Source organism: Harpia harpyja, chromosome Z (assembly GCF_026419915.1).
Source record: "Harpia harpyja isolate bHarHar1 chromosome Z, bHarHar1 primary haplotype, whole genome shotgun sequence".
Lineage (NCBI taxonomy): Eukaryota > Metazoa > Chordata > Aves > Accipitriformes > Accipitridae > Harpia > Harpia harpyja.
This window is the reverse complement of record NC_068969.1, coordinates 57,432,368-57,570,116: the sequence shown is the minus strand read 5'-3', so window position 1 is coordinate 57,570,116 and position 137,749 is coordinate 57,432,368.

Here is a 137,749-nt window from a genome sequence, read left to right as displayed (position 1 = left end):
TTTCAGAAAGAGGTTCTGACGAGAACGAGAGCGGTGAGACCTTACGTCTCTGGGAAAGCAGGTATGCCCAGTACTGTTGTTCCTGTGCATAGGCTGCCGACGGAAGGTGAAGAGCAGCAACAGCTTTCAGGGCTTGCACCTTCGTTCTGGGAGAAACAGCCCGACGTTTGCTATTTCAGAAAGAGGCTCTTCCGAGAACGAGATCGATGAGAAGTTACGTCTCTGGGAAAGCAGGTATCCCCAGTGCTGTTGTTCCTGTGCATAGGCTGCCGAGGGAAGGTGAAGAGCAGCAACAGCTTTTCGGGCTGGCACCTTCGTCCTGATCTAAACAGCCCGACGTTTTTAATTTCAGAAAGAGGTTCTGACGAGAACGAGAGCGGTGAGACCTTACGTCTCTGGGAAAGCAGGTATGCCCAGTACTGTTGTTCCTGTGCATAGGCTGCCGAGGGAAGGTGAAGAGCAGCAACAGCTTTCAGGGCTTGCACCTTCGTTCTGGGAGAAACTGCCCGACGTTTGCTATTTCAGAAAGAGGCTCAGCCGAGAACGAGAGCGATGAGAAGTTACCTCTCTGGGAAAGCAGGTATCCCCAGTGCTGTTGTTCCTGTGCATAGGCTGCCGAGGGAAGGTGAAGAGCAGCAACAGCTTTCAGGGCTGGCACCTTCGTCCTGGGAGAAACAGCCCGACGTTTTCTATTTCACAAACAGGCTCTGCCGAGAGCAAGAGCGATGAGAAGTTACGTCTCTGGGAAAGCAGGTATCCCAGGTGCTGTTTTTCCTGTGCATAGGCTGCCGAGGGAAGGTGAAGATCAGCAACAGCTTTCAGGGCTGGCACCTTCATCCTGGGAGAAACAGCCCGACGTTTGCTATTTCAGAAACAGGCTCTGCCAAGAACAAGAGCCATGAGAACTTACGTCTCTCGGAAAGCAGGTATCCCCAGAGCTGCTGTTCCTGTGCATAGGCTACCGAAGGAAGGTGAAGAGCAGCAGCTTTCAGGGCTGGCACCTTCGTCCTGGGAGAAACAGCCCGACGTTTGCTATTTCAGAAACAGGCTCTGCCAAGAACAAGAGCCATGAGAAGTTACATCTCTCGGAAAGCAGGTATCCCCAGAGCTGCTGTTCCTGGGCATAGGCTACCGAAGGAAGGTGAAGAGCAGCAGCTTTCAGGGCTGGCACCTTTGTTCTGGGAGAAACAGCCCGACGTTTGCTATTTGAGAAAGAGGCTCTGCCGAGAACGAGAGCGATGAGAATTTACGGCTCTGGGAAAGCAGGTATCCGCAGTGCTGTTGTTCCTATGCATAGGCTGTGGAGGGAAGGTGAAGAGCAGCAACGGCTTTCAGGGCTGGCACCTTCGTTCTGGGAGAAACAGCCCGACGTTTGCTATTTCAGAAAGAGGCTCTGCCGAGAACGAGAGCGATGAGAAGTTACGTCTCTGGGAAAGCAGGTATCCCCAGTGCTGTTGTTCCTATGCATAGGCTGTGGAGGGAAGGTGAAGATCAGCAACAGCTTTCAGGGCTGGCACCTTCGTCCTGGGAGAAACAGCCCGACGTTTGCTATTTCAGAAACAGGCTCTGCCGAGAACGAGAGCGATGAGAAGTTACGTCTCCAGGAAAGCAGGCATCCGCAGTGCTGTTGTTCCTATGCATAGGCTGCCGAGGGAAGTTGAAGATCAGCAACAGCTTTCAGGGCTGGCACCTTCGTCCTGGGAGAAACAGCCCGACGTTTGCTATTTCAGAAAGAGGCTCTGCCGAGAACGAGAGCGATGAGAATTTACGGCGCTGGGAAAGCAGGTATCCGCAGTGCTGTTGTTCCTATGCATAGGCTGTGGAGGGAAGGTGAAGAGCAGCAACGGCTTTCAGGGCTGGCACCTTCGTTCTGGGAGAAACAGCCCGACGTTTGCTATTTCAGAAAGAGGCTCTGCCGAGAACGAGAGGGATGAGAATTTACGTCTCTGGGAAAGCAGGTATCCGCAGTGCTGTTATTCCTGTGCATAGGCTGCCGAGGGAAGGTGAAGAGAAGCAACAGCTTTCAGGGCTGGCACCTTCGTCCTGGGAGAAACAGCCCGACGTTTGCTATTTCAGAAAGAGGCTCTGCCGAGAACGAGAGCGATGAGAATTTACGGCTCTGGGAAAGCAGGCATCCGCAGTGCTGTTGTTCCTATGCATAGGCTGTGGAGGGAAGGTGAAGACCAGCAACAGCTTTCAGGGCTGGCACCTTTATTCGGGGAGAAACAGCCTGACGTTTGCTATTTCAGAAACAGGCTCTGCTGAGAACGAGAGCGATGAGAAGTTACGTCTCTGGGAAAGCAGGTATCCCCAGTGCTGTTGTTCCTGTGCATAGGCTGCCGAGGGAAGGTGAAGAGCAGCAACAGCTTTCAGGGCTGGCACCTTCGTCCTGGGAGAAAATGCCCGACGTTTGTAATTTCAGAAAGAGGCTCTTCCAAGAACGAGACAGGTGAGACCTTACGTCTCTGGGAAAGCAGGTATCCCCAGTGTTGTTGTTTCGTTGCATAGGCTGCCGAGGGAAGGTGAAGAGCAGCAACAGCTTTCAGGGCTGGCACCTTTGTCCTGGGAGAAACAGCCCGACGTTTGCTGTTTCAGAAAGAGGCTCTGCCGTGAACGAGAGCGATGAGAAGTTACGTCTCTGGGAAAGCAGGTATCCCAGGTGCTGTTGTTCCTGTGCATAGGCTGCCGAGGGAAGGTGAAGAGCAGCAACAGCTTTCAGGGCTGGCACCTTCGTTCTGGGAGAAACAGCCCGACGTTTGCTATTTCAGAAAGAGGCTCTGCCGAGAACGAGAGCGATGAGAAGTTACGTCTCTGGGAAAGCAGGTATCCCCAGTGCTGTTGTTCCTGTGCATAGGCTGCCGAGGGAAGGTGAAGACCAGCAACAGCTTTCAGGGCTGGCACCTTTATTCGGGGCGAAACAGCCTGACGTTTGCTATTTCAGAAACAGGCTCTGCTGAGAACGAGAGCGATGAGAAGTTACGTCTCTGGGAAAGCAGGTATCCCCAGTGCTGTTGTTCCTGTGCATAGGCTGCCGAGGGAAGGTGAAGAGCAGCAACAGCTTTCAGGGCTGGCATCTTCATCCTGGGAGAAACAGCCCGACGTTTGCTGTTTCAGAAACAGGCTCTGCCGAGAATGAGAGCGATGAGAAGTTACGTCTCTGGGAAAGCAGGTATCCCCAGTGCTGTTGTTCCTGTGCATAGGCTGCCGAGGGAAGGTGAAGAGCAGCAACAGCTTTCAGGGCTTGAACCTTCGTTCTGGGAGAAACAGCCCGACGTTTGTAATTTCAGAAAGAGGCTCTTCCGAGAACGAGAGCGATGAGAAGTTACGTCTCTGGGAAAGCAGGTATCCCCAGTGCTGTTGTTCCTGTGCATAGGCTGCCGAGGGAAGGTGAAGAGCAGCAACAACAGCTCTCAGGGCTTGCACCTTCTTTCTGGGAGAAACAGCCCGACGTTTGTAATTTCAGAAAGAGGCTCTTCCAATAACGAGAGCGGTGAGACCTTACGTCTCTGGGAAAGCAGGTATCCCCAGTGTTGTTGTTTCGTTGCATAGGCTGCCGAGAGAAGGTGAAGAGCAGCAACAGCTTTCAGGGCTTGAACCTTCGTCCTGGGAGAAACAGCCTGACGTTTGCTGTTTCAGAAACAGGCTCAGCCGTGAACGAGAGCAATGAGAAGTTACGTCTCTGGGAAAGCAGGTATCCCCAGTGCTGTTGTTCCTGTGCATAGGCTGCCGAGGGAAGGTGAAGATCAGCAACAGCTTTCAGGGCTGGCACCTTCGTCCTGGGAGAAACAGCCCGACGTTTGCTATTCCAGAAAGAGGCTCTGCCAAGAGTGAGAGCGGTGAGACCTTACGTCTCTGGGAAAGCAGGTATCCCCAGTGCTGTTGTTCCTGTGCATAGGCTGCCGAGGGAAGGTGAAGAGCAGCAACAGCTTTCAGGGCTGGCATCTTCATCCTGGGCGAAACAGCCCGACGTTTGCTGTTTCAGAAACAGGCTCTGCCGAGAATGAGAGCGATGAGAAGTTACGTCTCTGGGAAAGCAGGTATCCCCAGTGCTGTTGTTCCTGTGCATAGGCTGCCGAGGGAAGGTGAAGAGCAGCAACAGCTTTCAGGGCTTGAACCTTCGTTCTGGGAGAAACAGCCCGAAGTTTGCTATTTCAGAAAGAGGGTCTTCCAATAACGAGAGCGGTGAGACCTTACGTCTCTGGGAAAGCAGGTATCCCCAGTGTTGTTGTTTCGTTGCATAGGCTGCCGAGGGAAGGTGAAGAGCAGCAACAGCTTTCAGGGCTTGAACCTTCGTCCTGGGAGAAACAGCCTGACGTTTGCTGTTTCAGAAACAGGCTCAGCCGTGAACGAGAGCAATGAGAAGTTACGTCTCTGGGAAAGCAGGTATCCCCAGTGCTGTTGTTCCTGTGCATAGGCTGCCGAGGGAAGGTGAAGAGCAGCAACAGCTTTCAGGGCTGGCACCTTCGTCCTGGGAGAAACAGCCCGACGTTTGCTATTCCAGAAAGAGGCTCTGCCAAGAGCGAGAGCGGTGAGACCTTACGTCTCTGGGAAAGCAGGTATCCCCAGTGCTGTTGTTCCTGTGCATAGGCTGCCGAGGGAAGGTGAAGAGCAGCAACAGCTTTCAGGGCTGGCATCTTCGTCCTGGGAGAATCAGCCTGACGTTTTTAATTTCAGAAACTGGTTCTGCCGAGAATGAGAGTGATGAGAAGTTACGTCTCTGGGAAAGCAGGTATCCCCAGTGCTGTTGTTTCGTTGCATAGGCTGCCGATGGAAGGTGAAGAGCAGCAACAGCTTTCAGGGCTGGCACCTTCGTCCTGGGAGAAACAGCCCGACGTTTGCTATTTCAGAAAGAGGCTCTGCCGAGAACGAGAGCGCTGAGAATTTACGTTTCTGAAAAAGCAGGTATCCCCAGTGTTGTTGTTTCGTTGCATAGGCTGCCGAGGGAAGGTGAAGAGCAGCAACAGCTTTCAGGGCTGGCACCTTTGTTCTGGGAGAAATAGCCCAACGTTTTCTATTTCAGAAAGAGGCTCTGCCAAGAACGAGAGCGGTGAGACCTTACGTCTCAGGGAAAGCAGATATCCCCTGAGTTGTTGTTTCATTGCATAGGCTGCCGAGGGAAGGTGAAGAGCAGCAACAGCTTTCAGGGCTGGCACCATTTTATGGGTGAATCAGCCCGACATTTTTAATTTCAGAAAGAGGCTCTGCCGCGAACGAGAGCAATGAGAAGTTACGTCTCTGGAAAGCAGGTATCCCCAGTGTTGTTGTTCCTGTGCATATGCTGCCGAGGGAAGGTGAAGAGCAGCAACAGGTTTCAGGGCTGGCATCTTCATCCTGGGAGAAACAGCCCGACGTTTGCTGTTTCAGAAACAGGCTCTGCCGAGAACGAGAGCTATGAGAATTTACGTCTCTGGGAAAGCAGGTATCCCCAGTGCTGTTGTTCCTGTGCATAGGCTGCCGAGGGAAGGTGAAGAGCAGCAACAGCTTTCAGGGCTGGCACCTTCGTTCTGGGAGAAACAGCCCGACGTTTGCTATTTCAGAAAGAGGCTCTTCCGAGAACGAGAGCTTTGAGAAGTTACGTCTCTGGGAAAGCAGGTATCCCCAGTGCTGTTGTTCCTGTGCATAGGCTGCCGAGGGAAGGTGAAGAGCAGCAACAGCTTTCAGGGCTGGCACCTTCATCCTGGGAGAAACAGCCCGACGTTTGCTATTTCAGAAAGAGGCTCTGCCGAGAACGAGAGCGCTGAGAATTTACGTCTCTGGGAAAGCAGGTATCCCCAGTGTTGTTGTTTCGTTGCATAGGCTGCCGAGGGTAGGTGAAGAGCAGCAACAGCTTTCAGGGCTGGCACCTTTGTTCTGGGAGAAATAGCCCAACGTTTTCTATTTCAGAAAGAGGCTCTGCCAAGAACGAGAGCGGTGAGACCTTACGTCTCTGGGAAAGCAGATATCCCCATAGTTGTTGTTTCATTGCATAGGCTGCCGAGGGAAGGTGAAGAGCAGCAACAGCTTTCAGGGCTGGCACCTTTTTTATGGGAGAATCAGCCCGACGTTTTTAATTTCAGAAAGAGGCTCTGCCGAGAACGAGAGCAATGAGAAGTTACGTCTCTGGGAAAGCCGGTATCCCAGGTGCTGTTTTTCCTGTGCATAGGCTGCCGAGGGAAGGTGAAGAGCAGCAACAGATTTCAGGGCTTGCAACTTCGTTATGGGAGAAACAGCCCAACGTTTGCTATTTCAGAAAGAGGCTCTTCCGAGAACGAGAGCTTTGAGAAGTTACGTCTCTGGGAAAGCAGGTATCCCCAGTGCTGTTGTTCCTGTGCATAGGCTGCCGAGGGAAGGTGAAGAGCAGCAACAGTTTTCAGGCTTGGCAACTGCTTTCTGGGAGAAACTGCCCGATGTTTGTAATTTCAGAAAGAGGCTCTTCCAAGAACGAGACAGGTGAGACCTTACGTCTCTGAAAAAGCAGGTATCCCCAGTGTTGTTGTTTCGTTGCATAGGCTGCCGAGGGAAGGTGAAGAGCAGCAACAGCTTTCAGGGCTGGCACCTTTGTTCTGGGAGAAATAGCCCAACGTTTTCTATTTCAGAAAGAGGCTCTTCCAAGAACGAGAGCGGTGAGACCTTACGTCTCTGGGAAAGCAGATATCCCCATAGTTGTTGTTTCATTGCATAGGCTGCCGAGGGAAGGTGAAGAGCAGCAACAGCTTTCAGGGCTGGCACCTTCGTCCTGGGAGAAACAGCCTGACGTTTGCTGTTTCAGAAACAGGCTCTGCCGAGAACGAGAGCGATGAGAAGTTACGTCTCTGGGAAAGCAGGTATCCCAGGTGCTGTTTTTCCTGTGCATAGGCTGCCGAGGGAAGGTGAAGAGCAGCAACAGCTTTCAGGGCTGGCACCTTCGTCCTGGGAGAAACAGCCCGACGTTTGCTATTTCAGAAACAGGCTCTGCCGAGAACGAGAGCGCTGAGAATATACGTCTCTGGGAAAGCAGGTATCCCCAGTGTTGTTGTTTCTGTGCATATGCTGCCGAGGGAAGGTGAAGAGCAGCAACAGCTTTCAGGGCTGGCATCTTCATCCTGGGAGAAACAGCCCGACGTTTGCTGTTTCAGAAACAGGCTCTGCCGAGAACGAGAGCGATGAGAAGTTACGTCTCTGGGAAAGCAGGTATCCCCAGTGCTGTTGTTCCTGTGCATAGGCTGCCGACGGAAGGTGAAGAGCAGCAACAGCTTTCAGGGCTTGCACCTTCGTTCTGGGAGAAACAGCCCGACGTTTGCTATTTCAGAAAGAGGCTCTTCCGAGAACGAGATCGATGAGAAGTTACGTCTCTGGGAAAGCAGGTATCCCCAGTGCTGTTGTTCCTGTGCATAGGCTGCCGAGGGAAGGTGAAGAGCAGCAACAGCTTTTCGGGCTGGCACCTTCGTCCTGATCTAAACAGCCCGACGTTTTTAATTTCAGAAAGAGGTTCTGACGAGAACGAGAGCGGTGAGACCTTACGTCTCTGGGAAAGCAGGTATGCCCAGTGCTGTTGTTCCTGTGCATAGGCTGCCGAGGGAAGGTGAAGAGCAGCAACAGCTTTCAGGGCTTGCACCTTCGTTCTGGGAGAAACTGCCCGACGTTTGCTATTTCAGAAAGAGGCTCAGCCGAGAACGAGAGCGATGAGAAGTTACCTCTCTGGGAAAGCAGGTATCCCCAGTGCTGTTGTTCCTGTGCATAGGCTGCCGAGGGAAGGTGAAGAGCAGCAACAGCTTTCAGGGCTGGCACCTTCGTCCTGGGAGAAACAGCCCGACGTTTTCTATTTCACAAACAGGCTCTGCCGAGAGCAAGAGCGATGAGAAGTTACGTCTCTGGGAAAGCAGGTATCCCAGGTGCTGTTTTTCCTGTGCATAGGCTGCCGAGGGAAGGTGAAGATCAGCAACAGCTTTCAGGGCTGGCACCTTCATCCTGGGAGAAACAGCCCGACGTTTGCTATTTCAGAAACAGGCTCTCCCGAGAGCGAGAGTGATGAGAAGTTACGTCTCTGCGAAATCAGGTATCCCCAGAGCTGTTGTTCCTGTGCATAGGCTGCCGAGGGAAGGTGAAGAGCAGCAACAGCTTTCAGGGCTGGCACCTTCGTTCTGGGAGAAACTGCCCGACGTTTGCTATTTCAGAAAGAGGCTCTGCCGAGAACGAGAGCGATGAGAAGTTACGTCTCTGGGAAAGCAGGTATCCCCAGTGCTGTTGTTCCTGTGCATACGCTGCCGAGGGAAGGTGAAGATCAGCAACAGCTTTCAGGGCTTGCACCTTCGTTCTGGGAGAAACAGCCCGACGTTTTCTATTTCAGAAAGAGGCTCTGCCAAGAGCGAGAGCGGTGAGACCTTACGTCTCTGGGAAAGCAGGTATCCCCAGTGCTGTTGTTCCTGTGCATAGGCTGCCGAGGGAAGGTGAAGAGCAGCAACAGCTTTCAGGGCTGGCATCTTCATCCTGGGAGAAACAGCCCGACGTTTGCTATTTCAGAAACAGGCTCTTCCGAGAGCGAGAGCGATGAGAAGTTACGTCTCTGGGAAAGCAGGTATCCCCAGTGCTGTTGTTCCTGTGCATAGGCTGCCGAGGGAAGGTGAAGAGCAGCAACAGCTTTCAGGGCTGGCACCTTCGTTCTGGGAGAAACTGCCCGACGTTTGCTATTTCAGAAAGAGGCTCTGCCGAGAACGAGAGCGATGAGAAGTTACGTCTCTGGGAAAGCAGGTATCCCCAGTGCTGTTGTTCCTGTGCATAGGCTGCCGAGGGAAGGTGAAGACCAGCAACAGCTTTCAGGGCTGGCACCTTCGTCCTGGGAGAAACAGCCTGACGTTTGCTGTTTCAGAAACAGGATCTGCCGTGAACGAGAGCGATGAGAAGTTACGTCTCTGGGAAAGCCGGTATCCAAGGTGCTGTTGTTCCTGTGCATAGGCTGCCGAGGGAAGGTGAAGATCAGCAACAGCTTTCAGGGCTGGCACCTTCATCCTGGGAGAAACAGCCCGACGTTTGCTATTTCAGAAACAGGCTCTGCCGAGAACGAGAGCGATGAGAAGTTACGTCTCTGGGAAAGCAGGTATCCCCAGTGCTGTTGTTCCTGTGCATAGGCTGCCGAGGGAAGGTGAAGAGCAGCAACAGCTTTCAGGGCTGGCACCTTCGTCCTGGGAGAAACTGCCCGACGTTTGCTGTTTCAGAAACAGGCTCTTCCAAGAACGAGACAGGTGAGACCTTACGTCTCTGGGAAAGCAGGTATCCCCAGTGTTGTTGTTTCATTACATAGGCTGCCGAGGGAAGGTGAAGAGCAGCAACAGCTTTCAGGGCTGGCACCTTCGTCCTGGGAGAAACAGCCTGACGTTTGCTGTTTCAGAAACAGGCTCTGCCGTGAACGAGAGCGATGAGAAGTTACGTCTCCGGGAAAGCAGGTATCCCAGGTGCTGTTGTTCCTGTGCATAGGCTGCCGAGGGAAGGTGAAGAGCAGCAACAGCTTTCAGGGCTTGCACCTTCGTTCTGGGAGAAACAGCCTGACGTTTGCTATTTCAGAAAGAGGCTCTTCCGAGAACGAGAGCGATGAGAAGTTACGTCTCTGGGAAAGCAGGTATCCCCAGTGTTGTTGTTCCTGTGCATAGGCTGCCGAGGGAAGGTGAAGATCAGCAACAGCTTTCAGAGTTGGCATCTTCATCCTGGGAGAAACAGGCCAACGTTTGCTATTTCAGAAACAGGCTCTTCCGAGAGCGAGAGCGATGAGAAGTTACGTCTCTGGGAAAGCAGGTATCCCCAGTGCTGTTGTTCCTGTGCATAGGCTGCCGAGGGAAGTTGAAGAGCAGCAACAGCTTTCAGGGCTGGCACCTTCGTTCTGGGAGAAACTGCCCGACGTTTGCTATTTCAGAAAGAGGCTCTGCCGAGAACGAGAGCGATGAGAAGTTACGTCTCTGGGAAAGCAGGTATCCCCAGTGCTGTTGTTCCTGTGCATAGGCTGCCGAGGGAAGGTGAAGACCAGCAACAGCTTTCAGGGCTGGCACCTTCGTCCTGGGAGAAACAGCCTGACGTTTGCTGTTTCAGAAACAGGCTCTGCCGTGAACGAGAGCGATGAGAAGTTACGTCTCTGGGAAAGCCGGTATCCCAGGTGCTGTTGTTCCTGTGCATAGGCTGCCGAGGGAAGGTGAAGATCAGCAACAGCTTTCAGGGCTGGCACCTTCATCCTGGGAGAAACAGCCCGACGTTTGCTATTTCAGAAACAGGCTCTTCCGAGAGCGAGAGCGATGAGAAGTTACGTCTCTGGGAAAGCAGGTATGCCCAGTGCTGTTGTTCCTGTGCATAGGCTGCCGAGGGAAGGTGAAGAGCAGGAACAGCTTTCAGGGCTGGCACCTTCGTCCTGGGAGAAACTGCCCGACGTTTGCTGTTTCAGAAACAGGCTCTTCCAAGAACGAGACAGGTGAGACCTTACGTCTCTGGGAAAGCAGGTATCCCCAGTGTTGTTGTTTCGTTGCATAGGCTGCCGAGGGAAGGTGAAGAGCAGCAACAGCTTTCAGGGCTGGCACCTTCGTCCTGGGAGAAACAGCCTGACGTTTGCTGTTTCAGAAACAGGCTCTGCCGTGAACGAGAGCGATGAGAAGTTACGTCTCTGGGAAAGCAGGTATCCCAGGTGCTGTTTTTCCTGTGCATAGGCTGCCGAGGGAAGGTGAAGAGCAGCAACAGCTTTCAGGGCTGGCACCTTCGTCCTGGGAGAAATAGCCCGACGTTTGCTATTTCAGAAAGAGGCTCTGCCGAGAACGAGAGCGCTGAGAATTTACGTCTCTGAAAAAGCAGGTATCCCCAGTGTTGTTGTTTCGTTGCATAGGCTGCCGAGGGAAGGTGAAGATCAGCAACAGCTTTCAGGGCTGGCACCTTTGTTCTGGGAGAAATAGCCCAACGTTTTCTATTTCAGAAAGAGGCTCTGCCAAGAACGAGAGCGGTGAGACCTTACGTCTCTGGGAAAGCAGATATCCCCAGAGTTGTTGTTTCATTGCATAGGCTGCCGAGGGAAGGTGAAGAGCAGCAACAGCTTTCAGGGCTGGCATCTTCATCCTGGGAGAAACAGCCCGACGTTTGCTGTTTCAGAAACAGGCTCTGCCGAGAACGAGAGCGATGAGAAGTTACGTCTCTGGGAAAGCAGGTATCCCCAGTGCTGTTGTTCCTGTGCATAGGCTGCCGACGGAAGGTGAAGAGCAGCAACAGCTTTCAGGGCTTGCACCTTCGTTCTGGGAGAAACAGCCCGACGTTTGCTATTTCAGAAAGAGGCTCTTCCGAGAACGAGATCGATGAGAAGTTACGTCTCTGGGAAAGCAGGTATCCCCAGTGCTGTTGTTCCTGTGCATAGGCTGCCGAGGGAAGGTGAAGAGCAGCAACAGCTTTCAGGGCTGGCACCTTCGTCCTGGGAGAAACAGCCTGACGTTTGTAATTTCAGAAAGAGGCTCTTCCGAGAGCGAGAGCGATGAGAAGTTACGTCTCTGGGAAAGCAGGTATCCCCAGTGCTGTTGTTCCTGTGCATAGGCTGCCGAGGGAAGGTGAAGAGCAGCAACAGCTTTCAGGGCTGGCACCTTCGTTCTGGGAGAAACTGCCCGACATTTGCTATTTCAGAAAGAGGCTATGCCGACAGCGAGAGCGATGAGAAGTTACGTCTCTGGGAAAGCAGGTATCCCCAGTGCTGTTGTTCCTGTGCATAGGCTGCCGAGGGAAGGTGAAGAGCAGCAACAGCTTTCAGGGCTGGCACCTTCGTTCTGGGAGAAACTGCCCGACATTTGCTATTTCAGAAAGAGGCTATGCCGACAGCGAGAGCGATGAGAAGTTACGTCTCTGGGAAAGCAGGTATTCCAGGTGCTGTTGTTCCTGTGCATAGGCTGCCGAGGGAAGGTGAAGAGCAGCAACAGCTTTCAGGGCTGGTACCTTCGTCCTGAGAGAATCAGCCCGACGTTTGCTGTTTCAGAAACAGGCTCTTCCGAGAGCGAGAGCGATGAGAAGTTACGTCTCTGGGAAAGCAGGTATCCCCAGTGCTGTTGTTCCTGTGCATAGGCTGCCGAGGGAAGGTGAAGAGCAGCAACAGCTTTCAGGGCTGGCACCTTCATCCTGGGAGAAACAGCCCGACGTTTGCTATTTCAGAAAGAGGCTCTTCCGAGAGCGAGAGCGATGAGAAGTTACGTCTCTGGGAAAGCAGGTATCCCCAGTGTTGTTGTTTCATTGCATAGGCTGCCGAGGGAAGGTGAAGAGCAGCAACAGCTTTCAGGGCTGGCACCTTCGTCCTGGGAGAAACAGCCTGACGTTTTCTGTTTCAGAAACAGGCTCTGCCGTGAACGAGAGCGATGAGAAGTTACGTCTCTGGGAAAGCAGGTATCCCAGGTGCTGTTTTTCCTGTGCATAGGCTGCCGAGGGAAGGTGAAGAGCAGCAACAGCTTTCAGGGCTGGCACCTTCGTCCTGGGAGAAACAGCCCGACGTTTGCTATTTCAGAAAGAGGCTCTGCCGAGAACGAGAGCGCTGAGAATTTACGTCTCTGAAAAAGCAGGTATCCCCAGTGTTGTTGTTTCGTTGCATAGGCTGCCGAGGGAACGTGAAGATCAGCAACAGCTTTCAGGTCTGGCACCTTTGTTCTGGGAGAAATAGCCCAACGTTTTCTATTTCAGAAAGAGGCTCTGCCAAGAACGAGAGCGGTGAGACCTTACGTCTCTGGGAAAGCAGATATCCCCAGAGTTGTTGTTTCATTGCATAGGCTGCCGAGGGAAGGTGAAGAGCAGCAACAGCTTTCAGGGCTTGCACCTTCGTTCTGGGAGAAAGAGCCCGACGTTTGCTATTTCAGAAAGAGGCTCTTCCGAGAGCGAGAGCGATGAGAAGTTACATCTCTGGGAAAGCAGGTATCCGCAGTGCTGTTGTTCCTGTGCATAGGCTGCTGAGGGAAGGTGAAGACCAGCAACAGCTTTCAGGGCTGGCACCTTCGTCCTGGGAGAAACAGCCTGACGTTTGCTGTTTCAGAAACAGGCTCTGCCGTGAACGAGAGCGATGAGAAGTTACGTCTCTGGGAAAGCCGGTATCCCAGGTGCTGATTTTCCTGTGCATAGGCTGCCGAGGGAAGGTGAAGAGCAGCAACACTTTTCAGGGCTGGCACCTTCATCCTGGGAGAAACAGCCCGACGTTTGCTATTTCAGAAACAGGCTCTTCCGAGAGCGAGAGCGATGAGAAGTTACGTCTCTGGGAAAGCAGGTATGCCCAGTGCTGTTGTTCCTGTGCATAGGCTGCCGAGGGAAGGTGAAGAGCAGGAACAGCTTTCAGGGCTGGCACCTTCGTCCTGGGAGAAACTGCCCGACGTTTGCTGTTTCAGAAACAGGCTCTTCCAAGAACGAGACAGGTGAGACCTTACGTCTCTGGGAAAGCAGGTATCCCCAGTGTTGTTGTTTCGTTGCATAGGCTGCCGAGGGAAGGTGAAGAGCAGCAACAGCTTTCAGGGCTGGCACCTTCGTCCTGGGAGAAACAGCCTGACGTTTGCTGTTTCAGAAACAGGCTCTGCCGTGAACGAGAGCGATGAGAAGTTACGTCTCTGGGAAAGCAGGTATCCCAGGTGCTGTTTTTCCTGTGCATAGGCTGCCGAGGGAAGGTGAAGAGCAGCAACAGCTTTCAGGGCTGGCACCTTCGTCCTGGGAGAAATAGCCCGACGTTTGCTATTTCAGAAAGAGGCTCTGCCGAGAACGAGAGCGCTGAGAATTTACGTCTCTGAAAAAGCAGGTATCCCCAGTGTTGTTGTTTCGTTGCATAGGCTGCCGAGGGAAGGTGAAGATCAGCAACAGCTTTCAGGGCTGGCACCTTTGTTCTGGGAGAAATAGCCCAACGTTTTCTATTTCAGAAAGAGGCTCTGCCAAGAACGAGAGCGGTGAGACCTTACGTCTCTGGGAAAGCAGATATCCCCAGAGTTGTTGTTTCATTGCATAGGCTGCCGAGGGAAGGTGAAGAGCAGCAACAGCTTTCAGGGCTGGCATCTTCATCCTGGGAGAAACAGCCCGACGTTTGCTGTTTCAGAAACAGGCTCTGCCGAGAACGAGAGCGATGAGAAGTTACGTCTCTGGGAAAGCAGGTATCCCCAGTGCTGTTGTTCCTGTGCATAGGCTGCCGACGGAAGGTGAAGAGCAGCAACAGCTTTCAGGGCTTGCACCTTCGTTCTGGGAGAAACAGCCCGACGTTTGCTATTTCAGAAAGAGGCTCTTCCGAGAACGAGATCGATGAGAAGTTACGTCTCTGGGAAAGCAGGTATCCCCAGTGCTGTTGTTCCTGTGCATAGGCTGCCGAGGGAAGGTGAAGAGCAGCAACAGCTTTCAGGGCTGGCACCTTCGTCCTGGGAGAAACAGCCTGACGTTTGTAATTTCAGAAAGAGGCTCTTCCGAGAGCGAGAGCGATGAGAAGTTACGTCTCTGGGAAAGCAGGTATCCCCAGTGCTGTTGTTCCTGTGCATAGGCTGCCGAGGGAAGGTGAAGAGCAGCAACAGCTTTCAGGGCTGGCACCTTCGTTCTGGGAGAAACTGCCCGACATTTGCTATTTCAGAAAGAGGCTATGCCGACAGCGAGAGCGATGAGAAGTTACGTCTCTGGGAAAGCAGGTATCCCCAGTGCTGTTGTTCCTGTGCATAGGCTGCCGAGGGAAGGTGAAGAGCAGCAACAGCTTTCAGGGCTGGCACCTTCGTTCTGGGAGAAACTGCCCGACATTTGCTATTTCAGAAAGAGGCTATGCCGACAGCGAGAGCGATGAGAAGTTACGTCTCTGGGAAAGCAGGTATTCCAGGTGCTGTTGTTCCTGTGCATAGGCTGCCGAGGGAAGGTGAAGAGCAGCAACAGCTTTCAGGGCTGGTACCTTCGTCCTGAGAGAATCAGCCCGACGTTTGCTGTTTCAGAAACAGGCTCTTCCGAGAGCGAGAGCGATGAGAAGTTACGTCTCTGGGAAAGCAGGTATCCCCAGTGCTGTTGTTCCTGTGCATAGGCTGCCGAGGGAAGGTGAAGAGCAGCAACAGCTTTCAGGGCTGGCACCTTCATCCTGGGAGAAACAGCCCGACGTTTGCTATTTCAGAAAGAGGCTCTTCCGAGAGCGAGAGCGATGAGAAGTTACGTCTCTGGGAAAGCAGGTATCCCCAGTGTTGTTGTTTCATTGCATAGGCTGCCGAGGGAAGGTGAAGAGCAGCAACAGCTTTCAGGGCTGGCACCTTCGTCCTGGGAGAAACAGCCTGACGTTTTCTGTTTCAGAAACAGGCTCTGCCGTGAACGAGAGCGATGAGAAGTTACGTCTCTGGGAAAGCAGGTATCCCAGGTGCTGTTTTTCCTGTGCATAGGCTGCCGAGGGAAGGTGAAGAGCAGCAACAGCTTTCAGGGCTGGCACCTTCGTCCTGGGAGAAACAGCCCGACGTTTGCTATTTCAGAAAGAGGCTCTGCCGAGAACGAGAGCGCTGAGAATTTACGTCTCTGAAAAAGCAGGTATCCCCAGTGTTGTTGTTTCGTTGCATAGGCTGCCGAGGGAACGTGAAGATCAGCAACAGCTTTCAGGTCTGGCACCTTTGTTCTGGGAGAAATAGCCCAACGTTTTCTATTTCAGAAAGAGGCTCTGCCAAGAACGAGAGCGGTGAGACCTTACGTCTCTGGGAAAGCAGATATCCCCAGAGTTGTTGTTTCATTGCATAGGCTGCCGAGGGAAGGTGAAGAGCAGCAACAGCTTTCAGGGCTTGCACCTTCGTTCTGGGAGAAAGAGCCCGACGTTTGCTATTTCAGAAAGAGGCTCTTCCGAGAGCGAGAGCGATGAGAAGTTACATCTCTGGGAAAGCAGGTATCCGCAGTGCTGTTGTTCCTGTGCATAGGCTGCTGAGGGAAGGTGAAGACCAGCAACAGCTTTCAGGGCTGGCACCTTCGTCCTGGGAGAAACAGCCTGACGTTTGCTGTTTCAGAAACAGGCTCTGCCGTGAACGAGAGCGATGAGAAGTTACGTCTCTGGGAAAGCCGGTATCCCAGGTGCTGATTTTCCTGTGCATAGGCTGCCGAGGGAAGGTGAAGAGCAGCAACACTTTTCAGGGCTGGCACCTTCGTTCTGGGAGAAACAGCCCGACGTTTGCTATTTCAGAAAGAGGCTCTGCCGAGAGCGCTGAGAATTTACGTCTCTGAAAAAGCAGGTATCCCCAGTGCTGTTGTTCCTTTGCATAGGCTGCCGAGGGAAGGTGAAGAGCAGCAACAGCTTTCAGGGCTGGCACCTTTGTTCTGGGAGAAACAGCCCGACGTTTGCTGTTTCAGAAACAGGCTCTGCCGAGAACGAGAGCTATGAGAAGTTACGTCTCTGGGAAAGCAGGTATCCCCAGTGCTGTTGTTCTTGTGCATAGGCTGCCGAGGGAAGGTGAAGAGCAGCAACAGCTTTCAGGGCTTGCACCTTCGTTCTGGGAGAAACAGCCTGACGTTTGCTATTTCAGAAAGAGGCTCTTCCGAGAACGAGAGCTTTGAGAAGTTACGTCTCTGGGAAAGCAGGTATCCCCAGTGCTGTTGTTCCTGTGCATAGGCTGCCGAGGGAAGGTGAAGACCAGCAACAGCTTTCAGGGCTGGCACCTTCGTCCTGGGAGAAACAGCCCGACGTTTGCTATTTCAGAAACAGGCTCTTCCGAGAGCGAGAGCGATGAGAAGTTACGTCTCTGGGAAAGCAGGTATCCCCAGTGCTGTTGTTCCTGTGCATAGGCTGCCGAGGGAAGGTGAAGAGCAGCAACAGCTTTCAGGGCTGGCACCTTCGTCCTGGGAGAAACTGCCCGACGTTTGTAATTTCAGAAAGAGGCTCTTCCAAGAACGAGACAGGTGAGACCTTACGTCTCTGGGAAAGCAGGTATCCCCAGTGTTGTTGTTTCGTTGCATAGGCTGCCGAGGGAAGGTGAAGAGCAGCAACAGCTTTCAGGGCTGGCACCTTCGTCCTGGGAGAAACAGCCTGACGTTTGCTGTTTCAGAAAGAGGCTCTGCCGAGAACGAGAGCGATGAGAAGTTACGTCTCCGGGAAAGCAGGTATCCCAGGTGCTGTTTTTCCTGTGCATAGGCTGCCGAGGGAAGGTGAAGAGCAGCAACAGTTTTCAGGGCTGGCACCTTCGTCCTGGGAGAAACAGCCCGACGTTTGCTATTTCAGAAAGAGGCTCTGCCGAGAACGAGAGCGCTGAGAATTTACGTCTCTGAAAAAGCAGGTATCCCCAGTGTTGTTGTTCCTGTGCATAGGCTGACGAGGGAAGGTGAAGAGCAGCAACAGCTTTCAGGGCTGGCACCTTTGTTCTGGGAGAAATAGCCCAACGTTTTCTATTTCAGAAAGAAGCTCTGCCAAGAACGAGAGCGGTGAGACCTTACGCCTCTGGGAAAGCAGGTATCCCCAGTGTTGTTGTTCCTGTGCATATGCTGCCGAGGGAAGGTGAAGAGCAGCAACAGCTTTCAGGGCTTGCACCTTCGTTCTGGGAGAAACAGCCCGACGTTTGCTATTTCAGAAAGAGGCTCTTCCGAGAACGAGAGCTTTGAGAAGTTACGTCTCTGGGAAAGCACGTATCCCCAGTGCTGTTGTTCCTGTGCATAGGCTGCCGAGGGAAGGTGAAGAGCAGCAACAGCTTTCAGGGCTGGCACCTTCGTTCTGGGAGAAACTGCCCGACGTTTGCTATTTCAGAAAGAGGCTCTGCCGAGAACGAGAGCGATGAGAAGTTACCTCTCTGGGAAAGCAGGTATCCCCAGTGCTGTTGTTCCTGTGCATAGGCTGCCGAGGGAAGGTGAAGAGCAGCAACAGCTTTCAGGGCTGGCACCTTCGTCCTGGGAGAAACAGCCCGACGTTTGCTGTTTCAGAAACAGGCTCTGCCGAGAGCAAGAGCGATGAGAATTTACGTCTCTGCGAAAGCAGGTATCCCTAGTGCTGTTGTTCCTGTGCATAGGCTGCCGAGGGAAGGTGAAGATCAGCAACAGCTTTCAGGGCTGGCACCTTCGTTCTGGGAGAAACTGCCCGACGTTTGCTATTTCAGAAAGAGGCTCTGCCGAGAACGAGAGCGATGAGAAGTTACGTCTCTGGGAAAGCAGGTATCCCCAGTGCTGTTGTTCCTGTGCATACGCTGCCGAGGGAAGGTGAAGAGCAGCAACAGCTTTCAGGGCTGGCACCTTCGTTCTGGGAGAAACAGCCCGACGTTTGTATTTTCAGAAACAGACTCTGCCGAGAACGAGAGCGATGAGAAGTTACGTCTCTGGGAAAGCAGGTATGCCCAGTGCTGTTGTTCCTGTGCATAGGCTGCCGAGGGAAGGTGAAGAGCAGCAACAGCTTTCAGGGCTTGCACCTGCTTTCTGGGAGAAACAGCCCGACGTTTTCTATTTCAGAAAGAGGCTCTGCCAAGAACGAGAGCGGTGAGACCTTACTTCTCCAGGAAAGCAGGTATCCCCAGTGTTGTTTTTTCATTGCATAGGCTGCCGAGGGAAGGTGAAGAGCAGCAATAGCTTTCAGGGCTGGCACCTTCGTCCTGGGAGAAACAGACCGACGTTTGCTATTTCAGAAAGAGGCCTTGCCAAGAACGAGAGCGGTGAGACCTTACGTCTCTGGGAAAGCATGTATCCCCAGTGCTGTTGTTCCTGTGCATAGGCTGCCGAGGGAAGGTGAAGAGCAGCAACAGCTTTCAGGGCTGGCATCTTCATCCTGGGAGAAACAGCGCGACGTTTGCTGTTTCAGAAACAGGCTCTGCCGAGAATGAGAGCAATGAGAAGTTACGTCTCTGGGAAAGCAGGTATCCCCAGTGTTGTTGTTTCGTTGCATAGGCTGCCGAGGGAAGGTGAAGAGCAGCAACAGCTTTCAGGGCTGGCATCTTCATCCTGGGAGAAACAGCCCGACGTTTGCTGTTTCAGAAACAGGCTCTGCCGAGAATGAGAGCGATGAGAAGTTACGTCTCTGGGAAAGCAGGTATCCCCAGTGCTGTTGTTCCTGTGCATAGGCTGCCGAGGGAAGGTGAAGACCAGCAACAGCTTTCAGGGCTTGCACCTTCTTTCTGGGAGAAACAGCCTGACGTTTTTAATTTCAGAAAGAGGCTCTTCCGAGAGCGAGAGCGAGAGCGATGAGAAGTTACGTCTCTGGGAAAGGAGGTATTCCAGGTGCTGTTGTTCCTGTGCATAGGCTGCCGAGGGAAGGTGAAGAGCAGCAACAGCTTTCAGGGCTGGCACCTTCGTCCTGGGAGAAACAGCCCGACGTTTGCTATTTCAGAAAGAGGCTCTTCCGAGAGCGAGAGCGATGAGAAGTTACGTCTCTGGGAAAGCAGGTATCCCCAGTGCTGTTGTTCCTGTGCATAGGCTGCCGAGGGAAGGTGAAGAGCAGCAACAGCTTTCAGGGCTGGCACCTTCGTTCTGGGAGAAACAGCCCGACGTTTGCTATTTCAGAAAGAGGCTCTGCCGAGAACGAGAGCGATGAGAAGTTACCTCTCTGGGAAAGCAGGTATCCCCAGTGCTGTTGTTCCTTTGCATAGGCTGCCGAGGGAAGGTGAAGAGCAGCAACAGCTTTCAAGGCTGGCACCTTCGTCCTGGGAGAAACAGCCCGACGTTTGCTGTTTCAGAAACAGGCTCTGCCGAGAGCAAGAGCGATGAGAATTTACGTCTCTGCGAAAGCAGGTATCCCCAGTGCTGTTGTTCCTGTGCATAGGCTGCCGAGGGAAGGTGAAGATCAGCAACAGCTTTCAGGGCTGGCACCTTCGTTCTGGGAGAAACTGCCCGACGTTTGCTATTTCAGAAAGAGGCTCTGCCGAGAACGAGAGCGATGAGAAGTTACGTCTCTGGGAAAGCAGGTATCCCCAGTGCTGTTGTTCCTGTGCATACGCTGCCGAGGGAAGGTGAAGAGCAGCAACAGCTTTCAGGGCTGGCACCTTCGTCCTGGGAGAAACAGCCCGACGTTTGTATTTTCAGAAACAGACTCTGCCGAGAACGAGAGCGATGAGAAGTTACGTCTCTGGGAAAGCAGGTATGCCCAGTGCTGTTGTTCCTGTGCATAGGCTGCCGAGGGAAGGTGAAGAGCAGCAACAGCTTTCAGGGCTTGCACCTGCTTTCTGGGAGAAACTGCCCGACGTTTTCTATTTCAGAAAGAGGCTCTGCCAAGAACGAGAGCGGTGAGACCTTACTTCTCCAGGAAAGCAGGTATCCCCAGTGTTGTTTTTTCATTGCATAGGCTGCCGAGGGAAGGTGAAGAGCAGCAATAGCTTTCAGGGCTGGCACCTTCGTCCTGGGAGAAACAGCCCGACGTTTGCTATTTCAGAAAGAGGCCTTGCCAAGAACGAGAGCGGTGAGACCTTACGTCTCTGGGAAAGCAGGTATCCCCAGTGTTGTTGTTTCATTGCATAGGCTGCCGAGGGAAGGTGAAGAGCAGCAACAGCTTTCAGGGCTGGCACCTTCGTTCTGGGAGAAACTGCCCGACGTTTGCTATTTCAGAAAGAGGCTCTGCCGAGAACGAGAGCGATGAGAAGTTACCTCTCTGGGAAAACAGGTATCCCCAGTGCTGTTGTTCCTGTGCATAGGCTGCCGAGGGAAGGTGAAGAGCAGCAACAGCTTTCAGGGCTGGCACCTTCGTCCTGGGAGAAACAGACCGACGTTTGCTGTTTCAGAAACAGGCTCTGCCGAGAGCAAGAGCGATGAGAATTTACGTCTCTGCGAAAGCAGGTATCCCCAGTGCTGTTGTTCCTGTGCATAGGCTGCCGAGGGAAGGTGAAGATCAGCAACAGCTTTCAGGGCTGGCACCTTCGTTCTGGGAGAAACTGCCCGACGTTTGCTATTTCAGAAAGAGGCTCTGCCGAGAACGAGAGCGATGAGAAGTTACGTCTCTGGGAAAGCAGGTATCCCCAGTGCTGTTGTTCCTGTGCATACGCTGCCGAGGGAAGGTGAAGAGCAGCAACAGCTTTCAGGGCTGGCACCTTCGTTCTGGGAGAAACAGCCCGACGTTTGTATTTTCAGAAACAGACTCTGCCGAGAACGAGAGCGATGAGAAGTTACGTCTCTGGGAAAGCAGGTATGCCCAGTGCTGTTGTTCCTGTGCATAGGCTGCCGAGGGAAGGTGAAGAGCAGCAACAGCTTTCAGGGCTTGCACCTGCTTTCTGGGAGAAACAGCCCGACGTTTTCTATTTCAGAAAGAGGCTCTGCCAAGAACGAGAGCGGTGAGACCTTACTTCTCCAGGAAAGCAGGTATCCCCAGTGTTGTTTTTTCATTGCATAGGCTGCCGAGGGAAGGTGAAGAGCAGCAATAGCTTTCAGGGCTGGCACCTTCGTCCTGGGAGAAACAGACCGACGTTTGCTATTTCAGAAAGAGGCCTTGCCAAGAACGAGAGCGGTGAGACCTTACGTCTCTGGGAAAGCATGTATCCCCAGTGCTGTTGTTCCTGTGCATAGGCTGCCGAGGGAAGGTGAAGAGCAGCAACAGCTTTCAGGGCTGGCATCTTCATCCTGGGAGAAACAGCGCGACGTTTGCTGTTTCAGAAACAGGCTCTGCCGAGAGCAAGAGCGATGAGAATTTACGTCTCTGCGAAAGCAGGTATCCCCAGTGCTGTTGTTCCTGTGCATAGGCTGCCGAGGGAAGGTGAAGAGCAGCAACAGCTTTCAGGGCTTGCACCTTCGTTCTGGGAGAAACAGCCTGACGTTTGCTATTTCAGAAAGAGGCTCTTCCGAGAACGAGAGCTTTGAGAAGTTACGTCTCTGGGAAAGCAGGTATCCCCAGTGCTGTTGTTCCTGTGCATAGGCTGCCGAGGGAAGGTGAAGACCAGCAACAGCTTTCAGGGCTGGCACCTTTGTTCTGGGAGAAACAGCCCGACGTTTGCTGTTTCAGAAACAGGCTCTGCCGAGAACGAGAGCTATGAGAAGTTACGTCTCTGGGAAAGCAGGTATCCCCAGTGCTGTTGTTCCTGTGCATAGGCTGCCGAGGGAAGGTGAAGAGCAGCAACAGCTTTCAGGGCTTGCACCTTCGTTCTGGGAGAAACAGCCTGACGTTTGCTATTTCAGAAAGAGGCTCTTCCGAGAACGAGAGCTTTGAGAAGTTACGTCTCTGGGAAAGCAGGTATCCCCAGTGCTGTTGTTCCTGTGCATAGGCTGCCGAGGGAAGGTGAAGACCAGCAACAGGTTTCAGGGCTGGCACCTTCGTCCTGGGAGAAACAGCCCGACGTTTGCTATTTCAGAAACAGGCTCTTCCGAGAGCGAGAGCGATGAGAAGTTACGTCTCTGGGAAAGCAGGTATCCCCAGTGCTGTTGTTCCTGTGCATAGGCTGCCGAGGGAAGGTGAAGAGCAGCAACAGCTTTCAGGGCTGGCACCTTCGTCCTGGGAGAAACTGCCCGACGTTTGTAATTTCAGAAAGAGGCTCTTCCAAGAACGAGACAGGTGAGACCTTACGTCTCTGGGAAAGCAGGTATCCCCAGTGTTGTTGTTTCGTTGCATAGGCTGCCGAGGGAAGGTGAAGAGCAGCAACAGCTTTCAGGGCTGGCACCTTCGTCCTGGGAGAAACAGCCTGACGTTTGCTGTTTCAGAAAGAGGCTCTGCCGAGAACGAGAGCGATGAGAAGTTACGTCTCCGGGAAAGCAGGTATCCCAGGTGCTGTTTTTCCTGTGCATAGGCTGCCGAGGGAAGGTGAAGAGCAGCAACAGTTTTCAGGGCTGGCACCTTCGTCCTGGGAGAAACAGCCCGACGTTTGCTATTTCAGAAAGAGGCTCTGCCGAGAACGAGAGCGCTGAGAATTTACGTCTCTGAAAAAGCAGGTATCCCCAGTGTTGTTGTTCCTGTGCATAGGCTGACGAGGGAAGGTGAAGAGCAGCAACAGCTTTCAGGGCTGGCACCTTTGTTCTGGGAGAAATAGCCCAACGTTTTCTATTTCAGAAAGAGGCTCTGCCAAGAACGAGAGCGGTGAGACCTTACGCCTCTGGGAAAGCAGGTATCCCCAGTGTTGTTGTTCCTGTGCATATGCTGCCGAGGGAAGGTGAAGAGCAGCAACAGCTTTCAGGGCTTGCACCTTCGTTCTGGGAGAAACAGCCCGACGTTTGCTATTTCAGAAAGAGGCTCTTCCGAGAACGAGAGCTTTGAGAAGTTACGTCTCTGGGAAAGCACGTATCCCCAGTGCTGTTGTTCCTGTGCATAGGCTGCCGAGGGAAGGTGAAGAGCAGCAACAGCTTTCAGGGCTGGCACCTTCGTTCTGGGAGAAACTGCCCGACGTTTGCTATTTCAGAAAGAGGCTCTGCCGAGAACGAGAGCGATGAGAAGTTACCTCTCTGGGAAAGCAGGTATCCCCAGTGCTGTTGTTCCTGTGCATAGGCTGCCGAGGGAAGGTGAAGAGCAGCAACAGCTTTCAGGGCTGGCACCTTCGTCCTGGGAGAAACAGCCCGACGTTTGCTGTTTCAGAAACAGGCTCTGCCGAGAGCAAGAGCGATGAGAATTTACGTCTCTGCGAAAGCAGGTATCCCTAGTGCTGTTGTTCCTGTGCATAGGCTGCCGAGGGAAGGTGAAGATCAGCAACAGCTTTCAGGGCTGGCACCTTCGTTCTGGGAGAAACTGCCCGACGTTTGCTATTTCAGAAAGAGGCTCTGCCGAGAACGAGAGCGATGAGAAGTTACGTCTCTGGGAAAGCAGGTATCCCCAGTGCTGTTGTTCCTGTGCATACGCTGCCGAGGGAAGGTGAAGAGCAGCAACAGCTTTCAGGGCTGGCACCTTCGTTCTGGGAGAAACAGCCCGACGTTTGTATTTTCAGAAACAGACTCTGCCGAGAACGAGAGCGATGAGAAGTTACGTCTCTGGGAAAGCAGGTATGCCCAGTGCTGTTGTTCCTGTGCATAGGCTGCCGAGGGAAGGTGAAGAGCAGCAACAGCTTTCAGGGCTTGCACCTGCTTTCTGGGAGAAACAGCCCGACGTTTTCTATTTCAGAAAGAGGCTCTGCCAAGAACGAGAGCGGTGAGACCTTACTTCTCCAGGAAAGCAGGTATCCCCAGTGTTGTTTTTTCATTGCATAGGCTGCCGAGGGAAGGTGAAGAGCAGCAATAGCTTTCAGGGCTGGCACCTTCGTCCTGGGAGAAACAGACCGACGTTTGCTATTTCAGAAAGAGGCCTTGCCAAGAACGAGAGCGGTGAGACCTTACGTCTCTGGGAAAGCATGTATCCCCAGTGCTGTTGTTCCTGTGCATAGGCTGCCGAGGGAAGGTGAAGAGCAGCAACAGCTTTCAGGGCTGGCATCTTCATCCTGGGAGAAACAGCGCGACGTTTGCTGTTTCAGAAACAGGCTCTGCCGAGAATGAGAGCAATGAGAAGTTACGTCTCTGGGAAAGCAGGTATCCCCAGTGTTGTTGTTTCGTTGCATAGGCTGCCGAGGGAAGGTGAAGAGCAGCAACAGCTTTCAGGGCTGGCATCTTCATCCTGGGAGAAACAGCCCGACGTTTGCTGTTTCAGAAACAGGCTCTGCCGAGAATGAGAGCGATGAGAAGTTACGTCTCTGGGAAAGCAGGTATCCCCAGTGCTGTTGTTCCTGTGCATAGGCTGCCGAGGGAAGGTGAAGACCAGCAACAGCTTTCAGGGCTTGCACCTTCTTTCTGGGAGAAACAGCCTGACGTTTTTAATTTCAGAAAGAGGCTCTTCCGAGAGCGAGAGCGAGAGCGATGAGAAGTTACGTCTCTGGGAAAGGAGGTATTCCAGGTGCTGTTGTTCCTGTGCATAGGCTGCCGAGGGAAGGTGAAGAGCAGCAACAGCTTTCAGGGCTGGCACCTTCGTCCTGGGAGAAACAGCCCGACGTTTGCTATTTCAGAAAGAGGCTCTTCCGAGAGCGAGAGCGATGAGAAGTTACGTCTCTGGGAAAGCAGGTATCCCCAGTGCTGTTGTTCCTGTGCATAGGCTGCCGAGGGAAGGTGAAGAGCAGCAACAGCTTTCAGGGCTGGCACCTTCGTTCTGGGAGAAACAGCCCGACGTTTGCTATTTCAGAAAGAGGCTCTGCCGAGAACGAGAGCGATGAGAAGTTACCTCTCTGGGAAAGCAGGTATCCCCAGTGCTGTTGTTCCTTTGCATAGGCTGCCGAGGGAAGGTGAAGAGCAGCAACAGCTTTCAAGGCTGGCACCTTCGTCCTGGGAGAAACAGCCCGACGTTTGCTGTTTCAGAAACAGGCTCTGCCGAGAGCAAGAGCGATGAGAATTTACGTCTCTGCGAAAGCAGGTATCCCCAGTGCTGTTGTTCCTGTGCATAGGCTGCCGAGGGAAGGTGAAGATCAGCAACAGCTTTCAGGGCTGGCACCTTCGTTCTGGGAGAAACTGCCCGACGTTTGCTATTTCAGAAAGAGGCTCTGCCGAGAACGAGAGCGATGAGAAGTTACGTCTCTGGGAAAGCAGGTATGCCCAGTGCTGTTGTTCCTGTGCATAGGCTGCCGAGGGAAGGTGAAGAGCAGCAACAGCTTTCAGGGCTTGCACCTGCTTTCTGGGAGAAATTGCCCGACGTTTTCTATTTCAGAAAGAGGCTCTGCCAAGAACGAGAGCGGTGAGACCTTACTTCTCCAGGAAAGCAGGTATCCCCAGTGTTGTTTTTTCATTGCATAGGCTGCCGAGGGAAGGTGAAGAGCAGCAATAGCTTTCAGGGCTGGCACCTTCGTCCTGGGAGAAACAGCCCGACGTTTGCTATTTCAGAAAGAGGCCTTGCCAAGAACGAGAGCGGTGAGACCTTACGTCTCTGGGAAAGCAGGTATCCCCAGTGTTGTTGTTTCATTGCATAGGCTGCCGAGGGAAGGTGAAGAGCAGCAACAGCTTTCAGGGCTGGCACCTTCGTTCTGGGAGAAACTGCCCGACGTTTGCTATTTCAGAAAGAGGCTCTGCCGAGAACGAGAGCGATGAGAAGTTACCTCTCTGGGAAAGCAGGTATCCCCAGTGCTGTTGTTCCTGTGCATAGGCTGCCGAGGGAAGGTGAAGAGCAGCAACAGCTTTCAGGGCTGGCACCTTCGTCCTGGGAGAAACAGACCGACGTTTGCTGTTTCAGAAACAGGCTCTGCCGAGAGCAAGAGCGATGAGAATTTACGTCTCTGCGAAAGCAGGTATCCCCAGTGCTGTTGTTCCTGTGCATAGGCTGCCGAGGGAAGGTGAAGATCAGCAACAGCTTTCAGGGCTGGCACCTTCGTTCTGGGAGAAACTGCCCGACGTTTGCTATTTCAGAAAGAGGCTCTGCCGAGAACGAGAGCGATGAGAAGTTACGTCTCTGGGAAAGCAGGTATCCCCAGTGCTGTTGTTCCTGTGCATACGCTGCCGAGGGAAGGTGAAGAGCAGCAACAGCTTTCAGGGCTGGCACCTTCGTTCTGGGAGAAACAGCCCGACGTTTGTATTTTCAGAAACAGACTCTGCCGAGAACGAGAGCGATGAGAAGTTACGTCTCTGGGAAAGCAGGTATGCCCAGTGCTGTTGTTCCTGTGCATAGGCTGCCGAGGGAAGGTGAAGAGCAGCAACAGCTTTCAGGGCTTGCACCTGCTTTCTGGGAGAAACAGCCCGACGTTTTCTATTTCAGAAAGAGGCTCTGCCAAGAACGAGAGCGGTGAGACCTTACTTCTCCAGGAAAGCAGGTATCCCCAGTGTTGTTTTTTCATTGCATAGGCTGCCGAGGGAAGGTGAAGAGCAGCAATAGCTTTCAGGGCTGGCACCTTCGTCCTGGGAGAAACAGACCGACGTTTGCTATTTCAGAAAGAGGCCTTGCCAAGAACGAGAGCGGTGAGACCTTACGTCTCTGGGAAAGCATGTATCCCCAGTGCTGTTGTTCCTGTGCATAGGCTGCCGAGGGAAGGTGAAGAGCAGCAACAGCTTTCAGGGCTGGCATCTTCATCCTGGGAGAAACAGCGCGACGTTTGCTGTTTCAGAAACAGGCTCTGCCGAGAGCAAGAGCGATGAGAATTTACGTCTCTGCGAAAGCAGGTATCCCCAGTGCTGTTGTTCCTGTGCATAGGCTGCCGAGGGAAGGTGAAGATCAGCAACAGCTTTCAGGGCTGGCACCTTCGTTCTGGGAGAAACTGCCCGACGTTTGCTATTTCAGAAAGAGGCTCTGCCGAGAACGAGAGCGATGAGAAGTTACGTCTCTGGGAAAGCAGGTATCCCCAGTGCTGTTGTTCCTGTGCATACGCTGCCGAGGGAAGGTGAAGAGCAGCAACAGCTTTCAGGGCTGGCACCTTCGTCCTGGGAGAAACAGCCCGACGTTTGTATTTTCAGAAACAGACTCTGCCGAGAACGAGAGCGATGAGAAGTTACGTCTCTGGGAAAGCAGGTATGCCCAGTGCTGTTGTTCCTGTGCATAGGCTGCCGAGGGAAGGTGAAGAGCAGCAACAGCTTTCAGGGCTTGCACCTGCTTTCTGGGAGAAACTGCCCGACGTTTTCTATTTCAGAAAGAGGCTCTGCCAAGAACGAGAGCGGTGAGACCTTACTTCTCCAGGAAAGCAGGTATCCCCAGTGTTGTTTTTTCATTGCATAGGCTGCCGAGGGAAGGTGAAGAGCAGCAATAGCTTTCAGGGCTGGCACCTTCGTCCTGGGAGAAACAGACCGACGTTTGCTATTTCAGAAAGAGGCCTTGCCGAGAACGAGAGCGATGAGAAGTTACGTCTCTGGGAAAGCAGGTATGCCCAGTGCTGTTGTTCCTGTGCATAGGCTGCCGAGGGAAGGTGAAGAGCAGCAACAGCTTTCAGGGCTTGCACCTGCTTTCTGGGAGAAACTGCCCGACGTTTTCTATTTCAGAAAGAGGCTCTGCCAAGAACGAGAGCGGTGAGACCTTACTTCTCCAGGAAAGCAGGTATCCCCAGTGTTGTTTTTTCATTGCATAGGCTGCCGAGGGAAGGTGAAGAGCAGCAATAGCTTTCAGGGCTGGCACCTTCGTCCTGGGAGAAACAGCCCGACGTTTGCTATTTCAGAAAGAGGCCTTGCCAAGAACGAGAGCGGTGAGACCTTACGTCTCTGGGAAAGCAGGTATCCCCAGTGTTGTTCTTTCATTGCATAGGCTGCCGAGGGAAGGTGAAGAGCAGCAACAGCTTTCAGGGCTGGCACCTTCGTTCTGGGAGAAACTGCCCGACGTTTGCTATTTCAGAAAGAGGCTCTGCCGAGAACGAGAGCGATGAGAAGTTACCTCTCTGGGAAAGCAGGTATCCCCAGTGCTGTTGTTCCTGTGCATAGGCTGCCGAGGGAAGGTGAAGAGCAGCAACAGCTTTCAGGGCTGGCACCTTCGTCCTGGGAGAAACAGACCGACGTTTGCTGTTTCAGAAACAGGCTCTGCCGAGAGCAAGAGCGATGAGAATTTACGTCTCTGCGAAAGCAGGTATCCCCAGTGCTGTTGTTCCTGTGCATAGGCTGCCGAGGGAAGGTGAAGATCAGCAACAGCTTTCAGGGCTGGCACCTTCGTTCTGGGAGAAACTGCCCGACGTTTGCTATTTCAGAAAGAGGCTCTGCCGAGAACGAGAGCGATGAGAAGTTACGTCTCTGGGAAAGCAGGTATCCCCAGTGCTGTTGTTCCTGTGCATACGCTGCCGAGGGAAGGTGAAGAGCAGCAACAGCTTTCAGGGCTGGCACCTTCGTTCTGGGAGAAACAGCCCGACGTTTGTATTTTCAGAAACAGACTCTGCCGAGAACGAGAGCGATGAGAAGTTACGTCTCTGGGAAAGCAGGTATGCCCAGTGCTGTTGTTCCTGTGCATAGGCTGCCGAGGGAAGGTGAAGAGCAGCAACAGCTTTCAGGGCTTGCACCTGCTTTCTGGGAGAAACAGCCCGACGTTTTCTATTTCAGAAAGAGGCTCTGCCAAGAACGAGAGCGGTGAGACCTTACTTCTCCAGGAAAGCAGGTATCCCCAGTGTTGTTTTTTCATTGCATAGGCTGCCGAGGGAAGGTGAAGAGCAGCAATAGCTTTCAGGGCTGGCACCTTCGTCCTGGGAGAAACAGACCGACGTTTGCTATTTCAGAAAGAGGCCTTGCCAAGAACGAGAGCGGTGAGACCTTACGTCTCTGGGAAAGCATGTATCCCCAGTGCTGTTGTTCCTGTGCATAGGCTGCCGAGGGAAGGTGAAGAGCAGCAACAGCTTTCAGGGCTGGCATCTTCATCCTGGGAGAAACAGCGCGACGTTTGCTGTTTCAGAAACAGGCTCTGCCGAGAATGAGAGCAATGAGAAGTTACGTCTCTGGGAAAGCAGGTATCCCCAGTGCTGTTGTTTCGTTGCATAGGCTGCCGAGGGAAGGTGAAGAGCAGCAACAGCTTTCAGGGCTGGCATCTTCATCCTGGGAGAAACAGCCCGACGTTTGCTGTTTCAGAAACAGGCTCTGCCGAGAATGAGAGCGATGAGAAGTTACGTCTCTGGGAAAGCAGGTATCCCCAGTGCTGTTGTTCCTGTGCATAGGCTGCCGAGGGAAGGTGAAGAGCAGCAACAGCTTTCAGGGCTTGCACCTTCTTTCTGGGAGAAACAGCCTGACGTTTTTAATTTCAGAAAGAGGCTCTTCCGAGAGCGAGAGCGAGAGCGATGAGAAGTTACGTCTCTGGGAAAGGAGGTATTCCAGGTGCTGTTGTTCCTGTGCATAGGCTGCCGAGGGAAGGTGAAGAGCAGCAACAGCTTTCAGGGCTGGCACCTTCGTCCTGGGAGAAACAGCCCGACGTTTGCTATTTCAGAAAGAGGCTCTTCCGAGAGCGAGAGCGATGAGAAGTTACGTCTCTGGGAAAGCAGGTATCCCCAGTGCTGTTGTTCCTGTGCATAGGCTGCCGAGGGAAGGTGAAGAGCAGCAACAGCTTTCAGGGCTGGCACCTTCGTTCTGGGAGAAACAGCCCGACGTTTGCTATTTCAGAAAGAGGCTCTGCCGAGAACGAGAGCGATGAGAAGTTACCTCTCTGGGAAAGCAGGTATTCCAGGTGCTGTTGTTCCTTTGCATAGGCTGCCGAGGGAAGGTGAAGAGCAGCAACAGCTTTCAGGGCTGGCACCTTCGTCCTGGGAGAAACAGCCCGACGTTTGCTGTTTCAGAAACAGGCTCTGCCGAGAGCAAGAGCGATGAGAATTTACGTCTCTGGGAAAGCAGGTATCCCCAGTGCTGTTGTTCCTGTGCATACGCTGCCGAGGGAAGGTGAAGAGCAGCAACAGCTTTCAGGGCTGGCACCTTCGTCCTGGGAGAAACAGCCCGACGTTTGTATTTTCAGAAACAGACTCTGCCGAGAACGAGAGCGATGAGAAGTTACGTCTCTGGGAAAGCAGGTATGCCCAGTGCTGTTGTTCCTGTGCATAGGCTGCCGAGGGAAGGTGAAGAGCAGCAACAGCTTTCAGGGCTTGCACCTGCTTTCTGGGAGAAACTGCCCGACGTTTTCTATTTCAGAAAGAGGCTCTGCCAAGAACGAGAGCGGTGAGACCTTACTTCTCCAGGAAAGCAGGTATCCCCAGTGTTGTTTTTTCATTGCATAGGCTGCCGAGGGAAGGTGAAGAGCAGCAATAGCTTTCAGGGCTGGCACCTTCGTCCTGGGAGAAACAGACCGACGTTTGCTATTTCAGAAAGAGGCCTTGCCAAGAACGAGAGCGGTGAGACCTTACGTCTCTGGGAAAGCAGGTATCCCCAGTGTTGTTGTTTCATTGCATAGGCTGCCGAGGGAAGGTGAAGAGCAGCAACAGCTTTCAGGGCTGGCATCTTCATCCTGGGAGAAACAGCGCGACGTTTGCTGTTTCAGAAACAGGCTCTGCCGAGAATGAGAGCAATGAGAAGTTACGTCTCTGGGAAAGCAGGTTTCCCCAGTGTTGTTGTTTCGTTGCATAGGCTGCCGAGGAAGGTGAAGAGCAGCAACAGCTTTCAGGGCTGGCATCTTCATCCTGGGAGAAACAGCCCGACGTTTGCTATTTCAGAAAGAGGCTCTTCCGAGAGCGAGAGCGATGAGAAGTTACGTCTCTGGGAAAGCAGGTATCCCCAGTGCTGTTGTTCCTGTGCATAGGCTGCCGAGGGAAGGTGAAGAGCAGCAACAGCTTTCAGGCCTGGCACCTTCGTTCTGGGAGAAACAGCCCGACGTTTGCTATTTCAGAAAGAGGCTCTGCCGAGAACGAGAGCGATGAGAAGTTACGTCTCTGGGAAAGCAGGTATCCCCAGTGCTGTTGTTCCTGTGAATACGCTGCCGAGGGAAGGTGAAGAGCAGCAACAACAGCTTTCAGGGCTTGCACCTTCTTTCTGGGAGAAACAGCCTGACGTTTGTAATTTCAGAAAGAGGCTCTTCCAATAACGAGAGCGGTGAGACCTTACGTCTCTGGGAAAGCAGATATCCCCAGTGTTGTTGTTTCGTTGCATAGGCTGCCGAGGGAAGGTGAAGAGCAGCAACAGCTTTCAGGGCTGGCACCTTTGTCCTGGGAGAAACAGCCTGACGTTTGCTGTTTCAGAAACAGGCTCTGCCGAGAACGAGAGCGATGAGAAGTTACCTCTCTGGGAAAGCAGGTATCCCCAGTGCTGTTGTTCCTGTGCATAGGCTGCCGAGGGAAGGTGAAGAGCAACAACAGCTTTCAGGGTTTGCACCTTCGTTCTGGGAGAAACAGCCCAACGTTTGCTATTTCAGAAAGAGGCTCTGCCGAGAACGAGAGCGCTGAGAATTTACGTCTCTGAAAAAGCAGGTATCCCCAGTGTTGTTGTTCCTGTGCATAGGCTGACGAGGGAAGCTGAAGAGCAGCAACAGCTTTCAGGGCTGGCACCTTTGTTCTGGGAGAAATAGCCCAACGTTTTCTATTTCAGAAAGAGGCTCTGCCAAGAACGAGAGCGGTGAGACCTTACGCCTCTGGGAAAGCAGGTATCCCCAGTGTTGTTGTTCCTGTGCATATGCTGCCGAGGGAAGGTGAAGAGCAGCAACAGCTTTCAGGGCTGGCATCTTCATCCTGGGAGAAACAGCCCGACGTTTGCTGTTTCAGAAACAGGCTCTGCCGAGAACGAGAGCGATGAGAAGTTACGTCTCTGGGAAAGCACGTATCCCCAGTGCTGTTGTTCCTGTGCATAGGCTGCCGACGGAAGGTGAAGAGCAGCAACAGCTTTCAGGGCTTGCACCTTCGTTCTGGGAGAAACAGCCCGACGTTTGCTATTTCAGAAAGAGGCTCTTCCGAGAACGAGAGCTTTGAGAAGTTACGTCTCTGGGAAAGCAGGTATCCCCAGTGCTGTTGTTCCTGTGCATAGGCTGCCGAGGGAAGGTGAAGAGCAGCAACAGCTTTCAGGGCTGGTACCTTCGTCCTGAGAGAATCAGCCCGACGTTTTCTATTTCAGAAAGAGGCTCTGCCAAGAACGAGAGCGATGAGAAGTTACGTCTCTGGGAAAGCAGGTATCCCCAGTGTTGTTGTTTTGTTGCATAGGCTGCCGAGGGAAGGTGAAGAGCAGCAACAGCTTTCAGGGCTTGCACCTTCGTTCTGGGAGAAACTGCCCGACGTTTGCTATTTCAGAAAGAGGCTCTTCCGAGAACAAGAGCTTTGAGAAATTACGTCTCTGGGAAAGCACGTATCCCCAGTGTTGTTTTTTCTGTGCATAGACTGCCGAGGGAAGGTGAAGATCAGCAACAGCTTTCAGAGTTGGCATCTTCATCCTGGGAGAAACAGCCCGACGTTTGCTGTTTCAGAAACAGGCTCTTCCGAGAGCGATAGCGATGAGAAGTTACGTCTCTGGGAAAGCAGGTATTCCCAGTGCTGTTTTTCCTGTGCATAGGCTGCCGAGGGAAGGTGAAGAGCAGCAACAGCTTTCAGGGCTGGCACCTTCGTCCTGGGAGAAACAGCCTGACGTTTTTAATTTCAGAAAGAGGTTCTGCCGAGAAGGAGAGCGGTGAGACCTTACGTCTCTGGGAAAGCAGGTATCCCCAGTGCTGTTGTTCCTGTGCATAGGCTGCCGAGGGAAGGTGAAGAGCAGCAACAGCTTTCAGGGCTTGCACCTTCGTTCTGGGAGAAACTGCCCGACGTTTGCTGTTTCAGAAAAAGGCTCTGCCGAGAACGAGAGCGATGAGAAGTTACGTCTCTGGGAAAGCAGGTATCCCCAGTGCTGTTGTTCCTGTGAATAGGCTGCCGAGGGAAGGTGAAGATCAGCAACAGCTTTCAGGGCTGGCACCTTCGTTCTGGGAGAAACAGCCCGACGTTTGCTATTTCAGAAAGAGGCTCTTCCGAGAACAAGAGCTTTGAGAAGTTACGTCTCTGGGAAAGCACGTATCCCCAGTGTTGTTGTTTCTGTGCATAGACTGCCGAGGGAAGGTGAAGAGCAGCAACAGCTTTCAGGACTGGCACCTTCATCCTGAGAGAATCAGCGCGACGTTTTCTATTTCAGAAAGAGGCTCTGCTGAGAACGAGAGCGATGAGAAGTTACGTCTCTGGGAAGCACGTATCCCCAGTGTTGTTGTTCCTGTGCATAGGCTGCCGAGGGAAGGTGAAGAGCAACAACAGCTTTCAGGGCTTGCACCTTCGTTCTGGGAGAAACAGCCCAACGTTTGCTATTTCAGAAAGAGGCTCTTCCGAGAACGAGAGCGATGAGAAGTTACGTCTCTGGGAAAGCAGGTATCCCCAGTGCTGTTGTTGCTGTGCATAGGCTGCCGAGGGAAGGTGAAGAGCAGCAACAGCTTTCAGGGCTTGCACCTTCTTTCTGGGAGAAACAGCCTGACGTTTGCTGTTTCAGAAACAGGCTCAGCCGTGAACAAGAGCGATTGGAAGTTACGTCTCTGGGAAAGCAGGTATCCCCAGCGCTGTTGTTCCTGTGCATAGGCTGCCGAGGGAAGGTGAAGAGCAGCAACAGCTTTCAGGGCTGGCACCTTCATCCTGGGAGAAACAGCCCGACGTTTGCTATTCCAGAAAGAGGCTCTGCCAAGAGCGAGAGCGGTGAGACCTTACGTCTCTGGGAAAGCAGGTATCCCCAGTGCTGTTGTTCCTGTGCATAGGCTGCCGAGGGAAGGTGAAGAGCAGCAACAGCTTTCAGGGCTGGCATCTTCATCCTGGGAGAAACAGCCCGACGTTTGCTGTTTCAGAAACAGGCTCTGGCGAGAATGAGAGCGATGAGAAGTTACGTCTCTGGGAAAGCAGGTATCCCCAGTGCTGTTGTTCCTGTGCATAGGCTGCCGAGGGAAGGTGAAGAGCAGCAACAGCTTTCAGGGCTGGCACCTTCGTCCTGGGAGAAACAGCCCGACGTTTGCTATTTCAGAAAGAGGCTCTGCCGAGAACGAGAGGGATGAGAAGTTACGTCTCTGGGAAAGCAGGTATCCCCGGTGCTGTTGTTCCTGTGCATAGGCTGCCGAGGGAAGGTGAAGACCAGCAACAGCTTTCAGGGCTGGCACCTTTATTCGGGGAGAAACAGCCTGACGTTTTTAATTTCAGAAAGAGGCTCTGCTGAGAACGAGAGCGATGAGAAGTTACGTCTCTGGGAAAGCAGGTATCCCCAGTGCTGTTGTTCCTGTGCATAGGCTGCCGAGGGAAGGTGAAGAGCAGCAACAGCTTTCAGGGCTGGCATCTTCATCCTGGGAGAAACAGCCCGACGTTTGCTGTTTCAGAAACAGGCTCTGCCGAGAATGAGAGCAATGAGAAGTTACGTCTCTGGGAAAGCAGGTATCCCCAGTGCTGTTGTTCCTGTGCATAGGCTGCCGAGGGAAGGTGAAGAGCAGCAACAGCTTTCAGGGCTTGAACCTTCCATCTGGGAGAAACTGCCCGATGTTTTTAATTTCAGAAAGGGGCTCTTCCGAGAGCGAGAGCGAGAGCGATGAGAAGTTACGTCTCTGGGAAAGGAGGTATTCCAGGTGCTGTTGTTCCTGTGCATAGGCTGCCGAGGGAAGGTGAAGAGCAGCAACAGCTTTCAGGGCTTGAACCTTCGTCCTGGGAGAAACAGCCCGACGTTTGCTATTTCAGAAAGAGGCTCTTCCGAGAGCGAGAGCGATGAGAAGTTACGTCTCTGGGAAAGCAGGTATCCCCAGTGCTGTTGTTCCTGTGCATAGGCTGCCGAGGGAAGGTGAAGAGCAGCAACAGCTTTCAGGGCTGGCACCTTCGTCCTGGGAGAAACAGCCCGACGTTTGCTATTTCAGAAAGAGGCTCTTCCGAGAACGAGAGCGATGAGAAGTTACGTCTCTGGGAAAGCAGGTATCCCCAGTGCTGTTGTTCCTGTGCATAGGCTGCCGAGGGAAGGTGAAGATCAGCAACAACAGCTCTCAGGGCTTGCACCTTCTTTCTGGGAGAAACAGCCTGATGTTTGTAATTTCAGAAAGAGGCTCTTCCAATAACGAGAGCGATGAGAAGTTACGTCTCTGGGAAAGCAGGTATCCCCAGTGCTGTTGTTCCTGTGCATAGGCTGCCGAGGGAAGGTGAAGAGCAGCAACAGCTTTCAGGGCTGGCACCTTCATCCTGGGAGAAACAACCCGACGTTTGCTATTTCAGAAAGAGGCTCTTCCGAGAGCGAGAGCGATGAGAAGTTACGTCTCTGGGAAAGCAGGTATCCCTAGTGCTGTTGTTCCTTTGCATAGGCTGCCGAGGGAAGGTGAAGAGCAGCAACAGCTTTCAGGGCTGGCACCTTCATCCTGGGAGAAACAGCCCGACGTTTGCTATTTCAGAAAGAGGCTCTTCCGAGAGCGAGAGCGATGAGAAGTTATGTCTCTGGGAAAACAGGTATCCCCAGTGCTGTTGCTCCTGTGCATAGGCTGCCGAGGGAAGGTGAAGAGCAGCAACAGCTTTCAGGGCTGGCACCTTCGTTCTGGGAGAAACAGACCGACGTTTGCTGTTTCAGAAAGAGGCTCTGCCGAGAATGAGAGCAATGAGAAGTTACGTCTCTGGGAAAGCAGGTATCCCCAGTGCTGTTGTTCCTGTGCATAGGCTGCCGAGGGAAGGTGAAGAGCAGCAACAGCTTTCAGGGCTTACACCTTCTTTCTGGGAGAAACAGCCTGACGTTTGTAATTTCAGAAAGAGGCTCTTCCAATAACGAGAGCGGTGTGACCTTACGTCTCTGGGAAAGCAGGTATCCCCAGTGTTGTTGTTTCGTTGCATAGGCTGCCGAGGGAAGGTGAAGAGCAGCAACAGCTTTCAGGCCTGGCACCTTTGTCCTGGGAGAAACAGCCTGACGTTTGCTGTTTCAGAAACAGGCTCTTCCGAGAGCGAGAGCGATGAGAAGTTACGTCTCTGGGAAAGCAGGTATCCCCAGTGATTTGCTCCTGTGCATAGGCTGCCGAGGGAAGATGAAGAGCAGCAACAGCTTTCAGGGCTGGCACCTTCGTTCTGGGAGAAACAGCCCGAAGTTTGCTGTTTCAGAAACAGGCTCTGCCGAGAGCAAGAGCGATGAGAAGTTACGTCTCTGGGAAAGCAGGCATCCGCAGTGCTGTTGTTCCTGTGCATAGGCTGCCGAGGGAAGGTGAAGAGCAGCAACAGCTTTCAGGGCTGGCACCTTCGTTCTGGGAGAAACAGCCCGACGTTTTCTATTTCAGAAAGAAGCTCTTCCGAGAACGAGAGCGATGAGAATTTACGTCTCTGGGAAAGCAGGTATCCCCAGTGCTGTTGTTCCTGTGCATAGGCTGCCGAGGGAAGGTGAAGATCAGCAACAACAGCTTTCAGGGCTTGCACCTTCTTTCTGGGAGAAACAGCCTGACGTTTGTAATTTCAGAAAGAGGCACTTCCAATAACGAGAGCGGTGAGACCTTACGTCTCTGGGAAAGCAGGTATCCCCAGTGGTGTTGTTTCGTTGCATAGGCTGCCGAGGGAAGGTGAAGAGCAGCAACAGCTTTCAGGGCTTGAACCTTCGTCCTGGGAGAAACAGCCTGACGTTTGCTGTTTCAGAAAGAGGCTCTGCCGAGAACGAGAGCGATGAGAAGTTACGTCTCTGGGAAAGCAGGTATCCCTAGTGCTGTTGTTCCTTTGCATAGGCTGCCGAGGGAAGGTGAAGATCAGCAACAGCTTTCAGGGCTGGCACCTTCATCCTGGGAGAAACAGCCCGACGTTTGCTATTTCAGAAAGAGGCTCTTCCGAGAGCGAGAGCGATGAGAAGTTACGTCTCTGGGAAAACAGGTATCCCCAGTGCTGTTGCTCCTGTGCATAGGCTGCCGAGGGAAGGTGAAGAGCAGCAACAGCTTTCAGGGCTGGCACCTTTGTCCTGGGAGAAACAGACCGACGTTTGCTGTTTCAGAAAGAGGCTCTGCCGAGAATGAGAGCAATGAGAAGTTACGGCTCTGGGAAAGCAGGTATCCCCAGTGCTGTTGTTCCTGTGCATAGGCTGCTGAGGGAAGGTGAAGAGCAGCAACAGCTTTCAGGGCTTACACCTTCTTTCTGGGAGAAACAGCCTGACGTTTGTAATTTCAGAAAGAGGCTCTTCCAATAACGAGAGCGGTGTGACCTTACGTCTCTGGGAAAGCAGGTATCCCCAGTGTTGTTGTTTCGTTGCATAGGCTGCCGAGGGAAGGTGAAGAGCAGCAACAGCTTTCAGGCCTGGCACCTTTGTCCTGGGAGAAACAGCCTGACGTTTGCTGTTTCAGAAACAGGCTCTGCCGTGAACGAGAGCGATGAGAAGTTACGTCTCTGGGAAAGCAGGTATCCCCAGTGCTGTTGTTCCTGTACATAGGCTGCCGAGGGAAGGTGAAGAGCAGCAACAGCTTTCAGGGCTGGCATCTTCATCCTGGGAGAAACAGCCCGACGTTTGCTGTTTCAGAAACAGGCTCTGCCGAGAACGAGAGCGATGAGAAGTTACGTCTCTGGGAAAGCAGGTATCCCCAGTGCTGTTGTTCCTGTGCATAGGCTGCCGAAGGAAGGTGAAGAGCAGCAACAGTTTTCAGAGTTGGCATCTTCATCCTGGGAGAAACAGCCCGAAGTTTGCTGTTTCAGAAGCAGGCTCTGCCGAGAGCAAGAGCGATGAGAAGTTACGTCTCTGGGAAAGCAGGCATCCGCAGTGCTGTTGTTCCTGTGCATAGGCTGCCGAGGGAAGGTGAAGAGCAGCAACAGCTTTCAGGGCTTGAACCTTCGTTCTGGGAGAAATTGCCCGACGTTTTCTATTTCAGAAAGAGGCTCTGCCAAGAACAAGAGCGGTGAGACCTTAAGTCTCTGGGAAAGCAGGTATCCCCAGTGCTGTTGTTCCTGTGCATAGGCTGCCGAGGGAAGGTGAAGAGCAGCAACAGCTTTCAGGGCTTGAACCTTCGTCCTGGGAGAAACAGCCTGACGTTTGCTGTTTCAGAAACAGGCTCAGCCGTGAACGAGAGCGATGAGAAGTTACGTCTCTGGGAAAGCAGGTATCCCTAGTGCTGTTGTTCCTTTGCATAGGCTGCCGAGGGAAGGTGAAGATCAGCAACAGCTTTCAGGGCTGGCACCTTCATCCTGGGAGAAACAGCCCGACGTTTGCTATTTCAGAAAGAGGCTCTTCCGAGAGCGAGAGCGATGAGAAGTTACGTCTCTGGGAAAACAGGTATCCCCAGTGCTGTTGCTCCTGTGCATAGGCTGCCGAGGGAAGGTGAAGAGCAGCAACAGCTTTCAGGGCTGGCACCTTCGTTCTGGGAGAAACAGACCGACGTTTGCTGTTTCAGAAAGAGGCTCTGCCGAGAATGAGAGCAATGAGAAGTTACCTCTCTGGGAAAGCAGGTATCCCCAGTGCTGTTGTTCCTGTGCATAGGCTGCCGAGGGAAGGTGAAGAGCAGCAACAGCTTTCAGGGCTTACACCTTCTTTCTGGGAGAAACAGCCTGACGTTTGTAATTTCAGAAAGAGGCTCTTCCAATAACGAGAGCGGTGTGACCTTACGTCTCTGGGAAAGCAGGTATCCCCAGTGTTGTTGTTTCGTTGCATAGGCTGCCGAGGGAAGGTGAAGAGCAGCAACAGCTTTCAGGCCTGGCACCTTTGTCCTGGGAGAAACAGCCTGACGTTTGCTGTTTCAGAAACAGGCTCTGCCGTGAACGAGAGCGATGAGAAGTTACGTTTCTGGGAAAGCAGGTATCCCCAGTGCTGTTGTTCCTGTACATAGGCTGCCGAGGGAAGGTGAAGAGCAGCAACAGCTTTCAGGGCTGGCATCTTCATCCTGGGAGAAACAGCCCGACTTTTGCTATTTCAGAAAGAGGCTCTGCCGAGAACGAGAGCGATGAGAAGTTACGTCTCTGGGAAAGCAGGTATCCCCAGTGCTGTTGTTCCTGTGCATAGGCTGCCGAAGGAAGGTGAAGAGCAGCAACAGCTTTCAGAGTTGGCATCTTCATCCTGGGAGAAACAGCCCGAAGTTTGCTGTTTCAGAAACAGGCTCTGCCGAGAGCAAGAGCGATGAGAAGTTACGTCTCTGGGAAAGCAGGCATCCGCAGTGCTGTTGTTCCTGTGCATAGGCTGCCGAGGGAAGGTGAAGAGCAGCAACAGCTTTCAGGGCTTGAACCTTCGTTCTGGGAGAAATTGCCCGACGTTTTCTATTTCAGAAAGAGGCTCTGCCAAGAACAAGAGCGGTGAGACCTTAAGTCTCTGGGAAAGCAGGTATCCCCAGTGCTGTTGTTCCTGTGCATAGGCTGCCGAGGGAAGGTGAAGAGCAGCAACAGCTTTCAGGGCTTGAACCTTCGTCCTGGGAGAAACAGCCTGACGTTTGCTGTTTCAGAAACAGGCTCAGCCGTGAACGAGAGCGATGAGAAGTTACGTCTCTGGGAAAGCAGGTATCCCCAGTGCTGTTGTTCCTTTGCATAGGCTGCCGAGGGAAGGTGAAGATCAGCAACAGCTTTCAGGGCTGGCACCTTCGTCCTGGAAGAAACAGCCCGACGTTTGCTATTTCAGAAAGAGGCTCTTCCGAGAGCGAGATCGATGAGAAGTTACGTCTCTGGGAAAGCAGGTATCCCCAGTGCTGTTGCTCCTGTGCATAGGCTGCCGAGGGAAGGTGAAGAGCAGCAACAGCTTTCAGGGCTGGCACCTTCGTTCTGGGAGAAACAGACCGACGTTTTCTATTTCAGAAAGAGGCTCTGCCAAGAACAAGAGCGGTGAGACCTTAAGTCTCTGGGAAAGCAGGTATCCCCAGTGCTGTTGTTCCTGTGCATAGGCTGCCGAGGGAAGGTGAAGAGCAGCAACAGCTTTCAGGGCTTGAACCTTCGTCCTGGGAGAAACACCCTGACGTTTGCTGTTTCAGAAACAGGCTCAGCCGTGAACGAGAGCGATGAGAAGTTACGTCTCTGGGAAAGCAGGTATCCCCAGTGCTGTTGTTCCTTTGCATAGGCTGCCGAGGGAAGGTGAAGATCAGCAACAGCTTTCAGGGCTGGCACCTTCGTCCTGGGAGAAACAGCCCGACGTTTGCTATTTCAGAAAGAGGCTCTTCCGAGAGCGAGATCGATGAGAAGTTACGTCTCTGGGAAAGCAGGTATCCCCAGTGCTGTTGCTCCTGTGCATAGGCTGCCGAGGGAAGGTGAAGAGCAGCAACAGCTTTCAGGGCTGGCACCTTCGTTCTGGGAGAAACAGACCGACGTTTGCTGTTTCAGAAAGAGGCTCTGCCGAGAACGAGAGCAATGAGAAGTTACGTCTCTGGGAAAGCAGGTATCCCCAGTGCTGTTGTTCCTGTGCATAGGCTGCCGAGGGAAGGTGAAGAGCAGCAACAGCTTTCAGGGCTTGCACCTTCGTTCTGGGAGAAACAGCCTGACGTTTGTAATTTCAGAAAGAGGCTCTTCCAATAACGAGAGCGGTGAGACCTTACGTCTCTGGGAAAGCAGATATCCCCAGTGTTGTTGTTTCGTTGCATAGGCTGCCGAGGGAAGGTGAAGAGCAGCAACAGCTTTCAGGGCTGGCACCTTTGTCCTGGGAGAAACAGCCTGACGTTTGCTGTTTCAGAAACAGGCTCTGCCGTGAACGAGAGCGATGAGAAGTTACGTCTCTGGGAAAGCAGTTATCCCCAGTGCTGTTGTTCCTGTACATAGGCTGCCGAGGGAAGGTGAAGAGCAGCAGCAGCTTTCAGGGCTGGCATCTTCATCCTGGGAGAAACAGCCCGACGTTTGCTGTTTCAGAAACAGGCTCTGCCGAGAACGAGAGCGATGAGAAGTTACGTCTCTGGGAAAGCAGGTATCCCCAGTGCTGTTGTTCCTGTGCATAGGCTGCCGAAGGAAGGTGAAGAGCAGCAACAGTTTTCAGAGTTGGCATCTTCATCCTGGGAGAAACAGCACGAAGTTTGCTGTTTCAGAAGCAGGCTCTGCCGAGAGCAAGAGCGATGAGAAGTTACGTCTCTGGGAAAGCAGGCATCCGCAGTGCTGTTGTTCCTGTGCATAGGCTGCCGAGGGAAGGTGAAGAGCAGCAACAGCTTTCAGGGCTTGAACCTTCGTTCTGGGAGAAATTGCCCGACGTTTTCTATTTCAGAAAGAGGCTCTGCCAAGAACAAGAGCGGTGAGACCTTAAGTCTCTGGGAAAGCAGGTATCCCCAGTGCTGTTGTTCCTGTGCATAGGCTGCCGAGGGAAGGTGAAGAGCAGCAACAGCTTTCAGGGCTTGAACCTTCGTCCTGGGAGAAACAGCCTGACGTTTGCTGTTTCAGAAACAGGCTCAGCCGTGAACGAGAGCGATGAGAAGTTACGTCTCTGGGAAAGCAGGTATCCCTAGTGCTGTTGTTCCTTTGCATAGGCTGCCGAGGGAAGGTGAAGATCAGCAACAGCTTTCAGGGCTGGCACCTTCATCCTGGGAGAAACAGCCCGACGTTTGCTATTTCAGAAAGAGGCTCTTCCGAGAGCGAGAGCGATGAGAAGTTACGTCTCTGGGAAAACAGGTATCCCCAGTGCTGTTGCTCCTGTGCATAGGCTGCCGAGGGAAGGTGAAGAGCAGCAACAGCTTTCAGGGCTGGCACCTTCGTTCTGGGAGAAACAGACCGACGTTTGCTGTTTCAGAAAGAGGCTCTGCCGAGAATGAGAGCAATGAGAAGTTACCTCTCTGGGAAAGCAGGTATCCCCAGTGCTGTTGTTCCTGTGCATAGGCTGCCGAGGGAAGGTGAAGAGCAGCAACAGCTTTCAGGGCTTACACCTTCTTTCTGGGAGAAACAGCCTGACGTTTGTAATTTCAGAAAGAGGCTCTTCCAATAACGAGAGCGGTGTGACCTTACGTCTCTGGGAAAGCAGGTATCCCCAGTGTTGTTGTTTCGTTGCATAGGCTGCCGAGGGAAGGTGAAGAGCAGCAACAGCTTTCAGAGTTGGCATCTTCATCCTGGGAGAAACAGCCCGAAGTTTGCTGTTTCAGAAACAGGCTCTGCCGAGAGCAAGAGCGATGAGAAGTTACGTCTCTGGGAAAGCAGGCATCCGCAGTGCTGTTGTTCCTGTGCATAGGCTGCCGAGGGAAGGTGAAGAGCAGCAACAGCTTTCAGGGCTTGAACCTTCGTTCTGGGAGAAATTGCCCGACGTTTTCTATTTCAGAAAGAGGCTCTGCCAAGAACAAGAGCGGTGAGACCTTAAGTCTCTGGGAAAGCAGGTATCCCCAGTGCTGTTGTTCCTGTGCATAGGCTGCCGAGGGAAGGTGAAGAGCAGCAACAGCTTTCAGGGCTTGAACCTTCGTCCTGGGAGAAACAGCCTGACGTTTGCTGTTTCAGAAACAGGCTCAGCCGTGAACGAGAGCGATGAGAAGTTACGTCTCTGGGAAAGCAGGTATCCCCAGTGCTGTTGTTCCTTTGCATAGGCTGCCGAGGGAAGGTGAAGATCAGCAACAGCTTTCAGGGCTGGCACCTTCGTCCTGGAAGAAACAGCCCGACGTTTGCTATTTCAGAAAGAGGCTCTTCCGAGAGCGAGATCGATGAGAAGTTACGTCTCTGGGAAAGCAGGTATCCCCAGTGCTGTTTCTCCTGTGCATAGGCTGCCGAGGGAAGGTGAAGAGCAGCAACAGCTTTCAGGGCTGGCACCTTAGTTCTGGGAGAAACAGACCGACGTTTTCTATTTCAGAAAGAGGCTCTGCCATGAACAAGAGCGGTGAGACCTTAAGTCTCTGGGAAAGCAGGTATCCCCAGTGCTGTTGTTCCTGTGCATAGGCTGCCGAGGGAAGGTGAAGAGCAGCAACAGCTTTCAGGGCTTGAACCTTCGTCCTGGGAGAAACACCCTGACGTTTGCTGTTTCAGAAACAGGCTCAGCCGTGAACGAGAGCGATGAGAAGTTACGTCTCTGGGAAAGCAGGTATCCCCAGTGCTGTTGTTCCTTTGCATAGGCTGCCGAGGGAAGGTGAAGATCAGCAACAGCTTTCAGGGCTGGCACCTTCGTCCTGGGAGAAACAGCCCGACGTTTGCTATTTCAGAAAGAGGCTCTTCCGAGAGCGAGATCGATGAGAAGTTACGTCTCTGGGAAAGCAGGTATCCCCAGTGCTGTTGCTCCTGTGCATAGGCTGCCGAGGGAAGGTGAAGAGCAGCAACAGCTTTCAGGGCTGGCACCTTCGTTCTGGGAGAAACAGACCGACGTTTGCTGTTTCAGAAAGAGGCTCTGCCGAGAACTAGAGCGATGAGAAGTTACGTCTCTGGGAAAGCAGGTATCCCCAGTGCTGTTGTTCCTGTGCATAGGCTGCCGAGGGAAGGTGAAGAGCAGCAACAGCTTTCAGGGCTTGCACCTTCGTTCTGGGAGAAACAGCCTGACGTTTGTAATTTCAGAAAGAGGCTCTTCCAATAACGAGAGCGGTGAGACCTTACGTCTCTGGGAAAGCAGATATCCCCAGTGTTGTTGTTTCGTTGCATAGGCTGCCGAGGGAAGGTGAAGAGCAGCAACAGCTTTCAGGGCTGGCACCTTTGTCCTGGGAGAAACAGCCTGACGTTTGCTGTTTCAGAAACAGGCTCTGCCGAGAACGAGAGCGATGAGAAGTTACGTCTCTGGGAAAGCAGTTATCCCCAGTGCTGTTGTTCCTGTACATAGGCTGCCGAGGGAAGGTGAAGAGCAGCAGCAGCTTTCAGGGCTGGCATCTTCATCCTGGGAGAAACAGCCCGACGTTTGCTGTTTCAGAAACAGGCTCTGCCGAGAACGAGAGCGATGAGAAGTTACGTCTCTGGGAAAGCAGGTATCCCCAGTGCTGTTGTTCCTGTGCATAGGCTGCCGAGGGAAGGTGAAGAGCAGCAACAGCTTTCAGAGTTGGCATCTTCATCCTGGGAGAAACAGCCCGAAGTTTGCTGTTTCAGAAACAGGCTCTGCCGAGAGCAAGAGCGATGAGAAGTTACGTCTCTGGGAAAGCAGGCATCCGCAGTGCTGTTGTTCCTTTGCATAGGCTGCCGAGGGAAGGTGAAGAGCAGCAACAGCTTTCAGGGCTTGAACCTTCGTTCTGGGAGAAATTGCCCGACGTTTTCTATTTCAGAAAGAGGCTCTGCCAAGAACAACAGCGGTGAGACCTTAAGTCTCTGGGAAAGCAGGTATCCCCAGTGCTGTTGTTCCTGTGCATAGGCTGCCGAGGGAAGGTGAAGAGCAGCAACAGCTTTCAGGGCTGGCATCTTCATCCTGGGAGAAACAGCCCGACATTTGCTGTTTCAGAAAGAGGCTCTGCCGAGAACGAGAGCGATGAGAAGTTACGTCTCTGGGAAAGCAGGTATCCCCAGTGCAGTTGTTCCTGTGCATAGGCTGCTGAGGGAAGTTGAAGATCAGCAACAGCTTTCAGGGCTGGCACCTTCGTCCTGGGAGAATCAGCCCGACGTTTTTAATTTCAGAAAGAGGCTCTGCCGAGAACGAGAGCGATGAGAAGTTACGTCTCTGGGAAAGCAGGTATCCCCAGTGCTGTTGTTCCTGTGCATAGGCTGCCGAGGGAAGGTGAAGAGCAGCAACAGCTTTCAGAGTTAGCATCTTCGTCCTGGGAGAAACAGCCCGATGTTTCCTATTTCAGAAACAGGCTCTGCCGAGAACGAGAGCGATGAGAAGTTACGTCTCTGGGAAAGCAGGTATCCCCAGTGCTGTTTTTCCTGTGCATAGGCTGCCGAGGGAAGGTGAAGAGCAGCAACAGCTTTCAGGGCTTGCACCTTCTTTCTGGGAGAAACAGCCTGACGTTTCTAATTTCAGAAAGAGTCTCTTCCAATAACGAGAGCGGTGAGACCTTACGTCTCTGGGAAAGCAGGTATCCCCAGTGTTGTTGTTTCGTTGCATAGGCTGCCGAGGGAAGGTGAAGAGCAGCAACAGCTTTCAGGGCTGGCACCTTCGTCCTGGGAGAAACAGCCCGACGTTTGCTATTCCAGAAAGAGGCTCTGCCAAGAGCGAGAGCGATGAGAAGTTACGTCTCTGGGAAAGCAGGTATCCCCAGTGCTGTTGTTCCTGTGCATAGGCTGCCGAGGGAAGGTGAAGATCAGCAACAGCTTTCAGGGCTGGCACCTTCGTCCTGGGAGAATCAGCCCGACGTTTTGAATTTCAGAAAGAGGCTCTGCCGAGAACAAGAGCGATGAGAAGTTACGTCTCTGGGAAAGCAGGTATCCCCAGTGCTGTTGTTCCTGTGCATAGGCTGCCGAGGGAAGATGAAGAGCAGCAACAGCTTTCAGGGCTGGCATCTTCATCCTGGGAGAAACAGCCCGACGTTTGCTGTTTCAGAAACAGGCTCTGCCGAGAATGAGAGCGATGAGAAGTTACGTCTCTGGGAAAGCAGGTATTCCAGGTGCTGTTGTTCCTGTGCATAGGCGGCCGAGGGAAGGTGAAGAGCAGCAACAGCTTTCAGGGCTTGAACCTTCGTCCTGGGAGAAACACCCTGACGTTTGCTGTTTCAGAAACAGGCTCAGCCGTGAACGAGAGCGATGAGAAGTTACGTCTCTGGGAAAGCAGGTATCCCCAGTGCTGTTGTTCCTTTGCATAGGCTGCCGAGGGAAGGTGAAGATCAGCAACAGCTTTCAGGGCTGGCACCTTCGTCCTGGGAGAAACAGCCCGACGTTTGCTATTTCAGAAAGAGGCTCTTCCGAGAGCGAGATCGATGAGAAGTTACGTCTCTGGGAAAGCAGGTATCCCCAGTGCTGTTGCTCCTGTGCATAGGCTGCCGAGGGAAGGTGAAGAGCAGCAACAGCTTTCAGGGCTGGCACCTTCGTTCTGGGAGAAACAGACCGACGTTTGCTGTTTCAGAAAGAGGCTCTGCCGAGAACTAGAGCGATGAGAAGTTACGTCTCTGGGAAAGCAGGTATCCCCAGTGCTGTTGTTCCTGTGCATAGGCTGCCGAGGGAAGGTGAAGAGCAGCAACAGCTTTCAGGGCTTGCACCTTCGTTCTGGGAGAAACAGCCTGACGTTTGTAATTTCAGAAAGAGGCTCTTCCAATAACGAGAGCGGTGAGACCTTACGTCTCTGGGAAAGCAGATATCCCCAGTGTTGTTGTTTCGTTGCATAGGCTGCCGAGGGAAGGTGAAGAGCAGCAACAGCTTTCAGGGCTGGCACCTTTGTCCTGGGAGAAACAGCCTGACGTTTGCTGTTTCAGAAACAGGCTCTGCCGTGAACGAGAGCGATGAGAAGTTACGTCTCTGGGAAAGCAGTTATCCCCAGTGCTGTTGTTCCTGTACATAGGCTGCCGAGGGAAGGTGAAGAGCAGCAGCAGCTTTCAGGGCTGGCATCTTCATCCTGGGAGAAACAGCCCGACGTTTGCTGTTTCAGAAACAGGCTCTGCCGAGAACGAGAGCGATGAGAAGTTACGTCTCTGGGAAAGCAGGTATCCCCAGTGCTGTTGTTCCTGTGCATAGGCTGCCGAGGGAAGGTGAAGAGCAGCAACAGCTTTCAGAGTTGGCATCTTCATCCTGGGAGAAACAGCCCGAAGTTTGCTGTTTCAGAAACAGGCTCTGCCGAGAGCAAGAGCGATGAGAAGTTACGTCTCTGGGAAAGCAGGCATCCGCAGTGCTGTTGTTCCTTTGCATAGGCTGCCGAGGGAAGGTGAAGAGCAGCAACAGCTTTCAGGGCTTGAACCTTCGTTCTGGGAGAAATTGCCCGACGTTTTCTATTTCAGAAAGAGGCTCTGCCAAGAACAACAGCGGTGAGACCTTAAGTCTCTGGGAAAGCAGGTATCCCCAGTGCTGTTGTTCCTGTGCATAGGCTGCCGAGGGAAGGTGAAGAGCAGCAACAGCTTTCAGGGCTGGCATCTTCATCCTGGGAGAAACAGCCCGACATTTGCTGTTTCAGAAAGAGGCTCTGCCGAGAACGAGAGCGATGAGAAGTTACGTCTCTGGGAAAGCAGGTATCCCCAGTGCAGTTGTTCCTGTGCATAGGCTGCTGAGGGAAGTTGAAGATCAGCAACAGCTTTCAGGGCTGGCACCTTCGTCCTGGGAGAATCAGCCCGACGTTTTTAATTTCAGAAAGAGGCTCTGCCGAGAACGAGAGCGATGAGAAGTTACGTCTCTGGGAAAGCAGGTATCCCCAGTGCTGTTGTTCCTGTGCATAGGCTGCCGAGGGAAGGTGAAGAGCAGCAACAGCTTTCAGAGTTAGCATCTTCGTCCTGGGAGAAACAGCCCGATGTTTCCTATTTCAGAAACAGGCTCTGCCGAGAACGAGAGCGATGAGAAGTTACGTCTCTGGGAAAGCAGGTATCCCCAGTGCTGTTGTTCCTGTGCATAGGCTGCCGAGGGAAGGTGAAGAGCAGCAACAGCTTTCAGGGCTGGCACCTTCGTCCTGGGAGAAACAGCCCGACGTTTGCTATTCCAGAAAGAGGCTCTGCCAAGAGCGAGAGCGATGAGAAGTTACGTCTCTGGGAAAGCAGGTATCCCCAGTGCTGTTGTTCCTGTGCATAGGCTGCCGAGGGAAGGTGAAGATCAGCAACAGCTTTCAGGGCTGGCACCTTCGTCCTGGGAGAATCAGCCCGACGTTTTGAATTTCAGAAAGAGGCTCTGCCGAGAACAAGAGCGATGAGAAGTTACGTCTCTGGGAAAGCAGGTATCCCCAGTGCTGTTGTTCCTGTGCATAGGCTGCCGAGGGAAGATGAAGAGCAGCAACAGCTTTCAGGGCTGGCATCTTCATCCTGGGAGAAACAGCCCGACGTTTGCTGTTTCAGAAACAGGCTCTGCCGAGAATGAGAGCGATGAGAAGTTACGTCTCTGGGAAAGCAGGTATTCCAGGTGCTGTTGTTCCTGTGCATAGGTTGCCGAGGGAAGGTGAAGAGCAGCAACAGCTTTCAGAGTTGGCATCTTCATCCTGAGAGAAACAGCCCGAAGTTTGCTGTTTCAGAAACAGGCTCTGCCGAAGGAAAGAGCGATGAGAAGTTACGTCTCTGGGAAAGCAGGTATCCCCAGTGCTGTTGTTCCTGTGCATCGGCTGCCGAGGGAAGGTGAAGAGCAGCAACAGCTTTCAGGGCTTGCACCTTCGTTCTGGGAGAAACAGCCTGACGTTTGTAATTTCAGAAAGAGGCTCTTCCAAGAACGAGAGCGGTGAGACCTTACGTCTCTGGGAAAGCAGGAATCCCCAGTGTTGTTGTTTCTTTGCATAGGCTGCCGAGGGAAGGTGAAGAGCAGCAACAGCTTTCAGGGCTGGAACCTTCGTCCTGGGAGAAACAGCCTGACGTTTGCTGTTTCAGGAACAGGCTCAGCCGTGAACGAGAGCGATGAGAAGTTACGTCTCTGGGAAAGCAGGTATCCCCAGTGCTGTTGCTCCTGTGCATAGGCTGCCGAGGGAAGGTGAAGAGCAGCAACAGCTTTCAGGGCTGGCACCTTCGTTCTGGGAGAAACAGACCGACATTTGCTGTTTCAGAAAGAGGCTCTGCCGAGAACGAGAGCGATGAGAAGTTACGTCTCTGGGAAAGCAGGTATCCCCAGTGCTGTTGTTCCTGTGCATAGGCTGCCGAGGGAAGGTGAAGAGCAGCAACAGCTTTCAGGGCTTGCACCTTCTTTCTGGGAGAAACAGCCTGACGTTTCTAATTCAGAAAGAGTCTCTTCCAATAACGAGAGCGGTGAGACCTTACGTCTCTGGGAAAGCAGGTATCCCCAGTGTTGTTGTTTCGTTGCATAGGCTGCCGAGGGAAGGTGAAGAGCAGCAACAGCTTTCAGGGCTGGCACCTTCGTCCTGGGAGAAACAGCCCGACGTTTGCTATTCCAGAAAGAGGCTCTGCCAAGAGCGAGAGCGATGAGAAGTTACGTCTCTGGGAAAGCAGGTATCCCCAGTGCTGTTGTTCCTGTGCATAGGCTGCCGAGGGAAGGTGAAGATCAGCAACAGCTTTCAGGGCTGGCACCTTCGTCCTGGGAGAATCAGCCCGACGTTTTTAATTTCAGAAAGAGGCTCTGCCGAGAACAAGAGCGATGAGAAGTTACGTCTCTGGGAAAGCAGGTATCCCCAGTGCTGTTGTTCCTGTGCATAGGCTGCCGAGGGAAGATGAAGAGCAGCAACAGCTTTCAGGGCTGGCATCTTCATCCTGGGAGAAACAGCCCGACGTTTGCTGTTTCAGAAACAGGCTCTGCCGAGAATGAGAGCGATGAGAAGTTACGTCTCTGGGAAAGCAGGTATTCCAGGTGCTGTTGTTCCTGTGCATAGGCTGCCGAGGGAAGGTGAAGAGCAGCAACAGCTTTCAGAGTTGGCATCTTCATCCTGAGAGAAACAGCCCGAAGTTTGCTGTTTCAGAAACAGGCTCTGCCGAAGGAAAGAGCGATGAGAAGTTACGTCTCTGGGAAAGCAGGTATCCCCAGTGCTGTTGTTCCTGTGCATCGGCTGCCGAGGGAAGGTGAAGAGCAGCAACAGCTTTCAGGGCTTGCACCTTCGTTCTGGGAGAAACAGCCTGACGTTTGTAATTTCAGAAAGAGGCTCTTCCAAGAACGAGAGCGGTGAGACCTTACGTCTCTGGGAAAGCAGGAATCCCCAGTGTTGTTGTTTCTTTGCATAGGCTGCCGAGGGAAGGTGAAGAGCAGCAACAGCTTTCAGGGCTGGCACCTTCGTCCTGGGAGAATCAGCCCGACGTTTTTAATTTCAGAAAGAGGCTCTGCCGAGAACGAGAGCGATGAGAAGTTACGTCTCTGGGAAAGCAGGTATCCCCAGTGCTGTTGTTCCTGTGCATAGGCTGCCGAGGGAAGGTGAAGAGCAGCAACAGCTTTCAGAGTTAGCATCTTCGTCCTGGGAGAAACAGCCCGATGTTTCCTATTTCAGAAACAGGCTCTGCCGAGAACGAGAGCGATGAGAAGTTACGTCTCTGGGAAAGCAGGTATCCCCAGTGCTGTTGTTCCTGTGCATAGGCTGCCGAGGGAAGGTGAAGAGCAGCAACAGCTTTCAGGGCTGGCACCTTCGTCCTGGGAGAAACAGCCCGACGTTTGCTATTCCAGAAAGAGGCTCTGCCAAGAGCGAGAGCGATGAGAAGTTACGTCTCTGGGAAAGCAGGTATCCCCAGTGCTGTTGTTCCTGTGCATAGGCTGCCGAGGGAAGGTGAAGATCAGCAACAGCTTTCAGGGCTGGCACCTTCGTCCTGGGAGAATCAGCCCGACGTTTTGAATTTCAGAAAGAGGCTCTGCCGAGAACAAGAGCGATGAGAAGTTACGTCTCTGGGAAAGCAGGTATCCCCAGTGCTGTTGTTCCTGTGCATAGGCTGCCGAGGGAAGATGAAGAGCAGCAACAGCTTTCAGGGCTGGCATCTTCATCCTGGGAGAAACAGCCCGACGTTTGCTGTTTCAGAAACAGGCTCTGCCGAGAATGAGAGCGATGAGAAGTTACGTCTCTGGGAAAGCAGGTATTCCAGGTGCTGTTGTTCCTGTGCATAGGTTGCCGAGGGAAGGTGAAGAGCAGCAACAGCTTTCAGAGTTGGCATCTTCATCCTGAGAGAAACAGCCCGAAGTTTGCTGTTTCAGAAACAGGCTCTGCCGAAGGAAAGAGCGATGAGAAGTTACGTCTCTGGGAAAGCAGGTATCCCCAGTGCTGTTGTTCCTGTGCATAGGCTGCCGAGGGAAGGTGAAGAGCAGCAACAGCTTTCAGGGCTTGCACCTTCGTTCTGGGAGAAACAGCCTGACGTTTGTAATTTCAGAAAGAGGCTCTTCCAAGAACGAGAGCGGTGAGACCTTACGTCTCTGGGAAAGCAGGAATCCCCAGTGTTGTTGTTTCTTTGCATAGGCTGCCGAGGGAAGGTGAAGAGCAGCAACAGCTTTCAGGGCTGGAACCTTCGTCCTGGGAGAAACAGCCTGACGTTTGCTGTTTCAGGAACAGGCTCAGCCGTGAACGAGAGCGATGAGAAGTTACGTCTCTGGGAAAGCAGGTATCCCCAGTGCTGTTGCTCCTGTGCATAGGCTGCCGAGGGAAGGTGAAGAGCAGCAACAGCTTTCAGGGCTGGCACCTTCGTTCTGGGAGAAACAGACCGACATTTGCTGTTTCAGAAAGAGGCTCTGCCGAGAACGAGAGCGATGAGAAATTACGTCTCTGGGAAAGCAGGTATCCCCAGTGCTGTTGTTCCTGTGCATAGGCTGCCGAGGGAAGGTGAAGAGCAGCAACAGCTTTCAGGGCTTGCACCTTCTTTCTGGGAGAAACAGCCTGACGTTTCTAATTTCAGAAAGAGTCTCTTCCAATAACGAGAGCGGTGAGACCTTACGTCTCTGGGAAAGCAGGTATCCCCAGTGTTGTTGTTTCGTTGCATAGGCTGCCGAGGGAAGGTGAAGAGCAGCAACAGCTTTCAGGGCTGGCACCTTCGTCCTGGGAGAAACAGCCCGACGTTTGCTATTCCAGAAAGAGGCTCTGCCAAGAGCGAGAGCGATGAGAAGTTACGTCTCTGGGAAAGCAGGTATCCCCAGTGCTGTTGTTCCTGTGCATAGGCTGCCGAGGGAAGGTGAAGATCAGCAACAGCTTTCAGGGCTGGCACCTTCGTCCTGGGAGAATCAGCCCGACGTTTTTAATTTCAGAAAGAGGCTCTGCCGAGAACAAGAGCGATGAGAAGTTACGTCTCTGGGAAAGCAGGTATCCCCAGTGCTGTTGTTCCTGTGCATAGGCTGCCGAGGGAAGGTGAAGAGCAGCAACAGCTTTCAGGGCTGGCATCTTCATCCTGGGAGAAACAGCCCGACGTTTGCTGTTTCAGAAACAGGCTCTGCCGAGAATGAGAGCGATGAGAAGTTACGTCTCTGGGAAAGCAGGTATTCCAGGTGCTGTTGTTCCTGTGCATAGGCTGCCGAGGGAAGGTGAAGAGCAGCAACAGCTTTCAGAGTTGGCATCTTCATCCTGAGAGAAACAGCCCGAAGTTTGCTGTTTCAGAAACAGGCTCTGCCGAAGGAAAGAGCGATGAGAAGTTACGTCTCTGGGAATGCAGGTATCCCCAGTGCTGTTGTTCCTGTGCATCGGCTGCCGAGGGAAGGTGAAGAGCAGCAACAGCTTTCAGGGCTTGCACCTTCGTTCTGGGAGAAACAGCCTGACGTTTGTAATTTCAGAAAGAGGCTCTTCCAAGAACGAGAGCGGTGAGACCTTACGTCTCCAGGAAAGCAGGTATCCCCAGTGTTGTTGTTTCTTTGCATAGGCTGCCGAGGGAAGGTGAAGAGCAGCAACAGCTTTCAGGGCTGGAACCTTCGTCCTGGGAGAAACAGCCTGACGTTTGCTGTTTCAGGAACAGGCTCAGCCGTGAACGAGAGCGATGAGAAGTTACGTCTCTGGGAAAGCAGGTATCCCCAGTGCTGTTGCTCCTGTGCATAGGCTGCCGAGGGAAGGTGAAGAGCAGCAACAGCTTTCAGGGCTGGCACCTTCGTTCTGGGAGAAACAGACCGACATTTGCTGTTTCAGAAAGAGGCTCTGCCGAGAACGAGAGCGATGAGAAGTTACGTCTCTGGGAAAGCAGGCATCTGTAGTGCTGTTGTTCCTGTGCATAGGCTGCCGAGGGAAGGTGAAGAGCAGCAACAGCTTTCAGGGCTTGCACCTTCTTTCTGGGAGAAACAGCCTGACGTTTCTAATTTCAGAAAGAGGCTCTTCCAATAACGAGAGCGGTGAGACCTTACGTCTCTGGGAATGCAGGAATCCCCAGTGTTGTTGTTTCGTTGCATAGGCTGCCGAGGGAAGGTGAAGAGCAGCAACAGCTTTCAGGGCTGGCACCTTTGTCCTGGGAGAAACAGCCTGACCTTTGCTGTTTCAGAAACAGGCTCTGCCGTGAACGAGAGCTATGAGAAGTTACGTCTCTGGGAAAGCAGGTATGCCCAGTGCTGTTGTTCCTGTGCATAGGCTGCCGAGGGAAGGTGAAGAGCAGCAACAGCTTTCAGAGTTGGCATCTTCATCCTGGGAGAAACAGCCCGACGTCTGCTGTTTCAGAAACAGGCTCTTCCGAGAACGAGAGCGATGAGAAGTTACGTCTCTGGGAAAGCAGGTATCCCCAGTGCTGTTGTTCCTGTGCATAGGCTGCCGAGGCAAGGTGAAGAGCAGCAACAGCTTTCAGGGCTGGCACCTTCGTCCTGGGAGAATCAGCCCGACGTTTTTAATTTCAGAAAGAGGCTCTGCCGAGAACGAGAGCGATGAGAAGTTATGTCTCTGGGAAAGCAGGTATCCCCAGTGCTGTTGTTCCTGTGCATAGGCTGCCGAGGGAAGGTGAAGAGCAGCAACAGCTTTCAGAGTTAGCATCTTCGTCCTGGGAGAAACAGCCCGATGTTTCCTATTTCAGAAACAGGCTCTGCCGAGAACGAGAGCGATGAGAAGTTACGTCTCTGGGAAAGCAGGTATCCCCAGTGCTGTTGTTCCTGTGCATAGGCTGCCGAGGGAAGGTGAAGAGCAGCAACAGCTTTCAGGGCTGGCACCTTCGTCCTGGGAGAAACAGCCCGACGTTTGCTATTCCAGAAAGAGGCTCTGCCAAGAGCGAGAGCGATGAGAAGTTACGTCTCTGGGAAAGCAGGTATCCCCAGTGCTGTTGTTCCTGTGCATAGGCTGCCGAGGGAAGGTGAAGATCAGCAACAGCTTTCAGGGCTGGCACCTTCGTCCTGGGAGAATCAGCCCGACGTTTTTAATTTCAGAAAGAGGCTCTTCCGAGAACGAGAGCGATGAGAAGTTACGTCTCTGGGAAAGCAGGTATCCCCAGTGCTGTTGTTCCTGTGCATAGGCTGCCGAGGGAAGATGAAGAGCAGCAACAGCTTTCAGGGCTGGCATCTTCATCCTTGGAGAAACAGCCCGACGTTTGCTGTTTCAGAAACAGGCTCTGCCGAGAATGAGAGCGATGAGAAGTTACGTCTCTGGGAAAGCAGGTATTCCAGGTGCTGTTGTTCCTGTGCATAGGCTGCCGAGGGAAGGTGAAGAGCAGCAACAGCTTTCAGAGTTGGCATCTTCATCCTGAGAGAAACAGCCCGAAGTTTGCTGATTCAGAAACAGGCTCTGCCGAAGGAAAGAGCGATGAGAAGTTACGTCTCTGGGAAAGCAGGTATCCCCAGTGCTGTTGTTCCTGTGCATAGGCTGCCGAGGGAAGGTGAAGAGCAACAACAGCTTTCAGGGCTTGCACCTTCGTTCTGGGAGAAACAGCCTGACGTTTTCTATTTCAGAAAGAGGCTCTTCCAAGAACGAGAGCGGTGAGACCTTACGTCTCTGGGAAAGCAGGTATCCCCAGTGTTGTTGTTTCGTTGCATAGGCTGCCGAGGGAAGGTGAAGAGCAGCAACAGCTTTCAGGGCTGGAACCTTCGTCCTGGGAGAAACAGCCTGACGTTTGCTGTTTCAGAAACAGGCTCAGCCGTGAACGAGAGCGATGAGAAGTTACGTCTCTGGGAAAGCAGGTATCCCAGGTGCTGTTTTTCCTGTGCATAGGCTGCCGAGGGAAGGTGAAGAGCAGCAACAGCTTTCAGGGCTGGCATCTTCATCCTGGGAGAAACAGCCCGACGTTTGATGTTTCAGAAACAGGCTCTGCTGAGAACGAGAACGATGAGAAGTTACGTCTCTGGGAAAGCAGGTATCCCCAGTGCTGTTGTTCCTGTGCATAGGCTGCCGAGGGAAGGTGAAGAGCAGCAACAGCTTTCAGAGTTGGCATCTTCATCCTGGGAGAAACAGCCCGACGTTTGCTGTTTCAGAAACAGGCTCTGCCGAGAACGAGAGCGATGAGAATTTACGTCTCTGGGAAAGCAGGCATCCGCAGTGCTGTTGTTCCTGTGCATAGGCTGCCCAGGGAAGGTGAAGAGCAGCAACAGCTTTCAGGGCTTGAACCTTCGTTCTGGGAGAAATTGCCCGACGTTTTCTATTTCAGAAAGAGGCTCTGAGAAGAACGAGAGTGGTGAGACCTTAAGTCTCTGGGAAAGCAGGTATCCCCAGTGCTGTTGTTCCTGTGCATAGGCTGCCGAGGGAAGGTGAAGAGCAGCAACAGCTTTCAGGGCTTGCACCTTCGTTCTGGGAGAAACAGCCTGACGTTTGTAATTTCAGAAAGAGGCTCTTCCAATAACGAGAGCGGTGAGACCTTACGTCTCTGGGAAAGCAGGTATCCCCAGTGTTGTTGTTTCGTTGCATAGGCTGCCGAGGGAAGGTGAAGAGCAGCAACAGCTTTCAGGGCTTGCACCTTTGTCCTGGGAGAAACAGCCTGACCTTTGCTGTTTCAGAAACAGGCTCTGCCGTGAACGAGAGCTATGAGAAGTTACGTCTCTGGGAAAGCAGGTATCCCAGGTGCTGTTTTTCCTTTGCATAGGCTGCCGAGGGAAGGTGAAGAGCAGCAACAGCTTTCAGAGTTGGCATCTTCATCCTGGGAGAAACAGCCCGACGTCTGCTGTTTCAGAAACAGGCTCTTCCGAGAACGAGAGCGATGAGAAGTTACGTCTCTGGGAAAGCAGGTATCCCCAGTGCTGTTGTTCCTGTGCATAGGCTGCCGAGGCAAGGTGAAGAGCAGCAACAGCTTTCAGGGCTGGCACCTTCGTCCTGGGAGAATCAGCCCGACGTTTTTAATTTCAGAAAGAGGCTCTGCCGAGAAAGAGAGGGATGAGAAGTTACGTCTCTGGGAAAGCAGGTATCCCCAGTGCTGTTGCTCCTGTGCATAGGCTGCCGAGGGAAGGTGAAGAGCAGCAACAGCTTTCAGGGCTGGCATCTTCATCCTGGGAGAAACAGCCCGACGTTTGCTATTTCAGAAACAGGCTCTGCCGTGAATGAGAGCGATGAGAAGTTACGTCTCTGGGAAAGCAGGTATCCCCAGTACTGTTGTTCCTGTGCATAGGCTGCCGAGGGAAGGTGAAGAGCAGCAACAGCTTTCAGGGCTTGAACCTTCGTTCTGGGAGAAATTGCCCGACGTTTGCTATTTCAGAAAGAGGCTCTGCCAAGAACGAGAGCGGTGAGACCTTACGTCTCTGGGAAAGCAGGTATCCCCAGTGTTGTTGTTTCGTTGCATAGGCTGCCGAGGGAAGGTGAAGAGCAGCAACAGCTTTCAGAGTTGGCATCTTCATCCTGGGAGAAACAGCCCGACGTTTGCTGTTTCAGAAACAGGCTCAGCCGTGAACGAGAGCGATGAGAAGTTACGTCTCTGGGAAAGCAGGTATCCCCAGTGCTGTTGTTCCTTTGCATAGGCGGCCGAGGGAAGGTGAAGATCAGCAACAGCTTTCAGGGCTGGCACCTTCATCCTGGGAGAAACAGCCCGACGTTTGCTATTTCAGAAAGAGGCTCTTCCGAGAGCGAGATCGATGAGAAGTTACGTCTCTGGGAAAGCAGGTATCCCCAGTGCTGTTGCTCCTGTGCATAGGCTGCCGAGGGAAGGTGAAGAGCAGCAACAGCTTTCAGGGCTGGCACCTTCGTTCTGGGAGAAACAGACCGACGTTTGCTGTTTCAGAAAGAGGCTCTGCCGAGAACGAGAGCGATGAGAAGTTACGTCTCTGGGAAAGCAGGTATCCCCAGTGCTGTTGTTCCTGTGCATAGGCTGCCGAGGGAAGGTGAAGAGCAGCAACAGCTTTCAGGGCTTGCACCTTCGTTCTGGGAGAAACAGCCTGACGTTTGTAATTTCAGAAAGAGGCTCTTCCAATAACGAGAGCGGTGAGACCTTACGTCTCTGGGAAAGCAGATATCCCCAGTGTTGTTGTTTCGTTGCATAGGCTGCCGAGGGAAGGTGAAGAGCAGCAACAGCTTTCAGGGCTGGCAAATTTGTCCTGGGAGAAACAGCCTGACGTTTGTATTTTCAGAAACAGGCTCTGCCGTGAACGAGAGCGATGAGAAGTTACGTCTCTGGGAAAGCAGTTATCCCCAGTGCTGTTGTTCCTGTACATAGGTTGCCGAGGGAAGGTGAAGAGCAGCAACAGCTTTCAGAGTTGGCATCTTCATCCTGGGAGAAACAGCCCGAAGTTTGCTGTTTCAGAAACAGGCTCTGCTGAGAGCAAGAGCGATGAGAAGTTACGTCTCTGGGAAAGCAGGCATCCGCAGTGCTGTTGTTCCTGTGCATAGGCTGCCGAGGGAAGGTGAAGAGCAGCAACAGCTTTCAGGGCTTGAACCTTCGTTCTGGGAGAAATTGCCCGACGTTTTCTATTTCAGAAAGAGGCTCTGAGAAGAACGAGAGTGGTGAGACCTTAAGTCTCTGGGAAAGCAGGTATCCCCAGTGCTGTTGTTCCTGTGCATAGGCTGCCGAGGGAAGGTGAAGAGCAGCAACAGCTTTCAGGGCTGGCATCTTCATCCTGGGAGAAACAGCCCGACATTTGCTGTTTCAGAAAGAGGCTCTGCCGAGAACGAGAGCGATGAGAAGTTACGTCTCTGGGAAAGCAGGTATCCCCAGTGCAGTTGTTCCTGTGCATAGGCTGCTGAGGGAAGGTGAAGATCAGCAACAGCTTTCAGGGCTGGCACCTTCGTCCTGGGAGAATCAGCCCGACGTTTTTAATTTCAGAAAGAGGCACTGCCGAGAACGAGAGCGATGAGAAGTTACGTCTCTGGGAAAGCAGGTATCCCCAGTGCTGTTGTTCCTGTGCATAGGCTGCCGAGGGAAGGTGAAGAGCAGCAACAGCTTTCAGAGTTAGCATCTTCGTCCTGGGAGAAACAGCCCGATGTTTCCTATTTCAGAAACAGGCTCTGCCGGGAACGAGAGCGATGAGAAGTTACGTCTCTGGGAAAGCAGGTATCCCCAGTGCTGTTGTTCCTGTGCATAGGCTGCCGAGGGAAGGTGAAGAGCAGCAACAGCTTTCAGGGCTGGCACCTTCGTCCTGGGAGAAACAGCCCGACGTTTGCTATTCCAGAAAGAGGCTCTGCCAAGAGCGAGAGCGATGAGAAGTTACGTCTCTGGGAAAGCAGGTATCCCCAGTGCTGTTGTTCATGTGCATAGGCTGCCGAGGGAAGGTGAAGATCAGCAACAGCTTTCAGGGCTGGCACCTTCGTCCTGGGAGAATCAGCCCGACGTTTTTAATTTCAGAAAGAGGCTCTGCCGAGAACGAGAGCGATGAGAAGTTACGTCTCTGGGAAAGCAGGTATCCCCAGTGTTGTTGTTTCGTTGCATAGGCTGCCGAGGGAAGGTGAAGAGCAGGAACACCTTTCAGGGCTGGAACCTTCGTCCTGGGAGAAACAGCCTGACGTTTGCTGTTTCAGAAACAGGCTCAGCCGTGAACGAGAGCGATGAGAAGTTACGTCTCTGGGAAAGCAGGTATCCCAGGTGCTGTTTTTCCTTTGCATAGGCTGCCGAGGGAAGGTGAAGATCAGCAACAGCTTTCAGGGCTGGCATCTTCATCCTGGGAGAAACAGCCCGACGTCTGCTGTTTCAGAAACAGGCTCTTCCGAGAACGAGAGCGATGAGAAGTTACGTCTCTGGGAAAGCAGGTATCCCCAGTGCTGTTGTTCCTGTGCATAGGCTGCCGAGGCAAGGTGAAGAGCAGCAACAGCTTTCAGGGCTGGCACCTTCGTCCTGGGAGAATCAGCCCGACGTTTTTAATTTCAGAAAGAGGCTCTGCCGAGAAAGAGAGGGATGAGAAGTTACGTCTCTGGGAATGCAGGTATCCCCAGTACTGTTGTTCCTGTGCATAGGCTGCCGAGGGAAGGTGAAGAGCAGCAACAGCTTTCAGGGCTTGCACCTTCATTCTGGGAGAAACAGCCTGACGTTTGTAATTTCAGAAAGAGGCTCTTCCAATAACGAGAGCGGTGAGACCTTACGTCTCTGGGAAAGCAGATATCCCCAGTGTTGTTGTTTCGTTGCATAGGCTGCCGAGGGAAGGTGAAGAGCAGCAACAGCTTTCAGGGCTGGCAAATTTGTCCTGGGAGAAACAGCCTGACGTTTGCTGTTTCAGAAACAGGCTCTGCCGTGAACGAGAGCGATGAGAAGTTACGTCTCTGGGAAAGCAGTTATCCCCAGTGCTGTTGTTCCTGTACATAGGTTGCCGAGGGAAGGTGAAGAGCAGCAACAGCTTTCAGAGTTGGCATCTTCATCCTGGGAGAAACAGCCCGAAGTTTGCTGTTTCAGAAACAGGCTCTGCTGAGAGCAAGAGCGATGAGAAGTTACGTCTCTGGGAAAGCAGGCATCCGCAGTGCTGTTGTTCCTGTGCATAGGCTGCCGAGGGAAGGTGAAGAGCAGCAACAGCTTTCAGGGCTTGAACCTTCGTTCTGGGAGAAATTGCCCGACGTTTTCTATTTCAGAAAGAGGCTCTGAGAAGAACGAGAGTGGTGAGACCTTAAGTCTCTGGGAAAGCAGGTATCCCCAGTGCTGTTGTTCCTGTGCATAGGCTGCCGAGGGAAGGTGAAGAGCAGCAACAGCTTTCAGGGCTGGCATCTTCATCCTGGGAGAAACAGCCCGACATTTGCTGTTTCAGAAAGAGGCTCTGCCGAGAACGAGAGCGATGAGAAGTTACGTCTCTGGGAAAGCAGGTATCCCCAGTGCAGTTGTTCCTGTGCATAGGCTGCTGAGGGAAGGTGAAGATCAGCAACAGCTTTCAGGGCTGGCACCTTCGTCCTGGGAGAATCAGCCCGACGTTTTTAATTTCAGAAAGAGGCACTGCCGAGAACGAGAGCGATGAGAAGTTACGTCTCTGGGAAAGCAGGTATCCCCAGTGCTGTTGTTCCTGTGCATAGGCTGCCGAGGGAAGGTGAAGAGCAGCAACAGCTTTCAGAGTTAGCATCTTCGTCCTGGGAGAAACAGCCCGATGTTTCCTATTTCAGAAACAGGCTCTGCCGGGAACGAGAGCGATGAGAAGTTACGTCTCTGGGAAAGCAGGTATCCCCAGTGCTGTTGTTCCTGTGCATAGGCTGCCGAGGGAAGGTGAAGAGCAGCAACAGCTTTCAGGGCTGGCACCTTCGACCTGGGAGAAACAGCCCGACGTTTGCTATTCCAGAAAGAGGCTCTGCCAAGAGCGAGAGCGATGAGAAGTTACGTCTCTGGGAAAGCAGGTATCCCCAGTGCTGTTGTTCCTGTGCATAGGCTGCCGAGGGAAGGTGAAGATCAGCAACAGCTTTCAGGGCTGGCACCTTCGTCCTGGGAGAATCAGCCCGACGTTTTTAATTTCAGAAAGAGGCTCTGCCGAGAACGAGAGCGATGAGAAGTTACGTCTCTGGGAAAGCAGGTATCCCCAGTGTTGTTGTTTCGTTGCATAGGCTGCCGAGGGAAGGTGAAGAGCAGGAACACCTTTCAGGGCTGGAACCTTCGTCCTGGGAGAAACAGCCTGACGTTTGCTGTTTCAGAAACAGGCTCAGCCGTGAACGAGAGCGATGAGAAGTTACGTCTCTGGGAAAGCAGGTATCCCAGGTGCTGTTTTTCCTTTGCATAGGCTGCCGAGGGAAGGTGAAGATCAGCAACAGCTTTCAGGGCTGGCATCTTCATCCTGGGAGAAACAGCCCGACATTTGCTGTTTCAGAAAGAGGCTCTTCCGAGAGCGAGATCGATGAGAAGTTACGTCTCTGGGAAAGCAGGTATCCCCAGTGCTGTTGCTCCTGTGCATAGGCTGCCGAGGGAAGGTGAAGAGCAGCAACAGCTTTCAGGGCTGGCACCTTCGTTCTGGGAGAAACAGACCGACGTTTGCTGTTTCAGAAAGAGGCTCTGCCGAGAACGAGAGCGATGAGAAGTTACCTCTCTGGGAAAGCAGGTATCCCCAGTGCTGTTGCTCCTGTGCATAGGCTGCCGAGGGAAGGTGAAGAGCAGCAACAGCTTTCAGGGCTGGCACCTTTGTCCTGGGAGAAACAGCCTGACCTTTGCTGTTTCAGAAACAGGCTCTGCCGTGAACGAGAGCGATGAGAAGTTACGTCTCTGGGAAAGCAGGTATGCCCAGTGCTGTTGTTCCTGTGCATAGGCTGCTGAGGGAAGGTGAAGAGCAGCAACAGCTTTCAGGGCTGGCATCTTCATCCTGGGAGAAACAGCCCGACGTTTGCTGTTTCAGAAACAGGCTCTGCCGAGAACGAGAGCGATGAGAAGTTACGTCTCTGGGAAAGCAGGTATCCCCAGTGCTGTTGCTCCTGTGCATAGGCTGCCGAGGGAAGGTGAAGAGCAGCAACAGCTTTCAGGGCTGGCATCTTCATCCTGGGAGAAACAGTCCGACGTTTGCTGTTTCAGAAACAGGCTCTGCCGAGAACGAGAGCGATGAGAAGTTACGTCTCTGGGAAAGCAGGTATCCCCAGTGCTGTTGTTCCTGTGCATAGGATGCCGAGGGAAGGTGAAGAGCAGCAACAGCTTTCAGGGGTTGCACCTTCTTTCTGGGAGAAACAGCCTGACGTTTGTAATTTCAGAAAGAGGCTCTTCCAATAACGAGAGCGGTGAGACCTTACGTCTCTGGGAAAGCAGGTATCCCCAGTGGTGTTGTTTCGTTGCATAGGCTGCCGAGGGAAGGTGAAGAGCAGCAACAGCTTTCAGGCCTGGCACCTTCGTTCTGGGAGAAACAGCCTGACGTTTGCTGTTTCAGAAACAGGCTCTGCCGTGAACGAGAGCGATGAGAAGTTACGTCTCTGGGAAAGCAGGTATCCCCACTGCTGTTGTTCCTGTGCATAGGCTGCCGAGGGAAGGTGAAGAGCAGCAACAGCTTTCAGGGCTTGCACCTTCTTTCTGGGAGAAACAGCCTGACGTTTGCTGTTTCAGAAACAGGCTCTTCCAATAACGAGAGCGGTGAGACCTTACGTCTCTGGGAAAGCAGGTATCCCCAGTGTTGTTGTTTCGTTGCATAGGCTGCCGAGGGAAGGTGAAGAGCAGCAACGGCTTTCAGGGCTGGCAACTTTGTCCTGGGAGAAACAGCCTGACGTTTGCTGTTTCAGAAACAGGCTCTGCCGTGAACGAGAGCGATGAGAAGTTACGTCTCTGGGAAAGCAGGTATGCCCAGTGCTGTTGTTCCTGTGCATAGGCTGCCGAGGGAAGGTGAAGAGCAGCAACAGCTTTCAGGGCTTGAACCTTCGTTCTGGGAGAAACTGCCCGACGTTTTCTATTTCAGAAAGAGGCTCTGCCAAGAACAAGAGCGGTGAGACCTTACGCCTCTGGGAAAGCAGGTATCCCCAGTGCTGTTGTTCCTGTGCATAGGCTGCCGAGGGAAGGTGAAGAGCAGCAACAGCTTTCAGGGCTTGAACCTTCGTCCTGGGAGAAACAGCCTGACGTTTGCTGTTTCAGAAACAGGCTCAGCCGTGAACGAGAGTGATGAGAAGTTGCGTCTCTGGGAAAGCAGGTATCCCCAGTGCTGTTGTTCCTTTGCATAGGCTGCCGAGGGAAGGTGAAGATCAGCAACAGCTTTCAGGGCTGGCATCTTCATCCTGGGAGAAACAGCCCGACGTTTGCTATTTCAGAAAGAGGCTCTTCCGAGAGCGAGATCGATGAGAAGTTACGTCTCTGGGAAAGCAGGTATCCCCAGTGCTGTTGTTCCTATGCATAGGCTGCCGAGGGAAGGTGAAGAGCAGCAACAGCTTTCAGGGCTGGCACCTTCGTTCTGGGAGAAACAGACCGACGTTTGCTGTTTCAGAAAGAGGCTCTGCCGAGAACGAGAGCGATGAGAAGTTACGTCTCTGGGAAAGCAGGTATCCCCAGTGCTGTTGTTCCTGTGCATAGGCTGCCGAGGGAAGGTGAAGAGCAGCAACAGCTTTCAGGGCTTACACCTTCTTTCTGGGAGAAACAGCCTGACGTTTGTAATTTCAGAAAGAGGCTCTTCCAATAACGAGAGCGGTGAGACCTTACGTCTCTGGGAAAGCAGATATCCCCAGTGTTGTTGTTTCATTGCATAGGCTGCCGAGGGAAGGTGAAGAGCAGCAACAGCTTTCAGGGCTGGCATCTTCATCCTGGGAGAAACAGCACGACATTTGCTGTTTCAGAAACAGGCTCTGCCGAGAACGAGAGCGATGAGAAGTTACGTCTCTGGGAAAGCAGGTATCCCCAGTGCTGTTGTTCCTGTGCATAGGCTGCCGAGGGAAGGTGAAGAGCAGCAACAGCTTTCAGAGTTAGCATCTTCGTCCTGGGAGAAACAGCCCGATGTTTCCTATTTCAGAAACAGGCTCTGCCGAGAACGAGAGCGATGAGAAGTTACGTCTCTGGGAAAGCAGGTATCCCCAGTGCTGTTGTTCCTGTGCATAGGCTGCCGAGGGAAGGTGAAGAGCAGCAACAGCTTTCAGGGCTGGCACCTTCGTCCTGGGAGAATCAGCCCGACGTTTTTAATTTCAGAAAGAGGCTCTGCCGAGAACGAGAGCGATGAGAATTTACGTCTCTGGGAAAGCAGGTATCCCCAGTGTTGTTGTTTCGTTGCATAGGCTGCCGAGGGAAGGTGAAGAGCAGCAACAGCTTTCAGGGCTGGAACCTTCGTCCTGGGAGAAACAGCCTGACGTTTGCTGTTTCAGAAACAGGCTCAGCCGTGAACGAGAGCGATGAGAAGTTACGTCTCTGGGAAAGCAGGTATCCCCAGTGCTGTTGCTCCTGTGCATAGGCTGCCGAGGAAAGGTGAAGAGCAGCAACAGCTTTCAGGGCTGGCACCTTCGTTCTGGGAGAAACAGACCGACATTTGCTGTTTCAGAAAGAGGCTCTGCCGAGAACGAGAGCGATGAGAAGTTACGTCTCTGGGAAAGCAGGTATCCCCAGTGCTGTTGTTCCTGTGCATAGGCTGCCGAGGGAAGGTGAAGAGCAGCAACAGCTTTCAGGGCTTGCACCTTCTTTCTGGGAGAAACAGCCTGACGTTTCTAATTTCAGAAAGAGGCTCTTCCAATAACGAGAGCAGTGAGACCTTACGTCTCTGGGAAAGCAGGTATCCCCAGTGTTGTTGTTTCGTTGCATAGGCTGCCGATGGAAGGTGAAGAGCAGCAACAGCTTTCAGGGCTGGCACCTTTGTCCTGGGAGAAACAGCCTGACGTTTGCTGTTTCAGAAACAGGCTCTGCCGTGAACGAGAGCGATGAGAAGTTACGTCTCTGGGAAAGCAGGTATGCCCAGTGCTGTTGTTCCTGTGCATAGGCTGCTGAGGGAAGGTGAAGAGCAGCAACAGCTTTCAGGGCTGGCATCTTCATCCTGGGAGAAACAGCCCGACGTTTGCTGTTTCAGAAACAGGCTCTGCCGAGAACGAGAGCGGTGAGACCTTACGTCTCTGGGAAAGCAGGTATCCCCAGTGCTGTTGTTCCTGTGCATAGGCTGCCGAGGGAAGGTGAAGAGCAGCAACAGCTTTCAGGGCTGGCATCTTCATCCTGGGAGAAACAGCCCGACGTTTGCTGTTTCAGAAACAGGCTCTGCCAAGAACGAGAGCGATGAGAAGTTACGTCTCTGGGAAAGCAGGTATCCCCAGTGCTGTTGTTCCTGTGCATAGGCTGCCGAGGGAAGGTGAAGAGCAGCAACAGCTTTCAGAGTTGGCATCTTCATCCTGGGAGAAACAGCCCGACGTTTGCTGTTTCAGAAACAGGTTCTGCCGAGAACGAGAGCGATGAGAATTTACGTCTCTGGGAAAGCCGGCATCCGCAGTGCTGTTGTTCCTGTGCATAGGCTGCCCAGGGAAGGTGAAGAGCAGCAACAGCTTTCAGGGCTTGAACCTACGTTCTGGGAGAAATAGCCCGACGTTTTCTATTTCAGAAAGAGGCTCTGAGAAGAACGAGAGTGGTGAGACCTTAAGTCTCTGGGAAAGCAGGTATCCCCAGTGCTGTTGTTCCTGTGCATAGGCTGCCGAGGGAAGGTGAAGAGCAGCAACAGCTTTCAGGGCTTGCACCTTCGTTCTCGGAGAAACAGCCTGACGTTTGTAATTTCAGAAAGAGGCTCTTCCAATAACGAGAGTGGTGAGACCTTACGTCTCTGGGAAAGCAGGTATCCCCAGTGTTGTTGTTTCGTTGCATAGGCTGCCGAGGGAAGGTGAAGAGCAGCAACAGCTTTCAGGGCTGGCACATTCGTCCTGGGAGAAACAGCCTGACGTTTGCTGTTTCAGAAACAGGCTCAGCCGTGAACGAGAGCGATGAGAAGTTACGTCTCTGGGAAAGCAGGTATCCCAGGTGCTGCTTTCCTGTGCATAGGCTGCCGAGGGAAGGTGAAGATCAGCAACAGCTTTCAGAGTTGGCACCTTCATCCTGGGAGAAACAGCCCGACGTTTGCTATTTCAGAAAGAGGCTCTGCCGAGAGCGAGAGCGATGAGAAGTTACGTCTCTGGCAAAGCAGGTATCCGTAGTGCTGTTGCTCCTGTGCATAGGCTGCCGAGGGAAGGTGAAGAGCAGCAACAGCTTTCAGGGCTAGCACCTTCGTTCTGGGAGAAACAGACCGACGTTTGCTATTTCAGAAAGAGGCTCTGCCGAGAACGAGAGCAATGAGAAGTTACGTCTCTGGGAAAGCAGGTATCCCCAGTGCTGTTGTTCCTGTGCATAGGCTGCCGAGGGAAGGTGAAGAGCAGAAACAGCTTTCAGGGCTAGCACCTTCGTTCTGGGAGAAACAGACCGACATTTGCTATTTCAGAAAGAGGCTCTGCCGCGAACCAGAGCAATGAGAAGTTACGTCTCTGGGAAAGCAGGTATGCCCAGTGCTGTTGTTCCTGTGCATAGGCTGCCGAGGGAAGGTGAAGAGTAGCAACAGCTTTCAGGGCTGGCATCTTCATCCTGGGAGAAACAGCCCGATGTTTGCTGTTTCAGAAACAGGCTCTGCCGAGAACGAGAGCGATGAGAAGTTACGTCTCTGGGAAAGCAGGTATCCCCAGTGCAGTTGTTCCTGTGCATAGGCTGCCGAGGGAAAGTGAAGAGCAGCAACAGCTTTCAGGGCTGGCACCTTCGTCCTGGGAGAATCAGCCCGAAGTTTTTAATTTCAGAAAGAGTCTCTGCCGAGAACGAGAGCGATGAGAAGTTACATCTCTGGGAAAGCAGGTATCCCCAGTGCTGTTGTTCCTGTGCATAGGCTGCCGAGGGAAGGTGAAGAGCAGCAACAGCTTTCAGAGTTGGCATCTTCATCCTGGGAGAAACAGCCCGACGTTTGCTGTTTCAGAAACAGGCTCTTCCGAGAACGAGAGCAATGAGAAGTTACGTCTCTGGGAAAGCAGGTATCCCCAGTGCTGTTGCTCCTGTGCATAGGCTGCCGAGGGAAGGTGAAGAGCAGCAACAGCTTTCAGGGCTGGCATCTTCATCCTGGGAGAAACAGCCCGACGTTTGCTATTTCAGAAACAGGCTCTGCCGTGAACGAGAGCGATGAGAAATTACGTCTCTGGGAAAGCAGGTATCCCCAGTACTGTTGTTCCTGTGCATAGGCTGCCGAGGGAAGGTGAAGAGCAGCAACAGCTTTCAGGGCTTGAACCTTCGTTCTGGGAGAAATTGCCCGACGTTTTCTATTTCAGAAAGAGGCTCTGCCAAGAACGAGAGCGGTGAGACCTTACGTCTCTGGGAAAGCAGGTATCCCCAGTGTTGTTGTTTCGTTGCATAGGCTGCCGAGGGAAGGTGAAGAGCAGCAACAGCTTTCAGGGCTGGCATCTTCATCCTGGGAGATACAGCCCGACGTTTGCTGTTTCAGAAACAGGCTCTGGCGAGAATGAGAGCGATGAGAAGTTACGTCTCTGGGAAAGCAGGTATCCCCAGTGCTGTTGTTCCTGTGCATAGGCTGCCGAGGGAAGGTGAAGATCAGCAACAACAGCTTTCAGGGCTTGCACCTTCTTTCTGGGAGAAACAGCCTGACGTTTTTAATTTCAGAAAGAGGCTCTTCCAATAACGAGAGCGGTGAGACCTTACGTCTCTGGGAAAGCAGGTATCCTCAGTGTTGTTGTTTCGTTGCATAGGCTGCCGAGGGAAGGTGAAGAGCAGCAACAGCTTTCAGGGCTTGAACCTTCGTTCTGGGAGAAACTGCTCGACGTTTTCTATTTCAGAAAGAGGCTCTACCAAGAACAAGAGCGGTGAGACCTTAAGTCTCTGGGAAAGCAGGTATCCCCAGTGCTGTTGTTCCTGTGCATAGGCTGCCGAGGGAAGGTGAAGAGCAGCAACAGCTTTCAGGGCTTGAACCTTCGTCCTGGGAGAAACAGCCTGACGTTTGCTGTTTCAGAAACAGGCTCAGCCGTGAACGAGAGTGATGAGAAGTTGCGTCTCTGGGAAAGCAGGTATCCCCAGTGCTGTTGTTCCTGTGCATAGGCTGCCGAGGGAAGGTGAAGATCAGCAACAGCTTTCAGGGCTGGCACCTTCGTCCTGGGAGAATCAGCCCGACGTTTTTAATTTCAGAAAGAGGCTCTGCCGAGAACGAGAGCGATGAGAATTTACGTCTCTGGGAAAGCAGGTATCCCCAGTGCTGTTGTTCCTGTGCATAGGCTGCCGAGGGAAGATGAAGAGCAGCAACAGCTTTCAGGGCTGGCATCTTCATCCTGGGAGAAACAGCCCGACGTTTGCTGTTTCATAAACAGGCTCTGCCGAGAATGAGAGCGATGAGAAGTTACGTCTCTGGGAAAGCAGGTATTCCAGGTGCTGTTGTTCCTGTGCATAGGCTGCCGAGGGAAGGTGAAGAGCAGCAACAGCTTTCAGAGTTGGCATCTTCATCCTGAGAGAAACAGCCCGAAGTTTGCTGTTTCAGAAACAGGCTCTGCCGAAGGCAAGAGCGATGAGAAGTTACGTCTCTGGGAAAGCAGGTATCCCCAGTGCTGTTGTTCCTGTGCATAGGCTGCCGAGGCAAGGTGAAGAGCAGCAACAGCTTTCAGGGCTTGCACCTTCGTTCTGGGAGAAACAGCCTGACGTTTTCTATTTCAGAAAGAGGCTCTGCCAAGAACAAGAGCGGTGAGACCTTACGTCTCTGGGAAAGCAGGTATCCCCAGTGTTGTTGTTTCGTTGCATAGGCTGCCGAGGGAAGGTGAAGAGCAGCAACAGCTTTCAGGGCTGGAACCTTCGTCCTGGGAGAAACAGCCTGACGTTTGCTGTTTCAGAAACAGGCTCAGCCGTGAACGAGAGCGATGAGAAGTTACGTGTCTGGGAAAGCAGGTATCCCAGGTGCTGTTTTTCCTGTGCATAGGCTGCCGAGGGAAGGTGAAGATCAGCAACAGCTTTCAGGGCTGGCACCTTCATCCTGGGAGAAACAGCCCGACGTTTGCTATTTCAGAAAGAGGCTCTTCCGAGAGAGAGAGCGATGAGAAGTTACGTCTCTGGGAAAGCAGGTATCCCCAGTGCTGTTGCTCCTGTGCATAGGCTGCCGAGGAAAGGTGAAGAGCAGCAACAGCTTTCAGGGCTGGCACCTTCGTTCTGGGAGAAACAGACCGACATTTGCTGTTTCAGAAAGAGGCTCTGCCGAGAACGAGAGCGATGAGAAGTTACGTCTCTGGGAAAGCAGGTATCCCCAGTGCTGTTGTTCCTGTGCATAGGCTGCCGAGGGAAGGTGAAGAGCAGCAACAGCTTTCAGGGCTTGCACCTTCTTTCTGGGAGAAACAGCCTGTCGTTTCTAATTTCAGAAAGAGGCTCTTCCAATAACGAGAGCAGTGAGACCTTACGTCTCTGGGAAAGCAGGTATCCCCAGTGTTGTTGTTTCGTTGCATAGGCTGCCGATGGAAGGTGAAGAGCAGCAACAGCTTTCAGGGCTGGCACCTTTGTCCTGGGAGAAACAGCCTGACGTTTGCTGTTTCAGAAACAGGCTCTGCCGTGAACGAGAGCGATGAGAAGTTACGTCTCTGGGAAAGCAGGTATGCCCAGTGCTGTTGTTCCTGTGCATAGGCTGCCGAGGGAAGGTGAAGAGCAGCAACAGCTTTCAGGGCTGGCATCTTCATCCTGGGAGAAACAGCCCGACGTTTGCTGTTTCAGAAACAGGCTCTGCCGAGAACGAGAGCTTTGAGAAGTTACGTCTCTGGGAAAGCAGGTATCCCCAGTGCTGTTGTTCCTGTGCATAGGCTGCCGAGGGAAGGTGAAGAGCAGCAACAGCTTTCAGGGCTGGCATCTTCATCCTGGGAGAAACAGCCCGACGTTTGCTGTTTCAGAAACAGGCTCTGCCAAGAACGAGAGCGATGAGAAGTTACGTCTCTGGGAAAGCAGGTATCCCCAGTGCTGTTGTTCCTGTGCATAGGCTGCCGAGGGAAGGTGAAGAGCAGCAACAGCTTTCAGAGTTGGCATCTTCATCCTGGGAGAAACAGCCCGACGTTTGCTGTTTCAGAAACAGGTTCTGCCGAGAACGAGAGCGATGAGAATTTACGTCTCTGGGAAAGCAGGCATCCGCAGTGCTGTTGTTCCTGTGCATAGGCTGCCCAGGGAAGGTGAAGAGCAGCAACAGCTTTCAGGGCTTGCACATTCGTCCTGGGAGAAACAGCCTGACGTTTGCTGTTTCAGAAACAGGCTCAGCCGTGAACGAGAGCGATGAGAAGTTACGTCTCTGGGAAAGCAGGTATCCCAGGTGCTGCTTTCCTGTGCATAGGCTGCCGAGGGAAGGTGAAGATCAGCAACAGCTTTCAGGGCTGGCACCTTCATCCTGGGAGAAACAGCCCGACGTTTGCTATTTCAGAAAGAGGCTCTTCCGAGAGCGAGAGCGATGAGAAGTTACGTCTCTGGCAAAGCAGGTATCCGTAGTGCTGTTGCTCCTGTGCATAGGCTGCCGAGGGAAGGTGAAGAGCAGCAACAGCTTTCAGGGCTAGCACCTTCGTTCTGGGAGAAACAGACCGACGTTTGCTATTTCAGAAAGAGGCTCTGCCGCGAACGAGAGCAATGAGAAGTTACGTCTCTGGGAAAGCAGGTATCCCCAGTGCTGTTGTTCCTGTGCATAGGCTGCCGAGAGAAGGTGAAGAGCAGAAACAGCTTTCAGGGCTAGCACCTTCGTTCTGGGAGAAACAGACCGACGTTTGCTATTTCAGAAAGAGGCTCTGCCGCGAACCAGAGCAATGAGAAGTTACGTCTCTGGGAAAGCAGGTATCCCCAGTGCTGTTGTTCCTGTGCATAGGCTGCCGAGGGAAGGTGAAGAGTAGCAACAGCTTTCAGGGCTGGCATCTTCATCCTGGGAGAAACAGCCCGATGTTTGCTGTTTCAGAAACAGGCTCTGCCGAGAACGAGAGCGATGAGAAGTTACGTCTCTGGGAAAGCAGGTATCCCCAGTGCAGTTGTTCCTGTGCATAGGCTGCCGAGGGAAAGTGAAGAGCAGCAACAGCTTTCAGGGCTGGCACCTTCGTCCTGGGAGAATCAGCCTGAAGTTTTTAATTTCAGAAAGAGTCTCTGCCGAGAACGAGAGCGATGAGAAGTTACATCTCTGGGAAAGCAGGTATCCCCAGTGCTGTTGTTCCTGTGCATAGGCTGCCGAGGGAAGGTGAAGAGCAGCAACAGCTTTCAGAGTTGGCATCTTCATCCTGGGAGAAACAGCCCGACGTCTGCTGTTTCAGACACAGGCTCTTCCGAGAACGAGAGCAATGAGAAGTTACGTCTCTGGGAAAGCAGGTATCCCCAGTGCTGTTGCTCCTGTGCATAGGCTGCCGAGGGAAGGTGAAGAGCAGCAACAGCTTTCAGGGCTGGCATCTTCATCCTGGGAGAAACAGCGCGACGTTTGCTATTTCAGAAACAGGCTCTGCCGAGAACGAGAGCGATGAGAAATTACGTCTCTGGGAAAGCAGGTATCCACAGTACTGTTGTTCCTGTGCATAGGCTGCCGAGGGAAGGTGAAGAGCAGCAACAGCTTTCAGAGTTGGCATCTTCATCCTGGGAGAAACAGCCCGACGTTTGCTGTTTCAGAAACAGGTTCTGCCGAGAACGAGAGCGATGAGAATTTACGTCTCTGGGAAAGCAGGCATCCGCAGTGCTGTTGTTCCTGTGCATAGGCTGCCCAGGGAAGGTGAAGAGCAGCAACAGCTTTCAGGGCTTGAACCTTCGTTCTGGGAGAAATTGCCCGACGTTTTCTATTTCAGAAAGAGGCTCTGAGAAGAACGAGAGTGGTGAGACCTTAAGTCTCTGGGAAAGCAGGTATCCCCAGTGCTGTTGTTCCTGTGCATAGGCTGCCGAGGGAAGGTGAAGAGCAGCAACAGCTTTCAGGGCTTGCACATTCGTCCTGGGAGAAACAGCCTGACGTTTGCTGTTTCAGAAACAGGCTCAGCCGTGAACGAGAGCGATGAGAAGTTACGTCTCTGGGAAAGCAGGTATCCCAGGTGCTGCTTTCCTGTGCATAGGCTGCCGAGGGAAGGTGAAGATCAGCAACAGCTTTCAGGGCTGGCACCTTCATCCTGGGAGAAACAGCCCGACGTTTGCTATTTCAGAAAGAGGCTCTTCCGAGAGCGAGAGCGATGAGAAGTTACGTCTCTGGCAAAGCAGGTATCCGTAGTGCTGTTGCTCCTGTGCATAGGCTGCCGAGGGAAGGTGAAGAGCAGCAACAGCTTTCAGGGCTAGCACCTTCGTTCTGGGAGAAACAGACCGACGTTTGCTATTTCAGAAAGAGGCTCTGCCGCGAACGAGAGCAATGAGAAGTTACGTCTCTGGGAAAGCAGGTATCCCCAGTGCTGTTGTTCCTGTGCATAGGCTGCCGAGAGAAGGTGAAGAGCAGAAACAGCTTTCAGGGCTAGCACCTTCGTTCTGGGAGAAACAGACCGACGTTTGCTATTTCAGAAAGAGGCTCTGCCGCGAACCAGAGCAATGAGAAGTTACGTCTCTGGGAAAGCAGGTATCCCCAGTGCTGTTGTTCCTGTGCATAGGCTGCCGAGGGAAGGTGAAGAGCAGCAACAGCTTTCAGGGCTTGCACCTTTGTCCTGGGAGAAACAGCCTGACCTTTGCTGTTTCAGAAACAGGCTCTGCCGTGAACGAGAGCTATGAGAAGTTACGTCTCTGGGAAAGCAGGTATGCCCAGTGCTGTTGTTCCTGTGCATAGGCTGCCGAGGGAAGGTGAAGAGTAGCAACAGCTTTCAGGGCTGGCATCTTCATCCTGGGAGAAACAGCCCGATGTTTGCTGTTTCAGAAACAGGCTCTGCCGAGAACGAGAGCGATGAGAAGTTACGTCTCTGGGAAAGCAGGTATCCCCAGTGCAGTTGTTCCTGTGCATAGGCTGCCGAGGGAAAGTGAAGAGCAGCAACAGCTTTCAGGGCTGGCACCTTCGTCCTGGGAGAATCAGCCCGAAGTTTTTAATTTCAGAAAGAGTCTCTGCCGAGAACGAGAGCGATGAGAAGTTACATCTCTGGGAAAGCAGGTATCCCCAGTGCTGTTGTTCCTGTGCATAGGCTGCCGAGGGAAGGTGAAGAGCAGCAACAGCTTTCAGAGTTGGCATCTTCATCCTGGGAGAAACAGCCCGACGTCTGCTGTTTCAGACACAGGCTCTTCCGAGAACGAGAGCAATGAGAAGTTACGTCTCTGGGAAAGCAGGTATCCCCAGTGCTGTTGCTCCTGTGCATAGGCTGCCGAGGGAAGGTGAAGAGCAGCAACAGCTTTCAGGGCTGGCATCTTCATCCTGGGAGAAACAGCGCGACGTTTGCTATTTCAGAAACAGGCTCTGCCGAGAACGAGAGCGATGAGAAATTACGTCTCTGGGAAAGCAGGTATCCACAGTACTGTTGTTCCTGTGCATAGGCTGCCGAGGGAAGGTGAAGAGCAGCAACAGCTTTCAGAGTTGGCATCTTCATCCTGAGAGAAACAGCCCGAAGTTTGCTGTTTCAGAAACAGGCTCTGCCGAGAATGAGAGCGATGAGAAGTTACGTCTCTGGGAAAGCAGGTATCCCCAGTGCTGTTGTTCCTGTGCATAGGCTGCCGAGGGAAGGTGAAGAGCAGCAACAGCTTTCAGGGCTTGAACCTTCGTTCTGGGAGAAATTGCCCGACGTTTTCTATTTCAGAAAGAGGCTCTGCCAAGAACGAGAGCGGTGAGACCTTACGTCTCTGGGAAAGCAGGTATCCCCAGTGTTGTTGTTTCGTTGCATAGGCTGCCGAGGGAAGGTGAAGAGCAGCAACAGCTTTCAGGGCTGGCATCTTCATCCTGGGAGAAACAGCCCGACGTTTGCTGTTTCAGTAACAGGCTCTGGCGAGAATGAGAGCGATGAGAAGTTACGTCTCTGGGAAAGCAGGTATCCCCAGTGCTGTTGTTCCTGTGCATAGGCTGCCGAGGGAAGGTGAAGAGCAGCAACAGCTTTCAGGGCTGGCACCTTTATTCGGGGAGAAACAGCCTGACGTTTTTAATTTCAGAAAGAGGCTCTGCTGAGAACGAGAGCGATGAGAAGTTACGTCTCTGGGAAAGCAGGTATCCCCAGTGCTGTTGTTCCTGTGCATAGGCTGCCGAGGGAAGGTGAAGAGCAGCAACAGCTTTCAGGGCTTGAACCTTCGATCTGGGAGAAACTGCCCGACGTTTTTAATTTCAGAAAGAGGCTCTTCCGAGAGCGAGAGCGAGAGCGATGAGAAGTTACGTCTCTGGGAAAGCAGGTATTCCAGGTGCTGTTGTTCCTGTGCATAGGCTGCCGAGGGAAGGTGAAGAGCAGCAACAGCTTTCAGGGCTTGAACCTTCGTCCTGGGAGAAACAGCCCGACGTTTGCTATTTCAGAAAGAGGCTCTGCCGAGAACGAGAGCGATGAGAAGTTACGTCTCTGGGAAAGCAGGTATCCCCAGTGCTGTTGTTCCTGTGCATAGGCTGCCGAGGGAAGGTGAAGATCAGCAACAACAGCTCTCAGGGCTTGCACCTTCTTTCTGGGAGAAACAGCCTGACGTTTGTAATTTCAGAAAGAGGCTCTTCCAATAACGAGAGCGATGAGAAGTTACGTCTCTGGGAAAGCAGGTATCCCCAGTGTTGTTGTTTCGTTGCATAGGCTGCCGAGGGAAGGTGAAGAGCAGCAACAGCTTTCAGGGCTGGCACCTTCATCCTGGGAGAAACAGCCCGACGTTTGCTATTTCAGAAAGAGGCTCTTCCGAGAGCGAGAGCGATGAGAAGTTACGTCTCTGGGAAAGCAGGTATCCCTAGTGATTTGCTCCTGTGCATAGGCTGCCGAGGGAAGGTGAAGAGCAGCAACAGCTTTCAGGGCTGGCACCTTCATCCTGGGAGAAACAGACCGACGTTTGCTGTTTCAGAAAGAGGCTCTGCCGAGAATGAGAGCGCTGAGAAGTTACGTCTCTGGGAAAGCAGGTATCCCCAGTGCTGTTGTTCCTGTGCATAGGATGCCGAGGGAAGTTGAAGAGCAGCAACAGCTTTCAGGGCTTGCACCTTCTTTCTGGGAGAAACAGCCTGACGTTTGTAATTTCAGAAAGAGGCTCTTCCAATAACGAGAGCGGTGAGACCTTACGTCTCTGGGAAAGCAGGTATCCCCAGTGGTGTTGTTTCGTTGCATAGGCTGCCAAGGGAAGGTGAAGAGCAGCAACAGCTTTCAGGCCTGGCACCTTCGTTCTGGGAGAAACAGCCTGACGTTTGCTGTTTCAGAAACAGGCTCTGCCGTGAACGAGAGCGATGAGAAGTTACGTCTCTGGGAAAGCAGGTATCCCTAGTGATTTGCTCCTGTGCATAGGCTGCCGAGGGAAGGTGAAGAGCAGCAACAGCTTTCAGGGCTGGCACCTTCATTCTGGGAGAAACAGACCGACGTTTGCTGTTTCAGAAAGAGGCTCTGCCGAGAATGAGAGCGCTGAGAAGTTACGTCTCTGGGAAAGCAGGTATCCCCAGTGCTGTTGTTCCTGTGGATAGGATGCCGAGGGAAGCTGAAGAGCAGCAACAGCTTTCAGGGCTTGCACCTTCTTTCTGGGAGAAACAGCCTGACGTTTGTAATTTCAGAAAGAGGCTCTTCCAATAACGAGAGCGGTGAGACCTAACGTCTCTGGGAAAGCAGGTATCCCCAGTGGTGTTGTTTCGTTGCATAGGCTGCCAAGGGAAGGTGAAGAGCAGCAACAGCTTTCAGGCCTGGCACCTTCGTTCTGGGAGAAACAGCCTGACGTTTGCTGTTTCAGAAACAGGCTCTGCCGTGAACGAGAGCGATGAGAAGTTACGTCTCTGGGAAAGCAGGTATCCCCAGTGCTGTTGTTCCTGTGCATAGGCTGCCGAGGGAAGGTGAAGAGCAGCATCAGCTTTCAGGGCTTGCACCTTCTTTCTGGGAGAAACAGCCTGACGTTTGTAATTTCAGAAAGAGGCTCTTCCAATAACGAGAGCGGTGAGACCTTACGTCTCTGGGAAAGCAGATATCCCCAGTGTTGTTGTTTCGTTGCATAGGCTGCCGAGGGAAGGTGAAGAGCAGCAACAGCTTTCAGGCCTGGCACCTTTGTCCTGGGAGAAACAGCCTGACGTTTGCTGTTTCAGAAACAGGCTCTGCCGTGAACGAGAGCGATGAGAAGTTACGTCTCTGGGAAAGCAGTTATCCCCAGTGCTGATGTTCCTGTACATAGGCTGCCGAGGGAAGGTGAAGAGCAGCAACAGCTTTCAGGGCTGGCATCTTCATCCTGGGAGAAACAGCCCGACGTTTGCTGTTTCAGAAACAGGCTCTGCCGAGAACGAGAGCGATGAGAAGTTACGTCTCTGGGAAAGCAGGTATCCCCAGTGCTGTTGTTCCTGTGCATAGGCTGCCGAGGGAAGGTGAAGAGCAGCAACAGCTTTCAGAGTTGGCATCTTCATCCTGGGAGAAACAGCCCGAAGTTTGCTGTTTCAGAAACAGGCTCTGCCGAGAGCAAGAGCGATGAGAAGTTACGTCTCTGGGAAAGCAGGCTTTCGCAGTGCTGTTGTTCCTGTGCATAGGCTGCCGAGGGAAGGTGAAGAGCAGCAACAGCTTTCAGGGCTTGAACCTTCGTTCTGGGAGAAATTGCCCGACGTTTTCTATTTCAGAAAGAGGCTCTGCCAAGAACAACAGCGGTGAGACCTTAAGTCTCTGGGAAAGCAGGTATCCCCAGTGTTGTTGTTTCGTTGCATAGGCTGCCGAGGGAAGGTGAAGAGCAGCAACAGCTTTCAGGGCTGGCACCTTTGTCCTGGGAGAAACAGCCTGACGTTTGCTGTTTCAGAAACAGGCTCTGCCGAGAACGAGAGCGATGAGAAGTTACGTCTCTGGGAAAGCAGGTATCCCCAGTGCTGTTGTTCCTGTGCATAGGCTGCCGAGGGAAGGTGAAGAGCAGCAACAGCTTTCAGGGCTGGCATCTTCATCCTGGGAGAAACAGCCCGACGTTTGCTGTTTCAGAAACAGGCTCTGCCGAGAACGAGAGCGATGAGAAGTTACGTCTCTGGGAAAGCAGGTATCCCCAGTGCTGTTGTTCCTGTGCATAGGCTGCCGAGGGAAGGTGAAGAGCAGCAACAGCTTTCAGAGTTGGCATCTTCATCCTGGGAGAAACAGCCCGACGTTTGCTGTTTCAGAAACAGGCTCTGCCGAGAACGAGAGCGATGAGAATTTACGTCTCTGGGAAAGCAGGCATCCGCAGTGCTGTTGTTCCTGTGCATAGGCTGCCCAGGGAAGGTGAAGAGCAGCAACAGCTTTCAGGGCTTGAACCTTCGTTCTGGGAGAAATTGCCCGACGTTTTCTATTTCAGAAAGAGGTTCTGAGAAGAACGAGAGTGGTGAGACCTTAAGTCTCTGGGAAAGCAGGTATCCCCAGTGCTGTTGTTCCTGTGCATAGGCTGCCGAGGGAAGGTGAAGAGCAGCAACAGCTTTCAGGGCTTGCACCTTCGTTCTGGGAGAAACAGCCTGACGTTTGTAATTTCAGAAAGAGGCTCTTCCAATAACGAGAGTGGTGAGACCTTACGTCTCTGGGAAAGCAGGTAACCCCAGTGTTGTTGTTTCGTTGCATAGGCTGCCGAGGGAAGGTGAAGAGCAGCAACACCTTTCAGGGCTGGAACCTTCTTTCTGGGAGAAACAGCCTGACGTTTGCTGTTTCAGAAACAGGCTCAGCCGTGAACGAGAGCGATGAGAAGTTACGTCTCTGGGAAAGCAGGTATCCCAGGTGCTGTTTTTCCTGTGCATAGGCTGCCGAGGGAAGGTGAAGATCAGCAACAGCTTTCAGGGCTGGCACCTTCATCCTGGGAGAAACAGCCCGACGTTTGCTATTTCAGAAAGAGGCTCTTCCGAGAGCGAGAGCGATGAGAAGTTACGTCTCTGGCAAAGCAGGTATCCCCAGTGCTGTTGCTCCTGTGCATAGGCTGCCGAGGGAAGGTGAAGAGCAGCAACAGCTTTCAGGGCTAGCACCTTCGTTCTGGGAGAAACAGACCGACGTTTGCTATTTCAGAAAGAGGCTCTGCCGCGAACGAGAGCAATGAGAAGTTACGTCTCTGGGAAAGCAGGTATCCCCAGTGCTGTTGTTCCTGTGCATAGGCTGCCGAGGGAAGGTGAAGAGCAGCAACACCTTTCAGGGCTGGAACCTTCAACCTGGGAGAAACAGCCTGACGTTTGCTGTTTCAGAAACAGGCTCAGCCGTGAACGAGAGCGATGAGAAGTTACGTCTCTGGGAAAGCAGGTATCCCAGGTGCTGTTGTTCCTGTGCATAGGCTGCCGAGGGAAGGTGAAGAGCAGCAACAGCTTTCAGGGCTTGCACCTTTGTCCTGGGAGAAACAGCCCGATGTTTGCTGTTTCAGAAACAGGCTCTGCCGTGAACGAGAGCTATGAGAAGTTACGTCTCTGGGAAAGCAGGTATCCCCAGTGCAGTTGTTCCTGTGCATAGGCTGCCGAGGGAAGGTGAAGAGCAGCAACAGCTTTCAGGGCTGGCACCTTTGTTCTGGGAGAAATAGCCCAACGTTTTCTATTTCAGAAAGAGGCTCTGCCAAGAACGAGAGCGGTGAGACCTTACGCCTCTGGGAAAGCAGGTATCCCCAGTGCTGTTGTTCCTGTGCATAGGCTGCCGAGGGAAGGTGAAGAGCAGCAACAGCTTTCAGGGCTAGCACCTTCGTTCTGGGAGAAACAGACCGACGTTTGCTATTTCAGAAAGAGGCTCTGCCGAGAACGAGAGCAATGAGAAGTTACGTCTCTGGGAAAGCAGGTATCCCCAGTGCTGTTGTTCCTGTGCATAGGCTGCCGAGGGAAGGTGAAGAGCAGCAACAGCTTTCAGGGCTTGCACCTTTGTCCTGGGAGAAACAGCCCGATGTTTGCTGTTTCAGAAACAGGCTCTGCCGTGAACGAGAGCTATGAGAAGTTACGTCTCTGGGAAAGCAGGTATCCCCAGTGCAGTTGTTCCTGTGCATAGGCTGCCGAGGGAAGGTGAAGAGCAGCAACAGCTTTCAGGGCTGGCACCTTCGTCCTGGGAGAATCAGCCCGAAGTTTTTAATTTCAGAAAGAGTCTCTGCCGAGAACGAGAGCGATGAGAAGTTACATCTCTGGGAAAGCAGGTATCCCCAGTGCTGTTGTTCCTGTGCATAGGCTGCCGAGGGAAGGTGAAGAGCAGCAACAGCTTTCAGAGTTGGCATCTTCATCCTGAGAGAAAGAGCCCGAAGTTTGCTGTTTCAGAAACAGGCTCTGACGAGAATGAGAGCGATGAGAAGTTACGTCTCTGGGAAAGCAGGTATCCCCAGTGCTGTTGTTCCTGTGCATAGGCTGCCGAGGGAAGGTGAAGAGCAGCAACAGCTTTCAGGGCTTGAACCTTCGTTCTGGGAGAAATTACCCGACGTTTTCTATTTCAGAAAGAGGCTCTGCCAAGAACGAGAGCGGTGAGACCTTACGTCTCTGGGAAAGCAGGTATCCCCAGTGTTGTTGTTTCGTTGCATAGGCTGCCGAGGGAAGGTGAAGAGCAGCAACAGCTTTCAGGGCTGGCATCTTCATCCTGGGAGAAACAGCCCGACATTTGCTGTTTCAGAAACAGGCTATGCCGAGAATGAGAGCGATGAGAAGTTACGTCTCTGGGAAAGCAGGTATCCCCAGTGCTGTTGTTCCTGTGCATAGGCTGCCGAGGGAAGGTGAAGAGCAGCAACAGCTTTCAGGGCTTGAACCTTCGTTCTGGGAGAAATTACCCGACGTTTTCTATTTCAGAAAGAGGCTCTGCCAAGAACGAGAGCGATGAGAAGTTACGTCTCTGGGAAAGCAGGTATCCCCAGTGTTGTTGTTTCGTTGCATAGGCTGCCGAGGGAAGGTGAAGAGCAGCAACAGCTTTCAGGGCTGGCATCTTCATCCTGGGAGAAACAGCCCGACATTTGCTGTTTCAGAAACAGGCTATGCCGAGAACGAGAGCGATGAGAAGTTACGTCTCTGGGAAAACAGGCATCCCCAGTGCAGTTGTTCCTGTGTATAGGCTACCGAGGGAAGGTGAAGAGCAGCAACAGCTTTCAGGGCTGGCACCTTCGTCCTGGGAGAAACTGCCTGAAGTTTGCTATTTCAGAAAGAGGCTATTTCGAGAGCGAGACCAATGAGAAGTTACGTCTCTGGGAAAGCAGGTATCCCCAGTGTTGTTGTTCCTGTGCATAGGCTGCTGAGGGAAGGTGAAGATCAGCAACAGCTTTCAGGGCTGGCACCTTCGTCCTGGGAGAATCAGCCCGACGTTTTGAATTTCAGAAAGAGGCTCTGCCGAGAACGAGAGCGATGAGAAGTTACGTCTCTGGGAAAGCAGGTATCCCAGGTGCTGTTGTTCCTGTGCATAGGCTGCCGAGGGAAGGTGAAGAGCAGCAACAGCTTTCAGGGCTTGCACCTTTGTCCTGGGAGAAACAGCCCGATGTTTGCTGTTTCAGAAACAGGCTCTGCCGTGAACGAGAGCTATGAGAAGTTACGTCTCTGGGAAAGCAGGTATCCCCAGTGCAGTTGTTCCTGTGCATAGGCTGCCGAGGGAAGGTGAAGAGCAGCAACAGCTTTCAGGGCTGGCACCTTTGTTCTGGGAGAAATAGCCCAACGTTTTCTATTTCAGAAAGAGGCTCTGCCAAGAACGAGAGCGGTGAGACCTTACGCCTCTGGGAAAGCAGGTATCCCCAGTGCTGTTGTTCCTGTGCATAGGCTGCCGAGGGAAGGTGAAGAGCAGCAACAGCTTTCAGGGCTAGCACCTTCGTTCTGGGAGAAACAGACCGACGTTTGCTATTTCAGAAAGAGGCTCTGCCGCGAACGAGAGCAATGAGAAGTTACGTCTCTGGGAAAGCAGGTATCCCCAGTGCTGTTGTTCCTGTGCATAGGCTGCCGAGGGAAGGTGAAGAGCAGCAACAGCTTTCAGGGCTTGCACCTTTGTCCTGGGAGAAACAGCCCGATGTTTGCTGTTTTAGAAACAGGCTCTGCCGTGAACGAGAGCTATGAGAAGTTACGTCTCTGGGAAAGCAGGTATCCCCAGTGCAGTTGTTCCTGTGCATAGGCTGCCGAGGGAAGGTGAAGAGCAGCAACAGCTTTCAGGGCTGGCACCTTCGTCCTGGGAGAATCAGCCCGAAGTTTTTAATTTCAGAAAGAGTCTCTGCCGAGAACGAGAGCGATGAGAAGTTACGTCTCTGGGAAAGCAGGTATCCCAGGTGCTGTTGTTCCTGTGCATAGGCTGCCGAGGGAAGGTGAAGAGCAGCAACAGCTTTCAGGGCTTGCACCTTTGTCCTGGGAGAAACAGCCCGATGTTTGCTGTTTCAGAAACAGGCTCTGCCGTGAACGAGAGCTATGAGAAGTTACGTCTCTGGGAAAGCAGGTATCCCCAGTGCAGTTGTTCCTGTGCATAGGCTGCCGAGGGAAGGTGAAGAGCAGCAACAGCTTTCAGGGCTTGCACCTTTGTCCTGGGAGAAACAGCCCGATGTTTGCTGTTTCAGAAACAGGCTCTGCCGTGAACGAGAGCTATGAGAAGTTACGTCTCTGGGAAAGCAGGTATCCCCAGTGCAGTTGTTCCTGTGCATAGGCTGCCGAGGGAAGGTGAAGAGCAGCAACAGCTTTCAGGGCTGGCACCTTCGTCCTGGGAGAATCAGCCCGAAGTTTTTAATTTCAGAAAGAGTCTCTGCCGAGAACGAGAGCGATGAGAAGTTACATCTCTGGGAAAGCAGGTATCCCCAGTGCTGTTGTTCCTGTGCATAGGCTGCCGAGGGAAGGTGAAGAGCAGCAACAGCTTTCAGAGTTGGCATCTTCATCCTGGGAGAAACAGCCCGACGTCTGCTGTTTCAGACACAGGCTCTTCCGAGAACGAGAGCGATGAGAAGTTACGTCTCTGGGAAAGCAGGTATCCCCAGTGCTGTTACTCCTGTGCATAGGCTGCCGAGGGAAGGTGAAGAGCAGCAACAGCTTTCAGGGCTGGCATCTTCATCCTGGGAGAAACAGCCCGACGTTTGCTATTTCAGAAACAGGCTCTGCCGTGAACGAGAGCGATGAGAAGTTACGTCTCTGGGAAAGCAGGTATCCCCAGTGCTGTTGTTCCTGTGCATAGGCTGCCGAGGGAAGGTGAAGAGCAGCAACAGCTTTCAGAGTTGGCATCTTCATCCTGAGAGAAACAGCCCGAAGTTTGCTGTTTCAGAAACAGGCTCTGACGAGAATGAGAGCGATGAGAAGTTACGTCTCTGGGAAAGCAGGTATCCCCAGTGCTGTTGTTCCTGTGCATAGGCTGCCGAGGGAAGGTGAAGAGCAGCAACAGCTTTCAGGGCTTGAACCTTCGTCCTGGGAGAAACAGCCCGACGTTTTCTATTTCAGAAAGAGGCTCTGCCAAGAACGAGAGCGGTGAGACCTTACGTCTCTGGGAAAGCAGGTATCCCCAGTGTTGTTGTTTCGTTGCATAGGCTGCCGAGGGAAGGTGAAGAGCAGCAACAGCTTTCAGGGCTGGCATCTTCATCCTGGGAGAAACAGCCCGACATTTGCTGTTTCAGAAACAGGCTATGCCGAGAACGAGAGCGATGAGAAGTTACGTCTCTGAAAAAGCAGGTATCCCCAGTGTTGTTGTTTCGTTGCATAGGCTGCCGAGGGAAGTTTAAGAGAAGAAACAGCTTTCAGGGCTGGCATCTTCATCCTGGGAGAAACAGCCCGACGTTTGCTGTTTCAGAAACAGGCTCTGCCGAGAATGAGAGCGATGAGAAGTTACCTCTCTGGGAAAGCAGGTATCCCCAGTGCTGTTGCTCCTGTGCATAGGCTGCCGAGGGAAGGTGAAGAGCAGCAACAGCTTTCAGGGCTGGCATCTTCATCCTGGGAGAAACAGCCCGACGTTTGCTATTTCAGAAACAGGCTCTGCCGTGAACGAGAGCGATGAGAAGTTACGTCTCTGGGAAAGCAGGTATCCCCAGTGCAGTTGTTCCTGTGTATAGGCTACCGAGGGAAGGTGAAGAGCAGCAACAGCTTTCAGGGCTGGCACCTTCGTCCTGGGAGAAACTGCCTGAAGTTTGCTATTTCAGAAAGAGGCTATTTCGAGAGCGAGACCAATGAGAAGTTACGTCTCTGGGAAAGCAGGTATCCCCAGTGTTGTTGTTCCTGTGCATAGGCTGCTGAGGGAAGGTGAAGATCAGCAACAGCTTTCAGGGCTGGCACCTTCGTCCTGGGAGAATCAGCCCGACGTTTTGAATTTCAGAAAGAGGCTCTGCCGAGAACGAGAGCGATGCAAGTTACGTCTCTGGTAAAGCAGGTATCCCCAGTGCTGTTGTTCCTGTGCATAGGCTGCCGAGGGAAGATGAAGAGCAGCAACAGCTTTCAGGGCTGGCATCTTCATCCTGGGAGAAACAGCCCGACGTTTGCTGTTTCAGAAACAGGCTCTGCCGAGAATGAGAGCGATGAGAAGTTACGTCTCTGGGAAAGCAGGTATCCCCAGTGCTGTTGTTCCTGTGCATAGGCTGCCGAGGGAAGGTGAAGAGCAGCAACAGCTTTCAGGGCTTGCACCTTCTTTCTCGGAGAAACAGCCTGACGTTTCTAATTTCAGAAAGAGGCTCTTCCAATAACGAGAGCGGTGAGACCTAACATCTCTGGGAAAGCAGGTATCCCCAGTGTTGTTGTTTCGTTGCATAGGCTGCCGAGGGAAGGTGAAGAGCAGCAACAGCTTTCAGGGCTGGCATCTTCATCCTGGGAGAAACAGCCCGACGTTTGCTGTTTCAGAAACAGGCTCTGCCGAGAACGAGAGCGATGAGAAGTTACGTCTCTGGGAAAGCAGGTATCCCCAGTGCTGTTGTTCCTGTGCATAGGCTGCCGAGGGAAGGTGAAGAGCAGCAACAGCTTTCAGAGTTGGCATCTTCATCCTGGGAGAAACAGCCCGACGTTTGCTGTTTCAGAAACAGGCTCTGCCAAGAACGAGAGCGATGAGAATTTACGTCTCTGGGAAAACAGGCATCCCCAGTGCTGTTGTTCCTGTGCATAGGCTGCCCAGGGAAGGTGAAGAGCAGCAACAGCTTTCAGGGCTTGAACCTTCGTTCTGGGAGAAATTGCCCGACGTTTTCTATTTCAGAAAGAGGCTCTGAGAAGAACGAGAGTGGTGAGACCTTAAGTCTCTGGGAAAGCAGGTATCCCCAGTGCTGTTGTTCCTGTGCATAGGCTGCCGAGGGAAGGTGAAGAGCAGCAACAGCTTTCAGGGCTTGCACCTTCGTTCTCGGAGAAACAGCCTGACGTTTGTAATTTCAGAAAGAGGCTCTTCCAATAACGAGAGCGGTGAGACCTTACGTCTCTGGGAAAGCAGGTATCCCCAGTGTTGTTGTTTCGTTGCATAGGCTGCCGAGGGAAGGTGAAGAGCAGCAACACCTTTCAGGGCTGGAACCTTCGTCCTGGGAGAAACAGACTGACGTTTGCTGTTTCAGAAACAGGCTCAGCCGTGAACGAGAGAGATGAGAAGTTACGTCTCTGGGAAAGCAGGTATCCCAGGTGCTGCTTTCCTGTGCATAGGCTGCCGAGGGAAGGTGAAGATCAGCAACAGCTTTCAGGGCTGGCACCTTCATCCTGGGAGAAACAGCCCGACGTTTGCTATTTCAGAAAGAGGCTCTGCCGCGAACGAGAGCAATGAGAAGTTACGTCTCTGGGAAAGCAGGTATCCCCAGTGCTGTTGTTCCTGTGCATAGGCTGCCGAGGGAAGGTGAAGAGCAGCAACAGCTTTCAGGGCTGGCACCTTCGTCCTGGGAGAAACTGCCTGAAGTTTGCTATTTCAGAAAGAGGCTATTTCGAGAGCGAGACCAATGAGAAGTTACGTCTCTGGGAAAGCAGGTATCCCCAGTGCTGTTGTTCCTGTGCATAGGCTGCCGAGGGAAGATGAAGAGCAGCAACAGCTTTCAGGGCTGGCATCTTCATCCTGGGAGAAACAGCCCGACGTTTGCTGTTTCAGAAAGAGGCTCTGCCGAGAATGAGAGCGATGAGAAGTTACGTCTCTGGGAAAGCAGGTATCCCCAGTGCTGTTGTTCCTGTGCATAGGCTGCCGAGGGAAGGTGAAGAGCAGCAACAGCTTTCAGAGTTGGCATCTTCATCCTGAGAGAAACAGCCCGAAGTTTGCTGTTTCAGAAACAGGCTCTGCCGAGAATGAGAGCGATGAGAAGTTACGTCTCTGGGAAAGCAGGTATCCCCAGTGCTGTTGTTCCTGTGCATAGGCTGCCGAGGGAAGGTGAAGAGCAGCAACAGCTTTCAGAGTTGGCATCTTCATCCTGGGAGAAACAGCCCGACGTCTGCTGTTTCAGACACAGGCTCTTCCGAGAACGAGAGCGATGAGAAGTTACGTCTCTGGGAAAGCAGGTATCCCCAGTGCTGTTGTTCCTGTGCATAGGCTGCCGAGGCAAGGTGAAGAGCAGCAACAGCTTTCAGGGCTTGAACCTTCGTTCTGGGAGAAACTGCCCGACGTTTGCTATTTCAGAAACAGGCTCTGCCGTGAACGAGATCGATGAGAAGTTACGTCTCCGGGAAAGCAGGTATCCCCAGTGCAGTTGTTCCTGTGCATAGGCTGCCGAGGGAAGGTGAAGAGCAGCAACAGCTTTCAGGGGTGGCACCTTCGTCCTGGGAGAAACTGCCTGAAGTTTGCTATTTCAGAAAGAGGCTATTTCGAGAGCGAGACCAATGAGAAGTTACGTCTCTGGGAAAGCAGGTATCCCCAGTGCTGTTGTTCCTGTGCATAGGCTGCCGAGGGAAGATGAAGAGCAGCAACAGCTTTCAGGGCTGGCATCTTCATCCTGGGAGAAACAGCCCGACGTTTGCTGTTTCAGAAAGAGGCTCTGCCGAGAATGAGAGAGATGAGAAGTTACGTCTCTGGGAAAGCAGGTATCCCCAGTGCTGTTGTTCCTGTGCATAGGCTGCCGAGGGAAGGTGAAGAGCAGCAACAGCTTTCAGGGCTGGCATCTTCATCCTGAGAGAAACAGCCCGAAGTTTGCTGTTTCAGAAACAGGCTCTGCCGAGAATGAGAGCGATGAGAAGTTACGTCTCTGGGAAAGCAGGTATCCCCAGTGCTGTTGTTCCTGTGCATAGGCTGCCGAGGGAAGGTGAAGAGCAGCAACAGCTTTCAGGGCTTGAACCTTCGTTCTGGGAGAAATTGCCCGACGTTTTCTATTTCAGAAAGAGGCTCTGCCAAGAACGAGAGCGGTGAGACCTTACGTCTCTGGGAAAGCAGGTATCCCCAGTGTTGTTGTTTCGTTGCATAGGCTGCCGAGGGAAGTTTAAGAGAAGAAACAGCTTTCAGGGCTGGCACCTTCGTCCTGGGAGAAACAGCCCGACGTTTGCTATTTCAGAAACAGGTGCTGCCGAGAACGAGAGTGATGAGAAGTTACGTCTCTGGGAAAGCAGGTATCCCCAGTGTTGTTGTTTCGTTGCATAGGCTGCCGAGGGAAGGTGAAGAGCAGCAACAGCTTTCAGGGCTTGCACCTTCGTTATGGGAGAAACAGCCCAACGTTTGCTATTTCAGAAAGAGGCTCTGCCGCGAACGAAAGCAATGAGAAGTTACGTCTCTGGGAAAGCAGGTATCCCCAGTGCTGTTGTTCCTGTGCATAGGCTGCCGAGGGAAGGTGAAGAGCAGCAACAGCTTTCAGGGCTTGCACCTTTGTCCTGGGAGAAACAGCCTGACCTTTGCTGTTTCAGAAACAGGCTCTGCCGTGAACGAGAGCTATGAGAAGTTACGTCTCAGGGAAAGCAGGTATGCCCAGTGTTGTTGTTCCTGTGCATAGGCTGCCGAGGGAAGGTGAAGAGCAGCAACAGCTTTCAGGGCTGGCATCTTCATCCTGGGAGAAACAGCCTGACATTTTTAATTTCAGAAACAGGTGCTGCCGAGAACGTGATTGATGAGAAGTTACGTCTCTGGGAAAGCAGGTATCCCCAGTGCTGTTGTTCCTGTGCATAGGCTGCCGAGGGAAGGTGAAGAGCAGCAACAGATTTCAGGACTTGCACCTTCGTTATGGGAGAAACAGCCCAACGTTTGCTATTTCAGAAAGAGGCTCTTATGAGAACGAGAGCGTTGAGAAGTTACCTCTCTGGGAAAGCAGGTATCCCCAGTGCTGTTGTTCCTGTGCATAGGCTGCCGAGGGAAGGTGAAGAGCAGCAACAGTTTTCAGGGCTGGCACCTTCGTTCTGGGAGAAACTGCCCGACGTTTGTAATTTCAGAAAGAGGCTCTTCCAAGAACGAGACAGGTGAGACCTTACGTCTCTGGGAAAGCAGGTATCCCCAGTGTTGTTGTTTCATTGCATAGGCTGCCGAGGGAAGGTGAAGAGCAGCAACAGCTTTCAGGGCTGGCACCTTTGTTCTGGGAGAAATAGCCCAACGTTTTCTATTTCAGAAAGAGGCTCTTCCAAGAACGAGAGCGGTGAGACCTTACGTCTCTGGGAAAGCAGATATCCCCAGAGTTGTTGTTTCATTGCATAGGCTTCCGAGGGAAGGTGAAGAGCAGCAACAGCTTTCAGGGCTTGCACCTTTTTTATGGGAGAATCAGCCCGACGTTTTTAATTTCAGAAAGAGGCTCTGCCGAGAACGAGAGCAATGAGAAGTTACGTCTCTGGGAAAGCAGGTATCCCCAGTGTTGTTGTTCCTGTGCATATGCTGCCGAGGGAAGGTGAAGAGCAGCAACAGCTTTCAGGGCTGGCATATTCATCCTGGGAGAAACAGCCCGACGTTTGCTGTTTCAGAAACAGGCTCTGCCGAGAACGAGAGCGATGAGAAGTTACGTCTCTGGGAAAGCAGGTATCCCCAGTGCTGTTGTTCCTGTGCATAGGCTGCCGAGGGAAGGTGAAGAGCAGCAACAGCTTTCAGGGCTTGCACCTTCGTTCTGGGAGAAACAGCCCGACGTTTGCTATTTCAGAAAGCGGCTCTTCCGAGAACGAGAGCTTTGAGAAGTTACGTCTCTGGGAAAGCACGTATCACCAGTGTTGTTGTTTCTGTGCATAGGATGCCGAGGGATGGTGAAGAGCAGCAACAGCTTTCAGGGCTGGCACCTTCGTCCTGAGCTAAACAGCCCGACGTTTGCTATTTCAGAAAGAGGCTCTGCCAAGAACGAGAGCGGTGAGACCTTACGTCTCTGGGAAAGCAGGTATCCCCAGTGCTGTTGTTCCTGTGCATAGGCTGCCGAGGGAAGGTGAAGAGCAGCAACAGCTTTCAGAGTTGGCATCTTCATCCTGGGAGAAACAGCCCGACGTTTGCTGTTTCAGAAACAGGCTCTGCCGAGAATGAGAGCGATGAGAAGTTACGTCTCTGGGAAAGCAGGTATCCCCAGTGCTGTTCTTCCTGTGCATAGGCTGCCGAGGGAAGGTGAAGAGCAGCAACAGCTTTCAGGGCTGGCATCTTCATCCTGGGAGAAACTGCTTGAAGTTTGCTATTTCAGAAAGAGGCTATTTCGAGAGCGAGACCAATGAGAAGTTACGTCTCTGGGAAAGCAGGTATCCCCAGTGCTGTTGTTTCGTTGCATAGGCTGCTGAGGGAAGGTGAAGATCAGCAACAGCTTTCAGGGCTGGCACCTTCGTCCTGGGAGAATCAGCCCGCCGTTTTTAATATCAGAAAGAAGCTCTGCCGAGAACGAGAGCGATGAGAAGTTACGTCTCTGGGAAAGCAGGTATCCGCAGTGCTGTTGTTCCTATGCATAGGCTGTGGAGGGAAGGTGAAGAGCAGCAACAGCTTTCAGAGTTGGCATCTTCATCCTGAGAGAAACAGCCCGAAGTTTGCTGTTTCAGAAACAGGCTCTGCCGAGATCAAGAGCGATGAGAAGTTACGTCTCTGGGAAAGCAGGTATCCCCAGTGCTGTTGTTCCTGTGCATAGGCTGCCGAGGGAAGGTGAAGAGCAGCAACAGCTTTCAGGGCTTGAACCTTCGTTCTGGGAGAAATTGCCCGACGTTTTCTATTTCAGAAAGAGGCTCTTCCGAGAACGAGAGCGATGAGAAGTTACGTCTCTGGGAAAGCAGGCATCCCCAGTGCTGTTGTTTCTGTGCATAGGCTGCCGAGGGAAGGTGAAGAGCAGCAACAGCTTTCAGGGCTGGCACCTTCGTCCTGAGCTAAACAGCCCGACGTTTGCTATTTCAGAAAGAGGCTCTGCCAAGAACGAGAGCGGTGAGACCTTACGTCTCTGGGAAAGCAGGTATCCCCAGTGCTGTTGTTCCTGTGCATAGGCTGCCGAGGGAAGGTGAAGAGCAGCAACAGCTTTCAGAGTTGGCATCTTCATCCTGGGAGAAACAGCCTGACGTTTGCTGTTTCAGAAACAGGCTCTGCCGAGAATCAGAGCGATGAGAAGTTACGTCTCTGGGAAAGCAGGTATTCCCAGTGCTGTTGTTCCTGTGCATAGGCTGCCGAGGGAAGGTGAAGAGCAGCAACAGCTTTCAGGGCTGGCATCTTCATCCTGGGAGAAACAGCCCGACGTTTGCTGTTTCAGAAACAGGCTCTGCCGAGAATGAGAGCGATGAGAAGTTACGTCTCTGGGAAAGCAGGTATCCCCAGTGCAGTTTTTCCTGTGCATAGGCTGCCGAGGGAAGGTGAAGAGCAGCAACAGCTTTCAGGGCTGGCACCTTCGTCCTGGGAGAAACTGCGTGAAGTTTGCTATTTCAGAAAGAGGCTATTTCGAGAGCGAGACCAATGAGAAGTTACGTCTCTGGGAAAGCAGGTATCCCCAGTGCTGTTGTTTCGTTGCATAGGCTGCTGAGGGAAGGTGAAGATCAGCAACAGCTTTCAGGGCTGGCACCTTCGTCCTGGGAGAATCAGCCCGCCGTTTTTAATATCAGAAAGAAGCTCTGCCGAGAACGAGAGCGATGAGAAGTTACGTCTCTGGGAAAGCAGGTATCCCCAGTGCTGTTGTTCCTGTGCATAGGCTGCCGAGGGAAGGTGAAGAGCAGCAACAGCTTTCAGAGTTGGCATCTTCATCCTGAGAGAAACAGCCCGAAGTTTGCTGTTTCAGAAACAGGCTCTGCCGAGATCAAGAGCGATGAGAAGTTACGTCTCTGGGAAAGCAGGTATCCCCAGTGCTGTTGTTCCTGTGCATAGGCTGCCGAGGGAAGGTGAAGAGCAGCAACAGCTTTCAGGGCTTGAACCTTCGTTCTGGGAGAAATTGCCCGACGTTTTCTATTTCAGAAAGAGGCTCTTCCGAGAACGAGAGCGATGAGAAGTTACGTCTCTGGGAAAGCAGGCATCCCCAGTGTTGTTGTTTCTGTGCATAGGCTGCCGAGGGAAGGTGAAGAGCAGCAACAGCTTTCAGGGCTGGCACCTTCGTCCTGAGCTAAACAGCCCGACGTTTGCTATTTCAGAAAGAGGCTCTGCCAAGAACGAGAGCGGTGAGACCTTACGTCTCTGGGAAAGCAGGTATCCCCAGTGCTGTTGTTCCTGTGCATAGGCTGCCGAGGGAAGGTGAAGAGCAGCAACAGCTTTCAGAGTTGGCATCTTCATCCTGGGAGAAACAGCCTGACGTTTGCTGTTTCAGAAACAGGCTCTGCCGAGAATCAGAGCGATGAGAAGTTACGTCTCTGGGAAAGCAGGTATTCCCAGTGCTGTTGTTCCTGTGCATAGGCTGCCGAGGGAAGGTGAAGAGCAGCAACAGCTTTCAGGGCTGGCATCTTCATCCTGGGAGAAACAGCCCGACGTTTGCTGTTTCAGAAACAGGCTCTGCCGAGAACGAGAGCGATGAGAAGTTACGTCTCTGGGAAAGCAGGTATCCCCAGTGCAGTTTTTCCTGTGCATAGGCTGCCGAGGGAAGGTGAAGAGCAGCAACAGCTTTCAGGGCTGGCACCTTCGTCCTGGGAGAAACTGCGTGAAGTTTGCTATTTCAGAAAGAGGCTATTTCGAGAGCGAGACCAATGAGAAGTTACGTCTCTGGGAAAGCAGGTATCCCCAGTGCTGTTGTTCCTGTGCATAGGCTGCCGAGGGAAGGTGAAGAGCAGCAACAGCTTTCAGGGCTTGAACCTTCGTTCTGGGAGAAATTGCCCGACGTTTTCTATTTCAGAAAGAGGCTCTGCCAAGAACGAGAGCGGTGAGACCTTACGTCTCTGGGAAAGCAGGTATCCCCAGTGGTGTTGTTTCGTTGCATAGGCTGCCGAGGGAAGGTGAAGAGCAGCAACAGCTTTCAGGGCTGGCACCTTCGTCCTGGGAGAATCAGCCCGACGTTTGCTATTTCAGAAACAGGTGCTGCCGAGAACGAGAGTGATGAGAAGTTACGTCTCTGGGAAAGCAGGTATCCCCAGTGCTGTTGTTCCTGTGCATAGGCTGCCGAGGGAAGGTGAAGAGCAGCAACAGCTTTCAGGGCTGGCATCTTCATCCTGGGAGAAACAGCCCGACGTTTGCTGTTTCAGAAACAGGCTCTGCCGAGAACGAGAGCGATGAGAAGTTACGTCTCTGGGAAAGCAGGCATCCGCAGTGCAGTTGTTCCTGTGCATAGGCTGCCGAGGGAAGGTGAAGAGCAGCAACAGCTTTCAGGGCTGGCACCTTCGTCCTGGGAGAATCAGCCCGAAGTTTTTAATTTCAGAAAGAGTCTCTGCTGAGAACGAGAGCGATGAGAAGTTACATCTCTGGGAAAGCAGGTATCCCCAGTGCTGTTGTTCCTGTGCATAGGCTGCCGAGGGAAGGTGAAGAGCAGCAACAGCTTGCAGGGCTGGCATCTTCATCCTGGGAGAAACAGCCCGACGTTTGCTGTTTCAGAAACAGGCTCTGCCGAGAACGAGAGCGATGAGAAGTTACGTCTCTGGGAAAGCAGGTATCCCCAGTGCTGTTGTTCCTGTGCATAGGCTGCCGAGGGAAGGTGAAGAGCAGCAATAGCTTTCAGAGTTGGCATCTTCATCCTGGGAGAAACAGCCCGACGTTTGCTGTTTCAGAAACAGACTCTGCCAAGAACGAGAGCGATGAGAATTTACGTCTCTGGGAAAGCAGGCATCCGCAGTGCTGTTGTTCCTGTGCATAGGCTGCCCAGGGAAGGTGAAGAGCAGCAACAGCTTTCAGGGCTTGAACCTTCGTTCTGGGAGAAATTGCCCGACGTTTTCTATTTCAGAAAGAGGCTCTGAGAAGAACGAGAGTGGTGAGACCTTAAGTCTCTGGGAAAGCAGGTATCCCCAGTGCTGTTGTTCCTGTGCATAGGCTGCCGAGGGAAGGTGAAGAGCAGCAACAGCTTTCAGGGCTTGCACCTTCGTTCTCGGAGAAACAGCCTGACGTTTGTAATTTCAGAAAGAGGCTCTTCCAATAACGAGAGCGGTGAGACCTTACGTCTCTGGGAAAGCAGGTATCCCCAGTGTTGTTGTTTCGTTGCATAGGCTGCCGAGGGAAGGTGAAGAGCAGCAACACCTTTCAGGGCTGGAACCTTCGTCCTGGGAGAAACAGACTGACGTTTGCTGTTTCAGAAACAGGCTCAGCCGTGAACGAGAGAGATGAGAAGTTACGTCTCTGGGAAAGCAGGTATCCCAGGTGCTGCTTTCCTGTGCATAGGCTGCCGAGGGAAGGTGAAGATCAGCAACAGCTTTCAGGGCTGGCACCTTCATCCTGGGAGAAACAGCCCGACGTTTGCTATTTCAGAAAGAGGCTCTGCCGCGAACGAGAGCAATGAGAAGTTACGTCTCTGGGAAAGCAGGTATCCCCAGTGCTGTTGTTCCTGTGCATAGGCTGCCGAGGGAAGGTGAAGAGCAGCAACAGCTTTCAGGGCTGGCACCTTCGTCCTGGGAGAAACTGCCTGAAGTTTGCTATTTCAGAAAGAGGCTATTTCGAGAGCGAGACCAATGAGAAGTTACGTCTCTGGGAAAGCAGGTATCCCCAGTGCTGTTGTTCCTGTGCATAGGCTGCCGAGGGAAGATGAAGAGCAGCAACAGCTTTCAGGGCTGGCATCTTCATCCTGGGAGAAACAGCCCGACGTTTGCTGTTTCAGAAAGAGGCTCTGCCGAGAATGAGAGCGATGAGAAGTTACGTCTCTGGGAAAGCAGGTATCCCCAGTGCTGTTGTTCCTGTGCATAGGCTGCCGAGGGAAGGTGAAGAGCAGCAACAGCTTTCAGAGTTGGCATCTTCATCCTGAGAGAAACAGCCCGAAGTTTGCTGTTTCAGAAACAGGCTCTGCCGAGAATGAGAGCGATGAGAAGTTACGTCTCTGGGAAAGCAGGTATCCCCAGTGCTGTTGTTCCTGTGCATAGGCTGCCGAGGGAAGGTGAAGAGCAGCAACAGCTTTCAGAGTTGGCATCTTCATCCTGGGAGAAACAGCCCGACGTCTGCTGTTTCAGACACAGGCTCTTCCGAGAACGAGAGCGATGAGAAGTTACGTCTCTGGGAAAGCAGGTATCCCCAGTGCTGTTGTTCCTGTGCATAGGCTGCCGAGGCAAGGTGAAGAGCAGCAACAGCTTTCAGGGCTTGCACCTTCGTTCTGGGAGAAACTGCCCGACGTTTTCTATTTCAGAAAGAGGCTCTGCCGAGAACGAGAGTGATGAGAAGTTACGTCTCTGGGAAAGCAGGTATCCCCAGTGCTGTTGCTCCTGTGCATAGGCTGCCGAGGGAAGGTGAAGAGCAGCAACAGCTTTCAGGGCTGGCATCTTCATCCTGGGAGAAACAGCCCGACATTTGCTATTTCAGAAACAGGCTCTGCCGTGAACGAGATCGATGAGAAGTTACGTCTCCGGGAAAGCAGGTATCCCCAGTGCAGTTGTTCCTGTGCATAGGCTGCCGAGGGAAGGTGAAGAGCAGCAACAGCTTTCAGGGCTGGCACCTTCGTCCTGGGAGAAACTGCGTGAAGTTTGCTATTTCAGAAAGAGGCTATTTCGAGAGCGAGACCAATGAGAAGTTACGTCTCTGGGAAAGCAGGTATCCCCAGTGCTGTTGTTCCTGTGCATAGGCTGCCGAGGGAAGGTGAAGAGCAGCAACAGCTTTCAGGGCTTGAACCTTCGTTCTGGGAGAAATTGCCCGACGTTTTCTATTTCAGAAAGAGGCTCTGCCAAGAACGAGAGCGGTGAGACCTTACGTCTCTGGGAAAGCAGGTATCCCCAGTGGTGTTGTTTCGTTGCATAGGCTGCCGAGGGAAGGTGAAGAGCAGCAACAGCTTTCAGGGCTGGCACCTTCGTCCTGGGAGAATCAGCCCGACGTTTGCTATTTCAGAAACAGGTGCTGCCGAGAACGAGAGTGATGAGAAGTTACGTCTCTGGGAAAGCAGGTATCCCCAGTGCTGTTGTTCCTGTGCATAGGCTGCCGAGGGAAGGTGAAGAGCAGCAACAGCTTTCAGGGCTGGCATCTTCATCCTGGGAGAAACAGCCCGACGTTTGCTGTTTCAGAAACAGGCTCTGCCGAGAACGAGAGCGATGAGAAGTTACGTCTCTGGGAAAGCAGGCATCCGCAGTGCAGTTGTTCCTGTGCATAGGCTGCCGAGGGAAGGTGAAGAGCAGCAACAGCTTTCAGGGCTGGCACCTTCGTCCTGGGAGAATCAGCCCGAAGTTTTTAATTTCAGAAAGAGTCTCTGCTGAGAACGAGAGCGATGAGAAGTTACATCTCTGGGAAAGCAGGTATCCCCAGTGCTGTTGTTCCTGTGCATAGGCTGCCGAGGGAAGGTGAAGAGCAGCAACAGCTTGCAGGGCTGGCATCTTCATCCTGGGAGAAACAGCCCGACGTTTGCTGTTTCAGAAACAGGCTCTGCCGAGAACGAGAGCGATGAGAAGTTACGTCTCTGGGAAAGCAGGTATCCCCAGTGCTGTTGTTCCTGTGCATAGGCTGCCGAGGGAAGGTGAAGAGCAGCAATAGCTTTCAGAGTTGGCATCTTCATCCTGGGAGAAACAGCCCGACGTTTGCTGTTTCAGAAACAGACTCTGCCAAGAACGAGAGCGATGAGAATTTACGTCTCTGGGAAAGCAGGCATCCGCAGTGCTGTTGTTCCTGTGCATAGGCTGCCCAGGGAAGGTGAAGAGCAGCAACAGCTTTCAGGGCTTGAACCTTCGTTCTGGGAGAAATTGCCCGACGTTTTCTATTTCAGAAAGAGGCTCTGAGAAGAACGAGAGTGGTGAGACCTTAAGTCTCTGGGAAAGCAGGTATCCCCAGTGCTGTTGTTCCTGTGCATAGGCTGCCGAGGGAAGGTGAAGAGCAGCAACAGCTTTCAGGGCTTGCACCTTCGTTCTCGGAGAAACAGCCTGACGTTTGTAATTTCAGAAAGAGGCTCTTCCAATAACGAGAGCGGTGAGACCTTACGTCTCTGGGAAAGCAGGTATCCCCAGTGTTGTTGTTTCGTTGCATAGGCTGCCGAGGGAAGGTGAAGAGCAGCAACACCTTTCAGGGCTGGAACCTTCGTCCTGGGAGAAACAGACTGACGTTTGCTGTTTCAGAAACAGGCTCAGCCGTGAACGAGAGAGATGAGAAGTTACGTCTCTGGGAAAGCAGGTATCCCAGGTGCTGCTTTCCTGTGCATAGGTTGCCGAGGGAAGGTGAAGATCAGCAACAGCTTTCAGGGCTGGCACCTTCATCCTGGGAGAAACAGCCCGACGTTTGCTATTTCAGAAAGAGGCTCTGCCGCGAACGAGAGCAATGAGAAGTTACGTCTCTGGGAAAGCAGGTATCCCCAGTGCTGTTGTTCCTGTGCATAGGCTGCCGAGGGAAGGTGAAGAGCAGCAACAGCTTTCAGGGCTGGCACCTTCGTCCTGGGAGAAACTGCCTGAAGTTTGCTATTTCAGAAAGAGGCTATTTCGAGAGCGAGACCAATGAGAAGTTACGTCTCTGGGAAAGCAGGTATCCCCAGTGCTGTTGTTCCTGTGCATAGGCTGCCGAGGGAAGATGAAGAGCAGCAACAGCTTTCAGGGCTGGCATCTTCATCCTGGGAGAAACAGCCCGACGTTTGCTGTTTCAGAAAGAGGCTCTGCCGAGAATGAGAGCGATGAGAAGTTACGTCTCTGGGAAAGCAGGTATCCCCAGTGCTGTTGTTCCTGTGCATAGGCTGCCGAGGGAAGGTGAAGAGCAGCAACAGCTTTCAGAGTTGGCATCTTCATCCTGAGAGAAACAGCCCGAAGTTTGCTGTTTCAGAAACAGGCTCTGCCGAGAATGAGAGCGATGAGAAGTTACGTCTCTGGGAAAGCAGGTATCCCCAGTGCTGTTGTTCCTGTGCATAGGCTGCCGAGGGAAGGTGAAGAGCAGCAACAGCTTTCAGAGTTGGCATCTTCATCCTGGGAGAAACAGCCCGACGTCTGCTGTTTCAGACACAGGCTCTTCCGAGAACGAGAGCGATGAGAAGTTACGTCTCTGGGAAAGCAGGTATCCCCAGTGCTGTTGTTCCTGTGCATAGGCTGCCGAGGCAAGGTGAAGAGCAGCAACAGCTTTCAGGGCTTGCACCTTCGTTCTGGGAGAAACTGCCCGACGTTTTCTATTTCAGAAAGAGGCTCTGCCGAGAACGAGAGTGATGAGAAGTTACGTCTCTGGGAAAGCAGGTATCCCCAGTGCTGTTGCTCCTGTGCATAGGCTGCCGAGGGAAGGTGAAGAGCAGCAACAGCTTTCAGGGCTGGCATCTTCATCCTGGGAGAAACAGCCCGACATTTGCTATTTCAGAAACAGGCTCTGCCGTGAACGAGATCGATGAGAAGTTACGTCTCCGGGAAAGCAGGTATCCCCAGTGCAGTTGTTCCTGTGCATAGGCTGCCGAGGGAAGGTGAAGAGCAGCAACAGCTTTCAGGGCTGGCACCTTCGTCCTGGGAGAAACTGCCTGAAGTTTGCTATTTCAGAAAGAGGCTATTTCGAGAGCGAGACCAATGAGAAGTTACGTCTCTGGGAAAGCAGGTATCCCCAGTGCTGTTGTTCCTGTGCATAGGCTGCCGAGGGAAGGTGAAGAGCAGCAACAGCTTTCAGGGCTGGCATCTTCATCCTGGGAGAAACAGCCCGACGTTTGCTGTTTCAGAAAGAGGCTCTGCCGAGAATGAGAGCGATGAGAAGTTACGTCTCTGGGAAAGCAGGTATCCCCAGTGCTGTTGTTCCTGTGCATAGGCTGCCGAGGGAAGGTGAAGAGCAGCAACAGCTTTCAGAGTTGGCATCTTCATCCTGAGAGAAACAGCCCGAAGTTTGCTGTTTCAGAAACAGGCTCTGCCGAGAATGAGAGCGATGAGAAGTTACGTCTCTGGGAAAGCAGGTATCCCCAGTGCTGTTGTTCCTGTGCATAGGCTGCCGAGGGAAGGTGAAGAGCAGCAACAGCTTTCAGGGCTTGAACCTTCGTTCTGGGAGAAATTGCCCGACGTTTTCTATTTCAGAAAGAGGCTCTGCCAAGAACGAGAGCGGTGAGACCTTACGTCTCTGGGAAAGCAGGTATCCCCAGTGTTGTTGTTTCGTTGCATAGGCTGCCGAGGGAAGTTTAAGAGAAGAAACAGCTTTCAGGGCTGGCACCTTCGTCCTGGGAGAAACAGCCCGACGTTTGCTATTTCAGAAACAGGTGCTGCCGAGAACGAGAGTGATGAGAAGTTACGTCTCTGGGAAAGCAGGTATCCCCAGTGTTGTTGTTTCGTTGCATAGGCTGCCGAGGGAAGGTGAAGAGCAGCAACAGATTTCAGGGCTTGCACCTTCGTTATGGGAGAAACAGCCCAACGTTTGCTATTTCAGAAAGAGGCTCTGCCGCGAACGAAAGCAATGAGAAGTTACGTCTCTGGGAAAGCAGGTATCCCCAGTGCTGTTGTTCCTGTGCATAGGCTGCCGAGGGAAGGTGAAGAGCAGCAACAGCTTTCAGGGCTTGCACCTTTGTCCTGGGAGAAACAGCCTGACCTTTGCTGTTTCAGAAACAGGCTCTGCCGTGAACGAGAGCTATGAGAAGTTACGTCTCAGGGAAAGCAGGTATGCCCAGTGTTGTTGTTCCTGTGCATAGGCTGCCGAGGGAAGGTGAAGAGCAGCAACAGCTTTCAGGGCTGGCATCTTCATCCTGGGAGAAACAGCCTGACATTTTTAATTTCAGAAACAGGTGCTGCCGAGAACGTGAGTGATGAGAAGTTACGTCTCTGGGAAAGCAGGTATCCCCAGTGCTGTTGTTCCTGTGCATAGGCTGCCGAGGGAAGGTGAAGAGCAGCAACAGATTTCAGGACTTGCACCTTCGTTATGGGAGAAACAGCCCAACGTTTGCTATTTCAGAAAGAGGCTCTTCTGAGAACGAGAGCGTTGAGAAGTTACCTCTCTGGGAAAGCAGGTATCCCCAGTGCTGTTGTTCCTGTGCATAGGCTGCCGAGGGAAGGTGAAGAGCAGCAACAGTTTTCAGGGCTGGCACCTTCGTTCTGGGAGAAACTGCCTGACGTTTGTAATTTCAGAAAGAGGCTCTTCCAAGAACGAGACAGGTGAGACCTTACGTCTCTGGGAAAGCAGGTATCCCCAGTGTTGTTGTTTCATTGCATAGGCTGCCGAGGGAAGGTGAAGATCAGCAACAGCTTTCAGGGCTGGCACCTTCATCCTGGGAGAAACAGCCCGACGTTTGCTATTTCAGAAAGAGGCTCTGCCGCGAACGAGAGCAATGAGAAGTTACGTCTCTGGGAAAGCAGGTATCCCCAGTGCTGTTGTTCCTGTGCATAGGCTGCCGAGGGAAGGTGAAGAGCAGCAACAGCTTTCAGGGCTGGCACCTTCGTCCTGGGAGAAACTGCCTGAAGTTTGTATTTCAGAAAGAGGCTATTTCGAGAGCGAGACCAATGAGAAGTTACGTCTCTGGGAAAGCAGGTATCCCCAGTGCTGTTGTTCCTGTGCATAGGCTGCCGAGGGAAGATGAAGAGCAGCAACAGCTTTCAGGGCTGGCATCTTCATCCTGGGAGAAACAGCCCGACGTTTGCTGTTTCAGAAAGAGGCTCTGCCGAGAATGAGAGCGATGAGAAGTTACGTCTCTGGGAAAGCAGGTATCCCCAGTGCTGTTGTTCCTGTGCATAGGCTGCCGAGGGAAGGTGAAGAGCAGCAACAGCTTTCAGAGTTGGCATCTTCATCCTGAGAGAAACAGCCCGAAGTTTGCTGTTTCAGAAACAGGCTCTGCCGAGAATGAGAGCGATGAGAAGTTACGTCTCTGGTAAAGCAGGTATCCCCAGTGCTGTTGTTCCTGTGCATAGGCTGCCGAGGGAAGGTGAAGAGCAGCAACAGCTTTCAGAGTTGGCATCTTCATCCTGGGAGAAACAGCCCGACGTCTGCTGTTTCAGACACAGGCTCTTCCGAGAACGAGAGCGATGAGAAGTTACGTCTCTGGGAAAGCAGGTATCCCCAGTGCTGTTGTTCCTGTGCATAGGCTGCCGAGGCAAGGTGAAGAGCAGCAACAGCTTTCAGGGCTGGCACCTTCGGTTTGGGAGAAACTGCCCGACGTTTTCTATTTCAGAAAGAGGCTCTGCCGAGAACGAGAGTGATGAGAAGTTACGTCTCTGGGAAAGCAGGTATCCCCAGTGCTGTTGCTCCTGTGCATAGGCTGCCGAGGGAAGGTGAAGAGCAGCAACAGCTTTCAGGGCTGGCATCTTCATCCTGGGAGAAACAGCCCGACGTTTGCTATTTCAGAAACAGGCTCTGCCGTGAACGAGATCGATGAGAAGTTACGTCTCCGGGAAAGCAGGTATCCCCAGTGCAGTTGTTCCTGTGCATAGGCTGCCGAGGGAAGGTGAAGAGCAGCAACAGCTTTCAGGGCTGGCACCTTCGTCCTGGGAGAAACTGCCTGAAGTTTGCTATTTCAGAAAGAGGCTATTTCGAGAGCGAGACCAATGAGAAGTTACGTCTCTGGGAAAGCAGGTATCCCCAGTGCTGTTGTTCCTGTGCATAGGCTGCCGAGGGAAGGTGAAGAGCAGCAACAGCTTTCAGGGCTGGCATCTTCATCCTGGGAGAAACAGCCCGACGTTTGCTGTTTCAGAAAGAGGCTCTGCCGAGAATGAGAGCGATGAGAAGTTACATCTCTGGGAAAGCAGGTATCCCCAGTGCTGTTGTTCCTGTGCATAGGCTGCCGAGGGAAGGTGAAGAGCAGCAACAGCTTTCAGAGTTGGCATCTTCATCCTGAGAGAAACAGCCCGAAGTTTGCTGTTTCAGAAACAGGCTCTGCCGAGAATGAGAGCGATGAGAAGTTACGTCTCTGGGAAAGCAGGTATCCCCAGTGCTGTTGTTCCTGTGCATAGGCTGCCGAGGGAAGGTGAAGAGCAGCAACAGCTTTCAGGGCTTGAACCTTCGTTCTGGGAGAAATTGCCCGACGTTTTCTATTTCAGAAAGAGGCTCTGCCAAGAACGAGAGCGGTGAGACCTTACGTCTCTGGGAAAGCAGGTATCCCCAGTGTTGTTGTTTCGTTGCATAGGCTTCCGAGGGAAGTTTAAGAGAAGAAACAGCTTTCAGGGCTGGCACCTTCGTCCTGGGAGAAACAGCCCGACGTTTGCTATTTCAGAAACAGGTGCTGCCGAGAACGAGAGTGATGAGAAGTTACGTCTCTGGGAAAGCAGGTATCCCCAGTGTTGTTGTTTCGTTGCATAGGCTGCCGAGGGAAGGTGAAGAGCAGCAACAGATTTCAGGGCTTGCACCTTCGTTATGGGAGAAACAGCCCAACGTTTGCTATTTCAGAAAGAGGCTCTGCCGCGAACGAAAGCAATGAGAAGTTACGTCTCTGGGAAAGCAGGTATCCCCAGTGCTGTTGTTCCTGTGCATAGGCTGCCGAGGGAAGGTGAAGAGCAGCAACAGCTTTCAGGGCTTGCACCTTTGTCCTGGGAGAAACAGCCTGACCTTTGCTGTTTCAGAAACAGGCTCTGCCGTGAACGAGAGCTATGAGAAGTTACGTCTCAGGGAAAGCAGGTATGACCAGTGTTGTTGTTCCTGTGCATAGGCTGCCGAGGGAAGGTGAAGAGCAGCAACAGCTTTCAGGGCTGGCATCTTCATCCTGGGAGAAACAGCCTGACATTTTTAATTTCAGAAACAGGTGCTGCCGAGAACGTGAGTGATGAGAAGTTACGTCTCTGGGAAAGCAGGTATCCCCAGTGCTGTTGTTCCTGTGCATAGGCTGCCGAGGGAAGGTGAAGAGCAGCAACAGATTTCAGGACTTGCACCTTCGTTATGGGAGAAACAGCCCAACGTTTGCTATTTCAGAAAGAGGCTCTTCTGAGAACGAGAGCGTTGAGAAGTTACCTCTCTGGGAAAGCAGGTATCCCCAGTGCTGTTGTTCCTGTGCATAGGCTGCCGAGGGAAGGTGAAGAGCAGCAACAGTTTTCAGGGCTGGCACCTTCGTTCTGGGAGAAACTGCCCGACGTTTGTAATTTCAGAAAGAGGCTCTTCCAAGAACGAGACAGGTGAGACCTTACGTCTCTGGGAAAGCAGGTATCCCCAGTGTTGTTGTTTCATTGCATAGGCTGCCGAGGGAAGGTGAAGAGCAGCAACAGCTTTCAGGGCTGGCACCTTTGTTCTGGGAGAAATAGCCCAACGTTTTCTATTTCAGAAAGAGGCTCTTCCAAGAACGAGAGCGGTGAGACCTTACGTCTCTGGGAAAGCAGATATCCCCAGAGTTGTTGTTTCATTGCATAGGCTTCCGAGGGAAGGTGAAGAGCAGCAACAGCTTTCAGGGCTTGCACCTTTTTTATGGGAGAATCAGCCCGACGTTTTTAATTTCAGAAAGAGGCTCTGCCGAGAACGAGAGCAATGAGAAGTTACGTCTCTGGGAAAGCAGGTATCCCCAGTGCTGTTGTTCCTGTGCATATGCTGCCGAGGGAAGGTGAAGAGCAGCAACAGCTTTCAGGGCTGGCATATTCATCCTGGGAGAAACAGCCCGACGTTTGCTGTTTCAGAAACAGGCTCTGCCGAGAACGAGAGCGATGAGAAGTTACGTCTCTGGGAAAGCAGGTATCCCCAGTGCTGTTGTTCCTGTGCATAGGCTGCCGAGGGAAGGTGAAGAGCAGCAACAGCTTTCAGGGCTTGCACTTTCGTTCTGGGAGAAACAGCCCGACGTTTGCTATTTCAGAAAGAGGCTCTTCCGAGAACGAGAGCTTTGAGAAGTTACGTCTCTGGGAAAGCACGTATCACCAGTGTTGTTGTTTCTGTGCATAGGATGCCGAGGGATGGTGAAGAGCAGCAACAGCTTTCAGGGCTGGCACCTTCGTCCTGAGCTAAACAGCCCGACGTTTGGTATTTCAGAAAGAGGCTCTGCCAAGAACGAGAGCGGTGAGACCTTACGTCTCTGGGAAAGCAGGTATCCCCAGTGCTGTTGTTCCTGTGCATAGGCTGCCGAGGGAAGGTGAAGAGCAGCAACAGCTTTCAGAGTTGGCATCTTCATCCTGGGAGAAACAGCCCGACGTTTGCTGTTTCAGAAACAGGCTCTGCCGAGAATGAGAGCGATGAGAAGTTACGTCTCTGGGAAAGCAGGTATCCCCAGTGCTGTTCTTCCTGTGCATAGGCTGCCGAGGGAAGGTGAAGAGCAGCAACAGCTTTCAGGGCTGGCATCTTCATCCTGGGAGAAACTGCTTGAAGTTTGCTATTTCAGAAAGAGGGTATTTCGAGAGCGAGACCAATGAGAAGTTACGTCTCTGGGAAAGCAGGTATCCCCAGTGCTGTTGTTTCGTTGCATAGGCTGCTGAGGGAAGGTGAAGATCAGCAACAGCTTTCAGGGCTGGCACCTTCGTCCTGGGAGAATCAGCCCGCCGTTTTTAATATCAGAAAGAAGCTCTGCCGAGAACGAGAGCGATGAGAAGTTACGTCTCTGGGAAAGCAGGTATCCCCAGTGCTGTTGTTCCTGTGCATAGGCTGCCGAGGGAAGGTGAAGAGCAGCAACAGCTTTCAGAGTTGGCATCTTCATCCTGAGAGAAACAGCCCGAAGTTTGCTGTTTCAGAAACAGGCTCTGCCGAGATCAAGAGCGATGAGAAGTTACGTCTCTGGGAAAGCAGGTATCCCCAGTGCTGTTGTTCCTGTGCATAGGCTGCCGAGGGAAGGTGAAGAGCAGCAACAGTTTTCAGGGCTGGCACCTTCGTTCTGGGAGAAACTGCCCGACGTTTGTAATTTCAGAAAGAGGCTCTTCCAAGAACGAGACAGGTGAGACCTTACGTCTCTGGGAAAGCAGGTATCCCCAGTGTTGTTGTTTCATTGCATAGGCTGCCGAGGGAAGGTGAAGAGCAGCAACAGCTTTCAGGGCTGGCACCTTCGTTCTGGGAGAAATAGCCCAACGTTTTCTATTTCAGAAAGAGGCTCTTCCAAGAACGAGAGCGGTGAGACCTTACGTCTCTGGGAAAGCAGATATCCCCAGAGTTGTTGTTTCATTGCATAGGCTTCCGAGGGAAGGTGAAGAGCAGCAACAGCTTTCAGGGCTTGCACCTTTTTTATGGGAGAATCAGCCCGACGTTTTTAATTTCAGAAAGAGGCTCTGCCGAGAACGAGAGCAATGAGAAGTTACGTCTCTGGGAAAGCAGGTATCCCCAGTGCTGTTGTTCCTGTGCATATGCTGCCGAGGGAAGGTGAAGAGCAGCAACAGCTTTCAGGGCTGGCATATTCATCCTGGGAGAAACAGCCCGACGTTTGCTGTTTCAGAAACAGGCTCTGCCGAGAACGAGAGCGATGAGAAGTTACGTCTCTGGGAAAGCAGGTATCCCCAGTGCTGTTGTTCCTGTGCATAGGCTGCCGAGGGAAGGTGAAGAGCAGCAACAGCTTTCAGGGCTTGCACTTTCGTTCTGGGAGAAACAGCCCGACGTTTGCTATTTCAGAAAGAGGCTCTTCCGAGAACGAGAGCTTTGAGAAGTTACGTCTCTGGGAAAGCACGTATCACCAGTGTTGTTGTTTCTGTGCATAGGATGCCGAGGGATGGTGAAGAGCAGCAACAGCTTTCAGGGCTGGCACCTTCGTCCTGAGCTAAACAGCCCGACGTTTGGTATTTCAGAAAGAGGCTCTGCCAAGAACGAGAGCGGTGAGACCTTACGTCTCTGGGAAAGCAGGTATCCCCAGTGCTGTTGTTCCTGTGCATAGGCTGCCGAGGGAAGGTGAAGAGCAGCAACAGCTTTCAGAGTTGGCATCTTCATCCTGGGAGAAACAGCCCGACGTTTGCTGTTTCAGAAACAGGCTCTGCCGAGAATGAGAGCGATGAGAAGTTACGTCTCTGGGAAAGCAGGTATCCCCAGTGCTGTTCTTCCTGTGCATAGGCTGCCGAGGGAAGGTGAAGAGCAGCAACAGCTTTCAGGGCTGGCATCTTCATCCTGGGAGAAACTGCTTGAAGTTTGCTATTTCAGAAAGAGGGTATTTCGAGAGCGAGACCAATGAGAAGTTACGTCTCTGGGAAAGCAGGTATCCCCAGTGCTGTTGTTTCGTTGCATAGGCTGCTGAGGGAAGGTGAAGATCAGCAACAGCTTTCAGGGCTGGCACCTTCGTCCTGGGAGAATCAGCCCGCCGTTTTTAATATCAGAAAGAAGCTCTGCCGAGAACGAGAGCGATGAGAAGTTACGTCTCTGGGAAAGCAGGTATCCCCAGTGCTGTTGTTCCTGTGCATAGGCTGCCGAGGGAAGGTGAAGAGCAGCAACAGCTTTCAGAGTTGGCATCTTCATCCTGAGAGAAACAGCCCGAAGTTTGCTGTTTCAGAAACAGGCTCTGCCGAGATCAAGAGCGATGAGAAGTTACGTCTCTGGGAAAGCAGGTATCCCCAGTGCTGTTGTTCCTGTGCATAGGCTGCCGAGGGAAGGTGAAGAGCAGCAACAGCTTTCAGGGCTTGAACCTTCGTTCTGGGAGAAATTGCCCGACGTTTTCTATTTCAGAAAGAGGCTCTTCCGAGAACGAGAGCGATGAGAAGTTACGTCTCTGGGAAAGCAGGCATCCCCAGTGTTGTTGTTTCTGTGCATAGGCTGCCGAGGGAAGGTGAAGAGCAGCAACAGCTTTCAGGGCTGGCACCTTCGTCCTGAGCTAAACAGCCCGACGTTTGCTATTTCAGAAAGAGGCTCTACCAAGAACGAGAGCGGTGAGACCTTACGTCTCTGGGAAAGCAGGTATCCCCAGTGCTGTTGTTCCTGTGCATAGGCTGCCGAGGGAAGGTGAAGAGCAGCAACAGCTTTCAGAGTTGGCATCTTCATCCTGGGAGAAACAGCCTGACGTTTGCTGTTTCAGAAACAGGCTCTGCCGAGAATCAGAGCGATGAGAAGTTACGTCTCTGGGAAAGCAGGTATTCCCAGTGCTGTTGTTCCTGTGCATAGGCTGCCGAGGGAAGGTGAAGAGCAGCAACAGCTTTCAGGGCTGGCATCTTCATCCTGGGAGAAACAGCCCGACGTTTGCTGTTTCAGAAACAGGCTCTGCCAAGAATGAGAGCGATGAGAAGTTACGTCTCTGGGAAAGCAGGTATCCCCAGTGCAGTTTTTCCTGTGCATAGGCTGCCGAGGGAAGGTGAAGAGCAGCAACAGCTTTCAGGGCTGGCACCTTCGTCCTGGGAGAAACTGCGTGAAGTTTGCTATTTCAGAAAGAGGCTATTTCGAGAGCGAGACCAATGAGAAGTTACGTCTCTGGGAAAGCAGGTATCCCCAGTGCTGTTGTTCCTGTGCATAGGCTGCCGAGGGAAGGTGAAGAGCAGCAACAGCTTTCAGGGCTTGAACCTTCGTTCTGGGAGAAATTGCCCGACGTTTTCTATTTCAGAAAGAGGCTCTGCCAAGAACGAGAGCGGTGAGACCTTACGTCTCTGGGGAAGCAGGTATCCCCAGTGGTGTTGTTTCGTTGCATAGGCTGCCGAGGGAAGGTGAAGAGCAGCAACAGCTTTCAGGGCTGGCACCTTCGTCCTGGGAGAAACAGACCGACGTTTGCTATTTCAGAAACAGGTGCTGCCGAGAACGAGAGTGATGAGAAGTTACGTCTCTGGGAAAGCAGGTATCCCCAGTGCTGTTGTTCCTGTGCATAGGCTGCCGAGGGAAGGTGAAGAGCAGCAACAGCTTTCAGGGCTGGCATCTTCATCCTGGGAGAAACAGCACGACATTTGCTGTTTCAGAAAGAGGCTCTGCCGAGAACGAGAGCGATGAGAAGTTACGTCTCTGGGAAAGCAGGCATCCGCAGTGCAGTTGTTCCTGTGCATAGGCTGCCGAGGGAAGGTGAAGAGCAGCAACAGCTTTCAGGGCTGGCACCTTCGTCCTGGGAGAATCAGCCCGAAGTTTTTAATTTCAGAAAGAGTCTCTGCCGAGAACGAGAGCGATGAGAAGTTACATCTCTGGGAAAGCAGGTATCCCCAGTGCTGTTGTTCCTGTGCATAGGCTGCCGAGGGAAGGTGAAGAGCAGCAACAGCTTTCAGAGTTGGCTTCTTCATCCTGGGAGAAACAGCCCGACGTCTGCTGTTTCATAAACAGGCTCTTCCGAGAACGAGAGCGATGAGAAGTTACGTCTCTGGGAAAGCAGGTATCCCCAGTGCTGTTGTTCCTGTGCATAGGCTGCCGAGGCAAGGTGAAGAGCAGCAACAGCTTTCAGGGCTTGAACCTTCGTTCTGGGAGAAACTGCCCGACGTTTGCTATTTCAGAAAGAGGCTCTTCCGAGAACGAGAGCTTTGAGAAGTTACGTCTCTGGGAAAGCACGTATCACCAGTGTTGTTGTTTCTGTGCATAGGATGCCGAGGGATGGTGAAGAGCAGCAACAGCTTTCAGGGCTGGCACCTTCGTCCTGAGCTAAACAGCCCGACGTTTGCTATTTCAGAAAGAGGCTCTGCCAAGAACGAGAGCGGTGAGACCTTACGTCTCTGGGAAAGCAGGTATCCCCAGTGCTGTTGTTCCTGTGCATAGGCTGCCGAGGGAAGGTGAAGAGCAGCAACAGCTTTCAGAGTTGGCATCTTCATCCTGGGAGAAACAGCCCGACGTTTGCTGTTTCAGAAACAGGCTCTGCCGAGAATGAGAGCGATGAGAAGTTACGTCTCTGGGAAAGCAGGTATCCCCAGTGCTGTTCTTCCTGTGCATAGGCTGCCGAGGGAAGGTGAAGAGCAGCAACAGCTTTCAGGGCTGGCATCTTCATCCTGGGAGAAACTGCTTGAAGTTTGCTATTTCAGAAAGAGGCTATTTCGAGAGCGAGACCAATGAGAAGTTACGTCTCTGGGAAAGCAGGTATCCCCAGTGCTGTTGTTCCTGTGCATAGGCTGCTGAGGGAAGGTGAAGATCAGCAACAGCTTTCAGGGCTGGCACCTTCGTCCTGGGAGAATCAGCAGGACGTTTTTAATATCAGAAAGAGGCTCTGCCGAGAACGAGAGCGATGAGAAGTTACGTCTCTGGGAAAGCAGGTATCCCCAGTGCTGTTGTTCCTCTGCATAGGCTGCCGAGGCAAGGTGAAGAGCAGCAACAGCTTTCAGGGCTGGCATCTTCATCCTGGGAGAAACAGCCCGACGTTTGCTGTTTCAGAAACAGGCTCTGCTGAGAATGAGAGCGATGAGAAGTTACGTCTCTGGGAAAGCAGGTATCCCCAGTGCTGTTGTTCCTGTGCATAGGCTGCCGAGGGAAGGTGAAGAGCAGCAACAGCTTTCAGGGCTGGCATCTTCATCCTGGGAGAAAAAGCCCGACGTTTGCTGTTTCACAAACAGGCTCTGCCGAGAATGAGAGCGATGAGAAGTTACGTCTCTGGGAAAGCAGGTATCCCCAGTGCAGTTTTTCCTGTGCATAGGCTGCCGAGGGAAGGTGAAGAGCAGCAACAGCTTTCAGGGCTGGCACCTTCGTCCTGGGAGAAACTGCGTGAAGTTTGCTATTTCAGAAAGAGGCTATTTCGAGAGCGAGACCAATGAGAAGTTACGTCTCTGGGAAAGCAGGTATCCCCAGTGCTGTTGTTCCTGTGCATAGGCTGCCGAGGGAAGGTGAAGAGCAGCAACAGCTTTCAGGGCTTGAACCTTCGTTCTCGGAGAAATTGCCCGACGTTTTCTATTTCAGAAAGAGGCGCTGCCGAGAACGAGAGTGATGAGAAGTTACGTCTCTGGGAAAGCAGGTATCCCCAGTGCTGTTGTTCCTGTGCATAGGCTGCCGAGGGAAGGTGAAGAGCAGCAACAGATTTCAGGGATGCACCTTCGTTATGGGAGAAACAGCCCAACGTTTGCTATTTCAGAAAGAGGCTCTGCCGAGAACGAGAGCGATGAGAAGTTACCTCTCTGGGAAAGCAGGTATCCCCAGTGCTGTTGTTCCTGTGCATAGGCTGCCGAGGGAAGGTGAAGAGCAGCAACAGTTTTCAGGGCTGGCAGCTTCGTTCTGGGAGAAACTGCCCGACGTTTGTAATTTCAGAAAAAGGCTCTTCCAAGAACGAGACAGGTGAGACCTTACGTCTCTGGGAAAGCAGGTATCCCCAGTGTTGTTGTTTCGTTGCATAGGCTGCCGAGGGAAGGTGAAGAGCAGCAACAGCTTTCAGGGCTGGCACCTTTGTTCTGGGAGAAATAGCCCAACGTTTTCTATTTCAGAAAGAGGCTCTGCCAAAAACGAGAGCGGTGAGACATTACGTCTCTGTGAAAGCAGATATCCCCAGTGTTGTTGTTTCTGTGCATAGGCTGCCGAGGGAAGGTGAAGAGCAGCAACAGCTTTCAGGGCTTGCACCTTTTTTATGGGAGAATCAGCCTGACGTTTTTAATTTCAGAAAGAGGCTCTGCCGAGAACGAGAGCAATGAGAAGTTACGTCTCTGGGAAAGCAGGTATCCCCAGTGTTGTTGTTCCTGTGCATATGCTGCCGAGGGAAGGTGAAGAGCAGCAACAGCTTTCAGGGCTGGCATCTTCATCCTGGGAGAAACAGCCCGACGTTTGCTGTCTCAGAAACAGGCTCTGCCGAGAACGAGAGCGATGAGAAGTTACGTCTCTGGGAAAGCAGGTATCCCAGGTGCTGTTTTTCCTGTGCATAGGCTGCCGAGCGAAGGTGAAGATCAGCAACAGCTTTCAGGGCTGGCACCTTCATCCTGGGAGAAACAGCCCGACGTTTGGTATTTCAGAAAGAGGCTCTTCCGAGAGCGAGAGCGATGAGAAGTTACGTCTCTGGGAAAGCAGGTATCCCCAGTGCTGTTGCTCCTGTGCATAGGCTGCCGAGGGAAGGTGAAGAGCAGCAACAGCTTTCAGGGCTTGAACCTTCGTTCTGGGAGAAACTGCCCGACGTTTTCTATTTCAGAAAGAGGCTCTGCCAAGAACGAGAGCGGTGAGACCTTAAGTCTCTGGGAAAGCAGGTATCCCCAGTGCTGTTGTTCCTGTGCATAGGCTGCCGAGGGAAGGTGAAGAGCAGCAACAGCTTTCAGGGCTGGCATCTTCATCCTGGGAGAAACAGCACGACATTTGCTGTTTCAGAAAGAGGCTCTGCCGAGAACGAGAGTGATGAGAAGTTACGTCTCTGGGAAAGCAGGTATCCCCAGTGCTGTTGCTCCTGTGCATAGGCTGCCGAGGGAAGGTGAAGAGCAGCAACAGCTTTCAGGGCTGGCATCTTCATCCTGGGAGAAACAGCCCGACGTTTGCTATTTCAGAAACAGGCTCTGCCGTGAACGAGAGCGATGAGAAGTTACGTCTCTGGGAAAGCAGGTATCCCCAGTGCAGTTGTTCCTGTGCATAGGCTGCCGAGGGAAGGTGAAGAGCAGCAACAGCTTTCAGGGCTGGCATCTTCATCCTGGGAGAAACAGCACGACATTTGCTGTTTCAGAAAGAGGCTCTGCCGAGAACGAGAGCGATGAGAAGTTACGTCTCTGGGAAAGCAGGCATCCGCAGTGCAGTTGTTCCTGTGCATAGGCTGCCGAGGGAAGGTGAAGAGCAGCAACAGCTTTCAGAGTTGGCATCTTCATCCTGGGAGAAACAGCCCGACGTCTGCTGTTTCAGAAACAGGCTCTTCCGAGAACGAGAGCGATGAGAAGTTACGTCTCTGGGAAAGCAGGTATCCCCAGTGCTGTTGTTCCTGTGCATAGGCTGCCGAGGGAAGGTGAAGAGCAGCAACAGCTTTCAGGGCTTGAACCTTCGTTCTGGGAGAAATTGCCCGACGTTTTCTATTTCAGAAAGAGGCTCTTCCGAGAACGAGAGCGATGAGAAGTTACGTCTCTGGGAAAGCAGGCATCCCCAGTGTTGTTGTTTCTGTGCATAGGCTGCCGAGGGAAGGTGAAGAGCAGCAACAGCTTTCAGGGCTGGCACCTTCGTCCTGAGCTAAACAGCCCGACGTTTGCTATTTCAGAAAGAGGCTCTGCCAAGAACGAGAGCGGTGAGACCTTACGTCTCTGGGAAAGCAGGTATCCCCAGTGCTGTTGTTCCTGTGCATAGGCTGCCGAGGGAAGGTGAAGAGCAGCAACAGCTTTCAGAGTTGGCATCTTCATCCTGGGAGAAACAGCCTGACGTTTGCTGTTTCAGAAACAGGCTCTGCCGAGAATCAGAGCGATGAGAAGTTACGTCTCTGGGAAAGCAGGTATTCCCAGTGCTGTTGTTCCTGTGCATAGGCTGCCGAGGGAAGGTGAAGAGCAGCAACAGCTTTCAGGGCTGGCATCTTCATCCTGGGAGAAACAGCCCGACGTTTGCTGTTTCAGAAACAGGCTCTGCCAAGAATGAGAGCGATGAGAAGTTACGTCTCTGGGAAAGCAGGTATCCCCAGTGCAGTTTTTCCTGTGCATAGGCTGCCGAGGGAAGGTGAAGAGCAGCAACAGCTTTCAGGGCTGGCACCTTCGTCCTGGGAGAAACTGCGTGAAGTTTGCTATTTCAGAAAGAGGCTATTTCGAGAGCGAGACCAATGAGAAGTTACGTCTCTGGGAAAGCAGGTATCCCCAGTGCTGTTGTTCCTGTGCATAGGCTGCCGAGGGAAGGTGAAGAGCAGCAACAGCTTTCAGGGCTTGAACCTTCGTTCTGGGAGAAATTGCCCGACGTTTTCTATTTCAGAAAGAGGCTCTGCCAAGAACGAGAGCGGTGAGACCTTACGTCTCTGGGGAAGCAGGTATCCCCAGTGGTGTTGTTTCGTTGCATAGGCTGCCGAGGGAAGGTGAAGAGCAGCAACAGCTTTCAGGGCTGGCACCTTCGTCCTGGGAGAAACAGACCGACGTTTGCTATTTCAGAAACAGGTGCTGCCGAGAACGAGAGTGATGAGAAGTTACGTCTCTGGGAAAGCAGGTATCCCCAGTGCTGTTGTTCCTGTGCATAGGCTGCCGAGGGAAGGTGAAGAGCAGCAACAGCTTTCAGGGCTGGCATCTTCATCCTGGGAGAAACAGCACGACATTTGCTGTTTCAGAAAGAGGCTCTGCCGAGAACGAGAGCGATGAGAAGTTACGTCTCTGGGAAAGCAGGCATCCGCAGTGCAGTTGTTCCTGTGCATAGGCTGCCGAGGGAAGGTGAAGAGCAGCAACAGCTTTCAGGGCTGGCACCTTCGTCCTGGGAGAATCAGCCCGAAGTTTTTAATTTCAGAAAGAGTCTCTGCCGAGAACGAGAGCGATGAGAAGTTACATCTCTGGGAAAGCAGGTATCCCCAGTGCTGTTGTTCCTGTGCATAGGCTGCCGAGGGAAGGTGAAGAGCAGCAACAGCTTTCAGAGTTGGCTTCTTCATCCTGGGAGAAACAGCCCGACGTCTGCTGTTTCATAAACAGGCTCTTCCGAGAACGAGAGCGATGAGAAGTTACGTCTCTGGGAAAGCAGGTATCCCCAGTGCTGTTGTTCCTGTGCATAGGCTGCCGAGGCAAGGTGAAGAGCAGCAACAGCTTGCAGGGCTTGAACCTTCGTTCTGGGAGAAACTGCCCGACGTTTGCTATTTCAGAAAGAGGCTCTGCCGAGAACGAGAGTGATGAGAAGTTACGTCTCTGGGAAAGCAGGTATCCCCAGTGCTGTTGCTCCTGTGCATAGGCTGCCGAGGGAAGGTGAAGAGCAGCAACAGCTTTCAGGGCTGGCATCTTCATCCTGGGAGAAACAGCCCGACGTTTGCTATTTCAGAAACAGGCTCTGCCGTGAACGAGAGCGATGAGAAGTTACGTCTCTGGGAAAGCAGGTATCCCCAGTGCTGTTGTTCCTGTGCATAGGCTGCCGAGGGAAGGTGAAGAGCAGCAACAGCTTTCAGGGGTGGCATCTTCATCCTGGGAAAAACAGCACGACATTTGCTGTTTCAGAAAGAGGCTCTGCCGAGAACGAGAGCGATGAGAAGTTACGTCTCTGGGAAAGCAGGCATCCGCAGTGCAGTTGTTCCTGTGCATAGGCTGCCGAGGGAAGGTGAAGAGCAGCAACAGCTTTCAGGGCTGGCACCTTCGTCCTGGGAGAATCAGCCCGAAGTTTTTAATTTCAGAAAGAGTCTCTGCCGAGAACGAGAGCGATGAGAAGTTACATCTCTGGGAAAGCAGGTATCCCCAGTGCTGTTGTTCCTGTGCATAGGCTGCCGAGGGAAGGTGAAGAGCAGCAACAGCTTTCAGAGTTGGCATCTTCATCCTGGGAGAAACAGCCCGACGTCTGCTGTTTCATAAACAGGCTCTTCCGAGAACGAGAGCGATGAGAAGTTACGTCTCTGGGAAAGCAGGTATCCCCACTGCTGTTGCTCCTGTGCATAGGCTGCCGAGGGAAGGTGAAGAGCAGCAACAGCTTTCAGGGCTTGAACCTTCGTTCTGGGAGAAATTGCGCGACGTTTTCTATTTCAGAAAGAGGCTCTGCCAAGAACGAGAGCGGTGAGACCTTAAGTCTCTGGGAAAGCAGGTATCCCCAGTGCTGTTGTTCCTGTGCATAGGCTGCCGAGGGAAGGTGAAGAGCAGCAACAGCTTTCAGAGTTGGCATCTTCATCCTGGGAGAAACAGCCCGACATATGCTGTTTCATAAACAGGCTCTTCCGAGAACGAGAGCGATGAGAAGTTACGTCTCTGGGAAAGCAGGTATCCCCAGTGCTGTTGTTCCTGTGCATAGGCTGCCGAGGCAAGGTGAAGAGCAGCAACAGCTTTCAGGGCTTGAACCTTCGTTCTGGGAGAAACTGCCCGACGTTTGCTATTTCAGAAAGAGGCTCTTCCGAGAACGAGAGCTTTGAGAAGTTACGTCTCTGGGAAAGCACGTATCACCAGTGTTGTTGTTTCTGTGCATAGGATGCCGAGGGATGGTGAAGAGCAGCAACAGCTTTCAGGGCTGGCACCTTCGTCCTGAGCTAAACAGCCCGACGTTTGCTATTTCAGAAAGAGGCTCTGCCAAGAACGAGAGCGGTGAGACCTTACGTCTCTGGGAAAGCAGGTATCCCCAGTGCTGTTGTTCCTGTGCATAGGCTGCCGAGGGAAGGTGAAGAGCAGCAACAGCTTTCAGAGTTGGCATCTTCATCCTGGGAGAAACAGCCCGACGTTTGCTGTTTCAGAAACAGGCTCTGCCGAGAATGAGAGCGATGAGAAGTTACGTCTCTGGGAAAGCAGGTATCCCCAGTGCTGTTCTTCCTGTGCATAGGCTGCCGAGGGAAGGTGAAGAGCAGCAACAGCTTTCAGGGCTGGCATCTTCATCCTGGGAGAAACTGCTTGAAGTTTGCTATTTCAGAAAGAGGCTATTTCGAGAGCGAGACCAATGAGAAGTTACGTCTCTGGGAAAGCAGGTATCCCCAGTGCTGTTGTTCCTGTGCATAGGCTGCTGAGGGAAGGTGAAGATCAGCAACAGCTTTCAGGGCTGGCACCTTCGTCCTGGGAGAATCAGCAGGACGTTTTTAATATCAGAAAGAGGCTCTGCCGAGAACGAGAGCGATGAGAAGTTACGTCTCTGGGAAAGCAGGTATCCCCAGTGCTGTTGTTCCTCTGCATAGGCTGCCGAGGCAAGGTGAAGAGCAGCAACAGCTTTCAGGGCTGGCATCTTCATCCTGGGAGAAACAGCCCGACGTTTGCTGTTTCAGAAACAGGCTCTGCTGAGAATGAGAGCGATGAGAAGTTACGTCTCTGGGAAAGCAGGTATCCCCAGTGCTGTTGTTCCTGTGCATAGGCTGCCGAGGGAAGGTGAAGAGCAGCAACAGCTTTCAGGGCTGGCATCTTCATCCTGGGAGAAACAGCCCGACGTTTGCTGTTTCACAAACAGGCTCTGCCGAGAATGAGAGCGATGAGAAGTTACGTCTCTGGGAAAGCAGGTATCCCCAGTGCAGTTTTTCCTGTGCATAGGCTGCCGAGGGAAGGTGAAGAGCAGCAACAGCTTTCAGGGCTGGCACCTTCGTCCTGGGAGAAACTGCGTGAAGTTTGCTATTTCAGAAAGAGGCTATTTCGAGAGCGAGACCAATGAGAAGTTACGTCTCTGGGAAAGCAGGTATCCCCAGTGCTGTTGTTCCTGTGCATAGGCTGCCGAGGGAAGGTGAAGAGCAGCAACAGCTTTCAGGGCTTGAACCTTCGTTCTCGGAGAAATTGCCCGACGTTTTCTATTTCAGAAAGAGGCGCTGCCGAGAACGAGAGTGATGAGAAGTTACGTCTCTGGGAAAGCAGGTATCCCCAGTGCTGTTGTTCCTGTGCATAGGCTGCCGAGGGAAGGTGAAGAGCAGCAACAGATTTCAGGGATGCACCTTCGTTATGGGAGAAACAGCCCAACGTTTGCTATTTCAGAAAGAGGCTCTGCCGAGAACGAGAGCGATGAGAAGTTACCTCTCTGGGAAAGCAGGTATCCCCAGTGCTGTTGTTCCTGTGCATAGGCTGCCGAGGGAAGGTGAAGAGCAGCAACAGTTTTCAGGGCTGGCAGCTTCGTTCTGGGAGAAACTGCCCGACGTTTGTAATTTCAGAAAAAGGCTCTTCCAAGAACGAGACAGGTGAGACCTTACGTCTCTGGGAAAGCAGGTATCCCCAGTGTTGTTGTTTCGTTGCATAGGCTGCCGAGGGAAGGTGAAGAGCAGCAACAGCTTTCAGGGCTGGCACCTTTGTTCTGGGAGAAATAGCCCAACGTTTTCTATTTCAGAAAGAGGCTCTGCCAAAAACGAGAGCGGTGAGACATTACGTCTCTGTGAAAGCAGATATCCCCAGTGTTGTTGTTTCTGTGCATAGGCTGCCGAGGGAAGGTGAAGAGCAGCAACAGCTTTCAGGGCTTGCACCTTTTTTATGGGAGAATCAGCCTGACGTTTTTAATTTCAGAAAGAGGCTCTGCCGAGAACGAGAGCAATGAGAAGTTACGTCTCTGGGAAAGCAGGTATCCCCAGTGTTGTTGTTCCTGTGCATATGCTGCCGAGGGAAGGTGAAGAGCAGCAACAGCTTTCAGGGCTGGCATCTTCATCCTGGGAGAAACAGCCCGACGTTTGCTGTCTCAGAAACAGGCTCTGCCGAGAACGAGAGCGATGAGAAGTTACGTCTCTGGGAAAGCAGGTATCCCAGGTGCTGTTTTTCCTGTGCATAGGCTGCCGAGCGAAGGTGAAGATCAGCAACAGCTTTCAGGGCTGGCACCTTCATCCTGGGAGAAACAGCCCGACGTTTGGTATTTCAGAAAGAGGCTCTTCCGAGAGCGAGAGCGATGAGAAGTTACGTCTCTGGGAAAGCAGGTATCCCCAGTGCTGTTGCTCCTGTGCATAGGCTGCCGAGGGAAGGTGAAGAGCAGCAACAGCTTTCAGGGCTTGAACCTTCGTTCTGGGAGAAACTGCCCGACGTTTTCTATTTCAGAAAGAGGCTCTGCCAAGAACGAGAGCGGTGAGACCTTAAGTCTCTGGGAAAGCAGGTATCCCCAGTGCTGTTGTTCCTGTGCATAGGCTGCCGAGGGAAGGTGAAGAGCAGCAACAGCTTTCAGGGCTGGCATCTTCATCCTGGGAGAAACAGCACGACATTTGCTGTTTCAGAAAGAGGCTCTGCCGAGAACGAGAGTGATGAGAAGTTACGTCTCTGGGAAAGCAGGTATCCCCAGTGCTGTTGCTCCTGTGCATAGGCTGCCGAGGGAAGGTGAAGAGCAGCAACAGCTTTCAGGGCTGGCATCTTCATCCTGGGAGAAACAGCCCGACGTTTGCTATTTCAGAAACAGGCTCTGCCGTGAACGAGAGCGATGAGAAGTTACGTCTCTGGGAAAGCAGGTATCCCCAGTGCAGTTGTTCCTGTGCATAGGCTGCCGAGGGAAGGTGAAGAGCAGCAACAGCTTTCAGGGCTGGCATCTTCATCCTGGGAGAAACAGCACGACATTTGCTGTTTCAGAAAGAGGCTCTGCCGAGAACGAGAGCGATGAGAAGTTACGTCTCTGGGAAAGCAGGCATCCGCAGTGCAGTTGTTCCTGTGCATAGGCTGCCGAGGGAAGGTGAAGAGCAGCAACAGCTTTCAGAGTTGGCATCTTCATCCTGGGAGAAACAGCCCGACGTCTGCTGTTTCAGAAACAGGCTCTTCCGAGAACGAGAGCGATGAGAAGTTACGTCTCTGGGAAAGCAGGTATCCCCAGTGCTGTTGCTCCTGTGCATAGGCTGCCGAGGGAAGGTGAAGAGCAGCAACAGCTTTCAGGGCTTGAACCTTCGTTCTGGGAGAAATTGCCCGACGTTTTCTATTTCAGAAAGAGGCTCTGCCAAGAACGAGAGCGGTGAGACCTTACGTCTCTGGGAAAGCAGGTATCCCCAGTGCTGTTGTTCCTGTGCATAGGCTGCCGAGGGAAGGTGAAGAGCAGCAACAGCTTTCAGAGTTGGCATCTTCATCCTGGGAGAAACAGCCCGACGTCTGCTGTTTCATAAACAGGCTCTTCCGAGAACGAGAGCGATGAGAAGTTACGTCTCTGGGAAAGCAGGTATCCCCAGTGCTGTTGCTCCTGTGCATAGGCTGCCGAGGGAAGGTGAAGACCAGCAACAGCTTTCAGGGCTTGAACCTTCGTTCTGGGAGAAATTGCCCGACGTTTTCTATTTCAGAAAGAGGCTCTTCCGAGAACGAGAGCTTTGAGAAGTTACGTCTCTGGGAAAGCACGTATCACCAGTGTTGTTGTTTCTGTGCATAGGATGCCGAGGGATGGTGAAGAGCAGCAACAGCTTTCAGGGCTGGCACCTTCGTCCTGAGCTAAACAGCCCGACGTTTGCTATTTCAGAAAGAGGCTCTGCCAAGAACGAGAGCGGTGAGACCTTACGTCTCTGGGAAAGCAGGTATCCCCAGTGCTGTTGTTCCTGTGCATAGGCTGCCGAGGGAAGGTGAAGAGCAGCAACAGCTTTCAGAGTTGGCATCTTCATCCTGGGAGAAACAGCCCGACGTTTGCTGTTTCAGAAACAGGCTCTGCCGAGAATGAGAGCGATGAGAAGTTACGTCTCTGGGAAAGCAGGTATCCCCAGTGCTGTTGTTCCTGTGCATAGGCTGCCGAGGGAAGGTGAAGAGCAGCAACAGCTTTCAGGGCTGGCATCTTCATCCTGGGAGAAACAGCCCGACGTTTGCTGTTTCAGAAACAGGCTCTGCCGAGAATGAGAGCGATGAGAAGTTACGTCTCTGGGAAAGCAGGTATCCCCAGTGCTGTTGTTCCTGTGCATAGGCTGCCGAGGGAAGGTGAAGAGCAGCAACAGCTTTCAGGGCTGGCACCTTCGTCCTGAGCTAAACAGCCCGACGTTTGCTATTTCAGAAAGAGGCTCTGCCAAGAACGAGAGCGGTGAGACCTTACGTCTCTGGGAAAGCAGGTATCCCCAGTGCTGTTGTTCCTGTGCATAGGCTGCCGAGGGAAGGTGAAGAGCAGCAACAGCTTTCAGAGTTGGCATCTTCATCCTGGGAGAAACAGCCCGATGTTTGCTGTTTCAGAAACAGGCTCTGCCGAGAATCAGAGCGATGAGAAGTTACGTCTCTGGGAAAGCAGGTATTCCCAGTGCTGTTGTTCCTGTGCATAGGCTGCCGAGGGAAGGTGAAGAGCAGCAACAGCTTTCAGGGCTGGCATCTTCATCCTGGGAGAAACAGCCCGACGTTTGCTGTTTCACAAACAGGCTCTGCCGAGAATGAGAGCGATGAGAAGTTACGTCTCTGGGAAAGCAGGTATCCCCAGTGCAGTTTTTCCTGTGCATAGGCTGCCGAGGGAAGGTGAAGAGCAGCAACAGCTTTCTGGGCTGGCACCTTCGTCCTGGGAGAAACTGCGTGAAGTTTGCTATTTCAGAAAGAGGCTATTTCGAGAGCGAGACCAATGAGAAGTTACGTCTCTGGGAAAGCAGGTATCCCCAGTGCTGTTGTTCCTGTGCATAGGCTGCCGAGGGAAGGTGAAGAGCAGCAACAGCTTTCAGAGTTGGCATCTTCATCCTGGGAGAAACAGCCCGACGTTTGCTGTTTCAGAAACAGGCTCTGCCGAGAATGAGAGCGATGAGAAGTTACGTCTCTGGGAAAGCAGGTATCCCCAGTGCTGTTCTTCCTGTGCATAGGCTGCCGAGGGAAGGTGAAGAGCAGCAACAGCTTTCAGGGCTGGCATCTTCATCCTGGGAGAAACTGCTTGAAGTTTGCTATTTCAGAAAGAGGCTATTTCGAGAGCGAGACCAATGAGAAGTTACGTCTCTGGGAAAGCAGGTATCCCCAGTGCTGTTGTTCCTGTGCATAGGCTGCTGAGGGAAGGTGAAGATCAGCAACAGCTTTCAGGGCTGGCACCTTCGTCCTGGGAGAATCAGCAGGACGTTTTTAATATCAGAAAGAGGCTCTGCCGAGAACGAGAGCGATGAGAAGTTACGTCTCTGGGAAAGCAGGTATCCCCAGTGCTGTTGTTCCTGTGCATAGGCTGCCGAGGGAAGGTGAAGAGCAGCAACAGCTTTCAGGGCTGGCATCTTCATCCTGGGAGAAACAGCCCGACGTTTGCTGTTTCAGAAACAGGCTCTGCCGAGAATGAGAGCGATGAGAAGTTACGTCTCTGGGAAAGCAGGTATCCCCAGTGCTGTTGTTCCTGTGCATAGGCTGCCGAGGGAAGGTGAAGAGCAGCAACAGCTTTCAGGGCTGGCACCTTCGTCCTGAGCTAAACAGCCCGACGTTTGCTATTTCAGAAAGAGGCTCTGCCAAGAACGAGAGCGGTGAGACCTTACGTCTCTGGGAAAGCAGGTATCCCCAGTGCTGTTGTTCCTGTGCATAGGCTGCCGAGGGAAGGTGAAGAGCAGCAACAGCTTTCAGAGTTGGCATCTTCATCCTGGGAGAAACAGCCCGATGTTTGCTGTTTCAGAAACAGGCTCTGCCGAGAATCAGAGCGATGAGAAGTTACGTCTCTGGGAAAGCAGGTATTCCCAGTGCTGTTGTTCCTGTGCATAGGCTGCCGAGGGAAGGTGAAGAGCAGCAACAGCTTTCAGGGCTGGCATCTTCATCCTGGGAGAAACAGCCCGACGTTTGCTGTTTCACAAACAGGCTCTGCCGAGAATGAGAGCGATGAGAAGTTACGTCTCTGGGAAAGCAGGTATCCCCAGTGCAGTTTTTCCTGTGCATAGGCTGCCGAGGGAAGGTGAAGAGCAGCAACAGCTTTCTGGGCTGGCACCTTCGTCCTGGGAGAAACTGCGTGAAGTTTGCTATTTCAGAAAGAGGCTATTTCGAGAGCGAGACCAATGAGAAGTTACGTCTCTGGGAAAGCAGGTATCCCCAGTGCTGTTGTTCCTGTGCATAGGCTGCCGAGGGAAGGTGAAGAGCAGCAACAGCTTTCAGGGCTTGAACCTTCGTTCTGGGAGAAATTGCCCGACGTTTTCTATTTCAGAAAGAGGCTCTGCCAAGAACGAGAGCGGTGAGACCTTACGTCTCTGGGAAAGCTGGTATCCCCAGTGGTGTTGTTTCTGTGCATAGGCTGCCGAGGGAAGGTGATGAGCAGCAACAGATTTCAGGGCTTGCACCTTCGTTATGGGAGAAACAGCCCAACGTTTGCTATTTCAGAAAGAGGCTCTGCCGAGAACGAGAGCGATGAGAAGTTACCTCTCTGGGAAAGCAGGTATCCCCAGTGCTGTTGTTCCTGTGCATAGGCTGCCGAGGGAAGGTGAAGAGCAGCAACAGTTTTCAGGGCTGGCACCTTCGTTCTGGGAGAAACTGCCCGACGTTTGTAATTTCAGAAAGAGGCTCTTCCAAGAACGAGACAGGTGAGACCTTACGTCTCTGGGAAAGCAGGTATCCCCAGTGTTGTTGTTTCGTTGCATAGGCTGCCGAGGGAAGGTGAAGAGCAGCAACAGCTTTCAGGGCTGGCACCTTTGTTCTGGGAGAAATAGCCCAACGTTTTCTATTTCAGAAAGAGGCTCTGCCAAGAACGAGAGCGGTGAGACCTTACGTCTCTGTGAAAGCAGATATCCCCAGTGTTGTTGTTTCATTGCATAGGCTGCCGAGGGAAGGTGAAGAGCAGCAACAGCTTTCAGGGCTGGCACCTTTGTTCTGGGAGAAATAGCCCAACGTTTTCTATTTCAGAAAGAGGCTCTGCCGAGAACGAGAGCGGTGAGACCTTACGTCTCTGTGAAAGCAGATATCCCCAGTGTTGTTGTTTCATTGCATAGGCTGCCGAGGGAAGGTGAAGAGCAGCAACAGCTTTCAGGGCTTGCACCTTTTTTATGGGAGAATCAGCCCGACGTTTTTAATTTCAGAAAGAGGCTCTGCCGAGAACGAGAGCAATGAGAAGTTACGTCTCTGGGAAAGCAGGTATCCCCAGTGTTGTTGTTCCTGTGCATATGCTGCCGAGGGAAGGTGAAGAGCAGCAACAGCTTTCAGGGCTGGCATCTTCATCCTGGGAGAAACAGCCCGACGTTTGCTGTCTCAGAAACAGGCTCTGCCAAGAACGAGAGCGGTGAGACCTTAAGTCTCTGGGAAAGCAGGTATCCCCAGTGCTGTTGTTCCTGTGCATAGGCTGCCGAGGGAAGGTGAAGAGCAGCAACAGCTTTCAGGGCTGGCATCTTCATCCTGGGAGAAACAGCACGACATTTGCTGTTTCAGAAAGAGGCTCTGCCGAGAACGAGAGCGATGAGAAGTTACGTCTCTGGGAAAGCAGGTATCCCCAGTGCAGTTGTTCCTGTGCATAGGCTGCCGAGGGAAGGTGAAGAGCAGCAACAGCTTTCAGGGCTGGCACCTTCGTCCTGGGAGAATCAGCCCGAAGTTTTTAATTTCAGAAAGAGTCTCTGCCGAGAACGAGAGCGATGAGAAGTTACATCTCTGGGAAAGCAGGTATCCCCAGTGCTGTTGTTCCTGTGCATAGGCTGCCGAGGGAAGGTGAAGAGCAGCAACAGCTTTCAGAGTTGGCATCTTCATCCTGGGAGAAACAGCCCGACGTCTGCTGTTTCATAAACAGGCTCTTCCGAGAACGAGAGCGATGAGAAGTTACGTCTCTGGGAAAGCAGGTATCCCCAGTGCTGTTGTTCCTGTGCATAGGCTGCCGAGGCAAGGTGAAGAGCAGCAACAGCTTGCAGGGCTTGAACCTTCGTTCTGGGAGAAACTGCCCGACGTTTTCTATTTCAGAAAGAGGCTCTGCCGAGAACGAGAGTGATGAGAAGTTACGTCTCTGGGAAAGCAGGTATCCCCAGTGCTGTTGCTCCTGTGCATAGGCTGCCGAGGGAAGGTGAAGAGCAGCAACAGCTTTCAGGGCTGGCATCTTCATCCTGGGAGAAACAGCCCGACGTTTGCTATTTCAGAAACAGGCTCTGCCGTGAACGAGAGCGATGAGAAGTTACGTCTCTGGGAAAGCAGGTATCCCCAGTGCAGTTGTTCCTGTGCATAGGCTGCCGAGGGAAGGTGAAGAGCAGCAACAGCTTTCAGGGCTGGCATCTTCATCCTGGGAGAAACAGCACGACATTTGCTGTTTCAGAAAGAGGCTCTGCCGAGAACGAGAGCGATGAGAAGTTACATCTCTGGGAAAGCAGGCATCCGCAGTGCAGTTGTTCCTGTGCATAGGCTGCCGAGGGAAGGTGAAGAGCAGCAACAGCTTTCAGGGCTGGCACCTTCGTCCTGGGAGAATCAGCCCGAAGTTTTTAATTTCAGAAAGAGTCTCTGCCGAGAACGAGAGCGATGAGAAGTTACATCTCTGGGAAAGCAGCTATCCCCAGTGCTGTTGTTCCTGTGCATAGGCTGCCGAGGGAAGGTGAAGAGCAGCAACAGCTTTCAGAGTTGGCATCTTCATCCTGGGAGAAACAGCCCGACGTCTGCTGTTTCATAAACAGGCTCTTCCGAGAACGAGAGCGATGAGAAGTTACGTCTCTGGGAAAGCAGGTATCCCCAGTGCTGTTGCTCCTGTGCATAGGCTGCCGAGGGAAGGTGAAGAGCAGCAACAGCTTTCAGGGCTTGAACCTTCGTTCTGGGAGAAATTGCCCGACGTTTTCTATTTCAGAAAGAGGCTCTGCCAAGAACGAGAGCGGTGAGACCTTAAGTCTCTGGGAAAGCAGGTATCCCCAGTGCTGTTGTTCCTGTGCATAGGCTGCCGAGGGAAGGTGAAGAGCAGCAACAGCTTTCAGGGCTGGCATCTTCATCCTGGGAGAAACAGCACGACATTTGCTGTTTCAGAAAGAGGCTCTTCCGAGAACGAGAGCTTTGAGAAGTTACGTCTCTGGGAAAGCAGGCATCCCCAGTGTTGTTGTTTCTGTGCATATGCTGCCGAGGGAAGGTGAAGAGCAGCAACAGCTTTCAGGGCTGGCATCTTCATCCTGGGAGAAATTGCCCGACGTTTTCTATTTCAGAAAGAGGCTCTGCCAAGAACGAGAGCGTTGAGACCTTAAGTCTCTGGGAAAGCAGGTATCCCCAGTGCTGTTGTTCCTGTGCAAAGGCTGCCGAGGGAAGGTGAAGAGCAGCAACAGCTTTCAGGGCTTGCACCTTCGTTCTGGGAGAAACAGCCCGACGTTTGCTATTTCAGAAATAGGCTCTTCCGAGAACGAGAGCTTTGAGAAGTTACGTCTCTGGGAAAGCAGGCATCCCCAGTGTTGTTGTTTCTGTGCATAGGCTGCCGAGGGAAGGTGAAGAGCAGCAACAGCTTTCAGGGCTGGCACCTTCGTCCTGGGAGAATCAGCCCGAAGTTTTTAATTTCAGAAATAGTCTCTGCCGAGAACGAGAGCGATGAGAAGTTACGTCTCTGGGAAAGCAGGTATCCCCAGTGCTGTTGTTCCTGTGCATAGGCTGCCGAGGCAAGGTGAAGAGCAGCAACAGCTTTCAGGGCTTGCACCTTCGTTCTGGGAGAAACAGCCCGACGTTTGCTGTTTCAGAAAGAGGCTCTTCCGAGAACGAGAGCTTTGAGAAGTTACGTCTCTGGGAAAGCAGGCATCCCCAGTGTTGTTGTTTCTGTGCATAGGCTGCCGAGGGAAGGTGAAGAGCAGCAACAGCTTTCAGGGCTGGCACCTTCGTCCTGGGAGAATCAGCCCGAAGTTTTTAATTTCAGAAAGAGTCTCTGCCGAGAACGAGAGCGATGAGAAGTTACATCTCTGGGAAAGCAGGTATCCCCAGTGCTGTTGTTCCTGTGCATAGGCTGCCGAGGGAAGGTGAAGAGCAACAACAGATTTCAGGGCTTGCACCTTCGTTATGGGAGAAACAGCCCAACGTTTGCTATTTCAGAAAGAGGCTCTTCCGAGAACGAGAGCGATGAGAAGTTACCTCTCTGGGAAAGCAGGTATCCCCAGTGCTGTTGTTCCTGTGCATAGGCTGCCGAGGGAAGGTGAAGAGCAGCAACAGCTTTCAGGGCTGGCACCTTCGTTCTGGGAGAAACTGCCCGACGTTTGTAATTTCAGAAAGAGGCTCTTCCAAGAACGAGACAGGTGAGACCTTACGTCTCTGGGAAAGCAGGTATCCCCAGTGTTGTTGTTTCATTGCATAGGCTGCCGAGGGAAGGTGAAGAGCAGCAACAGCTTTCAGGGGTGGCACCTTTGTTCTGGGAGAAATAGCCCAACGTTTTCTATTTCAGAAAGAGTCTCTGCCAAGAACGAGAGCGATGAGACCTTACGTCTCTGGGAAAGCAGATATCCCCAGAGTTGTTGTTTCATTGCATAGGCTTCCGAGGGAAGGTGAAGAGCAGCAACAGCTTTCAGGGCTTGCACCTTTTTTATGGGAGAATCAGCCCGACGTTTTTAATTTCAGAAAGAGGCTCTGCCGAGAACGAGAGCAATGAGAAGTTACGTCTCTGGGAAAGCAGGTATCCCCATGTTGTTGTTCCTGTGCATATGCTGCCGAGGGAAGGTGAAGAGCAGCAACAGCTTTCAGGGCTGGCATCTTCATCCTGGGAGAAACAGCCCGACGTTTGCTGTTTCAGAAATAGGCTCTGCCGAGAACGAGAGCGATGAGAAGTTACGTCTCTGGGAAAGCAGGTATCCCCAGTGCTGTTGTTCCTGTGCAAAGGCTGCCGAGGGAAGGTGAAGAGCAGCAACAGCTTTCAGGGCTTGCACCTTCGTTCTGGGAGAAACAGCCCGACGTTTGCTATTTCAGAAAGAGGCTCTTCCGAGAACGAGAGCTTTGAGAAGTTACGTCTCTGGGAAAGCAGGCATCCCCAGTGTTGTTGTTTCTGTGCATAGGCTGCCGAGGGAAGGTGAAGAGCAGCAACAGCTTTCAGGGCTGGCACCTTCGTCCTGGGAGAATCAGCCCGACGTTTGCTATTTCAGAAAGAGTCTCTGCAGAGAACGAGAGCGATGAGAAGTTACATCTCTGGGAAAGCAGGTATCCCCAGTGCTGTTGTTCCTGTGCATAGGCTGCCGAGGCAAGGTGAAGAGCAGCAACAGCTTGCAGGGCTTGAACGTTCGTTCTGGGAGAAACTGCCCGACGTTTTCTATTTCAGAAAGAGCCTCTGCCGAGAACGAGAGTGATGAGAAGTTACGTCTCTGGGAAAGCAGGTATCCCCAGTGCTGTTGCTCCTGTGCATAGGCTGCTGAGGGAAGGTGAAGAGCAGCAACAGCTTTCAGGGCTGGCATCTTCATCCTGGGAGAAACAGCCCGACGTTTGCTATTTCAGAAACAGGCTCTGCCGTGAACGAGAGCGATGAGAAGTTACGTCTCTGGGAAAGCAGGTATCCCCAGTGCAGTTGTTCCTGTGCATAGGCTGCCGAGGGAAGGTGAAGAGCAGCAACAGCTTTCAGGGCTGGCACCTTCGTCCTGGGAGAAACTGCCTGAAGTTTGCTATTTCAGAAAGAGTCTATTTCGAGAGCGAGACCAATGAGAAGTTACGTCTCTGGGAAAGCAGGTATCCCCAGTGCTGTTGTTCCTGTGCATAGGCTGCTGAGGGAAGGTGAAGATCAGCAACAGCTTTCAGGGCTGGCACCTTCGTCTTGGGAGAATCAGCAGGACGTTTTTAATATCAGAAAGAGGCTCTGCCGAGAACGAGAGCGATGAGAAGTTACGTCTCTGGGAAAGCAGGTATCCCCAGTGCTGTTGTTCCTGTGCATAGGCTGCCGAGGGAAGGTGAAGAGCAGCAACAGCTTTCAGAGTTGGCATCTTCATCCTGGGAGAAACAGCCCGAAGTTTGCTGTTTCAGAAACAGGCTCTGCCGAGAGCAAGAGCGATGAGAAGTTACGTCTCTGGGAAAGCAGGTATCCCCAGTGCTGTTGTTCCTGTGCATAGGCTGCCGAGGGAAGGTGAAGAGCAGCAACAGCTTTCAGGGCTTGAACCTTCGTTCTGGGAGAAATTGCCCGATGTTTTCTATTTCAGAAAGAGGCTCTGCCAAGAACGAGAGCGGTGAGACCTTACATCTCTGGGAAAGCAGGTATCCCCAGTGGTGTTGTTTCGTTGCATAGGCTGCCGAGGGAGGTGAAGAGCAGCAACAGCTTTCAGGGCTGGCACCTTCGTCCTGGGAGAATCAGCCTGACGTTTTTAATTTCAGAAACAGGTGCTGCCGAGAACGAGAGTGATGAGAAGTTACGTCTCTGGGAAAGCAGGTATCCCCAGTGCTGTTGTTCCTGTGCATAGGCTGCCGAGGGAAGGTGAAGAGCAACAACAGATTTCAGGGCTTGCACCTTCGTTATGGGAGAAACAGCCCAACGTTTGCTATTTCAGAAAGAGGCTCTTCCGAGAACGAGAGCGATGAGAAGTTACCTCTCTGGGAAAGCAGGTATCCCCAGTGCTGTTGTTCCTGTGCATAGGCTGCCGAGGGAAGGTGAAGAGCAGCAACAGTTTTCAGGGCTGGCACCTTCGTTCTGGGAGAAACTGCCCGACGTTTGTAATTTCAGAAAGAGGCTCTTCCAAGAACGAGACAGGTGAGACCTTACGTCTCTGGGAAAGCAGGTATCCCCAGTGTTGTTGTTTCATTGCATAGGCTGCCGAGGGAAGGTGAAGAGCAGCAACAGCTTTCAGGGGTGGCACCTTTGTTCTGGGAGAAATAGCCCAACGTTTTCTATTTCAGAAAGAGTCTCTGCCAAGAACGAGAGCGATGAGACCTTACGTCTCTGGGAAAGCAGATATCCCCAGAGTTGTTGTTTCATTGCATAGGCTTCCGAGGGAAGGTGAAGAGCAGCAACAGCTTTCAGGGCTTGCACCTTTTTTATGGGAGAATCAGCCCGACGTTTTTAATTTCAGAAAGAGGCTCTGCCGAGAACGAGAGCAATGAGAAGTTACGTCTCTGGGAAAGCAGGTATCCCCAGTGCTGTTGTTCCTGTGCATATGCTGCCGAGGGAAGGTGAAGAGCAGCAACAGCTTTCAGGGCTGGCATCTTCATCCTGGGAGAAACAGCCCGACGTTTGCTGTTTCAGAAATAGGCTCTGCCGAGAACGAGAGCGATGAGAAGTTACGTCTCTGGGAAAGCAGGTATCCCCAGTGCTGTTGTTCCTGTGCAAAGGCTGCCGAGGGAAGGTGAAGAGCAGCAACAGCTTTCAGGGCTTGCACCTTCGTTCTGGGAGAAACAGCCCGACGTTTGCTATTTCAGAAAGAGGCTCTTCCGAGAACGAGAGCTTTGAGAAGTTACGTCTCTGGGAAAGCACGTATCCCCAGTGTTGTTGTTTCTGTGCATAGGCTGCCGAGGGAAGGTGAAGAGCAGCAACAGCTTTCAGGGCTGGCACCTTCGTCCTGGGAGAATCAGCCTGACGTTTTTAATTTCAGAAACAGGTGCTGCCGAGAACGAGAGTGATGAGAAGTTACGTCTCTGGGAAAGCAGGTATCCCCAGTGCTGTTGTTCCTGTGCATAGGCTGCCGAGGGAAGGTGAAGAGCAGCAACAGATTTCAGGGCTTGCACCTTCGTTATGGGAGAAACAGCCCAACGTTTGCTATTTCAGAAAGAGGCTCTGCCGAGAACGAGAGCGATGAGAAGTTACCTCTCTGGGAAAGCAGGTATCCCCAGTGCTGTTGTTCCTGTGCATAGGCTGCCGAGGGAAGGTGAAGAGCAGCAACAGTTTTCAGGGCTGGCACCTTCGTTCTGGGAGAAACTGCCCGACGTTTGTAATTTCAGAAAGAGGCTCTTCCAAGAACGAGACAGGTGAGACCTTACGTCTCTGGGAAAGCAGGTATCCCCAGTGTTGTTGTTTCGTTGCATAGGCTGCCGAGGGAAGGTGAAGAGCAGCAACAGCTTTCAGGGCTGGCACCTTTGTTCTGGGAGAAATAGCCCAACGTTTTCTATTTCAGAAAGAGGCTCTGCCAAGAACGAGAGCGGTGAGACCTTACGTCTCTGTGAAAGCAGATATCCCCAGACTTGTTGTTTCATTGCATAGGCTGCCGAGGGAAGGTGAAGAGCAGCAACAGCTTTCAGGGCTTGCACCTTTTTTATGGGAGAATCAGCCCGACGTTTTTAATTTCAGAAAGAGGCTCTGCCGAGAACGAGAGCAATGAGAAGTTACGTCTCTGGGAAAGCAGGTATCCCCAGTGTTGTTGTTCCTGTGCATATGCTGCCGAGGGAAGGTGAAGAGCAGCAACAGCTTTCAGGGCTGGCATCTTCATCCTGGGAGAAACAGCCCGACGTTTGCTGTCTCAGAAACAGGCTCTGCCGAGAACGAGAGCGATGAGAAGTTACGTCTCTGGGAAAGCAGGTATCCCAGGTGCTGTTTTTCCTGTGCATAGGCTGCCGAGGGAAGGTGAAGATCAGCAACAGCTTTCAGGGCTGGCACCTTCATCCTGGGAGAAACAGCCCGACGTTTGCTATTTCAGAAAGAGGCTCTTCCGAGAGCGAGAGTGATGAGAAGTTACGTCTCTGGGAAAGCAGGTATCCCCAGTGCTGTTGCTCCTGTGCATAGGCTGCCGAGGGAAGGTGAAGAGCAGCAACAGCTTTCAGGGCTTGAACCTTCGTTCTGGGAGAAACTGCCCGACGTTTTCTATTTCAGAAAGAGGCTCTGCCAAGAACGAGAGCGGTGAGACCTTAAGTCTCTGGGAAAGCAGGTATCCCCAGTGCTGTTGTTCCTGTGCATAGGCTGCCGAGGGAAGGTGAAGAGCAGCAACAGCTTTCAGGGCTGGCATCTTCATCCTGGGAGAAACAGCACGACATTTGCTGTTTCAGAAAGAGGCTCTGCCGAGAACGAGAGCGATGAGAAGTTACGTCTCTGGGAAAGCAGGCATCCGCAGTGCAGTTGTTCCTGTGCATAGGCTGCCGAGGGAAGGTGAAGAGCAGCAACAGCTTTCAGGGCTGGCACCTTCGTCCTGGGAGAATCAGCCCGAAGTTTTTAATTTCAGAAAGAGTCTCTGCCGAGAACGAGAGCGATGAGAAGTTACATCTCTGGGAAAGCAGGTATCCCCAGTGCTGTTGTTCCTGTGCATAGGCTGCCGAGGGAAGGTGAAGAGCAGCAACAGCTTTCAGAGTTGGCATCTTCATCCTGGGAGAAACAGCCCGACGTCTGCTGTTTCATAAACAGGCTCTTCCGAGAACGAGAGCGATGAGAAGTTACGTCTCTGGGAAAGCAGGTATCCCCAGTGCTGTTGTTCCTGTGCATAGGCTGCCGAGGCAAGGTGAAGAGCAGCAACAGCTTGCAGGGCTTGAACCTTCGTTCTGGGAGAAACTGCCCGACGTTTTCTATTTCAGAAAGAGGCTCTGCCGAGAACGAGAGTGATGAGAAGTTACGTCTCTGGGAAAGCAGGTATCCCCAGTGCTGTTGCTCCTGTGCATAGGCTGCCGAGGGAAGGTGAAGAGCAGCAACAGCTTTCAGGGCTGGCATCTTCATCCTGGGAGAAACAGCACGACATTTGCTGTTTCAGAAACAGGCTCTGCCGAGAACGAGAGCGATGAGAAGTTACATCTCTGGGAAAGCAGGCATCCGCAGTGCAGTTGTTCCTGTGCATAGGCTGCCGAGGGAAGGTGAAGAGCAGCAACAGCTTTCAGGGCTGGCACCTTCGTCCTGGGAGAATCAGCCCGAAGTTTTTAATTTCAGAAAGAGTCTCTGCCGAGAACGAGAGCGATGAGAAGCTACATCTCTGGGAAAGCAGCTATCCCCAGTGCTGTTGTTCCTGTGCATAGGCTGCCGAGGGAAGGTGAAGAGCAGCAACAGCTTTCAGAGTTGGCATCTTCATCCTGGGAGAAACAGCCCGACGTCTGCTGTTTCATAAACAGGCTCTTCCGAGAACGAGAGCGATGAGAAGTTACGTCTCTGGGAAAGCAGGTATCCCCAGTGCTGTTGCTCCTGTGCATAGGCTGCCGAGGGAAGGTGAAGAGCAGCAACAGCTTTCAGGGCTTGAACCTTCGTTCTGGGAGAAATTGCCCGACGTTTTCTATTTCAGAAAGAGGCTCTGCCAAGAACGAGAGCGGTGAGACCTTAAGTCTCTGGGAAAGCAGGTATCCCCAGTGCTGTTGTTCCTGTGCATAGGCTGCCGAGGGAAGGTGAAGAGCAGCAACAGCTTTCAGGGCTGGCATCTTCATCCTGGGAGAAACAGCACGACATTTGCTGTTTCAGAAAGAGGCTCTTCCGAGAACGAGAGCTTTGAGAAGTTACGTCTCTGGGAAAGCAGGCATCCCCAGTGTTGTTGTTTCTGTGCATATGCTGCCGAGGGAAGGTGAAGAGCAGCAACAGCTTTCAGGGCTGGCATCTTCATCCTGGGAGAAATTGCCCGACGTTTTCTATTTCAGAAAGAGGCTCTGCCAAGAACGAGAGCGGTGAGACCTTAAGTCTCTGGGAAAGCAGGTATCCCCAGTGCTGTTGTTCCTGTGCAAAGGCTGCCGAGGGAAGGTGAAGAGCAGCAACAGCTTTCAGGGCTTGCACCTTCGTTCTGGGAGAAACAGCCCGACGTTTGCTATTTCAGAAATAGGCTCTTCCGAGAACGAGAGCTTTGAGAAGTTACGTCTCTGGGAAAGCAGGCATCCCCAGTGTTGTTGTTTCTGTGCATAGGCTGCCGAGGGAAGGTGAAGAGCAGCAACAGCTTTCAGGGCTGGCACCTTCGTCCTGGGAGAATCAGCCCGAAGTTTTTAATTTCAGAAAGAGTCTCTGCCGAGAACGAGAGCGATGAGAAGTTACGTCTCTGGGAAAGCAGGTATCCCCAGTGCTGTTGTTCCTGTGCATAGGCTGCCGAGGCAAGGTGAAGAGCAGCAACAGCTTTCAGGGCTTGCACCTTCGTTCTGGGAGAAACAGCCCGACGTTTGCTGTTTCAGAAAGAGGCTCTTCCGAGAACGAGAGCTTTGAGAAGTTACGTCTCTGGGAAAGCAGGCATCCCCAGTGTTGTTGTTTCTGTGCATAGGCTGCCGAGGGAAGGTGAAGAGCAGCAACAGCTTTCAGGGCTGGCACCTTCGTCCTGGGAGAATCAGCCCGAAGTTTTTAATTTCAGAAAGAGTCTCTGCCGAGAACGAGAGCGATGAGAAGTTACATCTCTGGGAAAGCAGGTATCCCCAGTGCTGTTGTTCCTGTGCATAGGCTGCCGAGGGAAGGTGAAGAGCAACAACAGATTTCAGGGCTTGCACCTTCGTTATGGGAGAAACAGCCCAACGTTTGCTATTTCAGAAAGAGGCTCTTCCGAGAACGAGAGCGATGAGAAGTTACCTCTCTGGGAAAGCAGGTATCCCCAGTGCTGTTGTTCCTGTGCATAGGCTGCCGAGGGAAGGTGAAGAGCAGCAACAGCTTTCAGGGCTGGCACCTTCGTTCTGGGAGAAACTGCCCGACGTTTGTAATTTCAGAAAGAGGCTCTTCCAAGAACGAGACAGGTGAGACCTTACGTCTCTGGGAAAGCAGGTATCCCCAGTGTTGTTGTTTCATTGCATAGGCTGCCGAGGGAAGGTGAAGAGCAGCAACAGCTTTCAGGGGTGGCACCTTTGTTCTGGGAGAAATAGCCCAACGTTTTCTATTTCAGAAAGAGTCTCTGCCAAGAACGAGAGCGATGAGACCTTACGTCTCTGGGAAAGCAGATATCCCCAGAGTTGTTGTTTCATTGCATAGGCTTCCGAGGGAAGGTGAAGAGCAGCAACAGCTTTCAGGGCTTGCACCTTTTTTATGGGAGAATCAGCCCGACGTTTTTAATTTCAGAAAGAGGCTCTGCCGAGAACGAGAGCAATGAGAAGTTACGTCTCTGGGAAAGCAGGTATCCCCATGTTGTTGTTCCTGTGCATATGCTGCCGAGGGAAGGTGAAGAGCAGCAACAGCTTTCAGGGCTGGCATCTTCATCCTGGGAGAAACAGCCCGACGTTTGCTGTTTCAGAAATAGGCTCTGCCGAGAACGAGAGCGATGAGAAGTTACGTCTCTGGGAAAGCAGGTATCCCCAGTGCTGTTGTTCCTGTGCAAAGGCTGCCGAGGGAAGGTGAAGAGCAGCAACAGCTTTCAGGGCTTGCACCTTCGTTCTGGGAGAAACAGCCCGACGTTTGCTATTTCAGAAAGAGGCTCTTCCGAGAACGAGAGCTTTGAGAAGTTACGTCTCTGGGAAAGCAGGCATCCCCAGTGTTGTTGTTTCTGTGCATAGGCTGCCGAGGGAAGGTGAAGAGCAGCAACAGCTTTCAGGGCTGGCACCTTCGTCCTGGGAGAATCAGCCCGACGTTTGCTATTTCAGAAAGAGTCTCTGCAGAGAACGAGAGCGATGAGAAGTTACATCTCTGGGAAAGCAGGTATCCCCAGTGCTGTTGTTCCTGTGCATAGGCTGCCGAGGCAAGGTGAAGAGCAGCAACAGCTTGCAGGGCTTGAACGTTCGTTCTGGGAGAAACTGCCCGACGTTTTCTATTTCAGAAAGAGGCTCTTCCGAGAACGAGAGTGATGAGAAGTTACGTCTCTGGGAAAGCAGGTATCCCCAGTGCTGTTGTTCCTGTGCATAGGCTGCTGAGGGAAGGTGAAGATCAGCAACAGCTTTCAGGGCTGGCACCTTCGTCTTGGGAGAATCAGCAGGACGTTTTTAATATCAGAAAGAGGCTCTGCCGAGAACGAGAGCGATGAGAAGTTACGTCTCTGGGAAAGCAGGTATCCCCAGTGCTGTTGTTCCTGTGCATAGGCTGCCGAGGGAAGGTGAAGAGCAGCAACAGCTTTCAGAGTTGGCATCTTCATCCTGGGAGAAACAGCCCGAAGTTTGCTGTTTCAGAAACAGGCTCTGCCGAGAGCAAGAGCGATGAGAAGTTACGTCTCTGGGAAAGCAGGTATCCCCAGTGCTGTTGTTCCTGTGCATAGGCTGCCGAGGGAAGGTGAAGAGCAGCAACAGCTTTCAGGGCTTGAACCTTCGTTCTGGGAGAAATTGCCCGATGTTTTCTATTTCAGAAAGAGGCTCTGCCAAGAACGAGAGCGGTGAGACCTTACATCTCTGGGAAAGCAGGTATCCCCAGTGGTGTTGTTTCGTTGCATAGGCTGCCGAGGGAGGTGAAGAGCAGCAACAGCTTTCAGGGCTGGCACCTTCGTCCTGGGAGAATCAGCCTGACGTTTTTAATTTCAGAAACAGGTGCTGCCGAGAACGAGAGTGATGAGAAGTTACGTCTCTGGGAAAGCAGGTATCCCCAGTGCTGTTGTTCCTGTGCATAGGCTGCCGAGGGAAGGTGAAGAGCAACAACAGATTTCAGGGCTTGCACCTTCGTTATGGGAGAAACAGCCCAACGTTTGCTATTTCAGAAAGAGGCTCTTCCGAGAACGAGAGCGATGAGAAGTTACCTCTCTGGGAAAGCAGGTATCCCCAGTGCTGTTGTTCCTGTGCATAGGCTGCCGAGGGAAGGTGAAGAGCAGCAACAGTTTTCAGGGCTGGCACCTTCGTTCTGGGAGAAACTGCCCGACGTTTGTAATTTCAGAAAGAGGCTCTTCCAAGAACGAGACAGGTGAGACCTTACGTCTCTGGGAAAGCAGGTATCCCCAGTGTTGTTGTTTCATTGCATAGGCTGCCGAGGGAAGGTGAAGAGCAGCAACAGCTTTCAGGGGTGGCACCTTTGTTCTGGGAGAAATAGCCCAACGTTTTCTATTTCAGAAAGAGTCTCTGCCAAGAACGAGAGCGATGAGACCTTACGTCTCTGGGAAAGCAGATATCCCCAGAGTTGTTGTTTCATTGCATAGGCTTCCGAGGGAAGGTGAAGAGCAGCAACAGCTTTCAGGGCTTGCACCTTTTTTATGGGAGAATCAGCCCGACGTTTTTAATTTCAGAAAGAGGCTCTGCCGAGAACGAGAGCAATGAGAAGTTACGTCTCTGGGAAAGCAGGTATCCCCAGTGCTGTTGTTCCTGTGCATATGCTGCCGAGGGAAGGTGAAGAGCAGCAACAGCTTTCAGGGCTGGCATCTTCATCCTGGGAGAAACAGCCCGACGTTTGCTGTTTCAGAAATAGGCTCTGCCGAGAACGAGAGCGATGAGAAGTTACGTCTCTGGGAAAGCAGGTATCCCCAGTGCTGTTGTTCCTGTGCAAAGGCTGCCGAGGGAAGGTGAAGAGCAGCAACAGCTTTCAGGGCTTGCACCTTCGTTCTGGGAGAAACAGCCCGACGTTTGCTATTTCAGAAAGAGGCTCTTCCGAGAACGAGAGCTTTGAGAAGTTACGTCTCTGGGAAAGCACGTATCCCCAGTGTTGTTGTTTCTGTGCATAGGCTGCCGAGGGAAGGTGAAGAGCAGCAACAGCTTTCAGGGCTGGCACCTTCGTCCTCAGCTAAACAGCCCGACGTTTGCTATTTCAGAAAGAGGCTCTGCCAAGAACGAGAGCGGTGAGACCTTACGTCTCTGGGAAAGCAGGTATCCCCAGTGCTGTTGTTCCTGTGCATAGGCTGCCGAGGGAAGGTGAAGAGCAGCAACAGCTTTCAGAGTTGGCATCTTCATCCTGGGAGAAACAGCCCGACGTTTGCTGTTTCAGAAAGAGGCTCTGCCGAGAATGAGAGCGATGAGAAGTTACGTCTCTGGGAAAGCAGGTATCCCCAGTGCTGTTGTTCCTGTGCATAGGCTGCCGAGGGAAGGTGAAGAGCAGCAACAGCTTTCAGGGCTTGAACCTTCGTTCTGGGAGAAATTGCCCGACGTTTTCTATTTCAGAAAGAGGCTCTGCCAAGAACGAGAGCGGTGAGACCTTACGTCTCTGGGAAAGCAGGTATCCCCAGTGGTGTTGTTTCTGTGCATAGGCTGCCGAGGGAAGGTGATGAGCAGCAACAGCTTTCAGGGCTGGCACCTTCGTCCTGGGAGAATCAGCCTGACGTTTTTAATTTCAGAAACAGGTGCTGCCGAGAACGAGAGTGATGAGAAGTTACGTCTCTGGGAAAGCAGGTATCCCCAGTGCTGTTGTTCCTGTGCATAGGCTGCCGAGGGAAGGTGAAGAGCAGCAACAGATTTCAGGGCTTGCACCTTCGTTATGGGAGAAACAGCCCAACGTTTGCTATTTCAGAAAGAGGCTCTGCCGAGAACGAGAGCGATGAGAAGTTACCTCTCTGGGAAAGCAGGTATCCCCAGTGCTGTTGTTCCTGTGCATAGGCTGCCGAGGGAAGGTGAAGAGCAGCAACAGTTTTCAGGGCTGGCACCTTCGTTCTGGGAGAAACTGCCCGACGTTTGTAATTTCAGAAAGAGGCTCTTCCAAGAACGAGACAGGTGAGACCTTACGTCTCTGGGAAAGCAGGTATCCCCAGTGTTGTTGTTTCGTTGCATAGGCTGCCGAGGGAAGGTGAAGAGCAGCAACAGCTTTCAGGGCTGGCACCTTTGTTCTGGGAGAAATAGCCCAACGTTTTCTATTTCAGAAAGAGGCTCTGCCAAGAACGAGAGCGGTGAGACCTTACGTCTCTGTGAAAGCAGATATCCCCAGACTTGTTGTTTCATTGCATAGGCTGCCGAGGGAAGGTGAAGAGCAGCAACAGCTTTCAGGGCTTGCACCTTTTTTATGGGAGAATCAGCCCGACGTTTTTAATTTCAGAAAGAGGCTCTGCCGAGAACGAGAGCAATGAGAAGTTACGTCTCTGGGAAAGCAGGTATCCCCAGTGTTGTTGTTCCTGTGCATATGCTGCCGAGGGAAGGTGAAGAGCAGCAACAGCTTTCAGGGCTGGCATCTTCATCCTGGGAGAAACAGCCCGACGTTTGCTGTCTCAGAAACAGGCTCTGCCGAGAACGAGAGCGATGAGAAGTTACGTCTCTGGGAAAGCAGGTATCCCAGGTGCTGTTTTTCCTGTGCATAGGCTGCCGAGGGAAGGTGAAGATCAGCAACAGCTTTCAGGGCTGGCACCTTCATCCTGGGAGAAACAGCCCGATGTTTGCTATTTCAGAAAGAGGCTCTTCCGAGAGCGAGAGCGATGAGAAGTTACGTCTCTGGGAAAGCAGGTATCCCCAGTGCTGTTGCTCCTGTGCATAGGCTGCCGAGGGAAGGTGAAGAGCAGCAACAGCTTTCAGGGCTTGAACCTTCGTTCTGGGAGAAACTGCCCGACGTTTTCTATTTCAGAAAGAGGCTCTGCCAAGAACGAGAGCGGTGAGACCTTAAGTCTCTGGGAAAGCAGGTATCCCCAGTGCTGTTGTTCCTGTGCATAGGCTGCCGAGGGAAGGTGAAGAGCAGCAACAGCTTTCAGGGCTGGCATCTTCATCCTGGGAGAAACAGCACGACATTTGCTGTTTCAGAAAGAGGCTCTGCCGAGAACGAGAGCGATGAGAAGTTACGTCTCTGGGAAAGCAGGTATCCCCAGTGCAGTTGTTCCTGTGCATAGGCTGCCGAGGGAAGGTGAAGAGCAGCAACAGCTTTCAGGGCTGGCACCTTCGTCCTGGGAGAATCAGCCCGAAGTTTTTAATTTCAGAAAGAGTCTCTGCCGAGAACGAGAGCGATGAGAAGTTACATCTCTGGGAAAGCAGGTATCCCCAGTGCTGTTGTTCCTGTGCATAGGCTGCCGAGGGAAGGTGAAGAGCAGCAACAGCTTTCAGAGTTGGCATCTTCATCCTGGGAGAAACAGCCCGACGTCTGCTGTTTCATAAACAGGCTCTTCCGAGAACGAGAGCGATGAGAAGTTACGTCTCTGGGAAAGCAGGTATCCCCAGTGCTGTTGTTCCTGTGCATAGGCTGCCGAGGCAAGGTGAAGAGCAGCAACAGCTTGCAGGGCTTGAACCTTCGTTCTGGGAGAAACTGCCCGACGTTTTCTATTTCAGAAAGAGGCTCTGCCGAGAACGAGAGTGATGAGAAGTTACGTCTCTGGGAAAGCAGGTATCCCCAGTGCTGTTGCTCCTGTGCATAGGCTGCCGAGGGAAGGTGAAGAGCAGCAACAGCTTTCAGGGCTGGCATCTTCATCCTGGGAGAAACAGCCCGACGTTTGCTATTTCAGAAACAGGCTCTGCCGTGAACGAGAGCGATGAGAAGTTACGTCTCTGGGAAAGCAGGTATCCCCAGTGCAGTTGTTCCTGTGCATAGGCTGCCGAGGGAAGGTGAAGAGCAGCAACAGCTTTCAGGGCTGGCATCTTCATCCTGGGAGAAACAGCACGACATTTGCTGTTTCAGAAAGAGGCTCTGCCGAGAACGAGAGCGATGAGAAGTTACATCTCTGGGAAAGCAGGCATCCGCAGTGCAGTTGTTCCTGTGCATAGGCTGCCGAGGGAAGGTGAAGAGCAGCAACAGCTTTCAGGGCTGGCACCTTCGTCCTGGGAGAATCAGCCCGAAGTTTTTAATTTCAGAAAGAGTCTCTGCCGAGAACGAGAGCGATGAGAAGTTACATCTCTGGGAAAGCAGCTATCCCCAGTGCTGTTGTTCCTGTGCATAGGCTGCCGAGGGAAGGTGAAGAGCAGCAACAGCTTTCAGAGTTGGCATCTTCATCCTGGGAGAAACAGCCCGACGTCTGCTGTTTCATAAACAGGCTCTTCCGAGAACGAGAGCGATGAGAAGTTACGTCACTGGGAAAGCAGGTATCCCCAGTGCTGTTGCTCCTGTGCATAGGCTGCCGAGGGAAGGTGAAGAGCAGCAACAGCTTTCAGGGCTTGAACCTTCGTTCTGGGAGAAATTGCCCGACGTTTTCTATTTCAGAAAGAGGCTCTGCCAAGAACGAGAGCGGTGAGACCTTAAGTCTCTGGGAAAGCAGGTATCCCCAGTGCTGTTGTTCCTGTGCATAGGCTGCCGAGGGAAGGTGAAGAGCAGCAACAGCTTTCAGGGCTGGCATCTTCATCCTGGGAGAAACAGCACGACATTTGCTGTTTCAGAAAGAGGCTCTTCCGAGAACGAGAGCTTTGAGAAGTTACGTCTCTGGGAAAGCAGGCATCCCCAGTGTTGTTGTTTCTGTGCATATGCTGCCGAGGGAAGGTGAAGAGCAGCAACAGCTTTCAGGGCTGGCATCTTCATCCTGGGAGAAATTGCCCGACGTTTTCTATTTCAGAAAGAGGCTCTGCCAAGAACGAGAGCGTTGAGACCTTAAGTCTCTGGGAAAGCAGGTATCCCCAGTGCTGTTGTTCCTGTGCAAAGGCTGCCGAGGGAAGGTGAAGAGCAGCAACAGCTTTCAGGGCTTGCACCTTCGTTCTGGGAGAAACAGCCCGACGTTTGCTATTTCAGAAATAGGCTCTTCCGAGAACGAGAGCTTTGAGAAGTTACGTCTCTGGGAAAGCAGGCATCCCCAGTGTTGTTGTTTCTGTGCATAGGCTGCCGAGGGAAGGTGAAGAGCAGCAACAGCTTTCAGGGCTGGCACCTTCGTCCTGGGAGAATCAGCCCGAAGTTTTTAATTTCAGAAATAGTCTCTGCCGAGAACGAGAGCGATGAGAAGTTACGTCTCTGGGAAAGCAGGTATCCCCAGTGCTGTTGTTCCTGTGCATAGGCTGCCGAGGCAAGGTGAAGAGCAGCAACAGCTTTCAGGGCTTGCACCTTCGTTCTGGGAGAAACAGCCCGACGTTTGCTGTTTCAGAAAGAGGCTCTTCCGAGAACGAGAGCTTTGAGAAGTTACGTCTCTGGGAAAGCAGGCATCCCCAGTGTTGTTGTTTCTGTGCATAGGCTGCCGAGGGAAGGTGAAGAGCAGCAACAGCTTTCAGGGCTGGCACCTTCGTCCTGGGAGAATCAGCCCGAAGTTTTTAATTTCAGAAAGAGTCTCTGCCGAGAACGAGAGCGATGAGAAGTTACATCTCTGGGAAAGCAGGTATCCCCAGTGCTGTTGTTCCTGTGCATAGGCTGCCGAGGGAAGGTGAAGAGCAACAACAGATTTCAGGGCTTGCACCTTCGTTATGGGAGAAACAGCCCAACGTTTGCTATTTCAGAAAGAGGCTCTTCCGAGAACGAGAGCGATGAGAAGTTACCTCTCTGGGAAAGCAGGTATCCCCAGTGCTGTTGTTCCTGTGCATAGGCTGCCGAGGGAAGGTGAAGAGCAGCAACAGCTTTCAGGGCTGGCACCTTCGTTCTGGGAGAAACTGCCCGACGTTTGTAATTTCAGAAAGAGGCTCTTCCAAGAACGAGACAGGTGAGACCTTACGTCTCTGGGAAAGCAGGTATCCCCAGTGTTGTTGTTTCATTGCATAGGCTGCCGAGGGAAGGTGAAGAGCAGCAACAGCTTTCAGGGGTGGCACCTTTGTTCTGGGAGAAATAGCCCAACGTTTTCTATTTCAGAAAGAGTCTCTGCCAAGAACGAGAGCGATGAGACCTTACGTCTCTGGGAAAGCAGATATCCCCAGAGTTGTTGTTTCATTGCATAGGCTTCCGAGGGAAGGTGAAGAGCAGCAACAGCTTTCAGGGCTTGCACCTTTTTTATGGGAGAATCAGCCCGACGTTTTTAATTTCAGAAAGAGGCTCTGCCGAGAACGAGAGCAATGAGAAGTTACGTCTCTGGGAAAGCAGGTATCCCCATGTTGTTGTTCCTGTGCATATGCTGCCGAGGGAAGGTGAAGAGCAGCAACAGCTTTCAGGGCTGGCATCTTCATCCTGGGAGAAACAGCCCGACGTTTGCTGTTTCAGAAATAGGCTCTGCCGAGAACGA